Source organism: Vombatus ursinus, unplaced genomic scaffold (genome assembly GCF_900497805.2).
Source record: "Vombatus ursinus unplaced genomic scaffold, bare-nosed wombat genome assembly UNPS02014768.1, whole genome shotgun sequence".
Classification (NCBI taxonomy): Eukaryota; Metazoa; Chordata; class Mammalia; order Diprotodontia; family Vombatidae; genus Vombatus; species Vombatus ursinus.
The window spans coordinates 35,708,806-35,852,984 of NW_020954546.1; the positions used below are offsets into that span (position 1 = coordinate 35,708,806).

The 144,179-nt window shown below is 39.7% G+C and overlaps 3 protein-coding genes and 1 pseudogene across 3 annotated transcripts; 3 read left to right on the forward strand and 1 right to left on the reverse strand.

The window, feature by feature from the left end:
• Nucleotides 1–12,720: 12,720 nt before the first annotated feature.
• Nucleotides 12,721–43,222, forward strand: LOC114043108 (HORMA domain-containing protein 1-like). Its single transcript, XM_027862049.1, has 15 exons — nt 12,721–12,921; nt 13,377–13,441; nt 14,189–14,333; nt 16,334–16,397; nt 16,872–16,908; nt 17,934–17,954; nt 18,126–18,152; nt 21,467–21,534; nt 22,062–22,213; nt 22,594–22,850; nt 29,692–29,758; nt 29,833–29,903; nt 31,775–31,858; nt 40,827–40,898; nt 42,728–43,222. Exons 2-15 carry the CDS (start codon nt 13,409–13,411, stop codon nt 42,809–42,811), a joined length of 1,182 nt encoding a protein of 393 aa, XP_027717850.1. The 5' UTR covers nt 12,721–12,921; nt 13,377–13,408; the 3' UTR covers nt 42,812–43,222.
• Nucleotides 43,223–45,308: 2,086 nt separating this feature from the next.
• Nucleotides 45,309–73,828, forward strand: LOC114043109 (Golgi phosphoprotein 3-like). The gene is made up of 5 exons (XM_027862050.1): nt 45,309–45,454; nt 49,375–49,566; nt 68,851–68,982; nt 69,682–69,796; nt 71,644–73,828. The coding sequence occupies exons 2-5, from the start codon at nt 49,381–49,383 to the stop codon at nt 72,069–72,071; spliced, it is 861 nt and encodes a 286-aa protein (XP_027717851.1). The 5' UTR covers nt 45,309–45,454; nt 49,375–49,380; the 3' UTR covers nt 72,072–73,828.
• Nucleotides 73,829–84,505: 10,677 nt separating this feature from the next.
• LOC114043461 lies at nt 84,506–84,657 on the reverse strand (annotated as a pseudogene).
• An 18,901-nt stretch (nt 84,658–103,558) lies between these two features.
• LOC114042804 (alpha-endosulfine) lies at nt 103,559–112,606 on the forward strand. The gene is made up of 4 exons (XM_027861531.1): nt 103,559–103,749; nt 107,561–107,686; nt 108,974–109,140; nt 111,850–112,606. The coding sequence occupies exons 1-4, from the start codon at nt 103,693–103,695 to the stop codon at nt 111,863–111,865; spliced, it is 366 nt and encodes a 121-aa protein (XP_027717332.1). The 5' UTR covers nt 103,559–103,692; the 3' UTR covers nt 111,866–112,606.
• The last annotated feature ends 31,573 nt before the right edge of the window (nt 112,607–144,179 follow it).

Genomic DNA, 144,179 nt, shown 5'->3' on the forward strand with positions numbered 1-144,179 from the left:
TCATTACCTCCACTTTATATTCATAAGGGATGCCATTTAGGTCAAACCTATATGGTCTGATGGTTTTCCATACTTTCTTCAGTTTAAGTCTGAATTCTGCAATACAAAGTTCATTATCTGAGCCACAGTTAGCTCCAGGTCTTGTTTTAATTGACTGTATAGAGTTTCTCCATCTTAGATTGCAAAGTATACAATCAATCTGATTTCAATTCACCTTTTGGGTTGTTGAAAATGATGTTTGCCATGACCAGTGAGTTATCTTGACAAAACTCTATTAGTCTCTGCCCTGCTTCATTTTTGTACTCCAAGGCCAAATTTGCCGGTTATTCCAATTATCTTTTGATTTCCTACTTTAGCATTCCAATCTCCTATGATGAATGTGACATCTTTTTTTGGTGTCATTTCTAGATGAAGTTGTAAGACTTCACAGAACTGAGTGGGCCTCTTCAATATCAGTAATTGGAGCATGGATTTATATTACTGTGATACTGAACGATTTGCCTTAGAATTGAACAGCCGTCCTATCATTTTTGAGATTATACCCCTTTTCTCACTCTTTTATTGACTATGTGGGCTACTCCATTTCTATGCAAGCTTCTCCACCATGACAAGGAGAGGTTGGCACATAGTAGGTGCTTATAAATGTTGATTGAATTGAATTTGGAAAAGAGATATTTGGCAAAATTTGAGAGAAATCGAGGAAAATGTGAAGAAAAACCTCTAGGCCCAGATACTGGTCCAGAATCTATTTCTGGGTTATAAAAGCATCAGAATCAAGGACAATTAAGGAAGATATACAAAGATTAAGGAGGATCAGGAAATAGAATCTAAAACTATCAGACTCAAGGAGGATAAGGAAAAGGTAGTTGGTAAGATAAGGCAAGGTTAAATAAGAAAAAATAAGTGGAATAATTGGATCATTAAGAAAATTGATAGAGTGGTGAGTGGGGGCAGATTGGTGAAACAAACAGAAAGCTAATGCCAGGATGAAGGGGAGATAGTTGCTGAAACAAGGAAAGGAATTTAAATGAAGTCATTTGCCAAAGTTTTAAACAGATGCTTGCAACAGAGGTGTAAACACTCACAAGGCTGAAAAATCTAAATAAACCACCAGGGAGAGTAGGGGAATTTGTGCAATGACTTACAGTTAGTGAGTTATGTTTCTATTTCTGCTACAGCCAAGTGGTTGTTATCCATGTTCCAAGTGTAGGTTGATCTCTTTTCTGGAGGAGAAGGTGAAGGAATTTTAAAAAAAGGTTTCTCCACACTCCGGGTTTTTAGGAAGAATGAAGGATTTTGAAAGGAAATATAAGTTTAGTTTCCATGGGAAATAAACATCTCTGGGGTCGAGGAAGGGAGAATTGATCCTTGCAAGTCAGGATGGTGGAGAGTTAGATAGTGTTACACAGAAGAAAAAGGGAAGGGAAAAGGATAGCCAAACAATTAAGAGCTTAAAAACAGATTTTAACCTCTTCCTAAAGAGAAGACTGGATATTCTAAAAGAGAAGCCGTCTTTCCTCCCAAGAATAATATAATAAAGCCAATGAAGCTCTCAGAGGAGAGACCATCTAGTATGTATCAGAGGGAGAAGAGAAGAGTAATGGTGGTAGTTGGTTATTCCCTATTCAGCAGTACCAAGGCAGATATTTGTAGAGCTGATCACAAGAGAGAGCAATACAATGATCCAAGACAATTCCAAAACACTCGTGATGGAAAATGCTATCCACATCCAGAGAAAGAATTATGGAGTCTGAATCCAGATCAAAGCATACTATTTTCATTTTTTGTTGTTGTTTTTTCTTTCTCATGGTTTTTCCCTTTTGTTCTGATTCTTCTTTCACAATATGACTAATGTAGAAATATGTTTAACATGATTGTACATGTATAACCTATATCAGATTGCTCACAGTTTTTGGGAGGGGGGAGGGAAGGGAGGTAGAAAAATTTGGAACTCAAAATCTTACAAAAATTAATGTTGAGAACTATCTTTACATGTAATTGGGAAAAATACTATTAAGTTCAAAGATTTTTTAAAAAAAAAGAGGTATGGTCAGATGAGGGAATGCAAGAAACAGAAAGAGGAAGCCTGATAGAGAGTATCTGGGTAAAAGTCAAAGGGAGAAATAGAAGTGGGTTCCAAGCCCCAACCCCTTACAGTGTACTACTGCAGAACACCTACACAGAAAGAAAAACCAAATAGCTTGGGAAACAGATCCAAAGCCTCCCACAAAGGGACAGTGGTGACAGGGGTCTCCAATTATTCCAGACATCTGCTGGAGCTTTTTTTTCTTTCTCTTTCTCTGCCAAAATCCTAGCACTTAATAACTTCTTCGCTTAAGTTGGTGATAATTTCATCCTTCAAAAGGTGGAGAAACCAACAAGGGATATGTGATTCTTGCTAACTGGGAGAAACTGGTTATAAATGGGATAAAAATGATGGGAAACTTAGTGGGGAGTGACTATTTAATCCAAGAGATTGTGATAGAAACAGAGAGGAAATCTGGGTATTGTCTGTTACATACCCTAGAATTTGGGAAAGTAGATGTCAAGGAGTTTAGAGGAAAGATAGGTAAGATACCATGGAGTAAAGTGCTTCAGGGGAAGTTAGGCCAGATGGGATGGCAGATGTTCAAGAATGAAATTCTTAAGAAACAAAGGGAAATAATTTCAATGAGAAGAAAAATAAGATTTATCCGAAGAGACCAACGCAGATGCACAGGAAATTCAGCAACTTTTTAAAAAGTAGAACCAGGGGTTCAGCAGGGGATGTGCCATATTGCATTTCCTGATTTTGGCTGAGCGCATATGATAGCTCAGCATTTGGGAGCTTTAAGGATGACAATCTCTGGCTGCTTCTGGTGACTCAGTACTGAAGGTTTGTTGGGAATGGTGAAGCCAGCTATCTTTAAAAAGAAAATGATTCCACTCCGTGCCCTTCTTCTTTGGATTCTTCATATGTGTAGCAAGTAGCTTTCCTGCCACAAGTAAGTTGAGGGGTTGCTCTTCTCTACATACTAGCAGAAATGGCTGCCAGGGACACATGGAAGCTAAAGGCTACTTCTTGCCTTGGTGATCTTGATCCTTGTATTGGTCTTGTCTCTTCCATATTTGCCCTTTCCTGATCTCAGGTGAAGGAGCATCTATACCAAAGTGGACGTGTTCAGGCATGGAGCCACCTCATGAATTTGAGAGGCATGGTAGCCATTTATCCTTTAGTCAGAGCAGACTCCAAAGCAAGGGGAAGAATCCTCATCCTCAGCAACCACTCTCATGCTTGTGTAGCAGATGACCACCAGTATAGAGACTAGCCAAGCCCTGGCCTGGCTTGCCAGAAGACATCTGCCATGAGATGAAATGCTACGTAAAGAAAGCTTTGTATTTAGGAGATGTTTAATTGTGCTGTAAGAAATGATGAGCAGGCAGACTTCAGAAAACCCTGGAAAGACTTACAAGGACTGATACTGAGTGAAATGAGCAGAACCAGAAGAACATTATACACAGAAACAGCCACATTGTATAATGACTGACTTTGATAGACTTGACTTTTCTCAGAAATGCAAGGATCTAAGACAACTTCAAAAGACTTACAATGGAAAATGCTATCCATAGCTAGAGAAAGAACTATGGAATCTGAATGCATATGGAAGCATACTATTTGCTCTCCTTTTCTTTGTGGTTTTGCTTTATTGCTTCATTCTTATGGTTCCTCCTATCAGTTCTAATTCTTCTTTACATATAACTAATGGAAAAATATGCCTGATGTGAATGTGTAAGTAGAACCTATATCAGATTGTATGCCGTCTTGGGGAGGGGAGAGAAATTTTAAAACTCAAAATCTTATGGAAGTGAATGTTGAAAACTAAAAATAAATTATTTTTTTAAAAAATGTTTAAGTCTGAAACTCCCAACAAACTATAACAGTAGTTAATACTGTTTCTTATTTAAGTTTGCTTCTGTCAAACATGTTCTGTGGTTAACATTTCTTTTTTTGTGTAGGAAATAAATACTTGTCCCTTAATTTTTATTGTACATTGAGTACTTTTCTATTTTCCCATTTGGGGAGACCCTAAACATGAGCTAAACTCTAATTTAATCATGCTCAGGTTGTTGGGGTGGGATTTAACAAGCCAAAACCCCCCTTTCTAGAAGCCAGATTTCCCCAGGACTGAACCTGGTCCATACCAAGTATGTACATGTAGAGCAGATGGGACCCTTAGTGGAAAGGGAAGGGGTATAGTAGCCTAGGCTTCTAGGCCCAGCAGTGGATCATGTTGTTACATAGACACACACACACACACACACACACACACACACACACACACACACAAAATAGAAGCAAGGCCAAGTGGTAGAGGATCATGATATGATTCTACAAAAATATCAGGAGTGCTAAAGTTCAAAATACACTGAGACCGGAGAGTCAAGCAAAGACTAATAGAGAACGGTTTGCTTATGATGACCAGGATAAGGGCATAGATGGAATCCTTCTAAAGTTTGTAGATGACAATACCAGATGACAGCTAGGATCCAAAAAGATCTTGACAGGTTAGTACACTGATTTAAATCTAATAAAATAAAATTCAGTAGGGATAAATGTAAAGTTTTATACTTGGGCACATTCATGAGATGAAGAAACATGGTCAGATCATGGTTTGTTTTAAAAATAGTATCTAGGGGACTAGAGGACCGTAAGTTTAATAGAAGTCAACAGTGTGATATGGTAGCCAAGAGAGCTGATGCCATCTTGGGCTACGTTAAAGAGACGCATCACTCTCAAGAATGAGGACGTGACAGTCTCTTATGGAGCTGCAACTTGACAGTTATTCCTGCAGAGGTCACAGTCACATCTATTCAAGACCCAGAAAAGAAAGTTTTTGCCACCAAAGTCCATGGTACTGTCATATGTTTCAACATTAGAAACTGAAAAATTTTATCAGTGGAAATGGCATTAAAGAATAGGAATTATCTTCTGTTTTTGAGCTATACCCTAAAGACCATGGGACCTTTCTTACTTGCAGTGAAAAATCTTTTATATGTGCTCTTTCCCTGATTAGAATGTGAACTGAACTCTGAGAGAAGGGACTCTCTTATTTTTCTATTTATGTCCCCAGCGCTTATCACAGTGCTTCGCACATAAGTGCTTAATAAATGCTTTATTTATTCATCTATGTGCAAATACGCATGTGTGTGTGTGTGTAGAGAGGTAAACAAGTCACAAAAGAAAATCACTTGCTCTCTGACTAGGCTAAATTATGATATGGTAGGAGAAACAGAAAGGAGCTACTCATGCAATTTCTGTTGAGGAATTATATCCAATGTTGTTCTGTACTTTTTGATGGGTAATTCAGTGTTATGCAGGTCTTACTCTGTTTGATTATTACTATTACTAGGGTTATGTTTTATTTCTTTTTCCTCCTTGTTAAAAGCATTCTAAGGGGCAGCTAGGTGGCGCAGTGGATAAAACTCTGGCCTTGGAGTCAGGAGGACCTGAGTTCAAATTCGGCCTCAGGCACTTGACACTTACTAGCTGTGTGACCCTGAGTAAGTCACTTAACCCCGATTGCCTCAGCAAAAAAAAAAAAAAAGCATTCTAAGCAAGTGGTATTTTGCATTATATGAGTATCATATTTAATCTTACGGTGGATTTAATGTCCCCTCCAGAATGACTGTCATAGCACTGAAAATTTTTAGCAATGGGGATTGATTCAACCCCGGCTTCAATAGCTTCTTTCCCTGTTACTGTGTCTTTAAGAGAAATTATAGAACATTGAAATGAGCGTTTAACTGCCATTCCCAGGGGAGGAATTTGTGAAGAGACTCTTTTCCTGTCCTAATAAAAGAGGACGGTGCCAGGTACAGAGAAAGAGGATGAAAAGAATTTTTTTTTTCTTTAGAGGATTCAAATGGTGGGGCTGTGCTACCAAAGTGAGAAGCTGGTGTGATGCTCAAGGGCATCTTCGGCTGTCATCTTCCTCACAGTTTCAACATTGTCAATAATGTTTTATCTCACTTTGTTGGTTTTTTTTTTTCTGGGTTGTCTTGTTAATAAATAGCATAGCCAGTAACTTTAATGTTCACTTAAGCCTACGAGATTAGGGATTCTGATGGAGAGAGAGATGAGCATCTGCCTATGAGAAAATAAGTTTCTTCAATTTGTTAAATGAGTAATATTTAATAAATTGAGGTAGGGACTCTGAACTCTTTCAGTCAATTAATCAAAATTTAAAAAGCATTTCTTAGTCAACAAGCATTTATTATTAAACCCTCACTATGTGCTAAGGATACAAAGAAAGGTAAACAGTTGTGTCCCTCAAGGAGCTCATATTCTGAGGGAAGTAACACATAACACCCTAGGTGTAAATACCCCCCCAAACACACACACACCTACCTCAAACCTCAGAGGGGAAATCATTAGCAGCTGGAGGGATCAGGAAAGGCTTCCTATAGGAGATAGATTTTGAATTGAAATCTGAAGGAAGCTAAGAGATGGAAATGAGGAGGGAAGAGCAATCCAGGCATGAAGGATAGCCAGTGAAAGTCACCAGCGACACAGCTAGGTGGTACTGAGACTCTAGAGCACTGGGCTTGGAGTCAGGAAGATCTGAGTTAAAATCCAGCCCCAGATTTTTACTAGCTGTGTAGCCTTGGACAAATCACTTAACCTCTACCTCAGTTTCCTTAACTGTAAAATGGGGAAAACAGCACCTATGTCCCAAGGTTGTTTTGAGGATAAAAAGATATTTATAAAAGCACTTAGCACAGTGCTTTATTATTTTTTTTATTATTAGCTAGTATCATTATGTAGAGAAACAGGAAATAAAGTGTCATGTTCAAATAAGCTTGTCTAGATGGATTATACAGTGTGTTTTAGTGGAGCAAATCATAAAAATACTGGAAAGGCAGGAGGAGGTCAGCTTATGAAGGGCTTTAAATGCCAAACAGAGGACTTTATATTTGACCCTGAAGATAATAGGAAGCCATTGTTAACTGAGTAAGAGGGTAACATATATTTATGCTTTAAGAAAATCCCTTTGACAGCTGAATTGGAGTATGGCTTAGAGAGAAGAAAGACAAGATGGGGAGAACTATTAAAAGAATATTACAATAGTTCAGTTGAGGGGTAAGGAAGGCCTGAATTATGATAGAGACAAAGAGAGGTAAACAAAAGATGTCAAAAAGATAGAAAGGTCAATATTTGGCAATGGATTGTATATGTGGGGTGAGAGTAAGGAGTTAAGGATGACATAAAGGTTGTAAGTCTGGATGACTGGGAAGATTATGGTACTCTTTGACAATGACAAGGAAGTTTGGAATAGGGAAGGGTTGTGGTGGGGAAAGATAATAAGAGAGATGTGCAATTTTAGTCATGAATAAGGAAATATCAGATCTAAGACAACTCCAAAAGACTCACTATGGAAAATCCACATCCACATCCAGAGAAAGAGCTATGGAGCCTGAACGCAGATGGAAGCATACTATTTGCTTTTTTGTTTTTGGTCTTATTTCTTCTTTCTTGTGGTAACTCCCATTAGTTCTAATTCTTCTATACATCATGACTAATGTTGAAAATATGCTTAATATGAATGTTTAAGTAGAGTATCAGATTGTACGTCTTCTTGGGGAGGGGGGAGGAGAGAGAGAGGGGAGAAAATTTAAAACTCAAAATCTTATGGAAGGGAATGTTGAAAATGAAAAATAAATAAATTATTTTTAAAAATAAGGAAATATCCAAGCATTGGATGGCATAGTGGATAGAGATCTAGTCTCAAAGCCAGGAAAACTTTGTTCAAGCCCTGCCTCAGTGTGACCCCTGGCAAGTTACTTAACTTCTGATGGAAAATATCAGTCTATAAATTGCAGAGAAGATGCTGATCTTCATTGTAGAGGGAGTTTCCTCACCCAGAGTTCCCATACCAATGAAACTACAGATTCAGAGTCCCTATCCAAACCTACCCATGAATTACCCTGGAACTCAAGATTATGAGAATGAATATAGTAACCAGTTAAGTAGCTGACTGAGGGAAGACCACCTCACATGTGCTACAAGTAAGTATAGTTGAGTCCAAAACCCTGTTGTTAGAGTGTCTTTTGTAGTAGTGGCCTTTTTTGAGATATGGATTGGATTAGACAGACATTGTGACTTTCTGATTCTGGACAAAATTAAATAGTATATACTTATAGATTTTAAATATTAAAAAGGGAATATTAATCTTGGCTTCATTAAGAATAGGTCATGCCACACTAACCTCATATCTTTTTTTTTTTTTAAACAGACTTGTTAGACTGGTAGATCAGGGGAACAATATAGTGTTCCCTGGATGTACACATTTCTGCCTGTTGAAATTTTCCCTTTCCTGAAGACCTAGTTCAGGTGCCTTCTTCAAGAAGCTTCCTGGCTCTGCCCATCTAAATGATCCCTCCCTAGTCAATTTCATGCCTCTCTTTTGACTTCTCCAGGACACTTATTTCATTCTCATTTGTATTATAGCTACTTGTGTACACACACACATATTGACAAAAGATGTATATATAACTTAGACACACCAAACTGACCAAGATATTTCCTAAATTTGACGTTTCATCTCCTATTTCCATGCCTTTGTATAGGCTGTCACTCATGGCTAAAATACACTACTTCTTCACCTCTATCTCTTAAAGAATCCTTAGCATCCTTCAAAACTCAGTTCAGGTGCCATCTCCTATGGGCAGTTCACACCAATGAAATAACAGATTCATCAACATATTGAAGTGTGTATGTCTTATCCTTCTACTAGATATTAAATTCTTTAAGTCCAGGGACTTTTATTTTTTGTGTTTGTATTGCCAGCATCCATCCCAGTAACCTACACATAATTGGCATTTAATAAATATTTATTGAATTAATTTTTATTCAGGCCTAGTATGTTTTTACATTCTCTTATCATTAAACTACTCATTTGTAAATAATATTCTTGTATTAACAACTTATTGTAAATTCACTATGATCTTGCCATATGTGAATAACAGATATACACATATCTCTATATGTATATATGTATAGAGCTCTGAATAAGTGTATTATATATAAATATATGCATATATTTAGCTGAAAACCTCATCCTGTGATTCTGTGATTTATGGATCCCGTGATATTTTTAAATTCTATGAGTAATTCTGGCTATATCTAATGGAATAGCAAATCGAAACACAATTTTTCTTGAGAACTATAGATATACTTCCCCTTTCAGTGTCATTTACTGAAATAGCAATGAGAAAAACTTTTATTTATGATTACTTTTATAATCATCATTGTGTGTTTTAGGCTGATACTCAAAGTTATAGCTAGATATGTATATAAAGAAGAGAATCCTCAATGCAAGTATCATAATTGTGGAAAAGAAAGCTGGAAAGGGTGGCAGCAGAGACCTGAATTCAAATTCTAAATCTGTCACTTATCAGCCGTGAGACCCTTAGAAAGTCACTTGACCTCTCAGTCTTGGTTCCCTCCTTTATAAGATGGGCCTACTTCATAGGACTGTTGTAAAAAAAAGTACTTTGTAAAATTTAATAAATAATTACTAATGGAATATAAAGGAGAATAACTTGCTTTTTCTTCCAACATTGCTAGAACAAAGTGTAATGTCATTAGATTTAATTAAATTTGTAAAAATACATAAACACGTACACTTGCATAAGCTTATTTCTTTAGTTATCAAAATGTTAGCTTGCAGAAGAGTAGACTCAGTGGAAGTATGATCACTCCTCTGAATATCTGAAGAACCATCAGATGTAATAGGGATTAGACTTAATCTGTCTAGTTGTAGGGGGAAGAACTAGAAAGCTGGTGAAAGTTATAGGGAGGCAAGAGAAAGGACTTTATTACTATTAAAACTATCCAAAATTAGATGGGCTTCCTTTTAGGTAATGAATTTCCTGTCACCGACACTACAAGCAAAGTTCAAATTTTCTATCATGGTTTTTGTAGTGGGGATTCTTGATTGGGTATAGAGAAAGACAATGACTTCTTTTAAAGTTTTATTGCTACCTTTTGTTTTCATACACCTCAGTCATTTCCTTCTATACCTTCCACACCCCAGTGAATCCTCCCTAATAACTGCAAAAAACAGTTAAGTAAAACTGACAAAGCAACTGCATGTGATAGCATATGCCACATTCTATACTTATCCCACACGTCTCCAAAAGGAACAAAGAAATGTGTTTCATCATCTGTTACCCAGGACTGAGACCGGTTATTGCAATTAATCTGGCTGCTTTTTAGTGGAATTTTTTTATATTATTGCAGTCATTGTATATATCGTCCCTCAGTTCTGTTTCCTTTACTAAGCAACAGTTCATAAAAGTCTTATCGTATTTCTTATATACGTAGTTCTTCGCACAAATATATTCCATTATATTCACGTACGACAGTTTGTTCAATCATTCCCCAAATGACAGGAACTTACTTTGTCAGTTTTTGCTACCATGAAAAGTGATTCTCTCAATATTTTTGGCATATATAGAATATTTTTGTCTTTGAATTATATGATTCATAGGTCAAAGGGTATGAATTGTTTAGTGGCTTTTCTCACATAATTCTACATTTCCCACCACCCCCAGAATGTACCAATTGATAGATCTACCAACAATGCCTGTCTTCCCAAACATACTCCAACAACAACTTTTTGCATCTTTTATGAACATTATCAGTTTGATGACTGTGGGTTGAAACTGAGTGTTGTTTTAATTTGCATTTTATTACTAGGGACTAGGAGCATTTTTTATATGGTTATTGATAGTTTACACTTCTTTTAAAAACTATTCATATCCTTTTTGATCAAATAGCTTTTGTTTTTTGTTTTTGTTTTTTTTTTGCTAGGCAATGGGTTAAGTGACTTGCCCAGGGTCACACAGCTATTTTTTGCTTTTTTTTTGTCAATCAAATATGTTTTGGAAAAGAACTCTTTGGCTTATACATTTATGCCAAGCTCCCATGCAAACTGGATATCAGAACTTCGTCAGAAATATTTAGAGCGAAGACTTTTTTCCCGTGTGAATTTTCTCCTATTCTATATGCATTTTAATTTTGTTCAAGCAAAAGCTTTTTTATGTAACCAAAATTTTTTATTTTTATTTTAAATAGCCTCTATCTCTTGTTCAGCTGAGAATTTAATTCCTAATCATAGATCCAAAATGTACCTTTTTATTCTCCTCTAATATTTAAATGATGGGATCTTTTATATTGAGTAATTGGTATACACTAGTATAAACAAACTTATTTTCTGAAAAACTGCTATTTTTTTCTTGTATCAAATGGCTTGACCTCTCCAGTTTCTAGGATACTGATTCCATTTGTTTTTTAGTCTTTAGGTTATGTCCAATCTCACAACAGTTTTAAATCATTATTATGCAATTCAGAGGAAACGAAAGCAAAGGCAGTATCTTGGCCCAGACATAGAATAATTTGTTTTCTTTTCTATATTTCTTCTGAATGTCCTATTAACAAATGCATTTCATGCTGATTGTTTTATTGGAGGAAATGCAGTACTAAACATTCTAGTCTCGTCCTTTTTCCACTGAAGGAAACACAATACTAAGGACTCAAGTCTTTCCTTTAAAAAAAAAATGTGGAAATAGACACCTACATTTTATAAGAAATAATTGTTTACCCTACTTAATTAAAAAATTGTATAGCTGATTTAAGAAATCACATTATATATTTACAGAGAGAAAGACTTAAGAAATTACATTATACATTCACATGGTGGGGGAAGAGAGAGAATCAACTTGAGATGGGCAAATTAATTCACCTTCATCTTCCTCATATTTATGGCGTGATTATTAAATTCATTGATTATCTTGCCAAATTAGCACTGACGGCTATTACTGAGAAAGGAGTTTAATGCCGTTGAAATGAGTTACTTCGGGGGGAAAAAAAGTATTTATTAGGCACTTACTATGTGCCAAGCGCTGAGCTCAGTTCTGGGGCTTCAAACAGAAAAAGATGCAAGAAGCTCACACTAACAGAGAGAGATGGCACATAAATGGTGCAAAATTAATTTAAAATAAAAACAGCCCTAACGTGCAGAACAATATCCTGCAGACCCCTGTCGCCATTAACCCCTTCGGCCACGTCCTTATTTTCCTCTATCATCTAGAGCAGGACGGCCCAGACGGGGAATGCACGAGCTACAGATTCTGGCGCAGCGATGGGCGCTCTCGAGGGGTCGCCGCAGCCGCGCTCAGAACCCCGAGCCCCGCAGGGCCGCGCGAGGCGAGCGGAAGTGAAGCCGGTCCGAGGCAGAGAGGCCAGGCCGCGCAGCACGATGGAAACGGCTCAAAGCAATGGCGCCGTTCCCTGGACTGAGGATTACTACGCGGCGCTTTCCCGGCAGGCTGCGGGCTCTTTGGGAGGGAAAAGCGGCCTCGGGATTGGCCCGTCGGGTCCTCGTGCCCTGGGCGTTAACCGCTGAGGGTGGGGCCTGGCGAAGGTTGGCGCGTGCGCAGTGCGCAGGGCGCAGAACCCACTTGCTCCCGAAGAGTTGTCGTCGTTCGTCGCGAGTCGGCTTGCCAGGCATCCTTTAAAATATGTATTTAGCCCGCTATTTCCCAAGCTCCAGTTACACAGGCTGAATCCTTCGAGTCCTGGGCAGAATGTCTAAATATATTTTAGAAACCAACAAACAGGGCTCATAACTTTTTGCAGAAGGTTGTGTCCAGGCCACAGACCACGCAAAGGGCAAATTGAGGCGGCCCAAGCGTGCGCCGAGCCCCGGTTAACCGTCAATTACTGCACTAAGAATTAAAAACAAAAAGCCACAAACCATACGAAACTACAAAAGATTTGCTAAATGTCAGGATGTGCTCTGCTTCCCTTTGCTGGCCTCGAGAAAATCACTGTGGTCAAATTGGGTGCTGTGCGTTGTCACTTCCAGTATGGGAAGGGTAACAGTCTGTTATTTTAAACTGCAGTCTGAAAAGACCAAGGACGGGAAGGGAAATGGGTTTTTGAACAGGGAGGGCATGACGGGGTAGTGGGGTAACAACTTTTATTGGTAGTGTTTGCTGACTGTCAAGTAGACCAAAAAAAAAAAAAAAACCAAGTAGAAAAGAAATAAGCATTATTATCTTCTTTTTTACTTATGTGTCCAGTTTCACAAACTGTTGGACTTGGCTTATTACTCTCCCCTATATGATGGTTCTTGCTAGTCAAAGGCAAGTATAAAAAATGAGGAAGATTTTTTTCAAAGTTATTTAACTTTGGGTGTGGAAACTATCCATGTGTTCATCTCTTCTTCATTAGAAATTCTCAGCTCCTGTGTGTAGAGATGAGAATTTAGAATGGTGAGCGTGAGAATAAAGTCAGGAGTTAAAGATCTGTTGTGTTTCTTTCTCACAAGGTTGTGATAAATTGGACCCTTTATGATGAAAAATGGCTACTGCCCAGATGCAGAGGAATTTTATGGTATGACTCCATTTATGTGAATATTATACTTTGCTACCAAAATAAACCAAGAAGTCTCGTAGTGGGGCCCTCTGAGCTCCAATTACTTTATAATGGATTTTTACATTTAAAAAATAATTACAACAAAATGTTTTATGCTTGGGCCTTTTATTATGTAAATAAATTCTGTCCTCCCAAAAAATAATGATCACTTAGCAAGTGCTTGACATGTTGAGAATACATTAAAAATGCATTAAAAAAAGGATTTGGGGAGCTTTTGCTTAAGTTGTTAGTTCAAGTTCATTCTATACTGGGTCTTAGTGAAAGTTGTTCAGTGACTTTAAGAAATGTAAATTTGTCAACTTCATTCCATCTATCTGGAAAAGGAGGTCCTTCCACAAAGACACAGATCAGTGGTTTTCTTCTAAATGTTGTCTGTTGTTCTAAGAGCAGAAGAAACTTGTAATCTCTGTGGTTTCTATCTAGATAGTGACAAAAAAAGAAAGAAAGAAAAGAAAATGACCTAGCACTAGTGATAAGTATTGTATACTTGCATACAATTGTTCTGCTACCAAATTAATGTTAGATGACTTGTATTCAGTGGTATACATTTTAGTTACAAAAAGTCTCCCTGCTTTATTTAGCACAGGATCCCCCAACCACTTAAAAGACTAGTAGGGAGAAATAGCCAAATTTATTCAAAATTGTTATTGCATTATTTTTGTCAACTTCATTTTTTAAGAAAATGTTTTAAATCTTAAATTTTAGAGTGCAGTGGCATTTCCTAATACGATTTCAACTGAGCAACAGTCCTTGGTGTTGGTGAAGAGGCTCCTAGCTGTTTCTATATCCTGTATAACATACTTAAGAGGAATATTTCCAGAATGTGCCTATGGAACAAGATATTTAGATGGTAATGTAATTTTTATAAAGGCCTTTTTAAAAGTTGTGCCATATTAATTTTTTCTGTTTTAAAACTCTAATTTAGATTTGATTTATTGAGATTTTGATTTTTAAGGTTTTAAAAAATCTATTTGTCCCCTCTGCTTCACCCTTTGAAGGGCAGTAAAGACTGTTCTTCATTTTTTTGCTTGGTTTGAATTATTTATACCTGCTACTATGCACTAATAGTGCAAAGGACAAAAGTAGTGCATTGTAGAGCTTTGTGCAGTAGTAGTATCTGTTCTTGTGCTAATTTAAATAAATGAAAATAATGTGGACATGGTATACTATTCTCATTGACCTTTTTTAGACTGTTAATCTCTTGGTCCTTTGAAACCGTGTTATATTTTGCTGATGGAGTCTTAGCAAATACTTTGATGATAAAGATGATAGAGTATATTTTTTCTAGTTTTTTTAGATTACACAGTAATCCTCATAATAACATGTTGTAACAGTATTAATAATACAATGTGTTTACATTTTTTATTTTTAAAAATATATAATAATGTTCGTTAACTGGTAATTCACTGTTAAATTTCAAAAATAATGTAAATTTAACCCTTGATATAGGGCAGCTAGGTGGTAAATTAGATAGAGTGCCAGGCCTGGGGTCAGCAAGATTCATCTTCCTGAGTTCAAATCTGGAATGATATACTTACTAGTTATGCGACCCTGGGCAACTCACTTAACCCTGTTTGCCTCAATTTTCTCATCTGTAAAATGAGCTGGAGAAGGAAATGGCAAACCACTTCAGTATCTTTGCCAAAAACAAAAACAACAAAAACAAATGGTATCATGAAGAATCAGACATGGTTGAACAACAAAAAACTATTGATATATAACTAAGGAATTTACAGTTTCTCCCCAATTGATAAATAGTCAAAGGATATGAACAGGCAATTTTCAGATGAAGAAATTAAAGCTATTTATAGTCATATGAAAAACTGCTCTAAATCACTGTTGATTAGAGAAATGCAAATCAAAACAACTCTGAGGTACCGCATCACACCTATCAGATTGACTAATAGAAAAGGAAAATGATAAATGTTGGTGAAAATTGAGAAAATTGGAACACTAACTAATGAATTGTTGGTGGAGTTGTGAACTGATCCAGCCATTGTGGAGAGCAATTTGGAACTATGCCTAAAGGGCTATAAAACTGTGCATACTCTTTGATCCAGCAATACCACTACTAGGTCTGTTTCTCAAAGAGATCATAAAAATGGGAAAAGGACCCACAGGTACAAAAACATTTATAGTAGCTCTTTCTGTATTGGCAAAGAATTGGAAATTGAGGGAATGTCCATCAATTGGGGAATGGCTGAACAAGTTGTGGTATATGAATGTAATGGAATACTATTGTGCTATAAGAAATGATGAGCAGGCAGACTTCAGAAAAACCTGGAAAGACTTGTACGAACTGATGCTAAGTGAAATGAGCAGAACCAGAACAATGTACACAATAACAGCACCATTGTGCAGTGATCAACTATGATAGACTTATCTCTTCTCAGCAATACAATGATCCAAGACAATCCAAAAGACTCATGATGGAAAATGCTAACCACATCCAGAGAAAGCACTGCGGAGTCTGAATGCAGATCAAAGCATACAATTTTCACTTTTTTTTTCTTTCTTGTGGTTTTTCCCTTTTGTTCTAATTCTTCTTTCACAACATGACTAATATAGAAATATTTTAACAGGATTGTACTTATATAATCTATATCAGATTGCTTGCTGTCTTCAGGCGGGGGCAGGGAAGGGAGGGCGGAAAATTTGGAACTCAAAATTTTACAAAGATGAAATGTTGAAAATGGTCTTTTAAATGTAATTGGGAAAAAATACTAAGTAAAAAAATTTACAATTTCATTCTGTACTTTGTATTTCATAAATACAATTTCAATTATTTCTAAGTTTTTACTGTTTTATTCCTCAAGAAGCAAAATAGCATTGTCCTATTTTTATGTTTAGATCTTTGTGTCAAAGTTCTGAGAAAAGACAGAAACTGTCCAGGATCCACTCAGTTAGTGAAATGGTAAGCATAAGAGTACCTAATAGGAGAGGTTTTCTTTAAAGTCATAAAAATTTGTGGTTGAACTTGTTTTAACTATGCGAACTTTAAATTGTTTAACTGAATTTCAGTGACCCCTTCAGACCTTACAACCTCATAATGTTTCTTCAACTTTCTATTTTTCTCAGGTCCTATATCAACACAATAGGCTGGATTTCTTAATTACCTCTCATTACCCTCTCCCCCAGTAGCTGCCAAAACCTGCATTTTGCCTTTAGAATATTTCCTCGTCTCATTTCCTATTTCCTGCTATAATTTTATAATTCTTCGATAATGTATAAGAGAGAAGACTCTGTTTAACCTAAAACAGTGAAACAGTTTTAAAATTACTTTTGTAATGGTCTATCTTAAAGACTTATGCAAAGAACTTAATTTTCTGGAAGTACTCAAATATGCAAGAGTTCAAGATAGAAGATAAATAATATTTGATTTTTTTAGGCTGCTAGGATGCCATGATGCTTTGCAGAAAAAATATGTAAGTCTTCCATTGTTATTTCTTTCCCTTTTATATTAGTATATATAGTATTATCATGTTAAAGGATCACTAATTAGATTAAGAAAAGCATACTCCAAATTAGATAAAAATCTGAATTACAGAATATTGATAAAGAAATAGCCTTGTTACTTTAAGTAATCTGTATCAATTAGAATTAATACTAAGCAAGTGTTCCCAAGTCCTAACAGCCTTGTTTTAATTAATGAATTAAGACCTTTGTAATTAATAATCATTAACTTTAAAACAGCATATTAAAGTTTGGGGGAAAATCTCATTCTTTATGTGTTTAATATGCTTTCAATAATCTTTCTTTTTCCATAACTTATTTAGCATACTCTTTGTCCATATACAGTGTCAAGGTGTACCAGTACTATATAGATTGAATTAACAGATTTTGCATTAATAAGGATTAACTATAAACTTCTAATATACTAACCTAACTAAAATTTGATATAAACATAATCATGAGTGTATATCTACATTTATACAGAAATTTAGTCTTAGAAAAAATTATGAAATAAACTATTCACTACTTTTCATCTCCCCTTTTTAGGGCTCTCCCAAACTCTTTTATTTTTTGGTCCCTTTCCTTGCGATTTCCTTTAGGCATTCATATTCTGCCTTTCTTTTCATAAAACCAGCTCCCAGGAAAGGAGCAGTCATATCATTTCTGTAGAGGTGTAAATTATTGATTTCTTAACATTTTAAGTTTCTCAGAATATTTACTTTTTTAACAGATTTCAAAATTCTCATTTGATTTAAGCCAAAAAAAAACCCCTCACTGTTATTATTCAGAACTCTTATTCTGAAATTTTTGGCAGTAAATTGTCTGTTTGATAAGGGATTAATGGGACACAAAGAAGGTTTTCCTAAGGCATCTGTTTATGTAGCTCACCCTGTACCATAGTAACTTCCTATTGGTATTAATAGTGAAATAGTAGTTTTAAAATGTTATGACCCATCTTAAAATATTTTACAAAATTAGTATTTTTTTTTTATTTCAGCTAAGGATGGTCGTTCTGGCTGTAAGTATTTTTGATTCTTTGATTCTTTTCAAGAGTATTTAATTTTGCCTTGTCTAAGTGATGCCATATTTTAAAGTAGTTTAATCTGTTATTTCTTTTACTGAATTTACCTGATGAATTTAATTAAAATAGGCTTAGTCTTAAATAACTATTTTCATTAATTTTAAATAGGTCTACAGCAATCCAGAAGACCCTCAGGTAAGTCTGATTGATCTAGTAAAATAATGCATTGCCTTTAATATCTAAAAAGACTTTATTTTTCAATTTGTGATGTAACAAAGGGGAGATATTATAAACTTTTTAGTTTTGAGAAACTTTCACACACTTCCTTATTTGATAAGGAAGCCGGGCTCAGGAATTGTTAAGTGACTAATGCAGAGCTGCAGAGATGTTCAGTAGTGATGGTATAATAGAGAATAGCAAAGGCTGGAGAAGGACCTGCTGTGAGTAGGGGGAAGTCCTTGTGTTTATAATGCAGTTGGTTAGTAAAATGTCAACAGAAAGAGCTATAACACACAGTATTACGTAATAAGTTCATTGCTCTGGAAAGCTCCAGGGGACCATCTGACCAAGGGCATCAAAGAAGCTGGGTCAATGACCTGGCATTACAGGCTGCTTAGGAATCACACACACACACACACACACACACACACACACACACACACACACACAGAAAGAAGAGGAGGACTGAAAGCATTCCAGTAAAGAGACGTATGCAAGTGAGTGGAGGTAGGTCATTGACAGAGAGAGGAAAAGTTTGTTGGGCATAGAAAATTCACTGGGGAGAAGAGTAAATGAGGCTAAAAAGGCCAATGGAGCCAAATCATAGAAGGTCTTGTATGTCAGATAGAGGAGTCTGAGCTTTATTCAGTCAACAAGAAGGAGCTACTAAATGTTTTTGAGCAAAGGAGTGACATTGCCAGATACATGTTCAAGAAGGATTATTTTGGAAGCAACATTCGGGGAACTTGGGAAGGCAAGAAGAGCAAGGAGGCTAATGAGGGTGGGGTGATGGCAATGAAAATCTCTGCTCAGAGCAGAGTGGAATAGAGGGTAGAGAGAGAGAGAGAGAGACATATGAGAGACATTGTGATGGTGGAAACAGCAGCAATAGGGATAGTACCCATGACTACATTAATGTAATGTGCATGGTGCATCTTTGGTTAAGGGAGTTTCCTTTTGAAGCTTAGAGTTTTAGACAGTTGCCTAGGGAGGTTAAGTGGTTTGTCCAGGGTCACACAGCCAGGAGGGATCAGAGGCTAGACTTCAGTCCTGGACTTTTCTAGCTTCCAGGACATTTCTCTGTCTCCCAGGCTGTGCTGCCTCTCATAACTGATTGGATAAGAGAGGGAAAATTAAGAGTTAAAGAAAAAACCTTTGAACATGAAATGTGGTTTAAATGATAATGCCCTAGATAGAAATAGTAAAACAATAAGGTTGAAGTGGAAAGACAAAGAGCTTGGCTTTGGGCATGTGGAGTTTTGAGTCCCTGGGGATGCACTGAAGTGAAGTAAGTAGTTGGAGATAGGAATCCATAGTTCAGAAGAGAGCTGCAGGTAAACAAGTCACTTAACCTCCATGGGCCTCAGTTTTCTTATCTGTAAAATAAAGGGATAAGATTACAGGATATTTAACTTCCCTTCTAGTACTAAATATTATAAAGTTATGATTGAGATTTTGGAGTTGGCTACATGGAGACTGAAGCCCTAAAAATAGCTATCTGCCAAGGCAAAAAGGTGTAGAAATAGAAAAAACAGGACCAAAGACAAACATTTGGGAACACCCACATTAAAAGACTGGTAAAGGATTAAGAACTTTAAGAGGGGGAAGGGGTTGCCGCTGGTACAGATTTAGGAAAAGAACCTGGAAAGTGTGGAGTCTCTGAAGATGAAAGGAGAAGTAGTCTAGTTAGAAGAAATGATTAATAGTATTATCTTAATACCTGCAGAAAGGCCAAAGAGGAGGAGAACTGAAAAAGAGACGATCCCTTAGACAATGACCTAGCAGTTTCAGTAGAATGACATAAAGCTGCAGCAATGCCCCTTATACTGAGATCACCAGTCCACTGTTTTTTCCTATACCATATTGGCTCTTTGCAAAATACTGCTTCTCTAATAAACATGCCCATACTTGAGGTCAGAGAAGAAACCAACACATTTTCTCTCACCCTCAAACTCTGAATAAACATTGTCAATCCTGATTGCACTCATCATTTGGGGTTTGAAACACATCGTAACCAGGGAGGGAAAGAGGGAAAGGGTCAGAAATGAAGAGAAAGGTAGAGGAAATGAGAGAAAGGAAAACAGGAATAACACTAAGGGAAAGTTCCAGAGATATTTAGTTCTGAAGTGAGAGTAGGACAAGCAGGAAGTTCCTCTCCATTTAAAATCTCAGATTATGCAGAAAATGATAAAACATCAAGATTTTTTGAAGGAAGAAAATGTTTTTTCTCTGATTCTCTTTGGTATCCAAATGAAAATACATATGATTGTAGGACCTTATTAATCATAAAAGGCTATAGAAATGTGAGTTTTATGTAATAGAAGATGTTTAATAAATTTACATTGACAATAATGGAATATATCACTTAGTCTCATTCTCTATAGGCAATTTGAATTGCTAACACTGTTGATTTGATGAGGGGCTGTGCAGAAATTAGGCCTTATGGTGACTGGGGGGAAAGACTGAATAAATATATACTCTTTCTTATAACTTGACCATAAAAGCCTACTTCAGTACCTTACCATGATGTGGTGGTGACCATGGGTTCTTGAAGACATACCAGTGAAACACAATTTTTGGTGGGTGCTGCCAAGCTTTAAATAAGGGCTGGGGGACAGTGTATGTGTTGACCAAAAACTAGCTTAGATAAGTTAGGAGAAGACCATCATTACCAGAGGGTTGGGCACCAGGTAACAAATATTTTTGGCCATTGTAGTACATAAAGATTATCTACAAAGACATAGAGGGATTGAAATCATGGATGGTTAATATAATGAAGTAAGCTAAACCAATAGAAAGCAGTGTCCAAATAAATGTGAAGTAAACTAAACAACAAACAAATATAAAGCAATATCCAAATATATTTATAATTTTTAAAAATTTAAAATAATAGTTTATGCTTATATATTGTGTTACAGTTTACAAAGTGAAATATGTTATTTAACTAATTCCACAACAGCCCAGTGAGGTAGGTAATGCAAGTATTTTTATATCCATTTTTCAAATGAAAAAACTAAGGCCTAAAGAGGCTAATTACTATACACAGGTAGTTTAAAATTTTCCATTATCCATAAAGCACTATGCCCTCTGCTCTTTTTTTTGTCCATTATCTTTCTGTATACTTTTAATAGTAGTTATAGTCAATATGAAAACCATTTTTTTGATTCTATTTGTTCTGTTGAATTTATAATCTTTACATTTTAATAGGCAAATCAAAGCAGCAAATAAACATTTGGAAACTAGCATTCTATGTTAGGTATATAACTCTAATATTTTATTTGTGTTTTAAGACAATTTCAGAATGTTATCAGTTTAAATTCAAGTATACAAGCAATGGACCAGTTATGGATCTGACAAGGTATCATCCTGTTAGTTTCTTTCTTCCTTATTGAGTTCCACTTATTCATATTAATAAAACTAATTTAAGAGTTGTTGTCTGTAGCTATTCAAGCTACCCCATCTACCCATTAATGCAAAGTTGTTAGAGTTGTGATCCTTTAATAGCACTACACCACAATTGTGTCTCAGAATATATTAGTCTTGTGGAAAACCTGGACAAAGAGTAGGAAAGAGTTGAAATTACTAAATTGTTGTTTTATTTGGGGATTGGAACCACTTAGTAAAGTTCCAGCACTAGTTTCTTTGAATGTTTGTGTAAAAAAATGAACAAGATTATGAAGGCATTTTAATGTATTTAAAATTAAACTGAGACATGATTAACCTATTAAATGTTAGTAAAGCTCTTTGAAAATAAATATTTTCATGTTATGATGGTTTTTACCTGAATAATAATGTTGTGATATACTCGAATACATTTAAAAACATTAAATATGATACATAAATTACTGATAACCATAATTTCTCTAATATTTTGTTCTTTCTTAGTAGAAGCAAAGGCAGTAGTTCTAACCTGTCATCTTCTGACACAAAGAAAGCAAGTATTCTCTTAATTCGCAAGATTTATATTCTGATGCAGAATCTGGGGCCTTTACCCAATGATGTCTGTTTGACAATGAAACTTTTTTACTACGATGAAGGTACTATTTACATTGCATTTTGTTTTTAGCAAATACATACAGGTTTTATTATTGAAATTGTTTAACTGTCATTTAGTTATATGATTTTACAGTATAAACTTTTAAACTTCAAGAAACTTCCCATTTAATGTCAATATTTGAGAAAGTGGCTTGGAATAATTTAACTATGTAAAATGTTAGTATTATATGTGTTTCTCTGGTGACAAGAATATATTTTAGGGGCACTTACCCCTTAGGATATATACTTTATTTGACTATGAGTTTTTATTTGTTATAATATATTCAGAACTCAGGCAAGGCTCTGTGAGTTGTACTGTTAATTTTTCTTTGAATTCATAAAAAAATGCAGGGTTTTTTGTTTTTGTTTTTGTTTTTTGTAGTTACACCACCAGATTATCAACCTCCAGGTTTCAAGGAAGGTGATTGTGAAGGAGTAATATTTGATGGGGAACCCATGTACCTAAACGTGGGTGAAGTTCCAACAGCTTTTCATACCCTGAAAGTGAAAGTGACAACTGAGAAAGAACGAATGGAGGACATTGATAAAGCTATCCTAACACAGAAACAGTTAAAAACACCACTACAGAAAATCCTGATGGATAAAGAAGATCTAGAAGCACAAGAACAGTTTATGAATGTAAGATTTGTGAAGGCCTATAATGGATGATAGTACCATGTTTTACTCTTAACTGTAGTGGTCGGGGTCAGGGAACGATCTGTGACCTTATCTTCTGTGAATTTCATTTAGTACAATCTAGGGAGCACCTTGGACAGAGTGCAGGACCTAAGTCAGGAAGACTAGAATTCAAATCCAGCCTCAGATACTTACTAGCTATGTGACTTTGAGCAAGTAACTTCATCTCTGTCTGCCTCAGTTTCCTCATCTGTAAAATGGAGATAACAAAAGCACCTATTTCCCAGGGCTGTTGTGAGGACAAAATGAGTTTTACAATGCTAGTTTGTAAAAATACTTTGTAAACCTTAACTATGAAATAGTTTAAATACGCTAGATATATTATTACATAAATGCTAGCTATTATTATAAACCTTATTTGATAGAAAGGTAATTCAGATTGGGAAGAAAAGAAATTTTCCCTAATAACCTTGCTTTATTAATGATATACAGTGCTATGTAGAATATTTTTTTGAAATACTCCAAATAGTTTGACATATATGTTCAAAATATCTCTGAGATATTATTTTAGATATCATTGGGGCAAACAAGTTATTGTTCATATTATTCTGTCACTTGCAGTATCTGACTCAATGCTTCTAGTGATGCTAATATTCATTTCAACAAATATTTATTTGATTTATATTCAGATGTAGAGTCAGTGTCTTTTACCTTATGATGTCTGTTTGTCCATGACACTTTATTTACTACAATGTGCAATGAACTAATCCTAGGTACTGGAGATAGAAAAGAGAGAACCAACATAGATGATGATCTTAAAGATCTTAGGATCTTGAGTAGGGAAATATATATACACAAATAACCTGTACAAGGAAGAATGTGATAAATACTGAAGAGCAGTCTAGGCAAAGTGCTCTGAGCAATTTGAAGCAGAAGATATCATTTTCATCTGGGGAAGAGAAGTAAGACTTCATGGGTAGGTGCAACCTGAGTTGGGCCTTGGAGGAAGAGAGAGACTTCAAAACATGGAGTTGGGAGGAGTATAAAGAGAGTCCATTTAGGCACAAGGGATCAAATGAGCACAGATGAGAAAGGAAGAGTCAAGATGAGACTGGAGGATAGAAAACAGTAGACTTTGGCTACTGTGAAATGAGTGAATAAATGAATGAGTAAGCAGCAAGATGGTAAAGTGGATAGACTGTTAGACTTGGAATCAGGAAGACCTGAGTTCATATCCAATTTTACATACTTATCAGCTATATAACCCTGAGCAAGTCATTTAACCTCTGCCTGCCTGTAAATAGTGCTTTGCAAACTTTCAAGTATTATATAAATGCTAGATATGTACAATATCATCTGGAGTCAAGGCTCTTTGCCATCCTGGTTGCCTTCCTCTGGACAGTCTCCACTTATCATTGACTGTCTCAAATGGTGGTTTCCAGAACTGAACATAATACTGCAGCAGAGGTGCCTAAATTATAGTGGGCAGATTATACTAGGACTATCTTCTTTCTATTCCTGGAAGTTGTGCTCCCCTTAATACAACCCAAGACTACATTAGCTTTTTGGCTGCTATATAATACTGCTTCATGAATGAATGAAGCATTTATTAAGTGCTTACTATGTACAAACACTGTGGTAAGCCCTGGGGATGTAGATAGAAAAATAAGACAATCCCTTCTCTCAAGGAGCTCAAATTCTAATGGGAAAGACAACCTATAGGGAAGAATTCAGCTGCAAGTCATATGGAAAGGTCCCATGATCCTTAGGGTACAGTGGAAAAGAAAATGATACTGTCTCTTTTTTTAAAGTAGCATTTCCAGTGATAAAATGATAATCATTTTATGATGTCAAACCATTTGATAATGCTAAGGGCTTTGATGTCAAGAACTTTCCTTTCTATGTCTTCACCAGCTATGTCCATAGCCCCTACAGGAGCAGTTGCCAGGGTGCATCTCCACAGTTGCTTCCCAGAATGATATTTGAGGACACTGGGCTGAAAGCACTGTTTTTCCCAAAGCTTTTGGGGCAGGATCCTTATTTGGACTTTCTTTATTGAGGTCCGAGGGAAAATGTTGGTCCAGAGGTAGTAGTGGTTTGACTTACTTGGCACATGCCACTTCCTTTTTGTTTCTCAGAGTACTTTGCTGCTTCACCGGGCTGGCTTGCCTGTCTCGATGTATGGCAGTTGGGTGACAGTTAGTGAGAATGACTGGCATATTTTTCACAGGAATCATGTACCCAGCTGATGGCTGTAAGGACTGGGCTGGAAGCATACTGAACCACAGTGAGCTGGCTGGCCACTAAAATGTCCAGATCTTTTTCGTAACAACTGCTTTCTATCCATAACTTCTCCATCTTATATTTGTGAAGTTGAATTTTTTGGACCCAAGTATAAGACTTTATGCTGATACCTACTGAATGTTATCCTGTTAGATCCACTTAAAATTTTAGCCCACTAGATCCCTTTGGATCCAGACTCTGTCATGTACTGTTTAGCTATCCCTAGCTTTGTGTTTTTTGCAAATTTAGTGAACACGCCTTTTATACCTTTATCCAAGTCCTTGATAAAAGCATTAAATAGCACAGATCCCTGGAGAATTCCCCTGGAAACCTTCTGCTATGTTGTTGAACCATTGATGACTGCTCTTTGAGTCAGGTCATCCAACTAGTTCTAAATCTATCTGATTATATTATTATCTAATCCGTATCTCCCAATCTTCTCCTCAAGAATAGATGATGCTGAAAAAATGTTAATATAAATATCGTACTCTGTGATTTCGGCTGAAGTCTGCCAGAAATGGTATTTTTGATTATGTAACCAAGCCATTTGTAATTGGAAAAAGAGATGTCCAAACTGGCATAGTTCTCATGCCTTCATTTTTTAGGTAGGATTTTTTTTTTAATTTTTTAAACATTTTTATTTAAAGTTTTGAGTTATAAATTCTATCCTTCCCTCTCTCCTCCATGAAATGGTAAGCAATTAGGTTGTACGTGTCTGCAGCAGGATTTAAATTCAGGTCTTCCTAATTACAGAGTCAGTACTCTATTGGCTCTACTGCCTAGCTATCTCCTAATGAACGAGGATAGACAAATGAGAGTCAAGGGCTTCAAGTGGTATAATTTGATTGCAGAGTAGAGTGTGGTAGTGATGGGTAATAATCACTGACTTTTATGTAGAATTATAAAGTTTGTAATAAACTTTATGTACATTATCTTAGGAACAACTAGCTAAGTATAAAGGGGCATATCACTAGTAGGCTGGTCATTTAGTGATTAATTATTTGGCCATGATAATCCATTAAACAAAGAATAATACAAAATAGTCCTCAGTTTTGTGTGATCTTCTGTTTTTATAGTAACAGTGGGACAGTAGCAGAAAAGGGGGGCAGAGAATGCTAAGAATCACATTTTAGATTATCTATAAACACTAATCTCAATTACCAGTGAACAGACAAACTACTGGAGGAATTGTATCAATCTTGAAATTTTTTGTTATAAATGAAACCATAATAGCTACATCCAAAGAACTACGGAAGTTGAATTGCTATTTTTTTTTCTCTTCTGTTGAGTTTTGTTTCTTCTTTCTGATGGTTCCTCCTATTGGTTTTAATTTTTACTTACAACATCACTAATGTGAAAATATGTTTAATATAAATGTAAATGTATAGCCTATATCAGATTGTGTGCCGTCTTGGGGAGGGTGGTGAGGAGGAAGGGGGAGAAAAATTTTAAACTCAAAAGCATATGGAAATGATTATTGATAAATCAAAATAAATTAATATAAAAAGAAAAAAGGAAAAAATAAATGAAACCATAAAACAAAAGGAAATTATAATTAAAGGGAAGAATGGCTCACAGCTTCTGCTTGGAGAGGCAAATAAAGAAATGGGTGGAGTTGGTTTTATCCTGCAGCCAGAGGCTGGAGGAAACATTTCTTGGAACATTTTGTCATCTAATATTGCAATACATATAAGGTACCTATAGAGAAAGTGGAAATGGCACTAAAAAAAAGATAGTTAAAAAGTAGCTGGACTAAACCAAATAAATAGACAGTGGAGAACTGTGCTAAAAGTAACACAATCTGAAGGCAATAAGGAATCCATTCTTAAAATATCTGAAGGAGGGAGGATTACCGAGCAAGGAAAAAATCTTGGCCCTCTCCAAAAATGTGATGGAGAGATTATCAATAACTACAAAGCCATGTATGTAGTTTTTCATCTATATAAAAAATTTCTACATCGAGGATATTTTTGATGAGGGCATTAAGGTATTTAGAAGAGGACAGGCAAGTTTTCTTGTAGTAGAATACAAGGTCTCATTGTGCTTATTGTTTGTTGACTATTAAAAAAGGCAACTGGGGGTACAATGAATAGAGCACTGGACCTGCAGTCAGGAAAAGGAAAAATAAAATACCTAGCCTCTATATATGGCTTTAAGGTTTGCAAAGCACTTTAGCAAATATCATCTCATTTTGTCCTCACAACAACCCTGGGAAGTAGGTGCTACGATTATCATCATTTTATAGACTAGGAACATGAGGCCAACAGAGGTTAAGTGACTTTTCTAAACTTACACAGCTAGTATATGTCTGAGGTTGGATTTAAACTTATGTCTTCCTGACTCCAGACCCAGTGCTATATCCACTGTACCACTGAGGGGCCTCTTTATAGTCAATAAACAATATTTAGATAGTATTCTGTACCTGGAGTTTAGAAGATCTGAGTTCAAAATCAGATACTAGCTTTGTGACCCTCAGCAAATCACTTTAATAGGGAGATAACATGCTCACCAAAAGTGTTTACTACTGTCAAGGAGAAGATCTAACAGTGTTTAAGTTGAAGAGGGATAATGAATTCTCACAGATAGTCATGTTGCAGATGACATTGTGATGATTGCATGAAGTTCAGAACACTGCAAAGCTTCCTAAACAAGATTTGTAACTCAAAAGTTTACTATCCACACAGGAAATACCAAATGGATGAAAATTCATTCGTATTATAATATTCATATAATTCATTCATATTATAATATACACTTGGGTGGATAACCTATAGAACTCATCAATCAGTATTTTTATCTTGGACAGACACTGAAAATGTACAATGACCCAAGCACAGAATTGAACAGAAGATTGGATTGAGTTGCATTTGAGACACTGCAAAGTTCTTTTAATAGTCTTAATTTCTTCTTAAAATTAAGGCTTATCTGTTTAAAACCCACATTTTAATGCTGCTGTTATAAGATTGCAAGTCATGATAAACCACTGTCTCTGAAAGATGGAGTTTAGAGATACCAGAAAGGGCCCATGGACATTGTATGGTGAGTGTTAGTGAGCCATGAGAGGACTCCATTAAAGAAATCATTTGACTGTAAGAAATATGGGCTGGTCACAAAATAAAAGTCGGAATACCAACAAGAAGCCTGTGTGCTATGTTGTTATCTGTGTGGTGACCAGAAATCTCAAGGAAAGTTTCCATGGTCCCTTGCTGCAAACACATGGGAGACCATGGATAAGAATCAAACAGGACTGACAGGGTGTAATCTGCCTCACTAGAGGGAATACTAACATTAATGAGATCACAGATCTGTTTGAATATTGGAGTAATAAGCCTGTGTGTAGGTATAAATTCTCATTCCCATTTTACATATGAGGAATCTGAAACTTATAGATATTAAGTGCTTGTCTAGGTTCCCACAATTATTGTTAAAGGTATGGTTAGAACTCAGGGCTTTCTGACTTCCAGGTACATTGAGCTATCTACTACACTGCACTCCTTTCTAAATATGAAAATAGTAGATGAAATTGACAGGGTTTGGATGTGGAAAGTGAAGGAGAGAGAAGAGTCAGAGATGACTACAAGGTTTGAGGGTGATGGTGTCATCAACAGAAATAGAACGGGTTTTGGTAAGAAGATAATAAATTCAATTTTTGGACATGTTGAGTTTAAGGGGGTAATAATTTTTCTAAATGGAGATGTGAATAATCCGTAGACACCTAAAGATACTAAACTGGATCTCTGGTACATGTTTTTAGAAGCATCATACTTCCATGAAAAAGTCTCTTATCATTTGAAAGAATTATATTTCTATAAGTATGCAGCAGGTGTAGTGTCATATTATGTTTAACCTTTACATGAAATTAATTTGTTTAAAATTATAATAGATGAATATCATGAGAAAAGACAGAAGGTATAATTTCAGAGAAATCTGGGAAGATTTGCATAAACTAATATACATTGAAGATAGAAGAACTAGGAGAACAATTTATATAGTAACAGCGTCATATAGACAAACAATTCTGAAAGACTTGAGGATGCTGAACAATAAAGTGACCAAGCACAAGTCCAGAGGAGGGATGGTGAAGTGTGCCACATGCCTCCGGACAGAGCGGTGATGGCCTCAACATGCAGAGTGAGACATACAGGATGGGAATGCGTTTTGCTTTACGAGAACATAGTTACAAAAATTTTGTTTTTTCCAAATTTGGGGGAAGGAGATAGGAAGAGAAGGTAGACCTAGGGACAGGGTCCACTCTTCCCCCAAAAGAAAACAGAAGGAATCACAGACAAGTAGTACCACTTTGAAGATTACGTATTAAATTTGTTATATACATTAAAAGAAAAGTAAGTGCTATATAATGAGATTCCAGTTTTATGTGTAATCTTCTCTACTACTACAATTGATATGGAAATGCTAATTTTATTTGGTGTTAGGTTCAAAATAAAAATAAAGTTTAAATTTAAAAAATTAATTTTTATGGTAGTAAATACTTCTATCTAGCTGTTTTTGTGTCTCTTAGAAATATGTACATTTTATTCCTGTTTATGTGCTTTCTATATAGGAAGATTTTGTCACTAGTGATAAAATGAGAGTGCAGAACAAAAACCATGAGTCTTCAGAAGCTGGAGGTAGGTTTATGAAAATATAGATTAATTCACCTTAATTTCTATTTTATGTCATTTTAATCTTACTGTTTTTATAGCATTAGATTGTGAGGAAGATGAAATTATGAGGTCTGAAGAAAGCCCAAATCTTTCCATCTCTCATTCTCAGGTATAAAAACACTTTTTAATTTCACTTTAAAAGTACTGCCTTTCAGTTTTCATAGAAGAGATCTAAGCAATCAATAGTCATTTGAAAAAATGCTCCAAGTCACTAATAATTAGGGAAATGCAAATTAAACCAACTCTGAGGTTCCACCTCCTATTCCATAGATTGGCAAAGTTGACAAAAAAGGCAAACGATAAATGTTGGAGGAGTTTGGGAGAACAGGTACATTAAAAACAGGTACTATTGGTAGAGCTGTGAATTAGTCCATTCTATAAAGCAATTTGGAACTAAACCCAAAAAGTTAATAAACTGTGTATGTCCTTCAATATGGCAATACAACTATTAGGCCTACACCCCAAAGAGATTAATGAAAGAGGACAAGGATTCATATGTTCAAGAATATTTATAGCAACTCTTTTTGAGTTAGAAAAAAACTGGAAACTAAAGGAGTACCCATTAATTGGAAAATGGCTGAACAAGTTATATGAGTGTAATAGAATACTTATTCTACTTTAAGAAATTATGAAAGCAGTGGTTTTGGTGAAACCTAGGAAAACTTAAATGAATTGATACAGAGTGAAGTAAGCAGAATTAGGAGAACAATTTATACAATAATGACATTATTGTAAAGATATAACTTTGGAAAACTTAAGAGCTCTGATCAACACAATGACGGACCACAATTCCCAAAGGACCCATAATGAAACAGACTACCTGTCTCCTGACAGAGTACAGAGGGAGACATACTGTTTTGGACATGGCCATGTGGGAATGTGTTTCACTTGACCATATATATTTCTTATAAGGGCTGTCTTTTTTAGTGGGTATAGGGAGGAATATAGGAGGGGAAAAGAGGGCAGATGTGGGTTAATTTTTAATTAATTTAATTTAAAAAACAAAAAGATTGTATTTCCCAAGAATGAATGATTTCATTTATTTGTTTTGGCTTTCTTTCTTTCTTTCTTTCTTTCTTTCTATTTTTTTTTTTTTTTGAGGCAGTCTGGGTTAAGTGATTTGTTCAGGATCATACAGCCAGTAAGTGTCTCATGTCAAATTTGAACTCAGGTCCTCCTGACTAAGGGCAGTGTTCTAACTATTGCACCACATAGCTACCCTTGGCTAGCTATTTCTTATATTTTATTTGTTTATTTTCAGTTCTTCAAAAAGAATATTCACCAATTTGAACTCCTGTTACTTAATAAAATCTGGCAACTGTCATCAGAAAGTCATTAGTAGTTGCAGGTTCATTTAACAATAATCTTACATGCCATTCCTATATAATCATTTATTTTTGTGGCTAGAAAGGATTTTATAGGTATATAATCATAACTCTTATTATTTTACATATGGCTTACAGAATGCTGTGGCAGGAAGGCTTTTTAAAGATCATATGACCTGGAGGCAAGAAGACCTAAATTCAAATGCAGGCTCAGATACTCATTAGCTGTGTGACCCTGGACAAGTCACTTGAGCTCCATCTGTCTCAATTTCCTCATCTGTAAAAGGATAATAAAAGAACCTACCTTCTAGGGTAGTTGTGAGTATAAAATGGGATAATGTTGGTAAATTGCTTAGCAAGCCTTAAAGTGCTATACATATGCTAGTTATTATTATTATTATTATTATCATAGACCAACCGACTTGTTTTACAAGTGAGGAAACTGTGACCTATGAAATTGATGTGACGTGTCTAAGGTCACACAGTGTCAAAACTGGCACTAGAACCCAGGTTTCCCAGACTCCAGCCCAGTACTCTTTCACTTATACCAATACTCTTTTACTGACACTGATGTTAGTATCTGATTTTCTCAAAGCTGGAACAAAATATTCCTTAAGTATAGTTTTCACTTGTTATATTGTTGTATGGTTTTTAGGTTGAGCAGTTGATCAATAAGACATCAGAACTTCATGTATCAGGAAGCAGAACAAGAAGTGGAAAGGTTTTTCAGAATAGCATGGTAAGTACTTCATTCAGGATGAAAAGTGTATGTAATACAACTGGTTTGTTTTATTTTATAATTTCAATCATAATGAATTGTGTTACAGTTAAGATGGTATTAAAGTGAGAGAGTGTGGCCAGTTGGATGATTGCTCAGACTGAGATTTATGGGATGTCATTACCTTAGAGAAGTCAGCACAAATCAATGTGGTATTTAGCTTTGTTGTTTTACAAACCCAGCTTTAGCAGTTTACCACGGGGTGATCGTGCTGGTTCAAGCAAGTCTCCCCCTCTCCTGAGCTTCCCTATTATTGTCAAGGGCACTACGGTCCTCCCAGTTACCCAGACTTACAACTTCAGTGTCCTTACAGATTCTCCGCTCTCACTCATCCTACATATCTAATGTTACCAAAGGCTAAGAACTTATATATTGTAGGGAGAAAGTGGTCTCTCTGCTTGAGGGGCAATGCTTTTTTGAAACACAAGCCAACCAGCCAGCTAATTAGAACCACAGGCATCTAGTCTTTTTTTTTTTTTTAATTTCCTCCTGACAGGATTGCTGTCTGGCCCAGTCCTTTCTCTGATTTAGGGTTAAAATATTTTTGTTAGTCCATTTAAACCCTTATGAATCCATTTTAGAGGGTTCTTTCAAGGAAACTACACAGAAGTCACGTGGGTCTGAGGCACAGGATTTTCCCTGGGTCTCCTGAGTGAATGAATTCATTCGCTCAGGAGACCCAGGGACAATAACAACAACAAAAGGCTGGGGGAAGAGGGGTGTTATATGTGAGGCTTCTGCCCTCTTTCCCTGCAATTTAATTTCTTTGTTATGAATTCCTGCCTGTCACATGCAAGTATAGTTAATAACACACCTGCATACTTTAAGCTACGCTATAATTAGATTATGTGTTATTTTATATTGGTTACATTTTTTATTAGTGTTTCCTTGATGAGATTTGGGTGACACCCTAGTCTCATTAGCATCACATTTACAAGTGTCTCTTAGGATGGATAATTTCTGCAAATGGCTAATCTTATCCATCTCATATTCATCTTTGTTTCAATTTCAGACCATTTCCCCAAATTATGGAGGTGTATGTTATTTGACTTACATCTCCTTATGCATCCAATATAAAATTTAATAATAATTTTTATTTTTCATATTCAAAACCATTTATTCTCAAAGTTCACATCAGAGTTATAGGGTTGAGAAGGCAAATATTATAAAATACAGATCCCCAAATTGTGGTTCAGTATGTAGTGTACAGCATGTATCTTGTTTTCCAATCCCAATGAGGTGAGAGTTGACACCGAGCAAGTTCCTAATCACAGCGAGTAGGAGAAAAAAAAAAAGCATGGAAAAATAGAATCATTAATGGCAAAAACTCTCCCCAAACATTTTCCACTTAGATTGAATGTTAGAATGTAGGGAGAAAAAGCTGATGTTTACAAAATGACATGATAGAACCATTGGAATTTTTATTACTTTGGGCAAATCTTCTTTGAAGAGTAAACTTATTGGGAGTATGCATCCTTTTAATAAATGGTGAATGAAGATGTGAAACATAAAAATGACATGAATCAGTGACTTAGGAGTCTATTTCTAGCTTTTTGAACATATAGCAGGTATGTACCAAGGGGAATTAAGTAAGTTTCTTCCCCTTCCTTCAAGGAAGACTCCTAGAACACATTAAGAAATAGGGCAGCTGATTCTGTTTGAGGAACTACCTACCACATGGCCATAAATGAAAGACACAGAGTGAGCACACCATGCTCACTCTTGAAGGTGGGGGCAGGCCAAACAAGGCAGAGATGCTAAGATGCATGTGAACCTGAGAAGAGGCCTTCACTGAAGAATGCTGCATTCACAGGGCCCTAGAGGGAAGGACATGACAGGAATTGGCACCAGATAGACATATTGAGCTAAATGAATACCTGGAAATAGACTGACAATGAAGGCCAGTGCACTCACACAACCCTAGAGGAAAGGAACAGGTGCCAGATGGAGATGCTGAACCAGAAGTGGAGCAGTGGGGGTATTGTAATGGGGTGAAATATCAACATGGTAGGAAACTGGAAGTGAGGACTAGAGAAGAGACCAGAACCAAGTAGCAGTAAGTACAGGGCCATGACCTGAAAGAGCAAACCTTTTCCTGGTATTGCAAATCCTAGAGATTCCATGAGGATCCAGGGGATCCAGATCCAGATGAATGTCAACTCTAGTGTTCTAAGCCATATGTGGTACAACTATAAAGTAAAAAAACATGTATAGGTCTCTGTGGGAAGTGGGAGAATTTGTTTGTTTGTTTGTTTGTTTTACTATTGACTTGAGTCCTTTCTTTTTTGTACTAAAAAAACAACAAAAATACATCCAACTTTTGTATAGTAATGCCTTATTAGTTCAAGCAGTCAGGTGACAAAAAAAACCAGGAGAATTTATAGTCATGAAAACCCAGAAAGACTGAGTGCCCAGGAGAAGGCGGTCAATAGTGTTAAGTGCAGCAGAGAGGTCAAAAAGAAGTAAGATTGAAAAAAGGCTATCAGATTTGGCATTGAAGAGATAACCTTGGTAACTTTGGAGAATGCAGTTGAGCAATAAGGTTGCAAAAGGCTAAAAAGTCAGAGGGGACTGTGAGTAATGGGAAGGGATCAAATACAAGAGACATTGTTGAGGTATAAATAAATCACTGATTAACTATTGGACATTTCACACTGGATAGCCTTTGGATATCTCAACCTTGATGAAAGAACTTAACATCTTTCCCTCAAAAGCTATCCCTATTCTGAATTTCTGTTACTTTCTATTACAGCCCATGTTTCCAGTCACCCAGATAGACAATTCCTCATTTTCCATCATGTCACAAATTCAGTCAGTTGCCCAGTTTCTTTATTAAAACCTTAACAACGTCTCTTGTATTTGATCTCTTCCCGTTATTCACAGTCACTGTCACAATGACTGTCTATCAACTGGGGAATGACTTAATATTCTTAAAAATTTGACTCAGTTCTCTATGTAGTTGAGAAATGAGGCCTTTATCAGAAACACTTGCTGTAAACATTTTTTTCCCAGCATTCTGTTTCCTTCTAATCTTGGTGGCATTGGTTTTGTTTGTGTAAAACCTTTTTAATTTAATATAATCAAATTATTAATTTTACATCTTGTAATACTCTCTATCTCTTGTTTGGTCATAAATTCTTCTCTTATCCATAGAGCTGACAGGTGAACTATTCCATGCTCCCCTGATTTCCTTATGGTATTACCTTTTGTGTCTAAATCAAGTATCCATTCTGACAATGTTAAGGGGCCCCCTGAACTTGTCTTCCTGAGTTGCCATATTTTCCAGACACACTAGACCCAGAGTATGCAAGAGGCTCCGAACTTGTCAAGGATGAAACCTCCCGAGCTGACATAATTTGCTGTTTCTACCCCAAAACTAGACTCCCTGTGTGTCAAGACAGGCACCAGTCAGTCTGCACCAGAAGGAGAAACTATCTTGTGTATCTGGGACCCTTGTAGATAAGCAAACCATCCTATCTTCATGGTCTAGCAGTTCTCAAGGGAAAAGAAGGGATTAGTCTTTTTCCCTATAACTTAAATGCCCAAGGCTTTCCCTGCACCACTGGGCTCCTTGGTATAAGGAGTTGCCACATACATGTACCTCTCTCTTATAATAAATCCAATTACAATGCATGTCTCATAGACTTGTGATATTGTTTTTGGTTAACAACCTTATCTTGGTATACAGTGTAAGATGCTGGTCTATACCTAGTTTCTGCCATACTGCTTTCCAGTTTTCCCAGCAGTTTTTGTCAAGTAATGAGTTCTTGTCCCAAAAGCTTGGGTCTTTGGGTTTATCAGACACTAGATCACTATGGTAATTTATTACTGTGTATTATGTACCCAAAATATTCCACTGATCTACCACTCTATTTCTTAGCCAGCACCAGATTGTTTTGATGATTATTGCTTTATAATACAGTTTGAAATCTTGTATGGCTAGGCCACCTTCCTTTACATTTTTTTCATTAGTTTCTTTGATATTCTTGACCTTTTGTTCTTCCAGATGAATTTTATTATTTTTTCTAGCTCTATAAAATAAATTTTTGGTAGTTTATTTGGCATGGCACTGAGTAAATTAACTTAGGTAGAATTGTCATTTTTATTATAATTGGCTCAGCCTACCCATAAGCAATTGATAGTTTTCTAATTGTTTAGATCTGACTTTGTGTGAAAAGTGTTTTATAATTGTGTTCATATAGTTCCTAGGTTTGTCCTAGGTAGACTCTCAAGTATTTTATATTGTCTATGGTTATTTTAAATGAAATTTCTCTTTTTATCTCTTGCTGCTGGACTTTGTTGGTAATATAAAGAAATGCCAATGATTTATGTGGTTTTATTTTATATCCTGCAAAAGTATTCATCTTTTATCCCTTCCCTTATTTGAGAATCCAGAAATATTCTCACTTTAGTTTTAACCTTGCCGATTCATAAAATTTTATTTTTCAGATAAAGAAAATCTTTATTATTTTGGTCTGTCACCTTGACAAAATTTTTCAGTAAGCTAAGTTTAAGGTTGATGGTGGTGAGAAAAATTTTCCAGGACTAACCAATGGTTAGTTTATCTAATTTTTATTTATAATGAATTATTTCCTTTGAGTTTGGAGTTTTTTAATGTAGTGGTTTTTTGGACTTTTGTTTTGTTTTGTATTGTTTTCTGTCTCTGCTGTCCCATTCACATCTAGCCTTAAGGGACTGATTGGCTGCTCCAGGCAGTCCAAAGGTGCTACAGTACTGTACCACTCCCTGGTTCTGAACCCATGCATGCATTGAACCCAAGTTCAATCTTAGATCGGGCTTGGCCTCTAATTAGAGGGATTAGGGTTCCCTTTCTCACATGCATTGGCTTGCTAAGTCCCCAACTTGAGGGAAAAAATGCTTCAAACTTCCCAAACTGGGGAGTAAAAGAATATAGTATGAGTTAGGTATGGGACAGGTAAATTATCCTGTTACTCAAAAGGAATGCTAAGCACAGAACACTCACAGGCACACATTACCATAATGAATTAAGTAGGATCCAGTAATTTATAACTACTGTTATAATCTGCTGAAAGGCTTATGTTTTTAACTGAATCAGAACAGGTGTTTTTGTAGTACTGCTAATTAGGCATTTTATATTACACCTTGGCTTAGCACTAAAATCTGCTGGTAAAATGGGCAGTCTTGAACCAGTCCTCTTCTTTCAGTGGCTTTTTTCTTTAAGAACACTGGAATAGTTGTTGAGGGCTTCTCACACCTTGCCTCAATTTAGCTCTGACTTCTCATTGGACCTCTAGACCATTTGAACTTTTATGGCCACCTCCAGTCTTGAACATATTCACCTCTGGATATTCATTTGCCCAAGATCAGGAAAGATCAAACAGGAAGAAGGCAAAGACATCCAGGGACCCCTATGCAAATCTCATCCAGCTGCAGCCTTCTGCAAGAGCTACCATGTACTGATACCATGATACTCTAACTGGAGTCACTTGATAAACCTGGAGAACCAAAGCCAGGAGCATGACAGACAGACTCTGTAGACTCTTATAACTACTGCAGTATCCTACCCCAACCTGTGGGAAATGACTGAGGAATTATTCAGGATTTATGACATCATGCTAAAACACCAACTCCTTTAAGTGATGGGTTACTACTGAACCAGAAGCCAGCCTCAGATCTGTGCAATCAAAAAGAACCAGGAAGGGCAGCTCAGTGTTTGATGGAATGGCCCCCATAGGTCCATTCATTCTCCACTACACCCAATAAAGTAGCAATATTTGGTATACCCAAGTTGGAATCCTAATTAAAGAACAATCACTTTCATATCCCACAGATATGCCAAAAACATTTGTCACTTCTCAAGAAAAATGTCATGTTTTGAACAAATTTTGTTGTCCTCTTGCAGATTTCATCCTTTTAAGATTGATATGGGAAATGTTAAGCTATGAGAAGATTATTTAGGTATGCTTGAGATATTAAATGAGGATCTTAAGATTAAAAGACTACTTACAGTGGGGGATTGCCTTCCTGGTTTCCTTGTCTGATAAAGTGTGAGTCTCATCCTTACAGTGTAAATCATCAGGTTCATGTTTTTCATCCAGATTCTAAGTTTCTGGTGCTTTTAGTCCAAATAGTTCTTCACTGTATAAAACAATTCTTACAGCTTAAGGTAGATTTGGATATTGTACAGTATGTTTAGTCATGGAGTATATTTGTCCAACAAAAATAGAAACTATAGGAATTGTAAACAGTGTAATAAGAGCCCTATGTGCTGTCAGTCAGTAGTCTAACAAAAAGAATGTGGCACAAGTGAAGGGTCTAAGACTTATCCTCATCACCTATTTTACAACCAGAATTTATTTTCTTAACTGGAAGAGTAAAGTTTTGCTTCATATTTAAAAGCTAGCTTGCCACATACGTAACAAAAATTATTTAGATGATCTACACATGAGGCATAATGAGAATTTAAATAATGCACACCACTATTTACAAAGGACAAGAAATTGAGAAAACAATATTAGAAACAGTAATGCTGTTTATGTAATGGTACCTGACACACAATTGAACAAAAATGCCCCTGAGGTATTGGGAAAAATATTTGTATAAGAACAGATATACAAATATTTTTGCCAATACCTCAGGGATATAGTCCCTATATCACTTTAGTCTCAGGGGGGCGGGAAGGGGAGGATGAAGATGATAAGATGATAACTTCCCTCAGTTACTACATAGCACTCGTCCATCCAAGATGTGGGATCACTGCTGGGAGTCCCAAAAGTTACTCTTGAAGATCCCTCCTTGCACTTTGGGGCATTGATGTGAGTCTGGCAGCAACATCTTGCCTCCAATCTGACTCTCAGGTTCCCGTGACTCATTCTTCTGACTCCATTGGAGACTTTACTCTCTGCCCCTAGAAGGGAAAAGAATAAACCAGACAGCCAAGGACAGAGGATCACTTCTTGGGGGATCTGTGGCCTCAGAGGCGAAGGCCCTAAAGCTTGTTTCCTTTTATAGCATGGCCTCTCCTTGTGAACTCCCTTAGACACAAATGAGGCAAAAAGAGGGGACCAGAACTGACACAGGCCTTCTGGAAGATGCCAACTGTCCTAGCTATGTAACCAGTTGAAAAAGGTTCTTCCCAACCAATTATAGTATGTCTGCACAAATGCGAGGCTGTTCTACAGACAGCTTATACCAGATTGGGAAAGTTGATTGTTAAATTTTCACTGTGAATATTTGCACCTCAGAAATGGGCAACCACAGGGCTTTATTGTTTTGGTGGTTGTCTACACATATGAAAGTGATGGAGAGCATGTTAATAATGCAGATTAATTTTAACAGTGTATCATGCACATATTTTTGGAGAACCGGTTGTTAAACATTTGCCAGCACACTCCTGCTTCACGTGTTTCAGTTTTTTGGGCACTTCCTTTTCAAGTCATCATGATTCTTCCAGAAGCACTGGAGTCCTCCTGGTAGAGAGATTGTTTCAGCAAGTTGATGGGGTCTCCACGTATGTCAGATACTCTTTACAAATAATCTAGATCAAAATATCACAATAATGATGGGTGTTTAAGAAATTCTATCTGCACTTTTGAATTCAGCATGAATATATACAAATAAAATATCAAAAATTTTTATATGACAAAATATGTGTTGAGCAGTGTTATCAACTCTACATAAATAACTAAAAAATCTATATAACCAGCCCCAACTTCTTTCGTGAACCCCAGTTCCACATTACCAAGTGTGTACAGGATATTTCCACCTAGATGTCCCATTAGCTACTCAGACTCAACAATTCTACAATGCACTTAGTTCTTTTTCTCCCTAAACCTGTTCCTCATCTTCATAATCTTAGCGACACCTTCACTCTTCCTTGCTCATCTTCCATATCTAATCTGTAATCAAGCCTTGTTAATTCTACCTTCACATCGTTTCATGAGTTACTTCTTTCCACTGACACTGAGACCTTAGTTTAGGCTCTTCCCCTTTTGGGAGTGGATTACTGCAGCCTCCTAATTGATTTTCCTTTTTCAGTCCTCTTCCCAACTTGATCCCTCTTTCATGTAGCTGTTAAAATAATATTTATAAGGTACAGTCTTAGTTATGTTGTGTCAGAGCTTAGAAAGTATTAGTGGCTTTCTATTGACTCTAGAATAAAGTAGCAAGCCTTTCTTTCCACCTGGGATTTAATGCTCCCCACAATCTGGATCAAGCCTACCTTTCTAAACTGAGTTCGTATTTACTCTCCTTCAAACACTTTATTCCAGCCAAATTGGCCTACTTGCCAATACTAGAACTTAGCATTCCATCATCTGTTCCATGCTGTCTTCCATGACTAGAATGAACGTCCTTCTTTACCTTTACTCCTTGAAATCATTAATTTTGCTCAAGGCTCAGTTCAGGTGCCACCTTCTCCTTGAAGCCTTTCTGGATTTCTTCTAATGACTGGTGCTTTCTGCTCAAGTTATCTCACATTTCCTTCTCTGTGTATATGTTGGATGTTGCACATTTTCTAGTAGAGTATAAACTCCTTGAGTGCAAGAACTGCTTTTATTTTTGTCCTTGAATCCCAGTGCTTCTCAGAGTGCTTTAGACATAGATGCATAACAAATGTTTGTTAAATGAATTATTAAATGTTCACAGCTATAGCTTTCAGTATTATTGCTATATATTAGCAATATTTGTATTGTCATACTTATGTTTTGTGCTGTAGCAGTATTTTTATCAGGGAAATAAAAATTGAAGAAACATTGCAAGTGTCTATAAAAAAAAAGTTTTCCTGCGGGGAAGAATAAGGTAACTACTTTCTTTTTTTTCATCATTCTGAAGTTTCTATGGTCATTTTAGATATGAGATTTGGTATGACAATGATAGGGAAATCTGCGTTTGACCAAGTAATGCCTTGCTACTTTGAAAGCTAACCAATTATTTTGTCTCTCTTCAGGCTTATGGAAATCAGCCAATGAAGCCATGTAAAGAAACTAGGAAGAGGAGTCGACCTGAATCAGGGCGAAAGGTAAATTTATGTTGTTTATAGAAAATTTATTGCTGTGGTATATGTTGTATGAAATATGAACGATCAGAATATCGCCATAAGCTAGCATTAAAATTGTGAATAGGATAGAAAATGGGCTTTCTATGGGGCATCTATTATATTATTGATAGTCAGTTCTTGGTATAAATGTTGATTTTAAAAGTGAGTTAATTGTTCAGTAAGATACTTTGTCCCACATACCATTTGTAATAAAGTTAGAATCTTGTTCTCCTAAATCATCAGATCATTTATATCAGTGATTTACATCAGATATTATTGTGTACTTCAAGGAGCCATGATTTTGTCAGTGAGAGTATTCACTCCACTGAGCAACCATCATGGTCTTAGTGAGTTGCTGTGGCCAAAAATTTCATCCGTGTTTAGCTAACCTTTTTGGTTTCTCCAAACTTTGATGCCTGGTCCTAAGATAACAGGCATATAGTCTGCTGCTGGCCCAATGCTCAATGCCTTTCCAGCCCAATAGGCCCTGCCACAGCTGTGCTCTGTTGACATAGTCTTCCAGAATTTCTAGGGTCACCTTCATGACACAATGAAGCTTCTGAGTAGCACTTTAGGAAAGGTGTAATACTACATTAAAGTTAAAAAACAACAAATGTTTTAAAAAGAATAAAACCCTCTCATTTGAAGTATTTAAGAAAATAAACAGCTCACAACTACTTTCACTTTAAATTTATGCTAATTGTTTTAAATATATGATATTAACTTAGATTGATGTAATACCTTTTCTAAAGAACTAATTAAAGTTCTAAGCACATTTTCCTGTAGTAAAATTAAAATATGGGCTTCCCATTTCCTCCCAATGAAATTCAGAGTTTTAACAATTTTCTATAAAGTGATTCCTGAAGTATAGTCTATACTGATAGCTTTTTTCCCAATATAAATCTTTGTGAAAATTAATGTAAGCTCAGGAAATCATGTTAATAATGCCCTAATCTTAATCTTATGTAATTCCAAAGGAAAGACATTTTTGCATTTGCCTTTCATAAAGTATTTCTCTGTCGTTGCAGTTCAGTTGAGTTAAACATTCATTAGATATTTACTATGTTAATGGTAATGTGCTAAGCACATGGGATACAAAGATAAAAAATGATCCAGTCCTTAACCTCAAATAGCTTACTTTCTAATAGAGGGAACACAACATATACACACATAAATACATAGATACATATATACATACCCATGTGCAGGTATGTGTCTGTATATGTATTACTACACATATATGGACCATATATAGATACATACATAAAACACAAGATCTGTGATGCTGGCAAAGGATACATCCAAACAAAATACTTTAGAAAAATTTGAGGATTGGAGAACACTTTTAAATGCTAGACTTCACAAAGGAGGTAGCAGCCTATGCTAAGTGTTTATGGAAAAGGACTCTGAACAGTAGAAATAAAGAGGGAGTATTTTCTAGAAACTGGGGATGTCATGCTAAGCATTGGGAAAAGATTTGTAGTACAATGTTGCTTAGTATATAGAGTTCATGAAGGGCAGTAATATGAAATCGACAAGAGATTAAAATTGCTTATTTGGGGAGCATGATGCTTTTTAATCTGACATTGCCTAGTACATATTTTAAATGTGTATTGTTTTAGCAGCCATCAGCAAACGGACACATATTAATAGTCACATCTTTTTAAAGAAGATGTGAATTCTTATATCATTGAGAATCAAAAACTCTGCTATCTGACCTCAAATAGCAAATGAACAGAAAGAGACCTAAATTCACAATCAAATTGGCACAGTAGAATGTATCCTTCCTTAGCTGTTTTTTCTCTTGACAGGTTCTCCAACTGTTTGAATCTTCCGGTAGTCAAGATTCAGTGCCAAAGAGGAGAAAGTTTAATGAACCAAAGGATTACATATAGAGATTATTTTCCCTTCTGCTTGTTTGTAAAGATCTTCTCAATTTATGCTATCTAAATTGAATAATAATATTACGGTGTAATAATATTACATTTTAAGGTGTGTCTCCTCTGCCTCTATACCCAACCCCCAATGAACTTGAAACTTTATGTATGTAAACCTAAAACAGGTCTCACACATTTCAGAATTAACTATAGTTTAAAATATTATGAATTAAGAACCAAATTTTGATCTATTCTGAGGAAGTTTGTGGGACAAAGGCAGATAAAATTGTCAGATGACTGGTTAACTCATTTTCCAATTAGCACTGAATTATCTATATTTGGTAGACTATTCATTTATAAATATTTCCATTAATTTTTAATTTGCTTTAATACTACTACTTTGAAATAATATATATTGAGGTATTAACATTTTGGGGACTCACAATTATATGTATGTTTGAACTTTACCATATAAATTGTGACTGTCATTTGTGTTTTATTATTAAAACAATATTCTTCAGTGCTTTTTTATAGTGTATTAAAATGATGATCTATAATTTATTGCTAATATTGGTACTTTTAAAATGTTTTTACAAATTTCATACAGCAACAGATTTTATTGTATGACATTATTTTAGTAAGTTTTTATTGATATTTTCTCTTTCTTACATTAGCATTGTATCCCTATGTATCCCTTTCCTCTCCCTCCTGGAGAGCCATCCCTTATGACAAACGGTATTTTTTTAGAGAAGAAAAGAAAAGTCAGCACAATTGATCGATACATTGAAAAAGTCTGAAAACACATAAGACCTGTGGATCTCTCACTACTACAAAGGGGTAGGTGGGAGGTGTTTTCCCATAGCTCTTCATTTGAGCTTTGTTTGATCTTTGTAGTTTTGTTACATTCATGTTTGATTTTTTGGTGTGTTGTTCTTTCCATTTATATTGTTGTAGTCACTGTGTATATTGTTTCCTTGGCTCTGCTGACTTCACTCTGCATCAGTTCATCTAGATCTTTCCATGCTTCTCTGCATTCATCACATCCATCATTTCTTACAGGGCAGTAATAATATTTCATTATTTCAATGTACCACAGTTTGTCTGGCCATTCCCCAGTTGATGGGCATATACTTTGCTTCCATCTTTCAGCTATCACAAAAAGTGCTACTATAAATATTTTGGAGGCTATGGGGACCTTCTTCTTATCCATGACTTCCTTGGGGTATAAGCCCAGTCATGGAGTTGAGTCTCTGGTTCAAAGGCTATGGACATTTCAATCACATTATTTGACTCATTCTAATTGTTTTCCAAAACGGTTGTACCATTTCACAACTCCACCAACAAATTATTAGTGTGCCTATCTTTCTACAGCCCTGTCTATGTTGCCATTTTTTGTCATTTTTGCTGATTTGCAGGGTGTGAGGTTGAAACCTCAGGGTTGTTTTGATTTGTATTTCTCTTATTATTAGCGATTTGGAGCACTGTATGGCATTTTCGGTAACATAAATAAAGCCTTTACTGTTTAGCGTGGTATGACTTTCGAGGCTTCTAATTTTTATTTAAATAGAAGAAAACTGGCAGGCTCTCAATATATAGTGTTTTGCTAGGAGGTATGTATGCTTTTAACTGGTGGGTGGGAAAGAATTACAGTAATTCTCATTCACCGCTCCAAGGTGAGAATTTCCTCACCACAGCGGGTTGAGAGGGGCCGAGCAAGGGTTATCATCTCCCTTTTGCAGATAAGGGGCCTGGAACTCTCTGAGAGGTTAAACAATAGCTCGCCTGGAGGACCCCATAGATGGCCTAATTGTATGGGGTGGGATTCGAACCCAGGATGCCAGACTTTAGGGCCATCATATGTTTTCCATTAGGCTTGGTGATCTCTAGCGGGGAGCCCTCGGAATCCGCCAGTATGGGGTCTAGGCCCACCCAACAGGGTTTGGGTTTCCATTTCTTTGGAAAGCAGAGGTTGGCTGGCCAGGTTCTGAAAGCATCAGCCCGTGAATTCCTGCACCGACCAGGCTCAGGCTTTCCTGGCCCGCTGGCCCGGCCGATGACGTCACGCCTTCTGGGCCCACCCCAAAGCGGCTGGTTTGACCTCTCCCCTCTCCCCCCTCCCCCCTCTCCCCTCCCCCATCCCTCTCCTCCTCCTCCCCGGCCCAGCCCGGCCCAGTGCTGGCAGGATGCTCCGCCCGCACACCTGCTCCAGGGGCTGTGGGTCACGCCTCTCCCTTGGCGGCCCCGAGCCGGCCCCGAGGGTGGGCTGCCTTCCGTGCCCTCCAGGTTAGGGGTCCGCCATTGGGCTGACCGGCTGTCAGCCGGGGCCTCGACCTACCTCCTTTTTGTGGGGTTTGTCTGGACGGCAACACAATAGCGTGGGGGGAGGCCCTCCCCTCGCTGCCGCCCATTGGCTGGACCTCCGCCCTGGCGGCCCCTGATTGGCCGAAGACAGAAACACCAAGCTAGGTTGCCTAGCGATCGCCGAGGAAGCTGATGTGTTAGTCCTTGTTTGCAGCCGAGGATCAGGAAGTAAAGTTGGTGCTTCGTCGGCGCCGGAGAAGTTTCTCACCCCGAAGGAGCGGAGGGTGAACAGGTGTCGTGAGCCAAGGGGAGCCTGACGCCGTCCGGGCCCCGCACTCCGAGGAGCCGCCGCGACGCCAGGTGAGTCCGCTCGAGGCCTCTGCCCGCGGCCGGCCGCCGGGCCGCCTGTTTGCTGGCGGGAGCGAGAGCGGGAGCGGGAGCGGGCTGCGGTGACTTGGTGGTGGGCCGTCGGCTAACCAGCACACACACCCACGTACGTGGCCCCTCCCTAGGCCCCCGCACAGGTCCGCCTGGGAAGTTCTGCTCCTTGGTCACGGTCACACGGGGCTTGAAGTTTCTCGGCCGTGGGGTGGCCAGGACGTAGGCTCCGGCTTCCTGCAGTGCCCGATGCGAGCATTTACCCTGGTCTTCCTCCTCCCTCCTCTTCCTCCTCTTCCTCTTGCAGGTAGGCTTCCCTCCAGCCTGCTGGAATGACCTCACGTGTGTGCCTACCTGGGACATATTTTGCATAAGAAACCGCATTGTGAGGGATTCGACCTTACATCTTCTTCCCCTTTAAGTGTTGCTTTTCCATTTTCCTTGTGTGCAGTCGGTATTGAGGTTCCTCCGAAGCACAGCGTGGCTATTTTAGCGTACAGTGCCCTCCAAGAAAGGACAGGGTCCTGGATGAGGTGCTGAACCTGGGAATCGGAGGCCCCCCTCCCCCCAGATCCAACTTCTGACACGTGGGCACATCACTGAGGTCAGCTGCAATTTCCTCTTAGTCCCTACCTCGAAGGATTGTTGTGAGGCTCAAATGAAAGAATCGAGCAGTAGGTAAATGCCACACCTGCTGTTGTTGGTAACTGTGTAACCTTACCCAAGTCACTTTACCTCTCTTGGAGCTGGCCTCGTGATCCCTAGAAAAGCCCTCTTTTAGCTCTAAGGCCTGTTACGTAGGGAAGTTTCCTTCGACCTTCAACTAAAGAAATATTTCGGTTCACGGCTCACTTGCACTCTTATTCTCACTTATTGGGTAGTCACGGTGACATACCTGTATGTGAATGGCCTGCCTATCATTACCCTTCTCCTTACACCTTTATTTTTCTAATATAGTCTGATGGCAGCACTTTTCCTTCAGATTTGAAGAAAATGCCACACATGAACCGTGGGGAGATCCTGTGGTATGAGTTTTTACAGTATCAGAAATGGATTTGTTGTGATGGAACAACAAACATTAACCAAACTCCTACTATGCACAAGGCATGGGCAGTACTAGACAGAAATGAAGCAATTCCTGTGTTTAGATCCTTATATTTTATTGGAGAGCTATAGCACATGCACAAATACAATACAGAGTAATTTGAGGCATGGGTGAGCATTAGCAGGTGAGGAAGTCAGAGGAAGTCTTAGGGAAGGAGGTGGCGTGGGAGCGTGTCTTTGAAGGTGTCCTGGAGGACGGAGCACATTCCCGGAATAGGGGATGGCATAGGCAAATGCAAACGGCTGGTGGATAAACACAAGGGAATACTAATAGTGCAGTTAGGATTGAAGATGGAAGATCTATTAGCAGGATAGTAAAATAGAACAGGTGAGAGGCTGGAGGTCCTGAGTCAGGTTGGTGGCTGTGAATAGAGAGAAGGCATTGAGTAATATTATGGAGATAGAATCCAGTTGATGGATATTAGAAGTGAATGAGAAGAGTCAAGGATGACTTTGAAGTTACAAAGCTGAGTAACTCAGATGATGGTGGTGCCCTCAACAGATGTAAATCTCTGTCCACATTCCCATGCCATTTTCTCTTGTGACCAACTGTATGCATTTGCCAACTGGATAGCTAGCTGAGGTTAGTTTAACCACTACTTAGTACAGCGCATAGCACGTAGTAAGTGCTTAATAAATACTTGTTGCCTGACCGACCAACGTTAAGTCTTCACTAGCCATGCAATAAAACAAAGTTGACTAGCCTCCGTGAAGATAGAATTACAACTATGACCTCACATCATTACCACTATGGATGTGCTACAATTCTCATGATTACCCTTGCTTGCAGCCTTGAACTCATCTTTAACTCTTTCTCTCCTTTATCTTCCATATCTAATAAAACACCAAGTCCTATGGATTCCACCATCAAAAATTCTAAATCTGCTGCCTCCTGATCATTCCCACTGCTGTCATCCTAGGCCAGACCTCTTCACCTGTAGCCCAGGCTGTTGTAGTAACCTTTTCTGTCTCTCTTTCTTCATTCTTTTTTTCCCTTCTCCAGTTCATCCTGCACACCACTGCTAGATTAACTTTCCTACTTCACAGCTCTGATCCCTTTACTTCACACAGAAACCACTGTCTATCAAAGTTCAAACCTTGTAGTCTGGCTTTCGAGAAACGTTATATGCAATCTGGTTCTAGCCCACCTTTTCAACTTTATCTCACATTGTTCCCCCATCCTGAATTCTAAACATCAGCCAGACTGTGCTGCTTGCCCAGGCCTGGAGTACATCCCATGCTTTCCCACTTTTGCTCATGCTGTTCTCCTTCTGCTTAAATGCCCGTCTCTTCATCTCTGCCTGTTGAAATCCTGTCCATCTTTTAAGGCTCAGTCACCTCCTTCGTGAAGCCTTTTCCATTACTCTGTCTGCTCTAAAGTGAAGTTTTCCTTCAAATAAATGTCATAGAACCGTTTTGGTTTTTACCTCTTTCACATGCTTTTATATTAAATTTTTCTGTTGTAGCTATTTGAGTCTGTGTCTTATTTCCCCTACTAGAATGTCAGCTTCTTGAAGACAAGTGTTTCTTACTTATTTTTGGATCTTTCACAGTACCTAGCAGCCAGGTGCCTAAAAGTGTCTATTAGATGAATGAATGAACTATGTTAATAAGTCAAGCTGCCTATCCTTTTTAATTTGTAGATGCAGTGTGAAGGATATTTTGCATTAGGTCATAGAAGGTTCACACTTAAGCTTTAGACAGGAAGGATGGTGTATTAATCATAAGGATATTATCTGGTTGAGCAGTGGGCTTCATGGTTTGATCTGACTTGTTATATGAAGAAACTGGGTCGTTGCGCCTCCCCCCCTTTTTAACAAAGGCATATTTATTTTATTTTTTTAAATGAATTTGAATGTTTTTCCAATTACATGTAAAAACAATTTTTAACCATTGTTTTTTTGCAGTTTTGCCTTCCAAATTCTTCCTTCCTCCCCTCCCTCATCATCGGTAAAGCAAGCAGTTTGATAAAGGTTATACATGTGTAGTCTGGTCATTGCCTTTTTAAAAGCAAATAGGATTTTCCAATTTCATTGTTAAAAACTTCCCCTTTCATTCTATTGTCAACTTAAATTTCTACATATTTCTTGTCTTATATAAGACATATATAGAGATATATATTGAGAGATATTTGAGCATATATATACATCTGTATGCATTTGTGGGTGTCTATTGAGTTTTAGGGGTTTAGGGGTGCAGGGACCCCAAAATCACAACACACAGGTCCTGCATGAAAGAATTTGACCCAACCTTTCTTTCAGCCAAAGACAAGGTTTATTAGAACACCCACCATATTGGCCAGACTCTTAAGGAGTCTGAATGTTAATGAGCTATTGGCTAGATTATAAGAATCTGAGCACCTTAACAGAGGCATGATGGACCATATATACAGAAAGACTGTGGGAGGGATCTAGGAAGGATCTTGATGGCAGTGACTGGGAGATTGAGAATGGGGTCTAGATAAGGGCTAGGGTAGGAGGTAGCCAGAGGCCATAGGGAGGTAAGACAATGAAGCAATGGGCTAGGTCAAGGGTAACCGAGAATTGGGAGATTGGGCTTGGCTATAATGAAAAGCCAGTTGATAGGATCACAGCCTCAGGGGAATTCCAGATACCTCCTTGATCAAGTGGGAGAATTCAAGGAGAATCCCCTTAGACGAATGGAACCCAAACTTTCTTTGGGGTCTCAGCTTGGGGCCTATACCCCATCATCTCTGTACACACATACATATGTATACAACCACACACATACACACACACATATATGTATAAGTTTTTGTCCAACCTCCCCTGGGACAGGTGAGAATGTCATCTTTGACTCACCGAGGCCGGCGGCGAGCTGAGGTTGGCAAGAACTCTGAAAAGAAGTTGGAAGGTGAGGAAGACTCCAACCAAGAAAGAGGTCTGGATAATGATGACTCCGGGGACTCGAAGGATATTCGCCTCAACCTTATGGAAGAGGTGTTGCTCCTGGGCCTGAAGGATAAGGAGGTAATGGAGTTCAGGTATTGATCTCCGTGTGCATGATACATATTAGTCATATTAATATTGAGACGTTTAAGAGAAGTAAAACTCTTGGGATTTTTTTTTGCCAAGCATGACTTTTGTGCTCCACAATATGGGAGCTCCAGGAGCCTCTGATAACTGAGGCCTATAAGATGATATCCAGAGGTATAACTAACTGAGAAACTCCTCCAAAGTCTTAGATTTTGTGGGTGAGGAAGGCTTAATGTACATCCACTTGCGCTGGACACAACTGTTGATGAAACAATTCACCATTAACAAACCAGAATTAATTATCTGCTCTGGAGAGAGTCTATTGTATCGATGGCTTCTTCTTGAGTTCTGAAGGAAACTGTTCTTGCATTGAAACAAGGAAGGGGTTAAGAATAGGTAGAGCCCTATAACTTTTTGAATGTTATGGATTCTTTTCTTCACTTAAGTTTAAATAGTCTCATTTGGTGAGGATTTGGATTTTGTTTGGTTTTTTAAAACAATTTTAACTTTCCTCTTCCTGCTGTGTTTTCCCTTATCGTGACAGAACATTTATTATTAGTCATATAATGCTTTGAGAGGTCAAGCTTTGGGTGTGAGATTCTTCCTCCCAATAGGACATTTTCCCCTCTATTATCATTTAAATCCTTGTCTGGGTCTCAGTTTCCTCAGGTACTTTTTTACCTTTCACAGAAGGGGACTAGAAGTATATATCTAGAAAGTATTTGAGTATCCTCTGTGTAAATACGAGAACACTGTATTATTGATAGATGTTGATATTTTCTTAAGAGTGAAATATTGCTTCAACATTGATTTGAATTGAAAATACTGAATTTACCTTGTTTTTTTTTAAAAAAAAAAAAAATCTCTTACTGCTATTTGACCTGAGCTGAAAGGCAAAATAACATGGCCAACATTGGAGTGTTTCAGGGTACTTAGGGAAACATCCCAGGTGGTATCGTGTATCCCTTGGCTTGGATTCTTTGGTATAACCAAGGAGAGCCCTGGTTACATCTTTGGCTTGTAATTACACTCTCATTACTTCCCATTTCTCAGGTGAAGCTGCAGGCCTTTTATGTGGAACGTTGTTGTTACCTTAATATCAGGCAAGTGCCCTGTATGTGCATAGAGAACATACATAAAAAGGCTCTTGGGCAACTCTATGCCCACTGGGGGTTTATAGCCTTTTCCTTAAATAAAATTAATAGGTTTGTTAATTGCATTCACAAAGGAGTTATTTATTTAAAGGTTCCAGTTACCTCTTTCTTTTCCCTCCTTCTCCTCCCAGCTAGCTGAGAAAGTTGAATTTCGGATCTGTATTACAAAAGAAATATTCAGTACAAATCAATTGAAAAAACAAAACTCCATTATATGATCAGAGTTAGCCGAAAAAGTTGGATTGGGCTCTTATATTATATAAGAAAATTTTAAATAATAAATTAAGTAAACAAAGCTCCTGATTGGGAAGGATATTCGGAGTGCTATTTAGGATTGGATAGAAATCTGGTTCCTGGGACCCCTTAGCCCAGTGGCCAGAACACTTCTCACAAAGTATATAGAAGTGAATACTAAAGAGATTTATTTGTTCACTGTGAGTGGCTGGCTTCAGCCCTGGTGGGGGCAGGGTCAATTCATTTCCTGCTGACCTATGGATGCTCAGATTTATACTAATGCTCTGAGACCACCCTTATCTGATCTTGTCTTTGTATATATTTTTACACTGGTGCCAGTAGGAATTTTACAGCAGGGGAAAAGAGGACCTTACACAACTGTTGAGTCACAGGACAAAGGTCTAGGGCCAGTTGGAAGGGGAAGCCACATAAAAAAGCATCTATAAAACACTTGAAAATTTTAAGCACCGTACGTGATGTCAGAAACACCAATACTAACTGATGATTGTACCTATAAAATTGGGAGGGATCTAAGAGAGCTTGGAGTCCAGTCCTTTCATTTAATGAAAGAGCTGAGAAGTCTGCTGAGGACGGGCAGGTCAAAAGGGGTTCATAAAGTCATGGAGGAGGATGGAGTCTAAGAGGTCAGTTTGGAAAAGTGCTAGATTCAAATCCTGATTTGGGCAAGTCACTTCACCTTTCCAGGCCTCGGTTTCCTCATTTGTAGAATGAGAGGTTGGCCTAGATGGACCCTCCGGCTCAAAGTCTGTGATCATCAGTTAGTATTTAGTGTTTGCGATGCTTTGATCCTGTCATCTGGCTGCTCTCCTTTCCTTCCCTGTGCAGGAATCCCCTGATAAGTGATCATCTAACCTCTAAGCAGGTCTGCTGTGTACACACCGCCCTGAATGTAAGCAGGCAGTAGTTAAATGGCCAGTGAATTGAATTAACCGTCTTTTGGATTGCTCTAGTTGGCTTTCAAAGGGAAGTTCATAAATAAGGTTTTTTATCTTAGTTAACTTGCAGTGCAGAAAATATGAGAAAAATGTATAGGCATTTTTGAATCAGAGTATTTAGGACAAAGTATTCTAATGTACCTAAACGTTACCAATTCCAAATGGCCAGATACTTGCCTTTCCTATCTCTGCAAATGTGTAAGTTAGGTGGCATCTGTACTTTTGCTACTGATCTTCCAAATTACTGACTTAATGAATATTCATTCAACAGATATTAGTGAACTTAAGACAACTATGTATCTGGCTAGGCCTTTGGACTTTATCCTATGAGTAAAGGGGTGGGGAGCTGTGAGTGGAGTGACCATTGCAGCTTTTTAGGCAAGAGAGCACCATGACTAAATTGGAAGAAGCTCATTGAAGTTCTTTAGCCAAATCCAGCCATTGCCTGTTGTTAGGATTTGTTACTCACTATGTTCATTCTCTTTGGCCGAAGCTACTGGTTGTGTGGTGTTGGGTGTTTGGTATCAATCATGTAAGGGTAGACACTAGACCTGTGATTTCATGGTGTAAGAAACTTCCTCAGCCAATTGTAGGTCAACATTTTGGCCCAGTTTGTAGTCTTAGAGAGCTTCCTAGAGCAATGAGGGGTTGAGTGAATTGCCTCAGGTTACTTACACTCCCCACTAAGTGTCAGAGGCAGGCCTTGAATCCAGGCCTTTCTGGATCGCTAAGCTAATTGCGCCAAGCTATTACGTCGTTGCCTGTCTATCAGTTACATACTTGAACAAATATGAAACTTTCTTTCCATGGAAAATTTTATAACTCAAAAGACTCATCTTTAAGATAATTTTGCTAATGATTTCCATATTACTGTGGTCAGAACCTCTGCTTAGAAACAATATTATTTAATGTCACTAGAAATTAAATTTAGATCTATATTTTAAAAGCCTAGAAGACAGATTTTTCAGATAATTATTGACCTCAAAGAAGACCTCACTTCAAGAGGTTAATTTATTCAGTTCTCTCCCAGATGGATTCTATAGCTATCTTCTCTTTTCTTAGAAATCTGTAATTTAGAAGATATACCACAACTTTCCTTGAAAATATAAATTCCTGGCTTAGATTCTTAAAATCTAGGTGCTGCTCACTAATGTTCCGACTCCTTAAGAGTCTGCCCAATATGACTATGTTCTAATAAACTTTGTCTTCGGCTGAAAGAAAAAAAAGAAAGAAAGAAAATATAAATTCCTTTATGATATATTGGGAAGTTCAAATACAGAAAAACACCTTTGAACAATTTGGTATTACCTCAGACAAATAGCACTTGGCATCAACGAAAACACTAACCCTGGGTACCAACCTGGCCAGCGTAAAATAGATTCATTTCCTGTTGAAATGTCAATATGGCCTTTGTTAAGAATTCTCGATATTGAGCTTTCATTGGCTCACTGATATTTAGTCATGAAGTCGTGGGATTCTGTAACTGATAATTTATTAGAATCTATATTTTCTAGATAAAAAGGTACCCATAATAGGAATTAAGTGAAGTTTCTTGTCTTAATGATTTTGGGGGAGGATTCTTTTAACCTCTTGAAATTACAGTGCCTGGCTTGGCTATTCATTTATAATTTCATTAATATAATAGAAATGCATTGAGCATCTACTACATACCAGTCACTGTGTTTAATTTCTTCTTTTGTTCATTGGAAAAATAGAATGTTAATGTAACTCTGTGTCACTGAAATGCAAATGGAATAGCCACAAGTTTTCAAAGACGTATATTCTGGAAGTAGTAGGCATTTTAGAAAACTGTTAATTAAAATTTTTAAACCAAATCCCAAATAGGACTAGATAGGAATATTTTTAAATTAAGTTAATGCTTTATCATTTTGACTAATCTTGCCCATAGAAAAAAGATAAAAATTTTTGAAGAGCCTAAGAACTCGGGAGTATGGAATGTAGCGCAAGCTCTCAGACGTGGTCAGCCTATCTATCCGACATATTGAACGGTTTTGGGTTTTATGTTTTGTTTTGTTTTGTTTTGTTTTATATTTGTAACCATGGAAGCCTCAATGGGTGGAGAAAAGTATATATATGGAAATAAATGTGATGTAAAAACAAAACACATCAATAAAATTTGTTTTAAAAGTGGAAAAAAATGAATGTTTACACTATTGATGAATATAAAAAATAAATGATGAAAGAAATTAGACAAGGTCAGTAAGAATTTTACTTAAAATTGTGAAGATAATGCTCCCAGCCTTGACATTATACTTGATCAGGATATCCTCTTGCTAGGAACATTATTGTTAGTTCCTTGGGAAATCTGAGGTGACTAGTTTTTTTGTGAGTCTTTCAGCCAACCTATAGCCATTATGTAAACAACTTGTTGGAAAGAATGAATGAAATATAAGCTCTCTCTAAAGGTTAGGCTTTTTTCTGTATTTGAATTTCCTGACATTATAAGACAGTTGAACTTTGTGTTTTCAAGGACCTTTTAATTTAATAGTAAAATGAGTAATACTTCTCCCAGGGATTAAAATAGCTGTAACTATCGTTATTGGCTTGGAAGACTTGTTTGTCAAGTTGTTCTGTATGGTCTGTGGAGTTCTACTATTTGGTTATTATGCTTCATAGAATTATATTGAAAAATGTTATTAGGCCCATGACATATAACAAAAGGATCATTGGCCTAATAGCTCAAAGGCTAAAGGCTTATCTTATTTGTAGAATAAATATAGTTCAGATGAACTAACTCTTCTTTGTTTCTTCTTCAGAGTACCAGCTCTCTTCTTGATCTAACTTTGGCAGTGAGGAAAAAGCCCTCATGCTCCTTGTTTTTTGGCTGGGATTGAGAGCTTAGAGCACTGGGCCTGGAATCAGGAAGACCTAAGTTCAAATCTGGCCTCAGAAACTTATTAGCTATGTGTCCCTGGGCAAGTCACTTCACCTCTGTTTGCCTGTTTCTTCCACTGTAAAAATGGGGATAATAACAGCACCTACCCCACAGAGTTTTATCTCATTTGTGAATGAGATGACATTTGGTACACAGCAGGCACTTCACAAATGCTTGTTTCCCTTCCCTTTCCAATCCCCTTATGATGATGTGACCATTGAGTCTAGGAACTTGCTATAGGGCTATTTTATTCCTGCCACCTTACTATTAAAGATGACATGCTCCTAAAGACGTCATCTGTCACCTATCTTTGTCCTTCTTGCTAAGGCAAGGGAGCTGTTCAGGCTTTTTAACTCTTTTGAGTAGAACTCCCACGAATTTTATGCCCTGGGGTAGCTTCATGTGTAATCTAGTGGTTTAATCGTATGTTCTGTAAAGCAGTAAGGACATAAATCCTCTACAGTGACCTTCATCTGATAGCTTTTTCACGAGCTGTTTATCCTAGGCTATTGTTGCTCTGATTCCCAGCTTCCCAGCTTGTGGACCCTTCACCCCTGTATGCCATGGGATCATGGTAAGGAGTCCAACCATCGGTTCACATACGAACGGTTTGTCATTTTTAATCATTACTTAGCTCCAACAAAATAGGCACCATGACTCTATATAGTAAGTAAGAAAACAACTGGAGACCGAATAAATAATATCGGAAATGTTTTACTATTTTTCGGATATAAAATCTCACCCTTTTTTTGGTCAGAGCCTGTGATTTCATTGGTGTAAGTAATGCCTGTGGGGAATCCTCCTCTGTAGATGTAGCTCAGTCACTCCCCTGCAATGTCTAGTCTTAAAGTGGTCCCCAGAGCATTGCCTTTCCCAGGTGTATCTGGGATACACACTCAATTGTATCCCAGGAGGCATTTGGGTCAGGTCTTCCCATTCATTCCAGGGTCGGCTCTTTATCCACTATACATACCATGCTGCTTTTTTTAAGAATTGTGACTAAATCCATATTAAGTTTTCATCACCTTGTATTTTCTCAATCATTGGATACTCAACTACTCTCGTGGGGTTTTGAGAAATTATTTGACAGTAATAAGGCCCTTTTACTCAAAACAGTTTGAGAACCCTTGCTCTAACGTTTATTGTCTTGGCATGCTCACTTGTGGCATGAGACCTTAAGATTAAGCCAAAGTCAAAGTTTGGAAACTGATAGTCACTGTCTAAAGTGATGTCCAGAAGATAATCCCACCATCATGGGCAGAACTTGGGAATATTGCCTTCTGTTCTGAGGCCATGTTATAGAAAGAGGTGCTTTGGATTTTGAGGGCATCCAGAGTAGGATGACCAGGATGGTAAAGGGACCTAAAATCATGTCACATGACAAACAGCTAAAGGACTAGTAGTGTTTAGTATGGAGAAGGGAAGCTTTGGGGGAGCAGGACAGCTTCCTTCAGGCAATCAAAAACATTTAGCATCTGGTGGTATAGAGGATAGAGTGCTGGCCTGGAGCCGGGGGGGTGGCAGGGGGAGGCCTGGGACACACAACTCATCTTCCTCAGTTCAAATCTGGCCTCAGACACTTCCTTGCTGTATGACTCTGGGGCAAGCCATTTCACCCTGTTTGCCTCAGTTTCCTCATCTGTCAAATGAGCTGAAGAAGGAAATGATGGCAAACCACTCCAGTGTCTCTACCAAAAAAAAAATCTAAATTAGGTCACAGAGTCTGAAATGACTGAACAACAAACAAAAATGAGGAAGGCATTATGCTAGATTCTGGAAATACAAAAATGAAAATGAAAAAATTGCTACTCTCAGGGAGCTTACATTTTGTCAGGAAAAAATATCTAAGTTTATAAAAATAGATATATGGTAGTTTGGGGAAGGGAGATGATAATGCACAGTAAGCCTAGAAAGGCAGCTTGGAGCTCAATTGGGAAGAGCTTTAAATGCCAAACAAGCCTGTATTTGGTCCTAGATGTGGGAGCCAATGGAGTTTATTGAGAAGAGAACAACATGGTGATGACTGTGTGCATTCAGATTATCACTTTCCAGATATTTGAAGTACAGTAATCTGAGGAAAAAATCGTCTTAATTTTTTGTGGATCCAGAAGACGGAACCGAAACTGCTGCTTGGAGATCAGAGTCATTTTCCAAACTTAAAAAAGAAAGAAAGAAAGAAAGAAGAAAAAAAAAGATCTAACAAGTAGGACTGTCCAGAAATGAAAGGGAGTGCCCTAGAAGCAGGTAGTAAGTCTTCTCACTTATCAATCAGCCATTGTCCAGGGTGTGACGGAGAGCATTCATGGTGTGGGAAGTTACGCCAGATAACCTCCGAGGACCCTTTCTCTCCTACGGTCCTGTAAGAGGCCTCAATGCTCTAGTCTGCTCAGCGTGAACAAGAAGGGCACGTGAGGAAATGTCTAGCTACTAATCACAGCTTCAGAGATGAGAGTAGAAGGATATCCTCCTGGCAACAGTGCTGCAAGTACCACCTGGGAGACTCAACTGAAAAAAATGCACTTTGGTGACCTCTCCTTCACCCCATGTCACCAGCAAAGCATTCATTTAAAAGGGGATCAGAGGAAGGAATGTTTTTCCTTTTGTTAAATTTCATTTTTTTAAATAATATTTTATTTTTTCCCAGTTGCATAGAAAAATTTTTAATATGTATTTTTTAAAATTTTGAGTTCCAAATTGTCTCCTTCCCTCTCCCCAAATTGGCAAGCGATTTGATATAGGTTATACATGTGCAATCATGTAAAACAGCGTTAAATCTCTTTTCTAACAGCTGCATTTACAGGCAAACTAAGACACGGTGAATGCTAATGGATCATCCAGGGCATCATAACTTTAGTGAAAGAATGAAAGCAGGTACCCCTTCTAGAATTTTCCTGAGATAGAAAATAGAAGGCTAAGCATTATGATGGAGTGAACAGAGAACCTCAGGAAGACCAAGATTCCAGTCCGACATCTTATACCTGTTGGCTTTGTGACCCTGAGCAAGTCCCTTAAACTCTCAGTGAACTAGACAATTTTCCAAGTTACTGTTAATGGGATCTTTCTTTTCTGAGTGGTCCCAGTATTAATGAATTCACAAGTCCACTTTCTGTCCCCTGTGAAATGGAAAGATACTAGAGATTGTTGCTTATGGCTGCCTGCAGTGCAGTTTCTTCTCGTTAAACTAAGCTCCTTAAGGAAAGTGACTTCTTTTTTCTTTGTCCCCTCAGCATCTCTCACAGTGCTTTACACATAGAGACTGTTGAATTATTGAATTGAACTATCTAACAGGGTGGGTGCTTAAGTGCAGCCCTTTGACTGAATCCAGACTTCACAGACCAAATTTAGTTTGGATTCAGTCAAAGGGCCACACTTAAGGACTTAGAGGGCCACATGTGGCCTTGAGGCTGCAGGTTCCCCACCCCTGGTCTAGGAAGTACACAAATTAAAATTATTATTGTATTACTGGCTTCCCTTGGCAGCTACTACTTTTATCTGTTCCTACCTAGCCATAGTTATCCATGGAATAAAGAATGAAAGTGACAAGTGTCACCAGAAACTCTAGATGGGAAAAATACTAAGCTAAGGTCTTAATTTTTGTTCAGTAATCCGTAAACTCTGTTCCCGTTTCACTAGTAGCAGGCTAGTATAGGTTTTTCTCTTCCATAACTGTTGTCAATAATCACCATCAGGGGCAGCTAGTGGTGCAGTAGATAGAATGTTGGACCTGGAGTCAAAAAGACCTGAGTTCAGATTTGGCTGAGTGACTCTAGGCAAGTCACTTAACCTCCCATTTGTCTCCATTTCCTCAACTGTAAAATGAGGATAATAGTAGAACCTACATCCTAGGATTGTTGTGGGGGTCAAATAAGATTTTTACAAAAAGTGCTCAGTGTAGTGCCTGACACATAGTAGGTGCTGTGTAAATGCTTACTCCTTTCCTTCCTCCCACTAATACAGCATTCCTTACCTTGGCTTTCAAGGCTTTTCCATCAGATGCCTCCATCTGTCAGCCCTCATCTTACAGTACTTCCCAACATGAATCTTTTATTTCAGTTTTGTTATTCACAGAAAGCATATGTTTCGTCTGTGGCTTCTTTTTGTTCATGCCTTTACTGCCCCTTCCTGAATTTCCTTTCCTCCTTTTCTCCATCAGGTATAATCCTACAGTTCTTTTGAGGTCCAGTTCAAGTCTCAGCTCCTCCTTGAAACCTTGAGCTTCTTCTGTAATTGTTGATTTTTCTGTTCCCTAAATTTCCGTGGCCCAAGTCTGTAGCACACAGTATTGAGCTTATTTAAAGATACTTGTATTTGTTCTCTGAGGGACTTCTGGATGGTACAATGAATAGAGTGCTGGCCCTAGAGTCAGGAGGACCTGAGTTCAAATCCAGCCTCAGATACTTACTAGCTGTGTGTCCCTGTGCAAGTCACTTAACCCTGTTTGCCTAAGTTCCTCATCTGCAAAGTGAGCTGTCAAAGGACATGGCAAACGGCTCCAGTGTCTTTTCTAAGAAAACCCCAAATGGAGTCACGGAGAGTCAGACATGACTGAAAAAATGACCTACCAACAACAAAGTCGTTCTCTGGTTGTGTCTTAATTATTAAATTGTAAATTCCTTGAGGGAACGCTCCACGGCTCCTACTTTGTTTTTATCGCCCCTGTTCTAGTAATGGCACACAGGCTCAAAATTTCAAAAGCAGCCGTATTCTATGCTTGCTCCAATTGAAAGTAATAATATGGCTTGCCCATTGAGCAACTGATCAATAATGGAATTACCATGATACCACATGAAGTAGTGGATATTTTGTTTGCTAGAGAAGAACCTGACCTGAAGTGATTAGTATTTCTGTTTTCAGGCATGGCTTCAAAATGTGAACGGCCTCCACCATATGAAAGTGTTAGGGGCATGTTGTGGCTATTGATACAGCAAAAGAGACTGAGCAGGAATGGTAAGACAGGTAGGAGGGAAGACCAAGAGAACAGTGTCATCAGAATGAATCCACGTGTAAAGTACTGTGCTAAGCCCTAGGGAGACAAATAGAAAGACTAAACAGCCCCTGCTCACAAGGTGCTTACAGTCTAACTGGGAACAGAACTTACAAACGTTACGTACAGATAAGATATACGCAGGATAAATTGGAAGTAGTCTCAAAGGGAAGGAACTGGCATTAAGGTAAACCACAAAGGGCCTTTTGCACAAGCTGGGATTTCAGCTTGAAGGAAGTCTGGAGGTGGAGACGAAAATGAACATTCCCAGTATAGGGGACGGCCCATGAAAAAACATGTTGAATGTGTTTGTAGGTGCTAAGGAAGGAACCAGGAAAAGACTGAAAATTAGAAGGAAAGGAGGAGGGTCGATAGAGGGGCCAGTCTGCTTGGAAAGACATGAGAAAATGGCACATGTAGAGGCATTGACCTTGGCCAGGAGAAGAACCAGTTCATCAGTATCCTGGGGGTGGGGAGAATAGCAGAGTAACCCTGGGTTGGAACTCGACCTGGTGTGAGTAGCAGCGGGTCAGTGAGTAAGGGTTTCAAGAGTAGCACATAATGTAGAGGTGAACTGGATAAAAGGTTCTGGAATGAGAAGGCAAGGGAATAGAGTCAGAGCAGGGATGATGGCCCATGCAACACTGAAGGGCCCAGAGATTAGGGAGATGAGTTGGTTTAAGTCCCTTCCACTAAGGCATTGACCCAAAGAACTGCCCGGGTGGAGCTGGAGAAGACTCAAGGACGACAGATAGCTGCTACAAGTGCTTTAAAGGCATCCTGTGGAAAACGATCGTTCTGCTTGTCCCTGGAGGGCCAAACTAGTAGAAACGAGTGGAAGTCGAGACTGGATGTCAAGAAAAATGCCCCAGTGTAGTGGAGGCGAGAGCTCTGGACTTGGGGTCAGGAGGTCTGTAGGCGGAGTCCTGCCTCGGACATTTCCTTGCTGTGTGATGCTGCACAAGGCAGTTCATCTCTGGGGTTGGCCTCAAGGGCCTGTGAGGGCCCTTCCAACTCCAAATCTGTGATCACACGATGATTAGAACTTGTTGAAAGTAGAAACCGTTCCTGCAGGAGAAAGCGGCTCCCCCTTTTTAGAAGTCTTCAAGCAAAGGCAGGATGACTTGTTGTCCCTTGGGCCAACTTTCAAATATGACTTGTGCTGCATGGCCACAGGTGTCTTCCAGCTCTGAAATTCTGTGAGTGAACTGAGATTGTATATATGTGTAACGTTACAGAACTTTAAACGCCCTCTGTATATGTTAGCAATTACCTCTTATCGTTAGCCTGTGAGGGTATGTTCTGAGGGCAGAAATACAAGATACACTTATCTGAAAAAAAAAATCTCTCCAATATCCTCTAAATGATAGCTTTTTGAGTGAAAGAGAATAGAATTTCATTTGTTTTCCTCAGCCTTTACATATGAAAACACAAGGACTGGCTTAACTCACAGGAATCACTCATACTTTGCTAGTTATTGGCTTTGGAAGTTCACTCTTGGGAATTATTATGACCAGGCCAGAGGATGAAGCAGAAGATTTGTTTTCCATTCTTCAGGATAATAGGAGAATAAAGGAAAGAATCAGTCATTCTCTTTTGAATTATCATGGATTTAATCGGACAAGTATTTTCATGTTCCAGTGCTTGATGCAATCAGGACAGTGTCATCTGCAGATAGAAACAATTGGAGAACTCCACCATTGCCAAATCTTTCTTTGTATTTTCTCTCCGATGAGGCCACCATAGTGCAGGCCCTCATCACTTCATGCCTGGATTATTGCAGTATGTGAGGTGCGGAGAGGATCTGGCTGCCCCAGGTCTCTCCCCACTCCAATCCATCCTCCAGTCACTAAAGTGATTTTCCTAAATAGTTAGCACAGGGAAAATCACGTGTCATTTCTTTCTTTCCCCCCGCCACTTCAACCAACTCTGATGGCTCCCTGTAGCCTCCAAGATCAAATACCAAATTCTCTGTTGAGCCATCAGAGACCTTTATAACCTTGCCCCCTCCTACCCTTTTAGTCTTCTTACTCCTTACTCTCCAACACGTACTCTTTGATCCAGTGACACTGGCCTCCTGGCTGTTCTATGGCTCTAAGCATTTTCTCTGGCTAGCCCCCATACCTGGAATGCTCTCCTCCATTTCCACTGCTGACTTCCTTGTCTTCCTTTAAGGCCTAACTTAAGTCCCACCTTCTACTGGCAGCTTTCCCCAACCCCTCTTAATCTTCATGCCTTCTTTCTGTTAATTATTTCCCATTTATCCTATTTATAACTTGCTTTGTATATATTTGTTTGCATGTTATTTCCTCATTTGATTTTAAACTCCTTGAGGGCAAGGACTGTCTTTTGCCTCTTTGTATCCCTGGCACTCAGCGCAGGGCCTGGCACATGGTAGACAATAAATGTTTAATTGATTGATTGATCTTTATTCCTACAGTGCTGTGTACTCCAGTTGCTTTGCCTGCATCCGTGACAGAGGGAATCCCCCCTCCGATTTCCAGCTCTCCACTGCTGACCTACCTGATTTCTCAGTGATGAATATAATTCTTACCCAGTCATTCCCTCCCCATCCCAGCAATTCTGAATCCCTAGCTGGCATTATTTAAACTCTGTTCGCCACCCCTTTGGCCCTTCCTCCCCCACCCCATAGTTCACTGTAGAACTTGCCGCTTTATGCTTTCAGAATGCCTGTTCCATACCTGGCTTTCTTCTGAAACCTTTTCCTTCCTCATTCCTTCCATCTTCTTGTTCTGAGATCTGTCTCCATCCTGATGATAGCTTCCCTGGCCACCTTTCCAGCACTCATTGCACTTTCACTCACGTACAGTGTCACCCCACCCCCAGATCACTAGTTGTGTGTGTTTGCGGTGGGGGGGAGTTGGAATACTCTCCGGTTTAAGGTGACAGCTTGCCTTTTACCTGTGGAACGGGCCTAGAAAGGTTCCTCCTTCCTAAGCGGGCAAAGGCAAGGCAACTAACTCCTGGTTCATCAGCAGCTCACACATTCTCCACCACCTTCTCCTTCATTCTTCCTCAGCAGTACACAGAGATGGTCATTGATGTTGTCATTACACACAAATGTTCCACTTCTATGTTGATGAATTATGAAATTTTCCTATCTGATCACAATCTCATGTCAATTCCACCCCTCCTTCAGCCTTGCAACCTCTAACCGTGTTCTTTGCCTTCTCCTCCAGTCCCAACGTGCAGTCCTTTCCCAGGCTACAACCCTTGCACTGACTACACTCTCTTCCCTTCCCCATCTTGACAATTTTAAGTATTTGTTAAAATCTAATTGATTGTAAGTGCCTTCTGTGTGCCAGGCAATGGGCTAGATGCTGGAGATACAAAAGCCTGGCGAAAAAAAAAATGCTTTTTACCTCTGTACCTGTTTGCTTTGGCCTTAATGGACCGCTTGTTGGCACTAAGATTTCCTCAATTAATAAATGCTGTTGTTTTGACCCTGAATCTGGATTTATAAGCCACCAAGACTAATGGTGTGATAGGGATTTCAGTCATTCCATCATGAAATCATCCACTGAACTTGAACAATTTCTAATATTAGTATTTTCTTAATTACCTCATCAGGCCAATGTTCTTTATCCTCAAGTATCTGTGATGGACCCTTGAGAAATAGCTGCCAGCTCTGTGTGCAGGTTAGGATAAGTTGGATAGGATGAGTTTGGATAGACAAAGAGGGGTAGACAAGAAGAGATCTGGGGGAAGCTCCAAAGCACTTATATTTGTCTGCTCCTTCAATAGAACAGATTGGGGAAAAATACCATATTTTTCAAAAAGTGCTGTTTGATGTAATTTTATGAATTAAAATTAGTTACATTTTTTTCAATATTCTTTTTTATCTTTAGGGGGTTGATTCCTTCTTTGAAAATTAAACCAAGTTTCAAGTCAAAATTTTAGAAGCTATTTTTAGTTTATGCTTTCAAGATTTTTTTCTTCTAGCTTTAATTCTATTTGCCCTGAGCAGGAAACTTTTCAATCCTTGACCTTCATAGAATTGTTTTAAGGTATGTCTTCAAGGATGCTTAGCCTAGGGAAGGGCACTATGTGTACATAGATGGGTGGAAATTCAGGCGAGATTATTCTGGTGGAAGGTTATGGAAATTTCCTGACCTAACATATAACCCTCTTCATACTTTCCATCTTGGTCACTCCACTCCTCAGAATATTGCTGTTTAGCCTGTTTGGTTTTACAGACAAGAAAGTCCCTGAAGTTTTTTGAGCAAGTGAGTTTCATGATCAAAATACCATTTTAGATTAATGTACCTGTCTCTATAAAAGCAGAATTTACAAATAGGAGAGATTATAGTCCCTGAAGTCCTGCTGTTGAGGTTTTAGGGGTGCTGGGACCTCAAAATATTGAGAGCAAGAGACCTGAGTCTTGCCCGAATAAATTCAACCCAAGCCTTCTTTCAGCCAAAGACAAGGTTTATTAAAGATCTACCATATTGACCAGACTTTTAAAGAATCTGAGCATTCGTGAGCTATTGGCCAGATTTTAAGAATCTGAGCACCTTAATAGAGACATGATGGACTTTATGTACAGAAAGGGTGTGGGAGGGATCTAGAAGCAGCCAAGTAATTTAGGGTGACTGTGAGGAGGGATCTAGGGAAGATCTTGATGAGAGTGACTGGGAGGTAGAATGGGGTCTAGATAGGATCAAAGGGGTTGGGGGGGGGCAACGGGAGGTGAGAGACAGTGGAGTGCCAGGCTAGGTTAGAAAGGCCAGTTGATAGGATTATAGCCTCAGGCGAAAGCTAGATTTCTTTGACCAAGTGGGAGACTTCAAAGAGAGTCCAAGGTAGGGTTTTCTAGGGCCTGTAGAGAATGAGCCAGTGTTTGCTGCGAGGGTGCATCCACTAAATTTTACTGAAAACAGTGTTGGCGATGAGAAGGTCATGAGATGCACAAGTCTTCAATAGTAAGTGACCATTGCTGTTGCTGTTTTCAACTCCACTCCTTCCTAGAATTCCCTGCCAAGTCTGGTAGTCTGAGCCTACTCTAGCAGTAAAGTCACCCAGAATTATAAGCTTGTCCTCCTTTTATTTTATGGAGAACTCACACAGGCCAGGTGTTCACATGGTGGTCAGAAGAAGATACGAGGACACTCTCAAGGTCTCTCTTAAGAACTTTGGAATTGATTGTGTGACATGGGAGACACTGGCAAAGGACCGCTCAAAAGGTGCTGTGTTCTGTGAGCAAAGCAGAATTGAAATAGCTCAAGAGAAATGCAAGATACGCAAACTTAGAGAATCCACCCCAAAGGTTCACACAGACTCTTTGTGTCTGACCTGTGGTAGAACATTCCCAGCTCATTGGTCTGAAACTTGACCCTGGCATAGTGATGTCAGGCTACTAACCAGATTCAAATCTTTAATATACCCTCCAAAATCAGTGTGCTCCACAGCTTCAGTTGCTTCCTGTGATGGTGCAAAGAAATTCTCCTGATCCTGATCTTATAAGCCGTTCTGGCTTATAGGAAGTGGACAAAGTACCTAAAGCACCCGCCTCTCCTATTCTTCCCAGCCCTCCATCTCAGATCTTTTCTAACCCTAACTCTCTTAGCCTAAGTCCCACTTAACACTGACAGGTCAGCAGCAGTCTTTACAAACGTCATCTGGCCTCCCCGAGCTCCTGGAGCTTCCTAAGGTCCAGTCTGCTCACTTACCTGCCATTGAGCCACACCATCCCTTTTTTGTGATGTGTTTTGCTGGCACAGGCTTTGGGGCAGGGTTAACTAAGGTACTGCACAGCCGTAAAAAGCAGTGGTCCTTTCTCACTAGGGTCCTTCTGACTGCTTATATACATGGATTATAGAGATATGATAGATTGGATGTGTTACATTCACAAGGGAATCACAGGAAGAGCCCTTTGGAGATCCAGTCCTTAAGCCTTCGCTTTTGCTTCTAAGTATTATTTACCCAGATTGTGTCGGTATTCTCTTGTCCTGAGACATCACCAGGGAAGGCAGTACCACCGCCTCACTCACACCTGTTGCCACCTTGAACCCCTCTGTTTTTACTTGTCCATTCTTATTCTCCTCATGCTCCTGCACAGTCCTAAAGGAAGGTATTTTTCTGGGGTTTTATATGTTTTGTGAGGACGAAGTGGGAAAGAACGCTTTTCAAGGAAGTCCACGCCTTACATCCTGGTTTCTGTTGCTCCTTTATTGACACTGTTGAAATCTTTGACCTCACCAAAATTAAAACCAAAGCTGAGGAGTGAGTTGGAAAGAAGAAACCCCTGGAAGAAACTTTTCTAAATACTTACCTTCGATTTGAAGTGTTTATACACACCTAGTAGGAATGTGCTGGGCCACCGAGGCCTCTGATATGCATATACATTTTATTGCCTCTTCAGTCTGTCTTCTTGTTCAGGAATGGGTTATGCTTTATCTGAACCAGCAGGGAAAATGAATAAGCTCCAGTGTTTATATGAAAAGAATAGATGTAGTTGTTTCCATGTGCCCTGCACAGCAGGTGCGGTTCAGTGGCAGATAAGCCAGCACACTAGACCTCAGGAAGCTTTGGGGAGGCCAGGTGGAGTTTGTAAAGGCTTCTGCTAACCTGCTTTAGGAACTTGGGCAGAAGCATTGGGGTTAGAAAAGATCTGAGATAGGAGCAGCTAAGTGGTACAGTGGATAGAGCACTTGCCTTGGAGTCAGGAGGACTTGAGTTCAAATCTGGCCTCAAACATTTGACACTTACTAGCTGTGTGACCCTGGGCAAGTCACTTAACCCCATTGCCTCATCCAAAAAATGCAAAAAAACAAAAAACTGAGATGAAGGGCTTGGAGGAAAAGGAAAGGTGGGTGCTATAAGCACTTTGTCCACTTCCTATAAGCCTGCAGTAGATGACTCGGGAGAACTCATTTGCACTGTCACAGGAAGCAACTGATGCTGTGGATCACACTGATTTTGGAGGGTATGGTTAAAGATTAGATTCTGATTAGCAGGATGCCAGAAGCAATAATCTGTCCTACTTGTAAATTCCTCTGCTCTTATAGAGATAGGCACATTAATCTAAAATGGTGTTCTGACCATGAAACTCACTGTTCAAAAAAACTTCAGGGACTCTCTTATCTGTAAAATCAAAATCCATAGTCTGGTATTCATGACCCTCTATGACCTGGCTCAGACTTATCCACCACCTCTAATAGTACCGTCCCCAAAACACCCCCGCCTCTAAACATGCCTTGTTCTTTAATGCTCCTCCCTTTTTGTTCACACTATTCCCTCACAGCTTAGGATGCTTGCCCTAGTTTTCTCTCCCTAGCCTAAATGTAGCTCAGTCTGCCTCTTTGTTCAGATTTCCTGGAGTATTCCACAGTAAAAGAGATCAGTCCCTTAGAACTCCTAAGGTGCACTGTCAGTACCATTTATATCTCTATCAATCATGTACTGCCTTGTGATAGCTCTTTTTTTGTTCTCCTTTATATATGCTCTCAACTAGATTAAAAATTCCTTATGCACAGAAGTTTATGCCTCTCTGTTCCCTAGCACTGTGTATTTGTTGCACTTAATGGTCATCGGTTGGTTGAACTGTCTGAGAGCTAGATGGTTTGTGGTTTACTCTTCCTGTCTAATCTGTATTCTCCCTTAAACTTTGAAATTGTCACAGGAGCAGCTTATAGAGAGCTCAAAGGTGCCTTTCTACAACTGTAACTTAAACTTTTGGGTTAGCATTGAATCACAGACTCCTAACTTTGGGAGGTAACGTCAGACACCATCTGGTCCGGCTCCTACTTGAACAGAAATCAGCACATACACACGCACGTGCCTGACAAAGCGGCCATCTGATCAGATAGACTTTGCTTGAAGCAGACTTTGCTTTGAGGGAATGGAGACCCACCACCTCCCAGACTAGACCATTTCTTGTTGTTCAGTTGTTTTTCAGTCATGTCTAACTCATTGCAACACCATGGACCATACTGTCTGTGGGGTTTTCTTGGTCAAGATACTGGAGTGGTTTGCCACTTCCTTCTCTAGTAGATTAAGGCAAACAAGGTTTAGTGACCTGCCCAGGGTCATACAACTAATAAATGTCTGAGGCCATTGAACTCGGATCTTCCTGATTCCAGGACCAGCAGCACTCCATCCATTGAGACCATCTGGATGCCCCATTTCTCCTCTGGGATTATTTGATTGGTTGGGAAGTTTTTCCTTATATCAAAACTAAATCTGTCTCTCAGCAGTTACCAAACTTTGGACATTGTGTAGGTTCTTTTCTAGAAAGAGAGACTGATAAGCTGTTTATCAATTGCTAGTGGAACCATATTATTTGGTCTTTTCTGGAAGAGTCACAAAGACTCAGGAAGCTGTTGGTTTTCCTGTGCCTAACTTTGTTTTGTGTCCACACCCTCACAGGCTTACTTCTGGCAGGATCTTCGAGGCCATCTATTCCAACCCCCCTCATTTTACACACGAGGAAACTGAGGCTCAGAGTTCAGTGACTGGCTCAGGGTCCCTTAGGACCCTGGGTTCAAGGTTAAGTGATTTGCCCAGGGTCACACAGCTAGTAAGTGTCAAGTGTCTGAGGCTGGATTTGAGCATAGCTCCACAAAATTTCCTTGAGATACCTAGAATTTAATACATACTACTATAAGTCAGAAAATGAATATTTTTTTTTGCTTGTTTGTCTCTGTGTATTGCATCCATTCACCCATCATCACAGGGTCCCTTAGGACCCTTACTATAGGCCTATAGTAAATGACAGAAGCCAGATTTGAACCCAGATCTTCTCTCTCCAAATAGTGTGCTGACTGCTAGAGAAGAGAGACAGAGAAAGGAGACGCTGTCCCCTTATGCCATGAAGGTCCAAAGCTGGTCCTAGCTCCTGCCTGGGAAAGTTTACAGTCTGTTAGGAGACAGAGAACACAGAGATAACAGAGAAAGCCAGGCACCAGCTGTACAGGTCGTTGTCCATGTTGATAGGGCATTGGTATGTGCCTTGATGTCCTCAGAGTTGCCTGTGACAAGCCCGAGTCCTCACACCACACTTTTCTCCCTGCCTCCTCCTTTCCCTTTACCTAGGGTTATACGTCCTTCTGGAATGACTGCATTTCTTCTGGGCTTCGAGGAGGCATCCTGATAGAATTGGCCATGCGAGGCCGGATCCATCTGGAACCCCCGACCATACGAAAGAAGAGGCTACTTGACAGAAAGGTAACCCCATAACCTCTCTTCACACCACGGCCCCCCCTCCGTTAGTAGAGGAAAACTGGGTGAAATTGGAGTGTGGTCTGTCCCTCCCACGAACCCCCTGACACCTCCAAGCAAGGAGCGAGGCCTAGGGGAGGGGAAAGAAGCAGGCACGTGGTTGCCTATCCAGTTTTTTCCTTCCTTTCTACTGGATGAACATGGAGAGTGTGCCCAGTGCTCTTATCTTGTCTCCTCACAAACCCTTCCCTCCTGCAGCCAGGCCTGTCTCCTCATCGCCTCTGGGAAACTGTGGTCTCATTGGTCACTAATGATTACCAAATCCATTGACCTTTTCTTAGCTCTGAAACCAAATTCCTCATCGTCTTCCCGGACTAGATCCCCTTTTCTATGTCTGTGGATCAGTCTCAAAAACTTGGCGTTCTCTTTGAATCCACCCTCCCGCCTGTCCCCTACATCCACCGCCAATCCTTTCGGTCCTTCCTTGAAATCGCTTTTCTTATTGTCGTGTAACTTTTGGGGGTCTGTGCTCGAAGTCTTCATTCAGTTGTAAACACCCAAGGGCAGAGAACATGCAATATATCTTTATCTCCTATAGCATCGACATAACGTTATGAATATAATAGTTTCTTAATAACTATTTGTTGAATACTTTTGAACGAATAAATACATACCCCTTGTTCCTTTCCTCTTCTTCCCTAAAAGGTGTTGCTAAAGTCAGATAGTCCGACTGGCGATGTCTTACTGGATGAAACACTCAAGCACATCAAGGCCACAGAACCGGCAGAAACGGTTCAAACATGGATAGAGCTGCTCACTGGTAAAAGAATTCAGAATGTCTCTTATCTCCGCTTTTCAGCGGCCAAGACATGGTCCTGAAGCAGAAATTCAGATATGTTGTTTATGAGAGAATAAGAACTTGGTTTAGAATGCATCCAGTTAATATAATAATAATAAAAGTTAACATTATATGTCACTTACTAGGTGCCAGGCACAGTGCCAAGTGCTTTACAAATATTGTCTCATTTAATATTCACAGCAACCTTGGAAGATAAATGGCATTATTATTCTCATTTTACAGATGAGGAAACTGAAGTAGACATAGAGGTTAAGTGATAGCCCTTTGTCCCCGGTGCCTCCTAGCAGCCTAATGCCAGAGATGCCAGCCCTGGCCACCCGATTGTGGCTGTCCTCTCCCCTCCCCCTCTTGTTTCTGGTGCCTTCTTGAGGCTTCTCAAGTCTTCAAGACGATTTGGATAGCAGGGTGATGGTTAGAGGGGAGGGGAGGGGGTATATAGCACGACAGGGGTCATACTACCCTTCTGGGGAATGATGATACCCCAAACAAGAGAGTTTATCCTCAACTTCAGGAAGATATAGCATGATGTGTTTATGGTGTTGGAAGCATGCTGCCTGCTCCCTAGGCAGCAAAGATATAAAAGTCAATAAAGACTGGGGAACCTTGTTGAGAGAGGCAAGGAAGAACAGTCTGATGGCTCCCTGAGGGCCCCTGGGGTGTCCCCTTGGTGGGACTGCGAGGTAGGGGAAAAGACAGAAGACTGGCCACCACACAGACGCGTTGGGTAGTGTGAATCTAAAAGAATAAAAACCCTTCTTGTAATTGGTAGCAGCAAGAAGGCAGCCTGAGCTACCCCAGGTTCCTTTACTGCTATGCGTGGAAAGTGTTGTGATTCTTTTAAATTCAGACAGCAAAGAGCACAAGCCTGGGACAAGTATTATTTTCTTATTGAAGAAGTCCCTAATCTGGAATAAGATTACCAAAGGATACAAGCTTATCAAGAGGGTGTGATAAATATTTGGCAAATAACCATATTAGCCTATACAAATTCATCTGTTTTATTTCTTTTGTGCTTATGGTAAATTAAGAATTTATTTCCTTTCATGTTGAATAGAGGGTTCATAAATCCAAGGAGTACAGAGCTCGAAAAGACTGGGAACCTCTGCCTGAGAGGTCCCAGACCACAGGGCCACTGCCTGGGAACTGTTGGCCACAGTCTTACGTGTGTCTCTTCATCTGTCTCCCAGCCCCCCTGGTGGCAACCCAAGTAGCAGTGAGATTTTTCCTCCTCTCCCCCTTCAGCAGAGTGCTTGTCTCTCCTCCTCTTTGGCTCAGGCCAGTGGCCATTTCACCTCTTCCCTGCCATCGTGGGAGGGACGGGGATAGGCAGTGTGCTTCTCCACACTGTCCCTACTAGAGATGAATGCACACCCCCTTTTTTATTGGTCCTTCTAACTGTTGTCCATCCTCCACTCTTGCTCACTGCACAAAGAACTCTACCATGCAGATTGTCTTAATGTTTGGAAAAGTCTCAAGAAGGTGCCAGAAACACTGTAGGTGTGTGTGGGGGGTGGGTCACAAGCTTATAGTTGGATTCCCTCTGTCACTGCAAAGCCTTTGTTCTTTCTCTCTCTCTCTCTCTCTCTTTTTTTTTTTTTTTTTTTTTTGTGAGGCAATCAGGGTTAAGTGATTTGCCCAGGGTCACACAGCTAGTAAGTGTCAAGTGTCTGAGGCTGGATTTGAGCATAGCTCCACAAAATTTCCTTGAGACACCTAGAATTTAATACATACTACTGTAAGTCAGAAAATGAATATTTTTTTTTGCTTGTTTGTCTCTGTGTATTGCATCTATTCACCCATCATCACAGGTGAAACATGGAATCCCTTCAAGCTGCAGTACCAGCTGAGGAATGTGCGAGAACGGATTGCCAAAAACCTGGTAGAGAAGGGTATCCTGACCACTGAGAAGCAAAACTTCCTGCTCTTTGACATGACCACCCACCCAGTGACCAACACAACAGAGAAACAGCGGCTGGTCAGAAAGCTTCAGGAGAGCGTTCTGGAGCGATGGGTGAATGACCCCCAGCGCATGGACCGCAGAACCCTGGCACTCCTGGTACTGGCCCACTCCTCAGATGTGCTGGAAAGTGTCTTCTCCACCCTGGCAGATGACAGATACGACGTAGCCATGAATAGAGCCAAGGACCTGGTAGAGCTTGACCCCGAGGTGGAAGGAACAAAGCACAGCGCCACGGAGATGATCTGGGCCGTGTTGGCAGCCTTCAATAAATCCTAAAGCCGGCAGGCGGGTTCCTCCTTTCCCCCTGCTGCTGCTGCTGACCACCAGAAGCCACATCACTCCATCCGTGGGATGAGGTGTTTAGGAGTTGGTTGATTTTCATCTATTTTTTCCTTCTCTTGGACCAAATTCTTGGTGAGTAAGCGAGCAACCTCAGGGCATTGCCACAGGCCTTGACATGATAAATGAAGACTTGCCACTTTTCCCAACACTTCTTAGCCCGCGGAGGAGAAGTTGGGGCTCAGCGCCCTGCTCTCCTTTTTTTTTGGCTCGCCCCCATGGCTTACGCAGATGTGACCAAGGTGGGGTCTGGATGCTTCGGCCACAGTGTCAGGCAGAAGTAGCAGAGCAAGCTCTTCATTTTTCTAAAAAATTTGTCCCATCTTAAATATATAGCTCACTCAAGTCCTTTGTCTCTTGGACTCTCTCAGTGTACTGTAGTTTATTAAAGCAGCATCCTCCTTGGGTGAAGGGCAGAAATCTAAACCAGTTTTTGAAGCACTTGAGATGTGGTATTTGTACATCCCTGTCATGCCAGCGTTCCCCCCCCACCATCTTTCCATTTCTAGCTTAAAGCATGTCTAAAGCCTGCCAGCCTGGTCATAAATATTTAGAGATGAGAGATAAATTTTCAGACTCCCTCCTATTCCACTCTTCCCCTGGTCAGAAAACCAATTTAAAAATTTATCTCTTAACTACCTCCTGTATGCATTGCAGCATTGGAAGCTGTGATAGGGAAGGAACAAAATTCCTACAGTACCACAAGATTATTTTGGTTTCCTCCTCCCTCCTGTGCCCTCCAGTCCTTTTCATATATTTATTTTGGCTTCAGCCAGTGAATCTGGAACTGAAATTGCTCTTGGAGTTCAGAGTAAGTATCTAAGCTCTAGGTCTTTACTCCATCAGGCTTCCTGACCAGAGGTGAGGAGTCCCCAAACTCCATTTTATTGTTAAGGTTATGAGCCCCCTCCAGATCACTCATCTTCAAACCTCCTCCGTGTAATTTGTAACAGAAAGGTCTCCCGTTTTCGACTCTGTAGAAGAGGCAGGAAGAACATTTATTGAGGGCGCCTCTTGGGGATTATGTATCTTAAGAAAGGAAATTTAGTATTAGAAACCAGGAATGAGTTCAGCTAATGTTAGAAATTGAGCCATCCCTGCACACCCCTCCATACCCCTCCAATAAGCACTGCCTCTTGACTATGGCTAAAACACAGTCTGTCAAAGCCCAGGCCTCCTGGTAGTTCTGGAATGGACCTCTCCAGAGGGTTGTCATGCATGTTCAAAAGTAAGTGGATGTTTCAGCATAATCTCTTTCCTTCTCCCTAACTTGGCCACAGTAAGCACAAATATTACCAAATTAACATGTCTTAGTTTTCCCTTAATGACCTTTTGATGACTAGAAGCAAATTATTGGTGATAATTATGAAACTAGGCAGAATTCCAGATTTGCTTTTCTTGAGATAGAAGCCAAATCCCTCATAACCCTCTTTGGCTTTGCTGTACTTGCAATTTGAACAATTCATATGCATGAAAACCAGGTTGTCCTGTGGAAAGCATCAGTTTAAATGGTGCTAGAGGTCGTGTTAGTGTGGTTCTTTTCGGTCTTTGGTCAGTCATTATTTTTAATACTTCTCTCTCGAAAAGACAGGGAGAGGCCAGGTATGAATCTGCATTGTGTATACTGCCAGTCAGCTTCCCTATACTTGCATATGGCCATCATCTTTGTTCAATAAAGTTTGTATTCTTGGCTGTCTTGTCTCTTGAGTACAATTTTATAGTGTCTAGAGCTCTGACTGGAGGTTGGGGTCCTCTGTGAACGACTCCAGGAATGGCTGACCTCCCTCCTCACTCCATGTTATCAGTCTGTATTGTTTCATTAGGCAGTTCAGCATTTCAGGAGGCTAAGATCTCATCGATGTGGCTATTCCCTTAATTAACTCTTCTAACAGCTTAGTTGCTGTAGCTGAAATCACTACTAACAGAGATAGGCTGGTTCTGGGAAGACAAGTATTCAAAGCTTTTCCACTTTGGCAGGATCTCTCAATCAGAGCTATATTCTTTTGGCAAAGCCTTCAAGACCCCAGGGTCACCGCCAGGCATTTTTCAGTCAGTGTTGCTTCATTATGTGTGGAAAATCTGAGGTACGCAAAATTTTAGAATTGTGATATGTTATATATAGACATGTTAAGGCAAAAATCCAAACACCAACTAACGTGGACCTTCACCAGAGGAATCTTTGTGATATCAGCATTTAACAGAAAGGTCACGGGAAGAACATAGTAATAATAGTAATATTATGGAAACTAGGAGGATTATTCTCATTCTAATGATTAATATGTCTGCTGGAATTAACCTTATGACTTTAATTTTATTTACTAGGAGGCTAAATCTCAGACTTAAACACAGCAGACATTCTAAATAACAACAAAGCTAATAATTGTAATGATTATCCTTATAACTAGCTTGTTTTTCTTCCTTTGTTCTAATGCCTATAGCAGAAAATAACAATTAGAAATTTTGTTAATTAGGGTCCTGTTTATATTTATGTGGCCATCTGTAATTTAGCCATTTGTTTGAACAAAGTTTTTTTCTCTTGGGGTCATCTGTAGCGATCCATAAGTAATATTTCACAGATATTTGAATTTTAGATATCTTAAATTCCTAGAAAAAGACCTTGATGGTTATCACCAACACAGTCTTGAATTAAAGAAATTATCCTTTAACAATGCAGTTAATTAATGTATATATAATTTGTTCTTTCCCTTTGTAGACCTTGTCACCTGATCATGGCCACCCCTCCCTCTCTCCCTTCCCCCCCACTCCACATAACTTTTTTTTTCCTTTTTGGTGAGGCATTCAGGGTTAAGTGACTTGCCCGGGGTCACACAGCTAGTATTTGTCAAGTGTCTGAGGCCGAATTTGAACTCAGATCCTCCTGACTCCAAAGCCAGAGCTCTATCCACTGTGCCACCTACCTGCCCCTACACATAACTTTTAAGAGTGAATATTTCACTTCCTAGAGAAAAAAAAAATCACAGAAACACACCTTTTAATGTCTACCCATAGTTTATTCAGCTTTCTTCTAGTGGAGTTCTGTGTCTTTCTGACTTTGTCTCATTTGTGTGCAACTGTATCTTTGTGTATGAGTATCTCACACTTTTAGTATGATCAAAGTTTTGAGTTGTATTCCCAGTTCCTCCCCCCAAGGCCTTCTTTTTTTCCTCAGTAGGTGCCAGATTGCCCAAGCAGCCTGGAAGGAGACAGCATTGGCTGCTGCTTCTTGGTGACTGGTTAGTGGGGTGGCGGGGGAACTGTTTTTCCCAAAAAGGAGCAAAGGTCTCAGTAACATATGTAGGGGTCCTAGCCAGACACAGACAGGGCCTCCTCCTTCCAGAAAAGAAACCTTCTTGTCATGGTCCAATACACCTAGTACATTTTTTTCCACACCAATAAATTAATGGGAGGGAAGTTCAAATTGAGTAAATCAAGTGCCTTTCAGAATTGTTCTCCATATTATACATGTAAACAATAAATCTGTTTTATTTCTTAATCCAGCTAAAAGGAATTGTTAGCTGTGTTTTCCTGGCATTATACTCACTTTGAAGGGTTAGCTGGAGGTCTAGAAGGCTCCTCTAGGGCTTTCTGACAGCTAGTTAGAAGACAAAATAAAGGTTGATTTTTCTTACATGTCGCATTTCAATATAGTTTAGTTTGATTTTCTATTCCCCTATATCTGAAAATAGGCACGGGCTTTAGGAGGTACCGTGCTAGGTGCTAGAAATGTAAAAAGGAAACATGGCCTGCCCTCAAGAAGCTTACACTCTATTAGGATTGGGGGGAGTAGGGGAAGAGTATACAGCAAGTACCTACGCAAATAAGTATAATGCAAGGAGAACGGAGGAGAGCACTCACAACAGGGGATCAGGTCCGACTTCATGGAGGATGTGAGCCTTGAAGGAAAACAAAGTTCCTGAGAGGCAGATAGGAGGAGGCAGTATGGTTTAAAAATAGTTGGTAGTTCAGTTTGGCTAGAACATAGCGTCTGTACGGGAGAACAGGATGAAATAAAACTGGAAATGTAGGTGGGCGCCAGATTGTGGAAGGCCTTAAATGCCAGGCTAAGGAGTTTTTAAAGCTGATATGTCTCAGAATATTTTAGGGTTCCCTTCCTACTCCCCACTCCCTCTTCTAGTCATGAAGACAAATCTCTAATCTCTCCCTTTTTTTTTGGTTTTGTTTTGTCCTTTGCTTCAGACTCCCAGATACAGACCAGTCTTAAGACCTCTTTTCATGACCTAAGTTAAACAGTGTCTGTGTCCACTCTAGGGTGGGATTGGAGAGCAAGGGAAGATGGGTTAAGGTTGAAGACAGAAAGGGAGCTTTTTCCCAGATCTAAAAATAAGCAAGGACTCCCGTATTCAATTCAATATTTATTCAGTTCCTGCTATGTGCAAGGCACCGTTCTGAAGCATTGAGGATACAGAAACAAAGGAAAATTCCTGACTGGGTTCTTAATAAGCTTATGTGTATCTGAAAGACAGCACAAACGCCTTCTGTTGAAATGCTCTGGAATGTATTTAGTGTGGGTACAGGTATCATTGCCAACTATTTTACAAACTAAGAGTTGTTTGGCCCCCTTCTATTCCAATATCTTCCATTTTCTCCCCACCCTGGACCCCCCCGTCACTGCATTATAGCTCTTCACAATCATCTGACAGATTTTATGCATGTTTGTGCTACGAACAGCTTAGATAAGTAAAAGCTAACCATTAACTCCTATGATGTTACTATGGTTCATTTCAATAGGCCTGCCTGGAATTTAAGGCTCTCCAACTATTTAAATCCAGATAATAGTTCATTTCAGCAGATACATTATCAGGCTGTCAACAATCCTATTAGTTTCAGTAATATTACTATTTGTTTTAATTTATACCAGAAGTTACTTTCTAAAATATAACCAGTGTCTTCCAGAGCAAAGTATCTTTAACGTGAACAATTTTTTTCTTTTTCTTCTGCTTGTTCCTTTTTTGATTATTAAACTTCGTTTTGTTATGTCACAGAAAACTTCAGTGTACTCACACTTAAATCCCCCATGATGTGTAATTTCTCCAGTGAAGTGAACTCTGGTGACCATGTTTGTGAGCAGTGTTGGGGATTTAATACTTGTAGATTTTTAAAGTGGTTGTCATATGATTGTCATAACTGTGTATATTCTCTTGGATCTGCTTTGTTCACTCTGCATCACTTCATATAGTTCTTTCTGTGTTTCTTTGCAGTTTTTCGAAAAAAGAAATTGTACATTAGAATCCTGCTTATCCCACGTCTCCTCCAACATTTCTCATTTTCCTTTTCTGTCATATTAGCCAATCGGGTAGGTGTGAGGTTGTGCCTCAGAGTTGTGTTCATTGCATTTCTCTAATCAATAGTGATTTAGAGCATTTTTTTTATGTGACTATACTTAACTTTGATTTCTTCTGCAATTGCAAGTAGGGCTGCAATGAGTTTCATCAGATAGAGTTTTCCTTGTTTTCAATAAACTCCTGGAGGTATAAACCCAGTCAATTGCTGGCTAGTAAAATGTAAGCCTCTTTAGGACAAGGGGCTATTTCAGCTTTTGGTTGTATCTACTATTGCCTTACTTAAATTGTCACTTAATAAATGTCTGAATTGTTTTGTTGAATTGAATGAACAATTTTATAACTTCTCTTGCATAATTCCAAATTGTTTTGCGAAACAGCTAGACTGATTCATGGCTCTACCAGCAGTTAGTTGCTCTTTTCTTTCATTCCTGTCATTGAATTTTTTCATCTTTTACCACTTTTGCCAATTTTTGATTATGAAATGATACCTCAGAATTTTAAAAATCTGCATCAATATAAAACTTTTGACAAAGTATTTAAACTGAGGTAGCCAAAACATGTTATAGCTGGAAGGGACCACAGCTTAAACCCCTCATTGTACAGTTGAGGAAACTGAGGCCCAGGAGATTCAAGAGCTTGCTCCCGGTTACACAGCTAGTTTGATAGAGCTAAGGTGCAGCTTTCCCACAATTCATAAACCCCAATTTTGGCCAGAAGTTTCCATCCCCTTTCCCTAAATCAAACTTAGCAATCCCATGGCCTAGCCTGAGCTTGTCCTCTCTTCCTTTCTCCATCCTTTGGCAGATGTATACGAACAAGGAGCAAAATGGGCAAATCGATAACGATTAGATCCTGGATCGCTGAGGAAATAGCTGGCCCTAAACATATTGGAAAGGAAACAAATTTGATTTAGGGTTCCCCCCACTCCATGTGCTTTTTGTTTTCCCTTTAGGGTGCTCCTCCATGCTTCATATTTGCTGAGTATGGGGCAGCTAGATGGCACAGTGGATAGAGCACCAGCCCTGGAGTCAGGAGGAGCTGAGTTCAAATGCGGCCTCAGACACTTGACACTTAGGAGCTGTGTGATCCTTGGGCAAGTTACTTAACCCCAATTGCTTTGCTAAAAACAAAAAATTTGCTGAGTGTTCCCAACCCCAGCCATGGCACTTAAACCTAAGCTTGCCTTCCAAGAGAGGCCTCAGGTTTTGAATTATTCCCTGATGTCATCAAAGTAATTCTGCATAAAGTAAGCCTTATGGATAAATGAGGTCAACACTCACCCCTTTGGTATGATTTTTAAGTGAAGAGACCCTGCCTTTAAAAACCTCTCCCACAGGCAGCTAGGTGGTGCAGTGGATAAAGCACCAGCCCTGGAGTCAGGACCTGAATTCAAATACAGCCTCAGACACTTGACTGTCTGTTTTGTCCCTAGCTGTGTGACCCTGGGCAAGTCACTTAACCCCGACTGCCTCACCAAAAAAATAAAAATAAAAACCTCTCTCACTGGCCTATGAGAATGTTTGAAATTTTGCTGTTAAGAGATGTATTCTCCTTTATAGTAAAATTCACCAAACATTCTTTTAAATACTAATATTTTGAAGGACTCACAATATCATTCACCTTTAGTTTTATCAGAGGTTTTCTTTCCTAAATAAAGAAATTGGCTAGCAGGAGTATTTGAGAGGTAAGAGAAAGGTAAGAAGCTCTAAATAAAGGCTTCATCTAATGCATGGTTTGGCAGAGCTGCTCACATCCCATTCTCTCAAATGGCCGGATAACTAGTCTGACTAATACAAGGTAAAGCTTCAGTGGTTGGTAATGTCTTAATGTGGTCCTTCCCCCAGGTGACATGTTTGCATTTTAATGCTTTAATCCAAAGGTTAGAGGTAGTGGGTTTGAAGGTATCCTTCACATCCCTTGGGCAACTCTTAAGATGAGCCACAAATGAGTTTTAGTTCCTGGACACAGAAATGAGCCAATTAGCAGAACTGGATTGGCTTCTGTTTAGTGTTCTCAACCTAGCCATCAGAGGGCACTGGTGACTCTTGTGTTAGGTGTGGAGTGGCATCAACACAACTTTATATGTCTAACCTGTTATGGAAGAGTGACTGGAAGCTGCAGTGGATAGAGCACCGGCCCTGATTCAGGAGGAGCTGAGTTCAAATATGGCCTCAGACACATAACACTCATTAGCTGTGTGACTCTGGGCAAGTCACTTAACCCCAACTGCCTCACCAAAAAAAAATAAAATAAAACATTACCTCATTTGATCCTCACAACTCTATGAATGTAGAATATAGGTGCTATTATTATCTCCATTTTATAGTTAAACTCTAAAATTTACATTTCATTGTAAACTGTAGTTTCAACTGAGGCAAACAGATTAAGTGACTTGCCCAGAGTCACATAACTGCTAAGTGTCTGAGGCCAGATTTGAACTCAGGGCTTCTGACTCTATGCCTAGCTCCAGTTCATGAGGCCACTAGCTATTTCATGAACCTTTTCAGTGTCATTGGTGCTTTTTTATCTTTCCAGTGGATATTAGTGATGCGTACTTCAGGTAGGAATGCACTCTTCCACAAACTTCTTCCCTTGGAATCTGTGCCCGAGGTTTTTCCTGGGCTTCTGCCCCTTGGATCACTTCACTCCTTTACCAGACCTCTGCAGCAGCGCAGAGATGGTTTTGTCCCAGCCAGGAGCCTGGTCCAACCCCATCGGCTTCTCAAGAGTCTCAGAGAAGTGAATCCCTCCCTGCCTTAGTGGAATCCAGACAATACGCATGGAGAAAGACTCAGAATAAACATGTAAACTGAGGCAATTCCTGTGCTTGAGAAGTTCTGTTCATAGGATCATAGATTCAGAGCTAGAAGGAACCATAAAAGTCATTTAGAAGAATCCCCAAATTTCTAATCTCATCCCATCCAAACAGAAAAAGAATCCTCACTATAACATGCCCAACAAGCCTCCATCCAACTTGTTTGGAGACACCTGAAGGGAGGAATCCGCCATTTCCCCAGGAAGTCTGTTACATTTTGGGGTCACTAATTGTTAGCAAGGTCTTCCTGGTCTCAGGTTCGTTGCTCTTGTGCAGTTTATGCCCACTGCTACTGGTTCTGCGTTCTGGGGTCAAACCGAACTCAATACTTTGTCTACTCGACAGCCCTTCAGATACTGGAACACAGCTATGATATGACATGCTCAAGAATGAAAATCTGAAGACACAAAGGGAAACAATTACAAGGAGGAAGAAAAAGGGCCACTTGTCTCAAGAGGCTAATGTGAATGTACAGGAACTCAGTAATCAACTTAGATTTTAAAAACAAGTGTACAGAAGATGGAGGCAAAGCCTCTTCCTTCCTCCCGGGGAAATCCTGTGGTGACATTTAACCAGTTCCTTCACCTGATCCTCATATGAGGGGGACTCAAGACCCTTTACATATAGTTTACCATGTTCTGGATACTCATCAGCTTATTAATGTCTTTTTTAGACAGTGGTGCTCAGAACTGAATGATTCTCTAGATGAAATCTGATTAGAAGAGACCGTAGTTGGATTTTCAGCACCCTGTTCTGGAAACTATGCGTTTCTTAATGTAATGCAAGGTCAGTTAGCTTTTTTGGTGACCACTTCATACTGCTGACTCAAATGGAATTTGCAGACTTCTAAAACCCCAAACCTTTTTCAAAATCACTGCTGTCTAAACATGCCTTCCCCATCTTGTACTTAGGAACTTCATTTTTGTACACTAGCCTTAAGATTCTCTCCACATTTGTCCATATTGAATTTCATAGTATTAGATTAAGACCAATCAATGTTACAGCCTGTCTTTGGGAATTTTAAAAATTCTGATTCTGGCATCCACTATTTTAGAAACCTTTCCCAACATTGGATCATCAACAAATCTGGTGATTATGCCATCTGTGCCTTTATTCAAGTCACTGATAAATATGTCAAACAGTACAGAGCCAAGCACTGGCCCCTGAGGTTCTCCAGACTTTGTGCTACATTCACTCTTTGTGAGAGGCAGAGGTTAAGTGGCTTGTCCAGGTCACTCTGCTAATGAGTGTCTGAGGTTGGATTTGAACTCAGATCTTATGGACTCCAAGCCCAGCACTCTATTCATTGCACCACTTACCTGCTTCCCAATTGTTGTTGTTGTTTCGTCCTTCATTCTCGAAAAGGACCATGGCATGCAAGTAAATTTGATTTAAGTGGGGGAGGGCTGTGCAAAGTCACCAGCCTCACTTTCTCCTCAACAACACCTGTTTGCCAATATAGCTTTAAACCTCTAAACTTTTTGAAATCGGCTTTCCTAAATTCTAAGGTACATGTCAATCCGTAGCTGAATTTTCTTTCATCTATCACAAACCAACAGGGTATTGTCACTTTTCCCCAGGATTCATATCATTTCTACCCCAGCAACTAGTTAGTGAAAAATGTTAGTGAAAAATCAGATCCAGAATAAAATTTAGTTAGTTTCTCCATCTTTTTTTTAATCTATTTTTATTAATTTATTTTGATTTATCAACAATCACTTCCATAAGCTTTTGAGTTTTAAATTTTTCCCCACCTTCCTCCCCAAGACGGCGCGCAATATGATACAAGCTATACATATACATTCCTGTTAAACTTATTTTCACATTAATGATGTTGTAAGGAAGAATTAGAACCAATAGGAAGAACCACCAGAAAGAGGAAACAAAACACAACAGAAGAAAAAAAATAGCAAATAGTATGCTTCGATCTGCATTCAAACTCCATAGTTCGGGGGGCAGGTAGGTGGTGCAGTGGATAGAGTACTGGCTCCGGATTCAGGAGGACTTGAGTTCAAATCCAGCCTCAGACACATAACACTAGCTGTGTGACCCTGGGCAAGTCACTTAACCCCATTGCCTAACAACAACAAAAAAAAAAAACAACCAAAACCAAAAACAACCTCCATAGTTCTTTCTTTGGATGTGGATAGCATTTTCCCTCATGAGACCTTTGGAGATATCTCAACCTCACTTTTCTCTTCTGGAGAGTTGAAAGAGTCTGTTAACCTTTCAACTCTGAATTCAACAAGTATTTTTTAAATGTCTTCTATGTACAAAGCTGTGTGGCTAGAGGAAATAGAAAATTTTGATAAGACCACTTACTGAATTATAATACAAAATTATACTCACTATGTACATAAAGTACAAACAAAATGCTACAGGAATATTTTGTGATCTATATTCCTTCTACTTCTTTACCTCCTCCCCTGCAAATTCACCACTCAACTGAAACTGCTCTAAGGTAACCAGGAATTTATTAATTGCTAAATCTGTGACCTTTTCTCAGTCTTCATCCTTCTTTGCAAAACTGGATAGTTACTTGACTATCCTCTCTTCCCAAAGACTTCTTCCTTCCTTGGTCTTTTTATATATCACCTACATTTATTTCCCAATATATTCTCCACACACCCCCACCCCAATCTTCCAGAGCCATCCTTCATAAAGAGTACGAAAAGAAAAACAAAAAACAGTTCAACAAAACCAACAATGGAAAAAGTTAGGCAATATACCCCACTTAATGAGTTTCAAACACATAGTCTAACTTCTATATATATGAGGGGGATTCATCTTTTCATATCTCTCTTTTAGAGCCAAATTTGGTTATGATGATTTCACAGCATTCAATTTCCATTGTTTTGTTGTTCTTTCCATTTACATACACTATGTATATTTCTTGGTTCTGCTTACATCTTTATATTAGTTCATATAAGTGATCTTCATGATTCTCTTAATCATTTCTTATAGCACAAGTAATATTCATACCTAATATATTACAATATGCCACAATTTGTTTAGCCATTCCACAATTTATGGATACCTACTTTGTTTCCAGTTCTTAGCTGCTACAAAAAATACTGCAAAAATATTTTGGTGTCTGCCTTTCGTTTTAATCATTGACCTTCTTGGGGTATAATTGGGATCTCTCAGATCTAGACATCCTAGGCCCCGCGGGTCTGAGGTTTTAGATACCAGAGAGGCACCATAAGGAGCTATGATGGCAAGAAGGAAGGCTTAAGACAAAACCCAGAAGAAGAGAATGCTTCAAAAATGGCTACAAGCAGAGCCTCAAAGAAAAATGCAGCTTGGACCCAAGTCCAAGAAGAATTCCTAGAAAAGTTAAAGCAAGAATTTAGAAAAGGAGCTAAAAATTATTTTAAACTCCAAATGACAGCTATGGAAGAAAGATATGAAAAGAGAATTAACAGCTTGGAACGAGGTACAAAATTTTATACAAGAAAATAACTCCCTAAAAATTTGAACTAAACAAATGAGACATCAAGAAATATTAAAGTAAAAAAAAAACTGGAAAAAATAGAAGAAAATATGAGGTATCTCAAAGCGAAACAACTGATCTGGAAAACAGAGAGATCACTTAAGAATCACTGGACTACTTGAAAGCCATGATCAGACAAACATTATATTTTAAGAAATCATAAAAACTGCCCAAATCTCTTAGAAACAAAGGGAAAAGCAGAAATTAAACTAATCTACCAACTACCTCCTAAAAAAAAAACCCCAAATCCAAAGTTCCCAAGTTAAAGAAAAAATATTGCAGGCATCCAGAAAGAAAGAATTCAAGTATGGCAAACTCACAGTCAGGATTATATATAATTTAGCAGCCACCAATATAAAGGAGCAGAGAGCTTAGAATACGATATTCCAGAAGGCAAAGGATATAAGTTTATAACCAAGAATACACAGAAAAACTAAGCATAATCCTACATGGAGAAAAATAGACTTTAATGAAATAGCGGGCTTCTAAGCATTCCTGATGAAAAGACTAGAGCTAAGTTGAAAATCTGACATACAAACACAGGAGTCAAGAGAACCATAAAAAGATAAACATAAATGTGCAATCATAATGGACTACACAAGGTTAAACTTTTTACATTCTTACTGGGGAGATGAGGGATGTAGTCCCTCAGAATTCTATCACAATGAAGAGTCAGAGAGATAGTCTAATTTGACAGAGGGCCTGGGGGTGATTCTTTTATGTTTTAATTATCTTTTTTTGTTTTTGAAAGGAGAAAGATCAGGGGAGAGCACAAATAGGGTCCCACTCTACTACAAATTATGCAGTCAAGTTTCCCACATTTCGGGAAATCACAGGGGCAGTGTGCAATGGATAAGTCTCACCCTGGGGAAACCATCTTCGTGATCATGGAATCACCCCTAAAAGAAGAATGGAAAGAGTACAAAAATGGAATACCCTGGGAGGGTGGGGAAGTGAAAGGAAGGATGGGGGGAAATTTAAACATAAATAAGGTTGTGAAAGTAGAAATTTATACATCTAAACTAATCAAATCTAAAGTAGTCAAATGAAGGAAGAATACACACACAGAGAGATGGATACAGAAATATATTTCACCCACGGAAACAGAGGGAAAAGGGGTGAAGGGAAAGGGAACAAGGGGGAGGTGAGATTAAAGGAAGGAGTAATCAGAAGCAAAACAATCTCTTAGGGGGTGGGGGGAAAAAGAAAAGAAAATCCTAAGAATCATAACTGTCAATATGAATAAGATGAACTCATAAAACAGCAGATAGCAGAATAAATTAGAAACCAGGTCTAACAATGTGTTTTAAGTTTTTTAAACTTGATACAGAAAGAAACATAGACACTTTTTACACTTGATACATTAAGATGCATAAAGTTAAAATATGAAGATAGAGCAGAATCTATTATATGAGCTACAGTAAAAAAGGGAAGAGTATAAATTATAACCTCAGACAAAACAAAAGCAAAAAATACACCTAATAAAAAGAGATAAACAGGGAAACTAAATTTTGCTGAAAGGTACCCTAAACCAGGGCTTCTTAAACTTCTCTCAATTGCAACCCCTTCAGTGCTTCTCAAACTGTTTAAGAAGTTTAGAAGTATGGCAGGCCTAAACAACGAATTAGTATAAATACTAAACATATATGTGCCAAATGGCATAGCCTCTAAGTTCTTAGAAGAAGAGGTAAATGAGTAAAACTAAAACAATGGAGACTCTCAGTTTAATCCTATTTATCAGCTGTGTGTGGCATCTTCACAAAAAACTGACTGTTAGGGCATAAAAACCTCATAAATACAGAAAAGCAGAAATACTAAATGCATCTTTTACTAACCATAATGTGATAAAAATTACATTCAATTAAAGAGGGCCTTTGAAAAAAGAATTAAACATTAACTGGAAACTAAGTAACTTAATCTTGAAGATTGTTAACTACTTTTTTCTTTTTATTTTTTTTTTGCTTTTTCAAATCTGAACTCAGACACTTGACACATGCTAGCTGTGTGACCCTGGGTGAGTCACTTAACCCCGACTGCCTCACCAAAAAGCAAAAAAAAAAAAAAAAAGTATTAAAAAAAGTAAGCAACAGATCACAAAGATTATATGCTGTGATCAGACTAGATTTACACCAAGAATACAGGCTAGTACAATAGTAGGGAAACTATAAACATCACTGACCGCATCAATAACAAGAAGAAAAAATTGTGATTTATCAATAGATGCAGAAAAGTCTTTTGACAATTCCTATTCCTTTTATAAACAATAGTAAGTATAGGAATAAGTGGAGATTTTCTTCAAATGATAAATAGTATTTATTCAAAACCAAAAGTCAGCATTATCTGTTCAGATAAGCTAAAGGACTTTCTAATAAAATCAGGAGTAAAGGCTATCAGGTATCACCATTACTATTCAATATAGTGCTGGAAATGCTAGTCATAACAGTAAGACAAAGAAATTGAAGGAATAAGTATAGGCAAAAAGGAAACAGTTTCCATTTTTTTTACAGACGGTACAATGGTCTCTTTAGACAACCCTAGAAAGTCAACTAAAAAACTAATTAGAAAAAGGAACAGCTTCAGCAAAGTCATGGGATATAAAATAAATCCATATAAATCATCAGCATTTCTGTATATTGCCAACAAAATTCAGCAGGAAAAGAGAAAAATTCCATTTAAAATAACTACAGATAGCATAAAATAAACGGGAGTCCTTCTGTCGAGTATTTGAAACTATAGGAATACAATTACAAAAGATTCTTTTCACAAAAAACATCCAAAAAATTGGAGAAATACTAATTGTTCCTGGGAGGGCTAAACCAATATAATAAAAATGACAATACTACCTAAATGAATTCAGTTGTTCAGTGCTATGCCAGTCACACTACAAAAAGATAGAGAGCTTGGGAGAAAAAATAACAATTCATCTAGAAGAACAAAAGGTCAAGACAAACAAAGGAATTAATGAAAAAATAGTGAGAAGGAAGGGGGCCTGCCAGTACCAGATCTCAAACTATATTACAAAAAGCTGTAATCATCAAAACAACTTGGTACTGAGTAAGAAATAGGTTGATCAGGGAATCAAATTAGTTACACAATATGCAGAAAAAAAAGAGCACAGTAATCTAGTTTTTTAATAAGCCCAAAGATCCTAGGTATTGGGACAAGACCTTATTATTCAATAAAAACTGTTTGGAAAACAGGAAAGCAATCTGAAAGAAACTAGTTATAGACCAACATCTCACACCATATATGAAGACAAGCTCTAAATGGTATGTAATCTAGACAAAGGGTGACATCATAAATTAGAGAAGCATGGAAGAAACTGCTTGTCAGAATGATGGATAAAGGGAAGAATACATGACCAAAGGAGAGAACAAGATCAACAGAAGATAAAATTGACAATTTGGTATACTTAAAGAGTTTCTGCACAAACAAAACTAATGCAGCTAAAATTAGAATAGAAGCTGGAAATTGAGGGAAAAATCGTTGCAGCAAGTTTACCTGATAAGGATCTCATTTCTACTATCTATAGGAAACCGATTGTAATTTATAAGAATAAACCATTCCCCAACTGATAAATGGTAAAAGGATAAAAATAGGCAGTTTCCAGAGGAAAAGATCTAAGCTATCAATAGCCATATTAAAAAGTCCTAAATCACTAATAAGTAGAGAAATGCTGATAAAAATAACTCTGAGCAATCACTTCGCACACATCAGATTGGCAAAAATGGCATGGAGGAGGGGCTGTAGGAAAAATAAATACATTAATGCATTGTTGGTAGAGCTCTAAAATGTTCTGACCATTCTGGAGAACAATTTAGAACTATGCCCAAAGGGCTAGTAAGCTGTGCATACATACCTTTTTACCCAACAATAATACCACTACTAGTTCTATACCCCCAAAAAGATCAAAGAAAGAGGAAAAGGACCCTTATGTACAAAAATATAACAGCTTTTTGTGGTAGCAAAGAATTGGAAAGTGGGGGGAGGGCAGCAGTGCCCATAAGTTAGGGAATGGCTGAATAATGTGTATGTATGTGATGAAATGATATTGTTGTGTAAGAAATTATGAAGGTGATTGGTTTTAGAAAAACCTGGGAAGATTTTTATGAACTGATGCAAAGTAAAGTGAACAAAACCAGGAGAATAATTTATTAAATAATAATAATACTGTAAAGGCAAAGAATTTTGAAAGATTTTAAAACTCTGATCAACATATTGAAACTAATCACAGACAGACATGATGAATCATGCTATCTACCTCTAGTTTCAGAGCAGACTCTGAGTACAGACTGAAACATGTTTTTCAGATATCGCTAATGCAGGAATTTATTTTGCTCAACTATATATAAATATATATATACAATATATATACATATATATGTATATATTTGTAACATGCTTTGTTTTTCTTGCTTTCTCAATGGGTAGAGGACGTGGAGGTGAGAGAGAGAGAATTCAGAACTGAAAATAAAATTTAATTTAAAAAGGCATTAAGTCTTATTCTAATGTTAAAAAAGAAAAAGAATCATTAGGGACAGCTAGGTGGTGCAGTGAATAAAGCACCGGCCTTGAAGTCAGGAGGACCTGAGTTCAAAATCTGGCCTCAGATCAAACACTTGACACTTACTAGCTGAGTGACCCTGGGCAAGTCACTTAACCCCGATTGCCTAAAAAAAAAAAAAAAGGAAAAAAGGGGGAAAAAGAATCATTAAAATAAAGAATTTTTAATTACAAAAAAGAATCATCTAACTACTTGAAAGCTATGATCACAAAAAAAAAACTTAGATATCATATTTTGAGAATCATAAAAGAACTGTTGCTCAGATTCTCTCTTAGAACCAGAGAACAAAATGAAAATACAATCTACTGGTGACCTTCTAAAAGAAATCTCAAAATGAAAACTCCCAGTAACATTACAGCCAAAATTCAGAGCTTCCAGGTCAAAGGAAAAATTACTGAAGCAGCCAGAAAGAATTCAAGTACTAGGGAGCCAGAGTAATGATCACACAAGATTTAGCAACCACCAATACTCAGAAGTGAAGAGCTTGCAAAATGATATTCCAGAAGGCAAAAGATAGAAATTTGCAACCACGAACAACTTACCCTAGCAAAACTGAGTAGAGGGTTTCAGAGAGAAAAATGAACCTTAAATGAAATGAAGGACTTCCAAGTGTTGTTGATGGAAAGACCAGAGCTGCATAGAAACTGAAATATAAACACAGGAGTTAAGAGAAATATAAAAGTGTAAATATGAGCAAGCAACCATAAGGAGACTAAACAAGGGTGAACTGTTTACATTTCTCTAATATGGGGAGATGATACACATCTCCTCAGAATCGTTTCCTCATCAAAAAGTACAGAGGTGTCTAATAAGATAAAGGTTGAGAATTTTTTTTTAATATTTTGATATTAAAACAAGGAAGAAAAAGGAAGGAAAAAGGAACACACTAGGCAGTAATAAGAGGACAGGTAGGAGAAATTATCTCGTAATTTGGGTGTATAAAAGTAGATTACAAAAATAAGGGGTGGAGGTAGTAGGCAACATTTCAACCTTATTTTCATATGAACTGGTCAAAGGAGGGAAGAAAGCAAACACAGTTGGGTGCAAAAATACAGTTCATTCAAAAGAGAAACATGAGGGAAAAGGGAGAAAGGAGAAGGGGAGAAAAGGGGGTAGGGGTGGGGTGAATTAAGGAAGGGTTTAGTTCTAAGCTACACAAACTCTAACCATGGAGGGTAGAAAGTGATGAGGGTTTTAAAAGAAACAGAGAAAGAAAAACTAAGAATCTGTGGTTAGGTTTTAGTCAAAGGAAAGGAAGCAGGGTAGTGGAAGCAGATAGCTCCTAAACACATAGTGCTGGTGCTTGGCATACTCTTCTCTCAATACCTTCTTCTTTTTTTAGAAAGAGGAAAGGGAAAATGATCAACACAATGACCAACATGAGTCCCAGAGGACTCATGATGAGACATACTGTCCACCTTCTGACAGATGATGGATTCAGAGTACAAATTGAGATTTTTTTTGGAAGTGACCAATGTGGGAATTTGTTCTGCTTGACTACACATATTGGTTACAAGGGTTTTGTTTTTCTTTTTTAATGGGGGAAGGAGCAGGGAGGCAGAGAGAGAAGATGGATTTTTGTTCATTGAAAACAATAAAACTAAGTTGTTGTTTTTTAAAGAGGGTGTAAGTTGTAGCTTAGAAAAGAAACAGTTAACTGGGAAAAGATCTTTGCAGCAAGTTTCTATAATAGAGTTCTCATTTCTAAGATATATAAGGAACTGTATTCAAATTTATAAAAATAAGATCTATTCTTCAATTAATAAATAGTCAAAGGATATGAACAATTTTCAAAGGGAAAATTCCAGGCTAAAAATATATACATAAAAAATGTTCCAGATGACTACTAATAAGAGAAGTGCATATTAAAGCAACTCTGAGGTTCCACTGCACACCCCTCAGACTGGCAAAATTGACAAAAAAATAAATGACAAATGTTGGAGGGGCTCCAAGACAACAGGTACATTAATGCACTGTTGATACAGCTGTGAATTGGTCCAGCCTTTCTGGAAAGCAATTTGGAATTATGCCCCAAAAGTTATATCCTTTCACACCATACCACTACTAGGCTTATACAACAACAAAAAAAAAAAAATTTTTAAAGAGGAAAAGTACGAAATATTTATAGCAGCACTTTTTGTATGGCAAAGAACTGGAAACTAAAACAGTGCCCATCATTTGGGAATGGCTCAACAGATTAAGTTAAATATATGTAATGAAACATCATTATGCCCTAAGAAATGATGAAAGGGATATTTTCAGAGAAGCCTGGGAAGATTTGTATGAACTGATGCAGAATGAAGTGAGCAGAATGAGAACAATGTATACAATAACAACATTGAAAAGACAAACAACTTTGAAAGACTTAAGAATTCTTATCAATGCAATAAAAAAAAAAGGATTTCATAAGACCAATGATGATGAATACTACCTACCTTCTGACAGAGAGCAAATGGATTCAAGATGCGGAATGAAAGATACATTTTACATGGCCAATGTGGGAATTAGTTTTGTTTCACTTGCATATGTCTTGCAAGAGTTTTGTTTTTATTTTTTAACTTTTTTATCCCAAGGCAGGAAGAAGAGAAAATAAATGCTTGTTAATTGAAAAAAATTTAATACAATATTAGATTTGTTAAGAGATCATTGAGGATTTCTGGTGGTGGAGCCAAGATGGCAGAGTAGAGAAAGCACTCAGCTGAGCTCTCCCAACATTTCCCTCCAAACAACTTTAAAATAACACCTCAAATCAAATTCTAGAGTGGCAGAGCCAACAAAAGGTCAGAGTGAGACATTCTTCCAGTGCAAGACAACACAGGAGATCAGAAAGAGAAATCTGTGATACAGGGGAGAAGGCTGGCCTGTAACCCACATGAATGAGACACCAGTGACAGGAACAGATGGTGATGACAGGAGTAGCAGCAGCTATAGGAACTATCAGGTGAGAGACAGCAAAAGGACCTGGCAACTGGTCAAAAAGAGATTACAGGGTACCCCTGTGCTAGCACTGGATGCAAGACCATATACTGTTTGGCAGCTCCATGGCCTATACTCACTTCTGGGTCATAGTTCAAGGACAGAGAGGAGCATGTTTAGTCAAGAGGAAATGAAAGCCCTGAGGGGCAGTTATCACTTCTGGCCCCAAGGGATCAGGGAACCTGAGGAATAGTATCATTTCTAGTCCCAAGAACCTGACCATAAAAGCTACTGTGATGACAGGGAAGAGCAAGACACACTCAGAAGAAGACAATGAAGTCAAAACAGCTACAAGCAAAGCTTCCAAGAAAAGCTGTGAATTGGGCACAGGTCTAACAAGAATTCCTGGAAGAACTAAAAAATTATCTTCAAAATCACATAAGAATGATAAATGAAAAATTAGGAAAAGAAATGAAAGCAAAGAAATTTTGAAAAGACAATTAACAGCTTGGTAAAATGAGACACAAAAAATACTGAAGAAAATGGCAGCTTAAAAATAGAATTGGTCAAATGCAAAAAGCGGTACAAAAATTCACTGATGAAAATAACTGCTTAAAAAGCAGAACTGATCAAATGGGAAAAAAAAGTTCCAAAAGCTCACTGAAGAAAAAATTCCTTAAAAATTAGAATTGGGCTAGTGGAAAATAATGACTCCAAGAGGCATCAAGGAACAATAAAAGTCAAAAGAATTAAAAAATAGAAGAAAATGTGAAATATCTCTTTGGAAAAATAATTGACCTGGAAAATAGATCAAGGAGTGATAATTTAAGAATTGTTGGATTATCTGACAGCCATGATCAAAGAAAGAGCCTAAATATCACATTTCAAGAAATTATCAAGAAAAACTGCCCTAATATCCTAGAACCAGAGGGTAAAATAGAAATTGAAAGGATCTACCGATCATCACCTGAAAGAGATCCCAAAATGAAAACTCTCAGGAATATGATAGCCAAATTCCAGAGCTCCAAGGTCAAACAGAAAATACTTGAAGCAGCAAAAAAGAAACTATTCAAATACCATGTAGCCACAGTCAGGATCACACAAGATTTAGCAGCTTCCACTTTTAAAGGATCAGATGGCTTGAAATATGCTATTCTAGAAGGCAAAAGAGCTGGGAGTACAACCAAGAATAATCTACCTAACAAAACTGAGTATAATTCTTCCAAGGGAAAAAATGGATATTTAGTGAAAGAGAGGATTTTCAAGCATTCCTGATGAAAAGACCAGAGCTGAATAGAAAGTTTGACTTTCAAATACAGTATTCAAGAAAAACATAAGGGAGCTGCTAGGTGGTGCAGTGGATAGAGCACTGGCCCTGGACTCAGGAGGACCTGAGTTCAAATCCAGCCTCAGACACACTGTTTACTTTCCTATATGGGAACATGATACAGGTATCTTCTAAGAACTTTATCTTAATTGTGGCAGTTAAAAGGATTCTACATAGAAAGAGGGTATATGAGTATTCAAGGAGGACTAGTACCTCCGGTGGGAAGGCTTATCAAGTCTTTTTCAGGGCTGCTCATCCACCTTTGGTGTGCACCTGATACTCAACTCTCACTGCAGCTCCAAGAAGCTGTAGTATGCCCAGCAGCCATACCTCAGTAAACTCTCTCTGCAGATGGGCTAACCAAGGCTGAGGGTGACAAGCCACGAACCTGTCAGTGAAGACGTCCCCCAGTGGAACGGTTAGATGAGAACAACTTGTTCCAATGGCCACGAAGGAGCTGCAGCAGGTGCACACTGCTAAGCTTGGTCAGACATCAAAGATGCCTGGGTCCTCCACTGCATCCCAAGCCATCACCTGTTGTCTTGACTTTTGTCTTGCCACTGACTTTGATGATCCTTCTAGAGTCATCTAGACTGTGCAACATCCGTGCAACTCTGCCTCACTTAAATCCATTTCACACATGAATCAAGACACCGCCCTGTGATGTCGTCGGTCCTCTTCAAAAACAAAGGACAAACAACAATAACACAGAAAGAAAGCGCAAGGATGAGTCACTTATGTTGGTGTGATGTAAAAAAGATGTATAGATGAGAAAGAGGAATGCAATGGGAGAAGAGGGAGAAGAAAAGGATGGGGAAATTCTCTCACCTACAAGAGGCCCGCCAAGAAGAGCTTTTACAGTAGAAGGGAGAATGCGGAGGGAGGGCAGTGCTTGATCTTCACTCACATCTAAATTGGACCAAAAAGGAAAAGCATGCATCCATACGTATTTAATCGGTGATAGAGATCTGTCTCACCCAATGGAAGCAGGAGGGGAAAGGGAAAAGGAGAAAAGAAGGGTACATGTGATAAAAGGGAGGATGGATAAAAGAAGGCAGTGGTCAGAAGCAAAACAGACTTTAGAGGAAGGACAGCATAAAAGGAGAGGATAAACAGAAGGAAATGCACAGTTTGTAATCGTAACTGTGAGTGTGAATGGGATGAACTCACCCATAAAATAGTAGCAGATAGCAGAATGGATTAAAAACCAGATTCCAACAATATGTTGTATACAAGAGACACACTTGAAACAGAAGGACAGACAGACACACGGACGAACACACACACACATACACACACACACACACACACACACATACACACACAGAGTTAAAATAAGGGACTAAAGCAGACCTATGCTTCAGCTGACATAAAAAAGGCAAGGGTAGTCATCTTGATCTCAGACAAAACAAAAGGAAAAATAGACCCAATTAAAAGTAATAAGCAGGGAAACTATATCTTACTAAAAGGAACCATAGACAGTGAAGTAATATCAATACTAAACACATATGCACCAAATGTCATAACAGCTAAGTTCTTAAAGGAAAAGTTAAATGAATTACAAGAAAAAAACAGACAGTAACACTATACTAGTAGGGGACCTCAACTTTTCCCTCAGAGATAGATAAATCTAACCATAAAATAAATAAGAAAAGTTACAAAGATGAGTAGAATCTTAGAAAAGTTAGATATGAAAGACCTCCGGAGAAAACTGAATGGGAACAGAAAGGAGTATACCTTTTTTTCAGCCTTCACAAAAATTGATCATGTATTAGGGCATAAAAAACTCACATCTGAATGCAGAAAAGCAGGAATATTAAATTCACCCTTTTCAGACAATAATTCAATAAAAAATATATTTAATAAAGAGCCATGGAAGCATAGATTAAAAGCTAATTAGAAACTAAATAATCTAATTCTAAAGAATAAGTGGATGTGAGAGCAAATCATAGAAACAATAATTTCATTAACGAGAATGACAACAAGACAATATTAAAAAATTTGTGGAATGCAGCCAAAGCAGGACTTAAGGGAAAATACACCTCTCTAAATGTGTACATCAATAAACAAGAAAAAGAACAAAACAAAGAATTAAGCATGCAACTAAAAAAACTAGAAAAATAATAAATATCTCCAATTAAACACCAAATTGGAAATCCTGAAAATCAAAGGAGAGATTAATAAAATTGAAAGAAAACTATTGAACTGATAAATAAAATTAAAAGCTGGTTTTATGAAAAATAAAAAAGATAAATCATTGATTAATCTGATTTTTAAAAAGAAAAAAGAAAACTAAATTCCTAGTAACAAAAATGAAAAGGGCAAATTCACCACCAATAAAGATGAAATTAAAGCTTATTAGGAATTATTTTGCCCAACCCAATTATATGTCAGCAAAACTGACAATCTAAGTTAAATGGATGAATATTTACAAAAATATAAACTGTCCAGATTAACAGAAGAGGAAATAGAATCCTTAAACAACCCTATCTTGGAAAAAGAAATTGAATAAACCATCAATGAGCATCCTAAGAAAAAATTCCCAGGATCAGAAGGATTCACAAGTGAATTCTACCAAACATTTAGGAAATGATTAATCCCAACACTTTCTAAATTATTTGAAAAAAAAAATAAGTAAAGGAATCCTACCAAATTCCTTTTATGATACAAAAATGTTTTTGAAAGCTAAATCAGAGAACAAAAATTGAGAAAGAAAACTATAATTTGCTTAATGAATACCAATTCTAACATTTTAAAATATTTTTTTCAAATTACATGTAAAAACAGTTTTAACATTCTTTTTTTTTAAGTTTTGAGTTCTAAATTCTATCTCTCCCTCCCTGCCTTCCCCCTTCCATGAGACAGCAAGCAATCTGATATAAGTTGTACATGTGCAATCATGTAAAACATATTTCCATATTAGTCATTTTGTGAAAGAAAACATCAATTGAAAAATTTCAAATAAAATACTGGCAAGGAGATTACAGCGATATATCACAAAGATCACACACTATGACCAGGTGGGATTGCAGGATTGCAGAGCTGGTTCAACATTAGGAAAACTATCAACATAACTGACCACATCAATAACAAAAACAACAAAAATCATATGATTAAATCACTACATGCAGAAAAAGCCTTTGACAAAATACAACACCCATTCCTATTAAAAACACTAGAAAGCACAGGAATCAATGGAGCCTTTCTTAAAAGAGTAAGTAGTATCAATCTAAAATCAAAAGCTAGCATTATCTGTAATGGGAATAAACCTGAAGCCTTCCTAGTAAGATCGGGAGTGAAGCAGGTATGTCCATTACCAACACTGTTATTCAATATTGTAATAGAAATGCAAACTATAACAACAAAAGAAAAAGAAATTGGATAAATAAAAATAGGCAATAAGGAAACAAAACTATCACTCTTTGCAGATGATATGATAGTATACTTACTTAAAGAACCCTAGAAAATCAACTAAAAAACTAGATGAACAACTTCAGCAAAGTTGCAGGACACAAAATAAACACACAAAAGTCATTAGTTTTTCTATATACTACCAATAAAATCCAGCAGGAAAAGAAATTTCATTTAAAATAACTGCAGATAATATATAATACTTGGGAGTCTACTGCCAAGACAAAGCCAGGGAATATATGAATACAATTACAAATTCTTTCACACAAATGAAGGCAGATCTAAGCAACTGGAGAAATATTCACTGTTCATGGGTAGGCCAAGCCAATACAATAAAAATGACAATTCTACCTAAGTTAATTTACTTATTCAGTACCATACCAATCAAACTACCAAAGAATTTTTTTTTTTTTTTGGCTAGGCAATTGGGGTTGAGTAACTTGCCCAAGATCACACAGCTAGTAAGTATCAAGTGTCTGAGGCTGAATTTGAATTCAGGTCCTCTTAACTCCAGGGCTGGCGCTCTATTCACTGCACCACCTAGCTGCCCCCCAGAGAATTACTTTAAAGAGCTAGAAAAAAAGTTACAAAATTCATCTGGAAAAACAAAACGTCAAGAATATCAAGGGAATCAATTTTTAAAATGTTAAGGCAAGTGATGTAGCAGTTCCAGATTTCAAACTATCTTACAAAGCAGTAGTCATCAAAACAATCTGGTAATGGGTAAGAAAAATCAATGGAATAAATTAGGTTCACAATACCTGATGGTAAATGACCACAGTAATCTGGTGTTTGATAAACCCCAAGTTCCAAGCTTTTGAGGTAAGAACTCAACATTTGAAAAACATTGCAAGGAAAACTGGAAAGCAATTTGACAGAAACTAGGTATAGACCAATATCTCACACCATATACCAAGATGATTTTATAAGTAAGTTAGGAGAGCATAGTAAAATGTACTTGTCAGATCTATGGGTAAGGGAAAAAAATGACCAAACAAGAGATAGGAGGGATTATTAAAATAGATCATTTTGATTACATGAAATGAAAATGGTTTTGCACAAATAAAACTAATGTAGCCAAAATTAGAAGGAAAACAAGAAACTGGAAAAGAAAATTTTATAACAAGTTTCTTTGATAAAGGCCTCATTTCTCAAATAGAAAGGGAAGTGAGCAAAATTTATAAAAATAAGGGCCATTCCTCAGTTTGTAAAAGGTCAAAGGATACGAACAGGCAGTTTTCTGAAGAAGAAATCAAAGCTATCAATAGTCACATGAAAAAGTGTTCTAAATCACTATTGATTAGAGATATGCAAATTAAAACAATTTGAAGATACTACTTCACACATATCAGATTGGCTAACATGACAGAAAAGGAAAATAACAAATGTTTGAGGGACGTGGGAAAATTGGGATACTGATTGGGATACTTGGTGGAGTTGGGAACTGATTCAACCATTCTGGAGAGCAATTTAGAACTGTGCCCAAAGGGCTAAACCGTGTATACCTTTGAACCAGCAATACCACTACTAGGTCTGTATCCCAAAGAGATTTAAAAAGGGGAGGGGGAACTCATTTGTACAAAAATATTCATAGCAGCTTTTTTTGTGATGACAAAGAATTAGAAATCAAGAGGGTGCCCATCAATTGGGGAATGTCTGAACAAGCTATAGCATGTGATTGTGATGGAATACGATTGTGCTTAAAGAAACGAGCAAAATGGTTTCACAAAACCCTGGGAAGACATATATGAACTGATGCAGAATGAAATAAGTAGAACCAGGAAAACATTGTACATAGTAAAATCAATATTATAAAGATGATCAACTGTGAAAGACACAGCTACTCTGATCAAGATAACGATCCAAGACAATTCCAAAGGACCCATGATGAAAGATGTTATCCACCTCCAGAAAGAGAACTAATGCATTCTGAATGCAACTTGAAGCATATTTTTCAACTTTATTTTTATTGTTTTATTTTGCTTGTTTTCTTTTACAATATGGCTAATACGGAAATGTTTTGCATGACTTCACATGTGTAACTGAAATCAAATTGTGTGCCTTCTCATGGAGGGGGGAGGGACAAGACAGAGGGAGAGAATTTGGAACTTAAAATTTTTAAAATGACTGTTAAAAATTTTTATATGTAATTGGGGAAATATTTAACAAATTTTTTTTTAATTTTTGAAGAGATCACTGGTGGGTTTTGTCAGACCTGAGGTACTCCCTGAGAGCTCTTTTTCCTCAGGCAGCAAACATTTCTTTTTCATGACAGAAATTCCATCAGAAAAAGCTACCTTATTATCTGCTACTCCCAAAGCCTATAAGTCTGTTCCCTTGAATTCAGGGAAATAAGAATTGCCTGAAGAGAAGATGAAATGGGGAAAGCACATTCATCAGAAGAACTTTTTCAAAGACTGAATTTAGCCAAATGTACAGATCAAACAGCTCATCACAGTGATGAATGCAGTGGCCAACAGAACAGAGACAGAGTCAGGAACACACAGCAAAACAGAGAACTCATAAAACACAGACATACTGATATGTTGGAGGTTAATTTCTATGGACCTCAAAGTCACCATCACCTTGTTGTTACTCTTTGAACTACCAATTAGCTCTACATTAAAAATCCTTTTTTGAAATAGGAAATAGTATTTCTTGGGGGTTTTTTTTAGTTCTAAACTTCAAATTTTATTCTGGTAATATATATTTTCCCTAGAATGGGGGAAGGGAGAGTTGGAAAAAAGAGATCAATGGTAACTTTGGAGAAAATAGTTTTAGTTGAATGATGAGGTCACAAGCCAAGTTGGATAGGATTTGGAACAGTGAGAAAGGCAGAAGCTGAGGAGCCTCATTGGCTTTTTCAAGAAGGTTAGCTTAAAAATGAAATATAGGATAACTGGTATGCAGGTAGGAGCTAATGAAAAGTTTTTAAGGATAGGGGAGACAATCTATATACAACCAGTTCTGCATGATCAACTGCCTACTGGACATTTCAAACTGGATGTCCCACAGGCACCCCAAACTCAACATGTCCAAAACAGAACTCATCATCTTTCCCCTGAACCCCACTCCTCATTTCCCCATTTCTCTTGAGGGTACCACCATCCTCCCAGTCGCAGAGGTTGCAATTTTGGCATCATTCTTGACTCTTTACGCTTCCTCACCCACACAGCCATTCAGCTGCCAAGTCTAGCTGAGTCTACCTCCACACCATCTCCTGCATTTGTTTCCTTCCTTTCACTCACACAGTCACCATCCTAGCTCAGGCCACATCAACTCCCACCTGGACTGTCCTAATGGCTTCTTCATCAGTCTCTCCCCTTTCCAATCCACCTTCTGCATAGCTGCCAGTCTCCTGCATAATTAATCCAGTGGTTCCCTGTTGCCTTTAGGATCAAGTCCAAACTGCTGTTTGGCATTTAAGGTCCTTCACCACCAGCTCCAAACCACCAGTTTTGGAAAGACTTCCAAACTGTCTTTGCAAGTTTACTCTGTATCTGTGACAACAGTCAAAACGGAACAGATCCCAACAGGCTACATATTGACTTAAAAAAGCACAAATTAACATTATCTGTGTTTCATTCTATTTTATTTATTTTGTTAACCTTTTCCCCATTGCATTTTAATCTGGCTCAGGCCTCACTCAGGAGCTTGGAGGGCCTCAAGTTTGACACCTCTGCTCTACATTATTCTCCCATTGGGTTGAGCCATGTAGTTTGGCCAAACTGGTTTTCTTGCTGGTTCTCAAGCATGACATTTCATCTTTCATCTTTACTCTGCCTTTACACAGACTGTCCTCCATCCTAGAACGAGCTGTCTCCTCATCTCCCCCTTTTAGAATCTTTAGCATCCTTCAAAGCTTAGCTCAAGCACCACAGGTAGGTAAAGCCTTTCCTGATTTCCCCTAGTGGCTAGTGCTCTTCCTCCCCAAAATACCTTGTACTATTTTCTAGGTTTTAACATGGGTTGACACTATCTCCGAACTTGATAGAATGAAAGTTCCTGAGAGCAGCAACTGTTTCGTGTTTTGTCCCTAGATCCCCAATACCTGGCATAGAATAAGCTTTGCATAAACACTTGGTGATTGATTCCTTAGCTGTGGATGACTGAGAAAAGCATACAACCCACTCACTTCTGCCTTTTCTATAAAAATACCATTTTTATTACATAATAACATTTCAAGTACTATCTAATTTCTACTTATACTATGGCACACAAATTAGAGTAAAATTCAAAACAGTGTCATACCCAGATGTGAGTTATGTAAGGACTCTTGTCACTGGACTTCAGTTTTTATAGTTTGACTAAAAAAAAAAAAAAAGTCAGGTGTTCATAGTTTAACCTAACAAGCCTATATGAGGTGGTTCAGAGGAAAACTGATTCATTCAGATGTTGTTCTGCCAAGGCCATACTTTCTGTTTGGAGCTGTGAGTGCCCTTGTACTGCCACAGGCTCCAAAGTAGAGGCTGATTGTACTGGGACGGTCTTTCTCCATTCCTTGGCCAATCCTCTGAAGCTTCTTTGCCAGAACTGTTTAAAGGGGCAAACCTTCTTCCCTCACCTCCTTATCACCTTAAAACTGACAAAGCCAAAAGTAGTTATTAAACTAGAATTACAGAGATTCCTTTTTCCTCCAAGAAAGAAGCCAGAACACTTTGACATGAGTTCATTCGTCTGGTTCTTTGTGTAAGCCAACTGACAAGAGGACCCTTTCTACCACAATCACCTGGGAACTAGATTTGTGGGGATAAATACTGAAGTCAAAGTTCCATCCTGCAAGTATTCTAACTTGAACTTTGGGACTGGATAATCTGACTCTTCCCTCAACAAAATTCTACCATCTCAGGATCACTTCCTTGGTTGTCATTGTCATCATCATCATCATCATCATCATCATCTAGTGCTTTTGTTCTGGACCTGTCAATGTAACTTCAAATAGAAAAGTTTTCCCGTACTCCCTCCATCACTGCAGACCAGCAACTCATTGGTTGTAACTTGGTTATTTTAAAGTATAATACGGGGGCAGCTAGTTGGTGTAGTGGATAGAGCTCAGGCCTTGGAGTCAGGAGGACCTGAGTTCAAATTTGACCTCAGACACTTGACACTTAACTAGCTGTGTGACCCTGGGCAAGTCACTTAACCCCAATTGTCTCACCAAAAATAAATCAATAAATACAGTGTAATATGAGTGGGGAAAATAGGAAAAGGCCAGATGATAAATAGTTTTAAATGCCAAACAGCTTATATTCAATCCTGAAGTTAATAGGAAGCTACTGGAGCTCATTAAGCAGTGACAAGGCCAAACTAATGATTTAGAAAAATCACCTTGGCAGCTAGCTCTGTGAGAAGCTGGGATCATGAACAGTGAGAGTAATCGACTGAGGTTTAGCAATAGATGAGCAATAATAGGATAGAAGGGCAAGGAATTCAAGAGTAAAAGACGGTGTAAAGAGTTAAATTGGCTAACTCTAGGATCAAGAGTGGAAAAAGATTAAAGTGAAGTCAGAGTAGGAGAGTGGCCTAAGAAAATACTGAGGTGGGGAGGAATGAGAAACTTTGATGAGGAGAAAGAATAGGTTTAGAGGGGTGAGGCACAGGGAGAGGTGGTGGTCGTGCAAGTGGAGAAAAAGGTATGCTTAGAAAGGTGGAAGAATTGGGAGAATGTGAAGTCATTAGACCATAAATTTAGAACTTGGATGGATGAAGAGATCATTTAGGGGCAGCTAGGTGGCTAAGTGGAAAAAGCACTGGGCCTGAATCAGGAAGACTCATCTTGCTGAATTCAAATCTGGCTCCACTTACTAGCTATGTGACCCTGGGCAAGTCACTTAACCCTCTCTGCCTTAGTTTCTCATCTGTAAAATGAGCTGGAAAAGGAAACGGCAAAACACTCCAGTATCTTTGGCAAGAAAACCTCAAATGGGCTCACAAAGAGTCAAACAGGACTGAAAATCAACAGAGATCATTAGTCAACTCCCTCATTTTACAGACTTGGAAACTAAGGGCCAGGGAATTTAAATGATTTGCCTAAGTTCATCTGGGTAGTAAGGGACAGCTGAGATTTGCACTCCAATTCTCTGGGTTCAAATTCAGTATGTTTTCCACTATTCCATGACTGTATTCAGACATTCTGGAAGCTGACCTAAAATACCACAAAAATGTCAGTCAGGATGAGAGCTGTGGAAACAAAAGTCATTGCATTAATTGGACAGCCATTCTCTTCTTTAAGATGATGTTACTCCATATGTTCTCCTCCCTCTCTATTCCAGCCTCCTAAGTTTATACATTCTTCTTCAAGATTTTCCTTTCTGTCCCTCATGTGGATGGGGTACCTCATGCATATCCAGCCTCCTAGTCTATACAGACTTCCCATATGACTCCAGCCAGAGTGAAATTGAGAGGCAGAATGAGGTAGTAGAAAGAATGGGTTTTGCTACAGGACCTTGTGGCAAATACCATTTACTGGCTGTGTGACCACTGAGGCAGGCCTTTCAATCCTTCCCAGCATTCCCTAGGTGGTTCGGCAGATAAATACTGGACCTGGCCTCAGTAAGATTTGAGATGGACCCATGAACCAAGGTTCAGCACTTGGATAATCTAGTAACTCTTCCCTCAACAAAATTCTGTCACTTCAAGTTCATCATCATCTTCATCATCAGGTGACCTTGAACCATTGAACCTTTCTCTGTCTGTAAAATGGGGGTCACGAATTGCACCTCCTTTACAGGGCTGTTGTTCCAGGACCAAATGAGACAATGCACGTAAAGCGCTTTGGGAATCTTCAAAGGGTTGTGTGTTGGCTAAACCGTCCACAGTAATACTTATCTGTAAGATGAGGATAGCAATCCTTGTGCCACCTACCCCCCTGCACTGGTGGAAAGAATGCTTTGCAAAACACGATGCACACGTGAGCTATTACTGACGATGACAGTGCCTAGACACAAGCCTCTGGCCAGATTGGCCATAATTAAAACGGATTCGGTGAATCCTGGGAATTCACTTATTCCTTAATTCTGCCAATAACAGTGTCTTAGCATCCTATTCCGTGGTCCTTGGATACCACGAGGGGGATCAAGGATGGGCCTGGCCCCGACGCGAGAGCGCCCCACATGAAAATACACAAAGCAGCCCCTCATCATCGTCATCCCCATCTTCGCTGCTCTCCACGCCACGTTCCCGGGTGCCACATTGTGCCCGCCTTGACTGGCAGTCCAATCTGAGGATCCTTTTCTGCTTTTCCTGAGCGCTCCCGCCTCCTCGCCACCTGGAAATTAAAGTGCTCATTAGAGTCCGACGAAGCTCCTCACTTTGGATAACGCCCTGAAGATTTTTCCTGGCCTGCCCTCACTACCTAGCCGTCCAAAGTGTCGGCTACGAGCCCAGCAACAGCAGCTCCGCCTCCGATACCGCCTCCACGGCTTCCTATTGGTCACCATCCCTAATTCTCTTACTCTGTTGGCTTTCTGAACTACCCATTATCGACGGAGAGCCCACCTTCACCCAGCGACTATTGGTGGGTCGTGACGTCATCTCCGGCGCCCGATCCTCATTGGTCCCTAACGAGCAGAGGCCGTCAAACGTCACGGGAGCGGGCCGCCATTTTGGCTGAGCTACCCCAGTGACAGGAGCCGGGCAGGCAGACGCAGCTTCTCCCCGCTTCCCCTCCCCCTTCCCTATTCCTTTCGCCGCCCCGCGCGCCCCGTACTCCCGTCGCCCCGGCCCTGCCATGTCCCAGAAACAGGAGGCTGAAAACCCCTCGGAGGAGACCGGAGAGGAGAAGCAGGTGAAATGGAGGGGGTGGGGGGCGAGACGGGGCGGCTGTGTTGGGGCGAGAGACGGCCTTCCCCCGGCGTCTATTGGCGGGTAGGTTCCCGAGCTCCACTCGGGTTGGCCACTTCCCTCGTCGTGTACGGTGAGCCCCACCACCGCCGGTCCTTTGAGTTCGGGTTAGCTAGGCTGCTTGTCGGTCAGGACCGTACTGCGACCTGATTGGTCGGCCGGTCTGTCGTTCAATTGGGACAACCCGTGCTGTGATTGGCCAGAGTTGGGCGCCGGGCGGGTGCTGGGAGAGGCTGAGTGAATGAAGTGGGCTAGAGCTCTGCTGTGTTACGGGGGCGGCGTGGTGCCGGGGCGCGGGGCCGGCGTGTCGGGTCTCGGAGTCCCACGCTCTTTGGCTCCTTCTCCTCGTCCTCCGCCCACCACCCGGCGAACGCTCGGTAAACAGTCGGCGGGCTGGTGGGGGCGGCGATCCTCGTCATGTCTATTTAAGGTGGAGGCTTTTCACAAGTGAGAGATTCGTGTTTGTGGAGGACTGAGACAATCTGTTCTCCACCTCCAGCGAGACGGCGCAGGATGGAAGGGGGCCGAGACCCGGGGAAGAGGGCTTGGGGGGAGGTGTGAGGCAGGCAGAAGGACCGCCCCCCCCAACCAGCGCGGCGGGGTGCGCGCTGGGCAGCCTCGGGGGGAATCCCTCCAGCCAGATAGGGCATCCCAAACATGGCAGGGAAGTGTCTCCCAGATTGATTCATTCAGCAGCTCTTGGTCAAGTTCCCTGATGTGGGCTAGATTCTGAGACTGCGAAGACGGATGACACAGGCTGTGCTCCAGGAGCTCACAGTCTAATGGGGAGGCGTGGAGACGTGCCCTCTGGTAGAAGGGAGAGCACGAATTGCCAAGGCAGTGCTGTGAGACATAGAAATTAGCACCTGGCAGAGAAAGCTTCAGGCTTCTTTGAGGAAGTGGCCATGAGTTGGGCCTTGAAAGAAAGAAAAGGCTTCAGAGGACATTCCCTTCCTTCCCCCACTCCCCAGCACTGACACAGACCAGAACCAGCTAAAGATGCTGGTGAAGAATATAGCACCTCAGTACCACACAGCTAACCCCATTCCGTCTTTCACCAGTCTCCTAATTTTCATCCTCTGTTAGGAGTGTCCTAGTTTAGTGAAACATTGTGAGTAAATTCTGACGAGACCTTTTTGTGCCCATTATGCAGTTGAAGATCTTAAGGCAAAACATGCCACTTGCCAGCTACCATTATCCAGTCAATCAGCACCTACTATGCACCAGGCACAGTTGCCAAGCCTTGACAGTTTTACTTCAACAGAATTTCTCAAGTCTGACCTATTTCTCTCTGCTCACTTGGACCACCATCCTAATTTATGGCTTCATCACCTTTCACCTGAATTAATACAATAGCTACCTAATTGATCTCCTTGCTTCCAATCACACCTCTCTCATTCATCTTCCATACAGTTGCCAGTATAATCCTTTTAAAGCACAAATCTGACTGGGTCCTTGTCAAAAACCTACAGTGACTCCTATTTCCTTTAGGATAAAAAACAAATTCTGCTTGGCATTTAAAGCATTCCATAGTCTCTCTAATTCCAGCTGTCATTATATTCCCCTCCTCCCTTCCCCCCACAGTCCAGTTAAATTAGAGTACTAGCTGTTCCCCTCAACCCATTGCATCTCTCTCTATGCATTTGTATAAGCTACCCTTAATGTTGGCTGCTTCCAAGGCTGAGCTCAGGTGCCTCTGGCTGCTTCTGCTGTTGTCTTCCTCTCCCAATAAAATGTAAACTCTTTAAGATTAGGATGTTGCTCATTTTTATGTCTGTATCCCCAGCACCTGGCACAGTGGTTGTAGAACTCTTGTTAAACTGAATCAACGCACGGTTCAATTAGCATTGATTAATGAAGTGGATACTATGCACCCAACACCATAGGAGGCCCTGCTGTATAAAAGCAAAAATGAAATAGTTTTGCCCACGAGGAGCTCGCATTCTAATGGGGGAACAACATGTACACAGAGAAGTAAATACGAAGCATATAGACAATAGAAACCAAAGCATTTCAGAACAGTCATTCCTGGGGACTTTGGGGAAGGCCCTCAATGGAGTTTTAAAGGAAGCCAGGGGTTCTAAGAGATAGAGGGGAGGAGAAAGAGCATCCTAGGCAGGAAAACGAGAGGTAGAATGTCTTGTAGAAGACATAACAAATAGGTGGGACAGTTTGGCTGAAAGATAGAAGTCATTAGGGGAATCACGTGTAATTGGCCTGCAAAGATAGGTTAGCACTAGATTGACTCTAAATGCCAAACAAGAGTTTGCATTTTATCCTATTGGCATTAGGGAGCCACTGAAGTTTCAAGAGTGGGGAGTTACATGTTCAGGCTTGTGCTTTGGGAATATAAATTTGGCAGTTATGTGGACGACTGATTGCAAATAAGAGAGAAACAGATGCATGGAGACTACTATGGCAGTAGTGCAGGTGAGAAATGATGAGGACATGAATTAGGATGGTGTTGATGAGTAAGTATAGACAAAAGCTTGATAGCATTCCCATTGGCTCTTTCCTGAAGGCACAGTGCATCCAGCTTACTTCTCTGCATGTCTGATGGTGGCTGTGTGAGTAGAGAAAGGGGGACAGATATGAGAGGTGTTGTGGAAGTAAAATGGATAGACTTGGCAGTTGATGGGACGTAGAAAATGTGAATGCAAAGGTGACACCAAGATTTTGACTGAGTGACAGAAAGGATTCTGGTTTCGGAGCTGTAAGACACCTTAAAGGTCATATAACCTAACCCTTTCATTTTACAATTTAGGAAACAAGACACGCAGATGTTATGTGACTTGCTCAAGGTTACGTGGCTGTTAAGGTACAGAGCTAGTATGGTGGTGTCCTGGATAGAAGCAGGAAAGTCAGTCAACCAACAGGCATTTGTTAAATGCTCACTGTTGTGCCAGACCTTGTGCTGAAGGCTGGGGATACAAAGAAAGACAAAAAAATAGTCTCTGCCCTCAAGGAGTTTAGAGTCTAACTGGATGTAAATTAAAATGAGGAGCTATCTCCAGTCATCCTGATGAATATCTGGCCACTGAACCCAGATGGCTCTGGAGGAGAAAGTGAGGCTCGTGACCTTGCACAGCCCTCCCTCACTCAAAGTCAGTTGCAAGTCATATCATCATCTCCCTGATGTCATGGTCCTTTTCCAGAACGAAGGACAAACACAGCAACAACACCAAATTAAAATGAGAGGTGGCTAAAGCTGTTGAATTCAGTGTTCTGTATAGATTCATAGATGAGGAGGAAGGGAGGTTAAGTGCTTTGCCCAGATCAAGGAGACATTAGAAATGAATTGAGTTTTGTGGTGAGACTTTTATTGTCCCAGTACTGTTAAAACTTCTCACCATGAAAGAACTCTGTGTAGAATCTGCCACTCCATTTATCTTTCTTATCCCTTCCTTTGCTAGCTTAGGCACCCAAAGTTTGTCCTTGGCTTTTGAGCTTTCATGCTGGGAATGAACCTTGTGGCTCCTTCTTTTATTTAGCCTGAGGATTGCTCCATGATTAAAAGTGGTATATTAGGATATTGACCCCTATCTATGCCTTATAAACCAGTGGAGTTGGTCAGCGGGTATGGTGTGAAATAGAGCTCTTCTTACCCTTGATCGGGTGGGAATTGTTTTGGCCCTCATGGAGTTGAGCATGGAGCTCTTTAAACAGGAGCAGAGAGTGAATGCTAATGTTGGTTGTTAACTGCAGCTGCTACTTGGTCGTTAGTTTGACAAAATGGTTCCTCTTTATTTTCCCAGGACACACAGGAAAAGGAAGGTATTCTCCCAGAGAGAGCTGAGGAGGCAAAGCTAAAGGCCAAATACCCAAGCCTGGGACAAAAGCCTGGGGGCTCGGACTTCCTCATGAAGAGACTCCAGAAGGGGGTATGAGGCACCGCCTGTTCTTTGTTATGTGTTTGTCATTTGGGCCCTCCAAGCTGTGAGGGCAGCTTAGGGGGAGGAGGGTGAAGGAAAAGTGAGGAGGAAGAGGTCTGTAGATGTCCTACTGTTGGAACCAGCAGCACTATAAACTGTGTGTTAGCACCCCTAGGTGTCTCAGAAGCTTAAAAGAAGGATATTGTTAGCTTTGTTATGATAACAATTTACATTAACTCTCCCAGGAAAAAAAAAAAAAGATAAAAAGGAGAGGTCCAAGGAGGCTTCATTTAGATGGGTGGAGGAAGGTGGGAGAAAATAGGAGCCTGATTTCCCCTAAAAATGGTTTCTGTTTGTCTTGTGTTGTTCTGGGTATTTGCTTACTTCACAGTTGAAGAATAATGGTGATGCTGTGTGTATCTTAGTGGTGTTTTGTTAAATCTTGGGGTGCCTCACCGAAGGGAACACCAAACCATCCCTACCATAGAAGTCCCTTTTCATATAGTGAGTAATAAGTCTCCTTCAGCACCTTGGAGGTAGTGCCAGCCTTTGTTAATAGTCCCTCCAAGAGGCTCATTTATCTTCTCCACAATGATTTCCCCCTAAGGAAGGAGAGATTCTATCTTTATAGTCGCCTATGTGGGATACTTTGGCTTCCGAGGTACCTAACAAGCTAGAAGATGCTTCCTCTTGTAAGTGCAATGGGAAGCTTAGTTTGTGAGTATTAGTCACAGTTGGTGATAGGAGGCTGACTTTTGACTCACTTTGCTGAGTACAATGCAAACAAGGCATTTTTCAGTAGTGGAAAAGTGTGGAGGAAAGAGGAGAAAGATCAGATTTTCCTCAAAGACTAGCTCAGCTTCTCACTTCCTGGCCTAGGGAGTTTAGTTTATCTCCAGTTGACTGATGAGACTTCCAAACACTGACCAGTAGACAGGCCAGTCAAGCTCCTTCCCTCACTGCCTCGTTCATTCATCACTATTGGTTGTGCTCTTTTTTGAGTGCTATGGTATAGAATAAAGAGGAAGAAGGAAGTATGGCTCCTGGGAATTCCTCTGGGAATTGACTGTAAAGTGGAGAAATTGGATGTGATTACAGATAAAGAACCATGAACAAAATATATAAGCAAGTGGTAAGAACACAAGGTGATCAGAACTTGGGATGATAATTTCTTGGTAAATGTGAGTTTTGAACAGGGTTTGGAGGGAAGGTCAAAATGCATATTTCCACCATTTTGAGCCAGCACAGAAGTCCTGGACCCCACTTTTGCCTAAATTTTCCCCTCTTGTCTTCTAGCAAAAGTACTTTGACTCAGGAGACTACAACATGGCCAAAGCCAAGATGAAGAACAAACAGCTGCCAAGTGCAGGACCAGACAAGAATTCGGTGACCGGCGACCATATCCCCACACCGCAGGACCTGCCCCAGAGAAAGTCCTCCCTCGTCACCAGCAAGCTTGCGGGGTAACCTGGGCCCCTCCCCTCCCCCTCCTCCACCATCGGACTTCTCTGTATTACAGGCTGGGCTGGGCTGAGCAATTAGTCATTCAGATCTTCACAATAATCTAACCAGAAGGGAGCAAACAAATCGAGAGATGGCTTTGGACCTGGTGTTGGTAGCTGGAGGCTGCTGAGGAAGGGGGCAGGTGACTTGAAGAAAGGCTCTCGTCTCAGTTCATGACCTTTTTTGTTAACAAGGAAGATTTTCAGGGTGTCACCTGCAGCCTTGGAAATCCTCCTTAGTGAGAGGTATTGGCATTAGATGATGGTATAACTTGCTAGCTTTTATAAGTTGGGTGGGAAAAGCAGTCCCCTCTTCCTTTGAGAAGGGGTCATCCTGAATTTGTTCAGACGGATCCCTGAAGAGGTGGGAAGGAGTGAGTCAGAGATCCCTTTGTGATAGGTATGGCTTCCTCAGTAGATGTGATCTACAGTAAGGGAACGGAAGTTAGGTGGATGGAATGCAGTCTTTCGGCTGGCAACCGTTCTTTTACTGAGGAAGGTTAGGCGAATTCTCAAGAAAGGGAGGAAACTCATTTACTTGTGCAAAACTTTAAGAGCCTGCTTGTGCACTCCTCCATCAGATGTTATCAGTTCAGTCTGGCCTTTGCTCTCTTCATGTGGCAGTGTGCTGGTGTGGCTTGGAGTACCTGCCTTCACTCTTGACCCATTGCTTGAGTTGTGTTACCCTTTTGGTCACTATAAGTAGTAGTGTGACCTTGAACAAGTTATTTAACCGATTTACATTCATCTCCTTTTCCTTTTCACTGCAGGAGTTGGACTAGCCAGTTGTTCTAGCTCTCTGGGTTTCTGCTTGAAAAGCTTTTTGCTGTTAATCATGTGACTTTAAAGTGATAGACTCTGCAGTTCAGCAGTTGCTTGATGTGGGTTTCAGCCAGGGCAGAGCTATAGGTTGATTCCATTAAGGATTGTGTATGGAGATTAGAAAGTTTAATTGGGGGGATGAGGCCCCCAGGTGTCAGGACCAGGGGGAAAATGATTGAGAAGCCAATTGTGGATGCTTGTCTCTGACTCATCCTCTTTCCTAGCCTACATTAGCTCCAGGCCTAAAAAGCAGCTGAGGGATGGTCCTTGGGCAAGTGGGAGCCTGTTCATCGTAAATACACGAAGTCCCACGTTTTGCATGTATTGTTAGGGAACTGGAATAGGATGACCTACTTTTCAAAGGGCAAGAATGGCAGCAGGGCAGTTTTAGCTTAGAGGAGGCTGGGAAAGTGGGTAGGCTAGGGATTTCCTTGGGTCAGGACTCCCAACTATTAAGAGGCATAGAGGGTTGGCACATCTTAGAGCTCATTTATAAACAGGTAAAGGGAAGGGGGTGCAAGTGGTCAAGGAGGAACAAGGCAAGCCTTGGCCTGAATAGAATTGTCTGAGCAGGCTATGCCTCATTGCTGTTACTTATTGGAGAGGGACAGGGTGAATGTTCCCTTCTTGCCTTTTTATTGTAGAAATCCTGATAATCTGTTCACTCAACTTATGTGAATGACTAACTGATCAACTTGATGTGTGTATATAGATACTATGTGTATATATACTTCCCTCCTGCTTAGTCAGATTTCTTGCTGCCACTTGAGTAGATAGGGTATGGGAGGATCAGGGCCACAGTCTTCCTGACCCACAATTTCACTGGCTCTCACTTGTAAATGTATGTAATTATTTTTGTGTTTCTTGCTCCATTTCCTCATGCTCTCTTCCTAGGTCTAAAGCCCCATGTGGAAGGGGAGAATTGCTAAGCACCCTGTATAGTTGCCTCACCTGTCCCAACCACTTTGTACATAAATATGTCACATATATTATTATATATATAAATATATATATAATTTTTGTACGTCCTTTTCATCTCAAATCTTCTTGAGTTCTCTGTTCATTTCTTTCCGTTCCAAGTTACTCTTTCCATTGACCCGTGTGAGGCCTCAGGACTGATGATCATAGTGAAGCGTGTGGCTTGTAGGGAATACGTAAAAGAGATAGGAAAATTAGGCCTCCATTGCCCTCCTCCACGTCCATTTCCCAGAACTATGAAAACAAGGAACCAAATAATTTTCTGAGCTGCCTGCCCTTTTCCACAACTTTGTTAACAAGGAAAAGTATTTTCAAAATAAGTTCAAATATCCTTGATCAAAAGTTGGATTTTGGTTGTGTTCTCTCCAAAAGGTGTTTTTGTGTAAGATCTAAACAAAGGAAATTGTCAACTTCCATCATCTACTCAGGTGTCCCCACTCCATCAGTCCTGCTTCCTCAATCAGCTTAACCATTTTGAATGGTTTCAGTCCTACCTCTGAAATAGAGCCTGCTCTGAACTAAGAAATTACCTCTCAGATTTGAAACTCTAGATAACTTTTGTTTTTTGTCTAAAGGATGATTTTTGTTTCTTTGTTTGAGCATCCCCAGGTGCTGCAGAGGGGCAAGGAGAATGCTACTGTGGGAGAAATAAGATTGGGGATTTCTCTCTTCCCCACTTCCTTTTCCCTTTGCTGCTCTGGGAGCAATAAAAGAGTTTCCCTGTATGGATGGGAATGGGGAGAAAGCCAAGTGGCTTAACAGTTGTTGAGTATGGAGCAGAACCATGGGGTGGGGAGAGGATTGGGGCTGGATACTTTTTCCCCTGTTACTTGACAGTGTTTTTATTTTTTCTTCTGTGTTCGTCCGCAGTGGCCAAGTTGAATGATGCTTCCCGGGGCTCCCGACAGATCCTGAGACGCTGCCCCCCTGGGTCCTGTGCTGGCTCCTGCCCCTCCTTGCCTTAGTGGCTAGGGGGTCAGGAGGTGGCCTGGGTGCGGGCCGGAGAGGCAGAAGCCCCTGCCCGACGGTGTCCCAGCGCATGGAGCCCCTCGGGTTGAGCACCAAGACCTTGAATCTTTTTTTGTGTTTTATTTTTCCAAACATCTGCTGAGAAAAATCTCTATGAAATCCTGGTGTGGGGTTGAGAGGGTGGGGTTGGGTGGGGGGAATATGGGATAATATGAACTGGGGCTTGGAGCAAAAAAAAAAATTGCTGACTACCCTTTTTCTGTAGCCCTTGGTGATGGCTGGGTGTGGGGGTTGCTATAGGGAAAACGGACTGAAGATGGAAGGATCAGTCCAGTTCCACAGAAAAATGCCTTGTGTGCTGGAATTGGTGCCAGGTGATTTAGTGTCAGGTAAATGGGACTGTCCATCCAAATCTGATTGCTGCAAATGCAGCTCCCTTGTTTCTGTAAAGTAGGCTGGGAAATTGAACTCTAATGTACCTAACTGTCTTTGAGGATTGCTGGCCCTTTAAAGTAGCGCTACTGGGGGAATTGGGACTGTGAGTTTGGGAGGGAGGCATAAATGTATGGGAGCCCCAAAGAGCCTAGGGAACTTTTTCAGTATTTGAAATAAAACAACAAAAAAAACACCCACAAAAAACCCCCAGAAGTCCTCTGAAGCTGCTGGTGTGTTTTATTGAGGGGGGAGAAAATAAGACTATATAGAGACCTTCAAAGGGAGAGTGGGTCTAGAATCTTGGACGGGCATGAAACAGGGATACCTCAGTAAGGTCTGGGTGGGGTCCCAGCTTTTGTTGCTGAGGGGTGGTGTAAGGAATGGAATAGGGACCTAGCTGAATGGACTAAAGCTTTTCCTAGCCTACAAGTGGTTCTGTCTTTGTTTTCTGTGGCAGGTATGGGATGGCCAAATCAATCATCTGACCATCGTGGGTAGTGGCTTACGAAATCATGGATTCAGGGTTCTAAGTATTTTCATGGCCCCCTTTCAAAGTTCTAATAGGTTGAACATAAAAGAAAAGGAAGCCCCACCCACCTCCTTTCCCCTTGAGTTTTTCTAGTTCCTGCTCCAGTTCTCATTGTAAGAGCTGAAGCCTTTGTGCTTGTGACCCTCAAGGATCTAGAGGGTATTCTCCCAAAGCTGTCCCAAGCCCAGCCTGGCAGGCTGCCACTTAAGAGCCCAGAAGCTGCCTCATGATACCAGTTAAACTCTTCAAGGTACACACCCCACCACCAGCTGAGTCTACCTGAACTAGCATGGTTTGCTGGTATTTGGTAGGGGTAGATGATAGTCGTGGTTTTTTTTGTGTGTGTGTGTATGTGTGTGAGGCAGTGGGGTGAAGTGACTTGCCCAGGGTTTCACAGCTAGTAAGTGTCGAGTGTCTGAGGCCAAATTTGAATTCAGGTTTTCCTGAATCCGGGGCTGGTGCTCTATACAGTGCGCCACCTAGCTGCCCCAATAGTCATGTTTTCTAAGGTATGATTAAAGCCTTTAGGAAGAGTATGGTTGAAATTGAAGTTTCAAGGGACAGAGGCATTAACATCTCCTGCATGAGAGAAGATGAACTGCTAGGCACAAAGAAGGTTGCTCTTTCAAGTCAGCTAGGTTGTTACCCAGCCAGAGGGTTTCCAGATGAATGAGTTCTCTTCTAGGAGCCTGGCTTTTGCATCTGCAGAGAAAGTGAATGCTCAGGCATCTCCCATCTCTTTCAATACAGTTAATACCAACTGGATAACTAAAATGTGCTATGGACTGTTGGTAGGAACAGGATGAGTAATTCACAGTCTCTGCCTTTAAGGAAGTTGTAGAGTCAGGGTGGGGAGCAGGTAGGAAAAGAAAAAAAAAACATTCAGCTATAATACAAAGCAGAATGTAATTAAGTAAGATAGGATCTAAGTGCCACAAAATGCTCTACAGTGTAGGAGGGGGCATATTTTGTTGTGGATAGGACAAAGGGGAAGTTTCCACAAAGTGGCCTTTGAGAGGCCTTCAAAAACAGTCACCTGTGTGCCTCTGCCCACTGACAGGAACTGGGGGAGAGTTACCACTTAGGGAAGACAGAGTCTCTGCCTTCATGGAGCTTCAAATGTAGTCAGGGATTTGACATATACAAGTTAATCATGTTGCAAATTAAATACATTGAAGAAATATGAAAAGGTGGGGTGAAGAGGAAGATCCGGGCGTCTGAGAGATGGCATTAGTGATTTATGGGCTTGAAAGGATGCTCAAACAGGCATAGTGATGGAGAGCATGAAACAGCCTAGTGATAAAGTACAGAACATATTTCACATCAAAGAAGCCCAGTTTAGAACAGGTAATGGGGATTGTGAGCTACAGCTGAAAAGGTAAGTGCCAAATTAATGCCAGGAAGAGGAATTTGAACTTGTAAGCAGTGGAGAGCCACTGAAAATATTTTGGTAGCATGCTGACTAGATTTAGGCATAAAGGAAGTTATTCTGGTCGTGATATGAGGGATGGATTGGAGGGGAGAGGTGGGAAGACATGTTAGGTGGCTACTATGATGGTTCATATGGGTAATGATGGGGTCTTGTTAATAGGGTGATCACAGTGGGAATAGGGGCGGTGAATGTAAGAAAATTGCAAAGGTGAAATCTATAGAACATGGTCATGGGTTAGACAAGAGAAGGAAGAAGCAAAGATAACATGCTGCTTTGGAACATGGAACACGAATGATTCAAAACCAAAATCAGAAGGACCTGGTTCTGAGGGAAAGATTGGTTTTGTACATATTGAGTTAATAGGTGTTGGTGAGAAGTCCAAGAGATGGCCTGTAGCTAGCATTTGTATATGGTATTTCTAAGTTTTACGTTGTCAAAAGTAGGATTTTACTTTGGCTGAGCTCATTCAGAGGGTGCGTGTGAAGGATTGTTGTTACATCAAGCACAGGGCACAGCTTGCTTGTTGGGCCTTAACTCTGGAAAATGGTGTCTCCTAATAGTATAAAAAAAGCAAAACAAAACAGAAGGGGGTGGCCTTGGCACAGGGATCCTGACGTTTCTCCCTTTTCACCGAAGGGAGGGACTTTAAAAGAATTCTTCCGATTCTGGCCAATAAAGGAGAGGCAGGTATAAGCCAAGATACCATGAGAGGCCAGTTGACAACATATGAGGAAACTGAAGCAAATAGGTTAAGTGACTTGTCCAGGGTCATATAATTAGTGTCAGGGCAGATTTGAACTTGGATCTTATTTCAGGTCCAGCTCTTCACTACACCACCCGGGTGCCTGTAGGCAGGTTGGAGGTGCAGCTCTGGAGCTTAGAAAGGAAGGGCTAGAGATTTAATTTTGTCATTTGCATGGAGATGGTAGTTGACAAGAGAAAGTGAGATTGCCAAAGAGAAAAATGGGAAAGGCTAAGTATAGAACCTTAGGGAGCCCTTACCTTAAAGTCAGGGTAGAGTGGGAAAGTAAAGAAGTGATCGGTTGAAGATAAGGGCTGAAAAAGGCAATTAAATTTAGCAGTTAGGTTACTGGTAACATTTAAGAAGCAATTATAGAGTAGTGGGCTGGAAGCCAGAGTACAGGAAGTTAAGGAATATGTAATAAAGGAACTAGAAGTCTTGAAGAATGTAGCATTTGGAAACAAAGATGGGAGAAGGAAGGTTATCATTCCAGGTGGCGCTGACACCATCCTTCAGAGGCAAGCAAGATGGGATGATGGAGAGAGTGCAGGATCTGGAGTCAACAAGGCCTGAGTTCAAATATGACTATAAGATACTAGCTGTGTGACCCTGGGCAAGTCACTTTACCTCTGCCTTAGTTTCTTCACCTGTGGAATGGAGATGATAATAGCACCTACCTACAAGAGTTGCTGTAAGGCTCAAATGAGATCTTTATTAAACACTTTGAAACCTTAAAGTACCATGCAAACACTAGTATTCTTATCGTCAAAACAACCCCATAAGGTAGCAAGCATGAGCGCTTCCTATCTGCAACAGATTTGGTCAGCAAAGCTGTGGAAGTGAGAAATGGTGAAATATCAGTGTTTGAAAAATATAGTTGTCGGGATGGCTCCAGTGTACGGTAGTCAAGGAAAATGGTGTTATAGGTGAAAAGACTTACTGAGGACGCAGTTATAAATGAATACCCTTTAATGCCAGGCTGAGAAGTTACAGTGCTATCTACCCTAAGAGAAGTCAAGTAAATATAGGAAATCCTATATTAAATGCTGTGGGAGATCTGTAAAAGAAACTCAGTCCATGCCTTTGAGCCCAAAAACCAGATGGGAAAAGACACAATATGAGTAAGAGCCTAAAGGACATTTAGCAAAGCAATATTAGTGTGCAAATTAACAGAATCTTAAAATTTTCATGAACTGAAAATACATTTTAATGTGAAGGGAGGGATCAGGGGAAGTTCATTAATATTCATTACCATTCCACAAGCCCTGTTCCAGTCTGAACTAGTCCCATAACTACTTTTTAGTCTTGTCAGGTGTGATTGTTAGTGGCACATTTCAAACTGTCTAGGGAATGATATCAGTAAAGGTGAAGTCAGGTGGCAGGGAAATTCCTTCCAAACTTCTGGGCCTTACTCATTCAAGAAATCCTTAGCACCATGTACAAATACTGAGGAAGCAACAAAAGCTAAATTGATCCCAAGAAGCTCCTATGCTAGTAAGAGACTTAAGACACTAATGACTATAATAAAACGTGAGTGCCAATGAGGGGTACAAACTGCTATGCAACGTTCAAAGAAGGAAATTTCCAACGGGTGAAACAAGGAAGGCTGCATGGAGGGGGCAGCATTTGAGTAAAAGGAAGGCAGGATTTCAGTAGGTGGAGATGCAAGTGCCCAGGTAACCGAGCCAGACTTAGGTGATTAACAAATGCACAGATTTGGGAATCATAAATTAAGTGAGTGTGTGAAACCCTGCAAAACTCATTTTTGTTGGAGCATAATTGAAAAGAAATAGGTAAGATAAGTCTGCAAAGCCCAGTTGGAGACAGACTATGGAGGACCTCTAATGCCAAGATGAAGAGTTTAGACTTCCTTTGGCAGGCAGAGAAGGAGCCAACAAAGATTTTGAGTGGTGGGATGATTTGATCTGTGGATAAGATACATACATAACCCACACATTTTGAAGTGTAAGGGAAGGAAAATTGAAGAAACTAAGTTTGAATGAACTCATTCTCCATTGAATAGTCAAGAATGTGGAGTGGGGAGAGAAGGTGGTTAGGTGCCTCTGGAGACAAGGAGAAGGTCTAAAATGAGAAAGGTGATTGGGTGTTAGAGTCCATGACTAAAGGAACTGGGGACTCAGGATAGATAGGATTCGAGGTGAGATACCATGAATTTATTTTTTTGGTACAGACCTATGATTTTGTTAGTCTAGGAACTTCCTAGTACGGAAGCTTTTTTCAGTGATGTAGTTGTCAACTTCTCTATAAATGACAGTTGTCTGGGGCTGTTGAAAGATTAAGTGATTTGCCCATGGTCACACAGCTAAGTAACAGAAACAAGACTAGAACCCAGGCCTTCCCGAATGAAAGGTCAGCCATTCTTTATCCACTACACTACCCTGTCTGTACTCTGAATATTTAATGGATGAAATTTATTTAGTTTTGACTCCTAGCAACAATAGGTATCTTGGATTCTGGAGCAGAAAAATTGGAAGGGTGTGGGGAGTATGTAGGCTAGCTCTAGAATGACAGTCAAGGGAGTAAGGAATTCTTTGTCCTGGGTCAAATAAAATCACTTGGGGAGGGGAACAGCCCTAGAAAACGGGAAAGTGGATCCGTTTGTTTTTAAATTATTAAACATCTGCTATGTGAAAGGCACTTATGCCCAAGAGTACAAAGAAACATTCTCTACCCTCAGGGAGTGTACACCCTACCTGAGACCAAAATAATGGTGAAAACAGGCAGTTGATTAATAGATGATGTTATTTTTTAAAAAGTTTTTTATTGATTTTTTTTTTGCACCACCGTAATTTCTCCCAGTATCCTTCATCCTTAGACAGCCATCCCATATAAGAGTATTTTTAAAACGAAGAGGAAGGAAAATCAGCATAACAACAGTATATTGACAGTCTGAAAACAATGTGCAATATACAACACATGTAGACTACCCCACCACTGCAGAGGGATGGGATGGATGACATTATGAAGAGGACTGTGGTGTCCTTGGGAAAGCCTAGTAGTTCTTGGGTAAAAATGAGTTTGTTTAGAATGGAGCATGATACAGTGGTAAGAGCACTGGAGAAGTAGAGAGGAGAGACCTAGTTTCAAAGGCCAACTTTGATACAGCTGTGGATCATAAGTAAGTCACTTTAAACCTCTCTTGCCTTCAGGTGCTTCATCTGTAAACGTAAGATCTGTGACTTCTGAGGACTTGCTGATATGGGGGAATCCCTCCACCGTAAGAGGTATCAAACCTATAACTAAGTAGATCTTCAGGATTTGGTGTGAGTTCTGAGAGGTTGCGACTTGTGTAGGATCATGCCATTTCCAGTTACAGTGTTCGTACCACTAATGTTACCTTTCTTCATCTGTAAAGTGGAGAACTGTAGTACTTACCTCACAGGGTTGTTGGGATTATCAAATGAGATAGTTTGTAAATCTGAATTTGCCTGATGTAACTAAAGACCTGCCCTTGGAGTCAAGAAGATCTGAGTTCAGGTTCTTCAGGCACAAACTATGTGACTCTGGGCAAGTCACTTAACCTCTTATGGCCCCAGGTAATTTTCTAAGACAGTTAGTTACAGATGAATGACTGGTTTGCATCTACAGAAGAATTTTACACACTGGAAGTTACTCAAACTGACAGGTCAAGAAAAAGAGGGAGAATATACTATATTGCAGAAGAAGTAAGTCTGAGGTGGTAGAATTTTGCTGAGGGAAGAGTCAAGAGATTATCCAATCCCAAAGTTCAAGTTAGAATACTTGCAAGATGGAGCTTTGACTTCAGTATTTACCCCTACAAATCTAGTTCCCAGGTGATTGTGGTAGAAAGGGTCCTCTTGTCAGTTGGCTTACACAAAGAACCAGACGAATGAACTCATGTCAAAGTGTTCTGGCTTCTTTCTTGGAGGAAAAAGGAATCTCTGTAATTCTAGTTTAATAACTACTTTTGGCTTTGTCAGTTTTAAGGTGATAAGGAGGTGAGGGAAGAAGGTTTGCCCCTTTAAACAGTTCTGGCAAAGAAGCTTCAGAGGATTGGCCAAGGAATGGAGAAAGACCGTCCCAGTACAATCAGCCTCTACTTTGGCAGCACAAGGGCACTCACAGCTCCAAACAGAAAGTATGGCCTTGGCAGAACAACATCTGAATGAATCAGTTTTCCTCTGAACCACCTCATATAGGCTTGTTAGGTTAAACTATCAACACCTGACTTTTTTTTTTTTAAGTCAAACTATAAAAACTGAAGTCCAGTGACAAGAGTCCTTACATAACTCACATCTGGGTATGACACTGTTTTGAATTTTACTCTAATTTGTGTGCCATAGTATAAGTAGAAATTAGATAGTACTTGAAATGTTATTATGTAATAAAAATGATATTTTTATAGAAAAGGCAGAAGTGAGTGGGTTGTATGCTTTTCTCAGTCATCCACAGCTAAGGAATCAATCACCAAGTGTTTATGCAAAGCTTATTCTATGCCAGGTATTGGGGATCTAGGGACAAAACATGAAACAGTTGCTGCTCTCAGAAACTTTCATTCTATCAAGTTCGGAGATAGTGTCAACCCATGTTAAAACCTAGAAAATAGTACAAGGTATTTTGGGGAGGAGGAGCACTAGCCACCAGGGGAAATCAGGAAAGGCTTTACCTACCTGTGGTGCTTGAGCTAAGCTTTGAAGGATGCTAAAGATTCTAAAAGGGGGAGATGAGGAGACAGCTCGTTCTAGGATGGAGGACAGTCTGTGTAAAGGCAGAGTAAAGATGAAAGATGAAATGTCATGCTTGAGAACCAGCAAGAAAACCAGTTTGGCCAAACTGCATGGCTCAACCCAATGGGAGAGTAATGTAGAGCAGAGGTGTCAAACTTGAGGCCCTCCAAGCTCCTGAGTGAGGCCTGAGCCAGATTAAAATGCAATGGGGAAAAGGTTAACAAAATAAATAAAATAGAATGAAACACAGATAATGTTAATTTGTGCTTTTTTAAGTCAATATGTAGCCTGTTGGGATCTGTTCCGTTTTGACTGATGTCACAGATACAGAGTAAACTTGCAAAGACAGTTTGGAAGTCTTTCCAAAACTGGTGGTTTGGAGCTGGTGGTGAAGGACCTTAAATGCCAAACAGCAGTTTGGACTTGATCCTAAAGGTAACAGGGAACCACTGGATTAATTATGCAGGAGACTGGCAGCTATGCAGAAGGTGGATTGGAAAGGGGAGAGACTGATGAGGAAGCCATTAGGACAGTCCAGGTGGGAGTTGATGTGGCCTGAGCTAGGATGGTGACTGTGTGAGTGAAAGGAAGGAAACAAATGCAGGAGATGGTGTGGAGGTAGACTCAGCTAGACTTGGCAGCTGAATGGCTGTGTGGGTGAGGAAGCATAAAGAGTCAAAAATGATGCCAAAATTGCAACCTCTGCGACTGGGAGGATGGTGGTACCCTCAAGAGAAATGGGGAAATGAGGAGGAGTGGGGTTCAGGGGAAAGATGATGAGTTCTGTTTTGGACATGTTGAGTTTGGGGTGCCTGTGGGACATCCAGTTTGAAATGTCCAGTAGGCAGTTGATCATGCAGAACTGGTTATATATAGATCGTCTCTCCTATCCTTAAAAACTTTTCATTAGATCCTACCATACTCATAAGCTATCATCCTAAATCTCTTCTCCTTTTCTTAGCTAAACTTTCTGAAAAAGTCATCTGCACTAGGTCCCTTGACTTCTCTCACTCTCCTTTAAACCCTCTGGCTTTTAACCTCATCATTCAACTGAAACAAGTTACCAGTAATCTCGTTATCTTTCTCTCCAAACCTTCTCCTCTTCTAAATTTCCCTCTGACTGTTGAGGATACCACTATTCTCTAGGTTCATCCCCTTGATGTCATCCTCAAATCCTCTCACTCACCCTACATAGCCAATCAGTTGCTAAATCTTGTATTTCTTGCTCTAGAACACCCCTTGCATATAGCCCCTTCTCCCCATTCACACAGCCACTAGCTTTTTTCAAACACTAGTCACTTACCTATTGACTAGACTATTTCAATAGCTTTCTAATTGGTCTGTGTCTCAAGTCTGATAAACCTGATAATCCATCCTCCACTGAACTGCCAGTGATTTTCCTTAAGCATAGGTATGATCATGTCACTCCCCTCTCCTAAGCAATAAGCTCCAGTGGCTCCCTATTTCCTAAATTCCTTTGTTTGACATTCAAAGCAACATTTCCTTTTCTTACTTCTCTAATCTTCTTATATTCTGCTCTGACTACAGTTGAGCCACACTGGCCTACTCTCTTTTCCTGGTACATAACACTCCCATCTCCCTACTATGCCTTTACACTGGCTGTTCCCCTTTCCTGGAAAGGTCTACCTCCCACCCTCTGACCCTTAGAATCCCTGGCTTCCTGTAAGACAGCTCAAGTGCCATCTCCTCCAGGATGCCTTTCTGGTCCCCCTAGCTGCTAGTGATGTCCCCTCAGGTTACTTTCCACCAGCTCTGTTTAATCATGTATGTCCTGATTTATACATATGGTCTCACCCGTTAGAATATAAGTTCCTTGAAAACAGTGTTTTTGCCTTTTCTTTGTATTCTCAATGCACAGTGCCTGGAGCATAATAAGTGCTTAATAAATGTGTGATTGATTGACTGCATGGGAATTGATGAAATCACCAATAGAAAGAGGGCTTAGATGCTCACAATTATAGGGATCTCATGTAAGATGATTCAGCAAAGGAGACTGAGAAACAGCCAAGACAGAAAGAAGAACTAAAGAAGAGAGAACAGTGTCATGAAAACCATAAAAGAGAAATTATCAAAGAGGAAGGGTTGGTTGACAGTGTCAAATGAAAGAGGTTAAGGATGAGGACTGTGAAAAGGACACTGGGTTTTTCCATCCCCTCTCCAGTCTATCCTCCACATAGCTCCCAAAGTGATATCCCTAAAGGCCATTACCTTGGATGGAGAGAGCCATTGAGTGATCACTTCAGAAGCCAGATTTCAAGGGAATCAAAGCCCCAGAACAAGATCCTAACTCCTGGTTTCCTTTATAGGCCCTGCCCCATTCAGCAGCCCTAGACGAGATCCTGTCTCCCAACTTCCATGGACTGCCTGTAGGGCCTATTCCAGTGCTGGATCCAGACAAAACCTAATCACCTACTTCTGGCCTTAGTGGCCTCTAGGGCCACTATCTCTATCACTCCTTCACTGGCTACACTGTTCCCTCCCCAAGCTCAACCCCTTGATGACCCAATTCAACTCTGCACTATCCTCTCTTCTCAAATTTCCCTCCCCCACAACCTTGTTCTGTCAGTGGTCACACCTGCCTAAACCCAAGCCTGGATTTCTCATCATCTGTTTCTGATTCTCTAATTTGTGGACCACTGAGCAGAACTGGAAGAAATCACAAAACCATGATGATTGGGACCACTGAAAATTTATGTTATCTGCTTTCAACTGGGCCAAGGCCAGCTTCTCCATATATACCAGTGATCCCATTCCCACTCATCTTTTCCAGCAGATTGCTCCCACTATTATCTCCACTCTGTCTTAATTTATCCTTGGTCTCTATCTATTGGCTCCTTTCTTGCTACCTACAAACACTCCTATATCGCCCTCTTTCTTTTAAAAAAAAAAAAAACAAACCCTCCCTTGATCCTACCGTAGTCACTGGCTATTATCCTATATATATCTTTTCTCCTTAGCTAAATTCCTTGAAAAAGCTATCTCTAGTAGGTACCTTCACTGCTTCTTCTCTCACTTTGTTCTAGGGTCTGTTCTCATTCAACTGAAACTTCTCCAAATGTACCAATGATCTCAATTGCCAGATTGAATGGCCATTTTTCAATTCACATCCTTGACCTTTGTGGATTTGTCATTTGACACTGTCAATCATCCTCTCCTCCTGGATACTTCCTTCTCTATAGGTTTTCAGGACACTGCTCTCTTCTGTCTCTCCTCCTCTCTGTCTGACTTCTTTATCTTCCCAAGGCTCTGTGCTGGGCCTTCTCTTTTCCTTCTTTACTGTCTCACTTGGTGATCTAATCAGTACCCATATTCATCATTTCTCTGCATATGATTCCCAAATCTGTATAACCAGCCCTTCTCTCTTTCTCCTGAGCTCCATTTTCCTATCACCCACTGCCTTCTGGACAATTCAAATTGGATGGCTCATAGGCATCTCAGATTCAACATTCTCAAAACAGAATCATTATCTTCCCTCTCCCCTGACCCTACCCCCCCCCAAAAAAAATCTTCCCTTTTTCTGAACTTTTCTTACTGTCAAGGGCACCACCACCATCCTCCCAGTCACCCAGGCTTGCAATCTTGGTGTCATTTTAAACTCCTTTCTCATCCACATATCTAATCCTTTTCTAAATTTTGTCATGTCTACCTTCACAATGTGTCTTGTATGTATTCCCCTTCTTTCCTGTCACGCAACCATCACCCTAGTTTAAAACCTCATCTCCTCTCTGCCAGACTATTGAAATAATTCATCTCAGTGCCATGGGTCTATCTCCATTCCAATCCATCACCACCACCACCCCCAACTCAGCTGTCAAAGCGATTTTCTTAAAGTACAAGTCTGGCCATTGGAATCCCTCCCCACTCAATAAACTCCCATGGCTCCCTATTAAAGTTCTATTTGGCATTTAAAACCCTTCACAACTTGGCCCCTTCCTGCCTTTCCAGTCTTCATAACCTTGACTTCCTTTGTCACACCAGGGTGAGGCCACTGGCCTGATTGCTTTATCTCAAACATGATACCCTATTTCCCAACTCTGCCTTTTCATAGGCTACCCCTGGAATGTTCTCTGTTCTCATCTTCCAGTCTTAGTTTCCCCTGATTCCCCCTCTCAGCTAAAATCCCGCCTTATACAGGAGGCACAAGAAATGTGAGCTCCTTGAAGGCATGAACTGTTTTTACCTTTCTTTGTACCCCCAGGGATACTCTACCTGGCACGTAGTGCTCAGTAAATGCTTTTTGATTGATTGAAAAATGAGTGAAAAGAAGGGAAGGGGAGGTGACTGGTGTAGACATCTTTTTCTAAGGGACTGGCTATAAAAGAGAGGCAAGATGTATGGTAGGGCCAAGTGTGGCCTGGATATTTTATGAATAGAGACCTATCAACAAACCACTCATTCAGAGGCAGCAGGGAGAAAAAGTCTCTAGATAGGGAGAGACTGAAGATTAGAAAGAGGATATAAAGGCCTGCACAGTCTGCCCATGGAGGTGGGATCAAGGAGACATGAGCAGAGTTTAATCTGCACAAGGAGAATGGTCATTTCTTCATCAAAGACTGAAGGACTAAATGTTACAGTGGGATGACAAGAGAATTCGAATGTAAGGCAAGTCCTCAGTTAAGAAGGGTGGAGTGGGAGAAATTGGCACTGTAATAGGTTTGAAGATGGCCATCTTAGAACAGCTGTTGTGGAAAATGCACTAGAGAGGGACAGCTAGGTGGCACAGTGGATAGAGCACTGGCCCTGAAGTTAAGATGACCTGAGTTCAAATCTGGCCTCAGACCAAACACTTGATACTTACTAAGCTGTGTGCTCCTGGGCAAGTCACTTAACCCCAAATGCCTAAAAGTTAAAAAAAAAGAAGAAGAAAATGCACTAGAGAATCAATTAGGGAAGCATTTTAAAATTGCCTTGTTGCAGTGAAAGCCCAATTGAGCTTAGGTAACATAAATTTGTAGTGGTCCCAGTCTGAAGGGGTGCATGAAAATAGGAGTAGAGGAGGTAGATGGTGGTGGTACTGTGGGGTTAGGGTTTGTTAAGGCTTGAGCAATGATAGGACAAGGGAGCAACAGATTCAGTAAGAGGATGGTGTAAAGTAGACCTGGTTAACCTCAGGGTCAAAGTTTGGAAGGGAAGAAGGTGAAGCCAGTGCAACATCGATGGCCAAGGAGGGAAGGTACTAGAAGGGGAAGGAGTAGAAATAACCATAAGCAAAGGGAGTCAATGCATTCACTGAACATTCACTTTTAAGCACCATCTAGTGGCCACTCACCCAAAGTGCAACTGTAGTGTATAGGGTATTCAGGGAGGACCATGGTGTACCTCTGGTGGGAGGGCTTGCCAAGCCCTTTGCAAGGCTGCTAACGCACCTTTGGTGTCCACCTGTCATCCAGCTCCAAGTACCTGTAGCATGCTCAGCGGTCACACCCAGATAAAACCATCTAGGCTGATGGGCCAAACCAGTCGGTAAGTTAGGGGGATGTCTACCAAAGTCTATCCCGTAACTTACCAACTAGTTGATGTGAAGACTTCTCCCGGCAGAATGGGAGGATGAGAACGATTTTGTTGCAATGGCCACAAAAGTGGTTTAGTCAGATATGGAAGATGCCGAGGTCATCTACTACATCCCAGGCCATCTCTAAATCATCTTACCTACTGTCTTGCCACTGGATACCAATGGCTCTGGAAGAGAGAGTGAGGCTAAACCACCCTACACAACTCTGCCCCACTTAAATCAAATTCATGCAAACATCGTCATGTCTTTGGTCTTCTAAATGAAGGACCTAGTGACTAAAAGGCATGTTAAGTTTTCAAGGACTTAACCTTGCAACTCCAAACCTGAATAGGGTTGTCAAATGTCATACCCTGCCAGGGACATTTCTACAGGTAATGTTTCTGTAGTGATTAAAGTTAAAATATTAGTACTGTAGTAGGTATATAAATAAGGGAGATAGTTGGAGGCAGGAGAGCCATCTCACCAGCTCCACCCCTCCCCTCCCCACATCAAACCATGTAGGATCAGTAATGCAAAACTTGAATAGAAAACAGGGACCCTGCAGCCTGCATATTGACTAGCTTTATGTTTTAATGCTGTTTCATTGTATTTTTATTTATTTTGTTAAATATTCCCCAGTTACATTTTAATCTGGTTCAAGCTGCACCCAGGAGTGTGGTGGGCCACATGTGACCCCTCTGGCTGGGTCTTTGACACCTTCAATACTGACAGCAGTCTCTTTTATCTGTGTGTGCCCATATTCAGTAATCATCAAGCCCTAGGGATGTACATTGTCCCTGACCATGACTCTGAGTCAGCCTAAGTCACTTCCTCTTCCACTGACCCAGGGTACAAGGAATTTTCTAGGTCTTCCCAGGAAGCTCCCATCCCCCAACTCCTCCTCACAAGGAATCTGGTTTCATAGAAACCAGAGGCTTCAGCAGACATTTAATCATTGTTGTAAGGATACCAAATAAATATTTAGGCTAGAAGTCTAAAGAGGTCTGGAGAGGAAAGATACACTCTAACTTCCCTTTCTGGTAATTGGGCCTAAGAGACTAAGCCACAGATGTTGTTGCCTCCCCCCAGTGACCCCCACAATAAGTAGAAAAAGGAGAAACCACCTGGGATCAATTTCTGATACCTTAAGGTGGCTAGGACATCTTGGGCAGCCTGAGACCCAAGCCATCTCTATATGATTAAGTCTTGATATTTTTGCCTTCTGTTGCGGTTGGAAACCATGCCTCTCCTTAATTTCTTCTCCATTCTTCCAGTCCCTGAATGTGGCACCTGAGACAAAAATGGGAAGCTAAATCGTTAATCCTTCCCTTCTAACCACTAGGAACTCCCCCTAATTTGGATGGGAATTTGCATAATCCAATTTAAAAATTGTTGCATGGCCCAGCCCTTGTCATGACTCCTCTGTAATAAGGAGGAAGAGAAAGTTGGTTTCTAAAGTAAATTGTCAGTCCTTCCTTCCCCACTCCATGTTAGGACAGGGGCAGGAAAGGAAGATGTCACATACCATTGTCTGCTTCGTCATCTCCTAATAACCTCTTGATCACCCCTTCCATTGCCCATATGTAAGGCTGCTATGTTATCACAAACAGAAAACAGATGGTTGCTATGGATACCTCTTTGTTTTTTTAACATGCCAAAATTAGCTTATTTTCAGGCTGGCTGGTGCAGGTGAAGCTGAAATCATTGCCAGAACGATCTCTCTTCCCCTGGCTGTGCTCTAGCAATGCTAGTTACTCATCTCTTTTCCCTGCATTCTTTAGGCTTGTACCTGTACTCCTTGGTCCTCTAGTGACACCAACACTGCCTTCAATTTATTCTCAAACTACCACTCCTTGTCTAGCTCTCTACCTTCCACCTCTCTGTAGGCTGCTAGATCTCATTCTCCAGTTTTGGCACCCCTAGGAGCCACATTCCAGGCTGAACTCTTAGAAAACCTCAATGTCAGTTTACTTCTGGGAAAGGCTATTTCTGTGGTACCCTTTGTCTCAAGAGAAAGTGGGAGGGGCAGAGGAGTTGTCTCTTCAGGGCTTTAGCCTGAAAGTTTAGTTGTTTTGGGTGAGAGGTCAGAATCAGGATCAGGGAAAGGGAGGGAGTGCTGTTCTGTAAGTGGGGAACAAAGTCCAGTAGGACTGAGCTCACCACTAGACACAGAATCACCCTCCTTGGACAAGAGGGGAAGATGAGGAAAGAAAGAGCCATACTGCCTTGAACCTTTGTTCAGGCAACACGAGTGTTCCCTGTGCTATCTCTGCCTTTTCCAAAATACAGACCTGAAGTGAAAGTGGAAACAGGAGTGCTGTGCTGGAATTCTGAGTACGGAATCTTCCGTTTGACTTCTGAAGAGTTGCTTTGTTCTTGTTTTTTTTTTGGTAGAGCATGAACTTTTACTCTTTTTATTATTTTTTTTTCAAATTAAGCAGGCATTTCCTTTCTATTCCTACTTACCCTTCCCAACAACCACAAAAGAAAAAGAAAACCTTCAATATGCATAGCTGAACAAAACAAATTCCCATATTGGCCATGTCCAAAAGTGTGTGCCTCATTCTGTATTTTAAGTCTGTGTGCCTTATTCTGTATTTTAAGTCTATCACCTCTCTGTTAGGAGGTGGGCAGTGCGTTTTGTCTTTGATCCTCTGGAATCCAGGTTTGTCACTGCCTGTTCTACCAAAACTCTAATTTTTTTTTTTTGTCACTGCCTGTTCTACCAAAACTCTAAAGTTTTTTTCAAGTCGTTTTCCTTTATTAAATTATCATTGTGCCAATTTTTCTTCTGGTTCTGCTCACTTCACTATCTGTCAGTTCACAGAAGTCTTCCCAGAGACTTCCCAGAGAAATTTCTAAAATCTCAATTTCATCACTTCTTATGGTGCAGTAACATTCCATTACATTCATATGCCAAAATTGTAATACATTTTTTCAAGTAACAAAAGTTCACTTTCTCTCCCTCCTACATCTCATTGGAAAAAAAACAAAAAACAAAACTCTTGACAAAAATATGTACCATAATTTATTCAGTTATTACTCAGTAAATGGGCATCTCTTTAGTTTTCAATTCTTTGCTGCTATAAATGTTTGTATGTATAAGTCCCTTTCCTCTTTCTTTGATCTCTTTTTAGTAGATGTATCAATGGGTCAGAGGGTATGCACAATTTAGTAACCTGTTGGCTGTAGTTTCAAGTTGCTTTCCAGAATGACTGGACCAATACACAGCTCCACCAATAGTGCATTAACGTGCCTCCACATTGGTGATTTTCCTATTTTGTCAACTGACAATCTGATGGATGTGAGGTAGCACTTCAGAGTTGCTTTAATTTATATTTCTCTAATTATTGGTGATTTGGGACATTTTAAAAATGTGTGTATTGATAGCTTTCCTTTGAAAACTGTCGGTCCATAACCTTTGAACATTTATCAGTTGGTGAATGGCTCTTGAATTTTAATCATTTCCTTATATATCTTGAATATGAAATTTTTATCAGAGAAACTTGTTGCAAAGATTTTTCACTAGTTACTTGTTTCCTCTCCTAATTTTAGCTGCATTGGTTTTGTTGGTGCAAAAACTTCTTAACTTTATAGAAATTGTCCATTTTATCATCTCTGACTCTCTGTCTCTCTGACATGGTCATGAACTCTTCTCATATCCACAGATCTGAAAGGCAATTTCTTCCTTGCTCCTCTGATTTGCTAATCATATCAACTTTTATGTCTTGGTAATATATCCACTTGGAGTTTATACTGAAATGTTGATCTATACCTCATTTCTGTCCGACAGCATTCCAGTTTTCCTGGCAGGTTTTGTCACATAAGTAAGTCCTTACCCTCAGTGACTGGGGTTGTTGGGTTTATCAAATACTATGCTACTGGCATTCATTTGTTTCTATGTGTCATGTAACAAATCTCTTCCATCAATTAACCTATTTTTTTTAATCAGTACCAAATCATTTTGATTACTGCTTTGTAGTATAGTTTAAGATCTGGTGTTGCTTGGTCCCCTTTTTTTCCATTTTTAAAAAATTGCTTCCCTTTAGATTCTCAACCTTTTATTCCTCCAGATGAATTTTATTGCTTTTTCTAGGTGAGCTTTCACTCCTAAATCTAAGCAGGGTCAAGATGGCCCCAGTCTAGCACTGTCCTCTTCTTCAGAAATGTGCTGGACTTCCTCAGCTTGAGTCCTACCCTGGGTTGGACTGCTTGAGAGGAACAAATGTGTACACTCTCTGTATTTCTTGCACTTGCATCAGAGGAAGATCAGTTAAGGCATTTTTCCTTCTTAGGTTCTTAGGGACTAGCCCTAGAAATTGGATTGGCCAAGACTAACCCCAGATGGAAGGCGAGATCAGACTAAAGTGTAAGTGAGGCATATTCAATTATAATCAACATGGGAGTTCCCTCCAGAAATGCAGATTGCAACCTAGCCATACTTGCACAACCTTTGTGATTCTTGTTCATGTGTTTCCATAAGTTTGCCACAGGGGTGCACCCAGTATGCTGATGACCTTCCTTGTGTAATGGGTGTGATTAGGGGATTTCCCCCCATCCCTACTGGCTCTGGCTAAGATATGCTGTTTAGAGCATCTCCAGGAGTCTGGAGCTGGAACCCTTCTGGAGACACATTTACTCTGGTCCTTTGATATGTGCAACAAGAGGTTTCTGATTCAAGATTACATGTTGCTGTCCCCCACACCTTGGAGTGGGTGTTAGGGGGTGTATCAGGATACTGGCCACTGAGCCAGGAAGAGCCATCCACTTAGGAGACCTTAAAAGGAGCAACTGCCCTCTGGCATATCTCTTTCTCCAAATGTGGGGCACATAACTCCTCTTTCCCTGGAATTTCCCTCTGAGGTGTTGGATAGGTCAGTATTGATCCCTTACCCTGGCAGAAATGGCCATTGCTCCCCTGCATCTACTAAAGTAGGGGCTCACACAAATGAGCCTTAATTGAGATAGCAAGGCCCTGGCTGCCTCTTCTGCTTTGTATTTCTTTACCTGAGTATAAGTGAACAAATGGTGGTCTTGCAACAACGTGATTCATAGTCTTGACAGCAACCTCATTAGACTAAGAGGTTGGGAGCTCCCTGGTCAGTGCTAGCTGCACTAGAAAAAGTACCTCCTAGAGCTACCACAGTGATTTCTTGAAGAAGCCAGCCACTGAGAAGTCTGAACAACTCCTTCAAAATCCCTATCTTCTGGTAAACCAGGCCAGGGGTTGTATTTATCCTCCTGTCTGGGGAACAGCAACACATGGAACCCCAGCAGATATCTCTGCTTGTGCATGCTGAATTATACTTTGTCTTGACATCACAAGCATACTGAACACTGTCTAGTGGCTTGATACCTCACCAGCCCATTTTCTTTTTGAATATATCTTTTTTTTTAAAAAACATCCTTTACTACTTTTCCATAATTCCCTATAATGTGTTTTATCCTACTCAAACCCATTAGGTGCCTTTCTGTTGCCCAGGACACTTGTTTTCAGCCACTTCTCTGGAGACTAGTGTTCTATGTCTTAAAGTAATACAATGACAATGAAAGAAAACAGTTATTTTAAAAATAGACATGTGCTCACCAATAGTTCTAGTTTAGTTTAGTTAGTTTTAATTGGCCAATAGTTTTAGTTGTCCTGGAGAAAATAATCCATTGTAAAATACTTTGCAAACTTCAAATCACTAGGTAAACATGAGTTATTTTTTACAAAGGCTGTTTGAGAAAATATGCTGGTGAATAAGCTCTGTTGATTGGCCATTCAACTATATATCATTAACTGAATAAGAGGTATTCTTCACTCATTATGTTTTTCCTGGATGAGGTTAGGCCAAACTCTTTTGAATGGTTATGGACCCCATCATGGAAGGTCTTCATTGTTCCAGAGGCTGATGCAGTCAGTAAAATGTCATCCCCAGAAGGGAATATCTGAAGAGTCTTACCATCTTTACGTTTACAAAGCACTTTTACTTACGCTATCTAATCTGATCTTCACAATAAGCTTGTGAAGTAGATGCTATTATGATTCTCATTTTACAGTTGAGAAAACAGATTCTGAGAGTTTGAGTGACTTTTCCGGGGTCACACAGTAAGTGTCTGAAGCAGGATTCAAACCAGGTCATCCTGACTGCAGCTCACCATCTACTACATCATATCAATCCTCAAAAGGCAATGAATTGGGCACAGAACTGGAGTAAAGCAGGTGAGCTATGGGTCATTGAACAAGCAGAGGGTCACTGAACAAGGTTATCTCTGTTATATATTTCAGGGAACATTATATAATTTTAGCCTATGCAAGAAAATTGTCTTGTTGGTAGAAAGCCTTCAAGGACATGTTTTGCTCTAAAGAATCAATTTTTTTTTAATTGTCAGCAAACAAGTACAGTAGGATTTTGTATTCTCTGTATCTTTCATTTGAGATGATTCAGAAGTGGTCATTTTTGGAATGCCATTTGTGAAAGTTTTCTTGTTTCCTTCTAATTGTTCTTTGTTTTGAAAAGGATCAATGACATCACAGGGCGATGACTCGTGTGTGAACTGGACTTAAGGGACACAGAGTTGCACAAAGTTGTCAGCCTCACTCTGATATCTAGATTATTTTAATAAAAATTTCATCTAGATGAGGAAGTACACATGTGGGTCTATTATTTACTAATGTTCACTTAGTCTGTTTTTGGTAATAATGTCTAAGTTTTTTCCATACTTTTGGTATGTTTTCCTCCTTCAAATACCTAGAGAATAGATCTTTGAAGGCACACACAATTCTGCCTCCATAGAGCTTCCCCTTTTGTACATACTTGGTCTAGTCTGACTGCTTTTCTCATCTTTGTATTTTCTGGGACTTTGATGTTAGAGTCTAAGTATGGAAGCTTCAGTGTCTTTGATGGAGAAAAGAGTTTGTTAAATGTGTGTATCTTTACTGTCCTCCTTCTCTTTGTCCCCCTTCTACCTTCATCTTTAAATTATCTTCAAGTTGGCTTTGCTTAGTCAGGACTTTTGCCAAACTTTCTTTAAATTGGCATTACCTTCCATCAATTCCATTTTTGTAAGGAAATATGGCTTTAAATTTTCTACCATTCTTTTGTATGAATTGACAAATTAATTTATATTCTATATTATATTCTATAATTATATAGAATCTACATTGCACTTTGCTGCCACATCCTTTCACTCAACGAGTGAGCCAACTTTTTACTGACAGATGGATTTTAGTTTCATTTGGTCTCCTTGTTAGGGAAATTGATTTATATAGTTTAAATTATTTTAATATATTGATGTCCTTTCAGATCTCATTTTAAAAAATATAAATAACTTGTTGAAATAGATCAGTTTAGAGTTTTTTAATTGAATACCACATCCTTTTCTCATTTTTATTCTTTCTGCGTTGTATTAGTCATGCTCCTTGGTCTAACAAGTTGGTGGACTGACTGATACAGCTGATTCATGATAAAGTCACATCAATAACAAGTCACTTCCTTGTTAAAATACAGTCAGTTTTTTTGTGTTGTTCAATGATTGTTAAGTCCATTATTTTCTGATCATTTTCTTGGAAGTGTTCATAATATGTAGGCATGAAGCAGTGTTTGGCCTGCCTCATTCCTTACTCCTCATCCACGTTTTCTAACTTTTTGCCATTCTCATCCATCGCCCTCTTTATATTAAAGTCCCAGAGTATCAAAGTATCTAATCTGATCTAATCTGGAGGGTCTTATTAGTTCTTTGTGGAGTCTCTCTACCTCAGCCGATAGAGCTCCAGCCTTAGAGTCAGGAGGACATAACTTACCGCCTTGGAAAGTTACTGAGGGCGCTAGGCACCTCAGTGACTTCAGCCAAAGTCACTCAGCATGTAAATGGCAGAGGTGGGGCGTGGACCCAGCTTCCTGACTCCAAGACCAGCTCACTCCCATAACAGGTTGCCTCTCAGCATCACTGGATAAATGAATTATTTTCACAGTGATCTTTTTGCAAATACTGTGAGCACTGCAAATCTGAAATGACGACATGTTTCACGTGGTCCTGGAGCCCACGATAAAACACAATTCTCCCGACTCTTCTTTGCCCTCTACGAAGAGCCTGTGAGCTGGCCTCCTGTTCAGTCACGACCTCTTTCTGTCTTCTGGTTTCATTTATTGCAAGAATATCAAGAGTCATGTTCAGCTCCTCCAGTAATATGTTCACTTGGTTACTGGCTGAGGATCTCCCATTTAGTGTAACAACTGGTAAGCTGATGTTTATAAAAACCTGTCATCTCTGGCACCCGTTGCCCCCACTTCTACTACTCTGCTACTTCCAGGGCAGATGTTTTCCCATCTGTAAGGTAAGGGCAGTGGACTCCATGACTCTAAGGTCCATTCCCCCTTTATAACCTTCCATGCTTTAAGTGAGTGCTGCACAAGACCAAAGGCTGTTTTGTATTTTTCTTTGTTTCATGCATTGCCACGGCCAAATAATTCATCACCAAGTTGTCAGCTTACCGCTAATGAGCCTCTCCATGATTAGCCAGGCTGGTCCTTGGAAGGAAAATAATTCATTTATCTTTTAACTTTTCTAACTATCATTTAACTTTTTCAGTCTCTTGACTGAACCACATTCCCAGTCTTTTCAGCATAGTAGAACTTTTTGTTGTTGTTCAGTTGTTTCAGTCGTATCTGACTCTTTCTGACCCCATCTGGGATTTTCTTGACAAGATACTGGGTCATTTCCTTCTCTGGGTCATTTTATAGATGAGGAAACTGAGGCAAATGGTGAAGTGACTCACCTAGGGTCACACAACTAGTAAATGTCTGAAGCTGGATTTGAACTCGGAAGAGGAGTCTTCCTGACTCTAGGCCTGGCAATCTATCCACTGTACCACCTACCCTTTCCTAACATAGCCTGTAAGAACCCAGGATCACCTACGCATATGCCAGAATGAGGCGTCAGAGTACAACTTTATGGAGTGAGTCTATGGACTCTTCCTGATGATTTCTATAGAACTTTATAATTTACAAAGTATTTTCCTACTGCTGGTTTCATTTGGTTATCACTTTGTAAAATAGGTAGGGCTGGTAAATATTACTCCCATTTTACTGATGAAGAAGCTAGGGCTCAAAGTGACTTCTTTGACAGGGACTACTGTAGACAGGACATCTGTACTACATAAAGACGTCCAGCAGTCTCTTCTGACATTCTTGTAGACTAAATGGAAAGATGGGATATAGATGAAAGTTCTGTTGGATGAACTAAGAGCCTGTTGACTGGATGGAAAGTGTTTTGACGAATGAATTATTGTAAGCCGGGAGGGAGCTCTCATCACAGGTATCAGCTGTTGTGCCCTTGGCCCTGTTCTTTGCAACATTTTTATTTGTGACTTGAAAAACATGGATAGCCTGCTTATCAAATTTGCATATGACAGAAAACTAAAATGATAGCTGATGAATAACCTTGCATCCAAGGCTCTAACCTTTAATTGGGCCTTACAAGTACTGCCTCTTGGCATAATCTACCATCCTGTTGAACAGGACTATTCTTTATTTTCAGAACAGGTCCCAACGCTTCTTGTCTCAGTATATTTGCTCACTACATTCCCTTGCTGGGAATGTATTCCCTCCTAAAATAAACTAAAAAAAAAAACCAAACCCAAGAAACCCCAGGGGACTTAGAGTTGGGAAAGGCCTTAAAGGTCACATGGTTGAACCCTTTCAGTTTTAAAATGAGGAAACTGAGGTCCAAAGAGTTTAAATGTCCTATCATAACTAGTGAATAGCAGGGCTAGAAAAAAGTTTTACCCATTGTCCTGGAAAATATTGAATGCAAAACCCAGTTTACTCTCCAAATTTACAAAAGAAACTTTATCCTTCACAGTGGTTATGTCCAATCTAGCTGTCCAAAGTGTAATTGAGTTCTAGATATGTTACTTATCTATGCCAGGAATGCTTAAGTTAGCATTTGATATGACTATCACTCATACTGTAATTTAATTAATGTATTGGGAGGTTGCATGGTATAATAGAAAAAACATTGGAGTCAAAAGACTTGAGGTACCTGTTTTGCCTCTGCCATTTAATACTTATATGACCTTATGACCTCTTTTTCTTCAGATGTGAAACAGTTAAAATGATACTCTAACTTATTGGCTTTTAGTATTAAATGAGATAATGTATATAGTAATAGAGATTCACATTTTCATATACAACCCTCTTTTCTCATTCTACTATGTATAAGAAAGTACTCATTTTATTTAGTTTATGTTAAGCTCAGAATTAAAAAAAAAATTGGGGGATGAGGCATTTGAGTAAAAAAAGTTTTTAAGGATGATGTATGTAAAGCAGTTTGTAACTGTAAAGCATAGTAGGGAAGGTAAATTGCTGGATAAAAAGCCATAGAAACCATCATCAAGCATTTCCAGCTGAACATTTTTGCTTCAGTTGAAAATGAAAACTTTGTGTAGGAAGCTACTAACTGAGGAGGGAAGGCAGCTTCCCAGGGTATGGGAGACAGAATATATTAGAAGTCAAGTATATAAGGAAGAGGGGCAAGCACCTTCCCCATTTCCATGCATCTCTCTCCTTATTGCCCACTTTCCCAACTATTCCTACTTTTGTTTCTTCCAAATTTTTATTCATTCCATAAAATTTACTGAAACCTACTATGTGTGATTGAGGCATTGTCCTCTGTACAGTAGCCACAAAGAATGAGACTTTGGTTAGTGTCGTTATTTAGCTTACAATGGTAACGCTGCCTCCCCTCAAGTTTTACCCCAGCCCCCAGGTGGCACAGAGGACACTAACATTTTCTGGGTCCCATCCTTCCTGGATAAACGTTTACATACCCACAAGGCAGTTAGATCTAATTCCCCTAGCCACAGGCTAACATAGCCAATCCCTAAAGACTTTCTGGAGTGAGGGGTTATTACTGGCCCTGGAAACTATGAATTAGACTCAATAAGCATTGGCAGGCCTGTTCTGACAGGTTTATGGCCCCTGTTTTGTGATAATATCTAAGCAGAAAATGGAAATGTGGCTCTATTATATGGAGGGGTAGGTGTCAAGGAGTGTAGAATTCCGTAATTCTTAATAGGTTGGAAACAGGACAATTTTGTTACCGACTTGTTGAATTTAATATGTACATTTAAAAAGCAAAATGCATGTAATATAAATTTACAGTTCTATAAATAATTCCTTTGCGGTTCTTTCAGTATTGGATTGTTTCTTTTTGTTGTTAAGTTCATAATTTTAAAAAGAAAGAAAGTGGGAAATTCGGAGCCCTAGATAATAATGTTTGCTGGAAGAGTTATGAAAAGAGCTTGGCAGTTAGTAAGACTAGTGCATTCAGTTCATAAAGAGAGAAAAAAAAGAATAATTTGGTTAAGTTTAAGTTAGAGTGCATTGTTGAGGGAATTTCTGAGGGTAGACTCCAAAAGATCCAGTCAAGCTAAGGTTCAGTTAGTTAAGAGGAGAGGAGTTTTGACTTGAAACTGGGAGCTGGACCTAGGGCCTGAACAAAATTGGACATGGCTTCAATTCAGACCAAAGGAACTAAATAACATAGTTGACCTGAGTCTGGGTGGGGAAAGTAGGGTAAACTAGTAGTCACTAACCTCTGGTAACTAGGAGTCACTAGGTTTGGAGCTAGACGACCAGCCAGACACCTGGAAAAGAAAATAGTGCTAATTAAGTAACTTGAAACTTCGTATCTGTAACACGTCTAATTTATGTATAATTCGTAACCAGAAGTTACCTCACTGTAAAAAGTTTGTGTGTTTGATCTGAATGGACAACTGTACTGCATTGGACACAGAAGGCGTTAGAGAAAGTTCTTTAGTGAGGAGGACTCCCTTCCAAATCCCTTCCCAGAGAGTAGCAGCAACGAAAGGTCTCATCATCAACTCACTCGGACTGAGCATCTCCTTTCTGCAAGGGCGTTTCCATAGACAGAGTCATACTAAATTGCAGTGATGCCTTTGAGGCCACCCAGGCCAACTGATACAGTCACTGACCAAGCTCACCTTCGACAATACCTTCAACAAGTAGTCATCTGGACTTTGCTGGAAGACTTTTAGTGAGGGGAGACCTCCCACCTCCCCCAGGCAGGCTGTTCCCCTTTGGGAAAGCTTTCTTTGTCAGTATTTTTTTTCTTCCAATCAGTATAAATCTTTCTTTTGCATCTCCCACTCACTGGTAGAGTTCAGCCCCCTGAGGCCTAGCAGAACAAGGCTCATCTCCCTCCCTCAGCAGTCTAGTGGGTAAAACATGTGTACACAAAAAGACGACTCCAATAGTATTTTATATGCCTCATTCTCAAGTTGGCCCTGAGTTTTCTTAAGACCTAAGTCAGTGGAGCCCAATCTGTACCAGATTCTGTCAACTTGGAAGGTTGTCCTACATGGGCCTGGTGACAGACTGTAACTTTTCCCTGGACCAGTCTAACTAGGTTTAGAGAGGCTCATCCTACAAGAGCTGGCCACCAGGGGATGAATTTCTTCTGCCAAAGCAACTATTTAAAGATTGTCTAACAAAAGTATATGAGGGACTGTGATTTCCAATATCAATCACAAATTCTTGAAATATTCCTCTATTAGATTCTGCATTGAATCTTTGAAAGCAGCAACCATGGCTCTACATACAGTAGGTGTTTAATGCTGTTGAGACCTTTCAGTCGATTCTGACCCTTCATGACCCCATTTGGAGTTTTGGCAGAAATACTGGAGTGATTTGCCATTTTCTTTTCCAGCTCATTTTACAGATAAGGAAACTAAGGCACACAAGGTTACGTGACTTGCCTAGGGTCACACAGCTAGTAAGTGTTTGGGGCTAGATTTGAACTCATGAAGATGAGTTTTCCTGACTCTAGGCCCAGTGCTCTAACCACTTTGATACCTAGCTGCCCAGATGCTTAATACGTATTTAATAAATTGAATTTTTTGAATTTAGTAATGATACATGATAGCATATGCCAATTGCTAAAAGACTCTATAAAAGAGATGAGAATAAACTAGGCTTTTGAAGGAATAGCATGACTTAGAAGGGAAGCAGGAGATTCTAGGCGGAAAGAATGGTCTTAAATGCTAAGGTGAGTGGGTCCAGTGTGTTTGGTGCAAAATAAGATCAGTTTGGCTGGAGCAGAAAGTGTTTGCTGCTCAAACAGGTTGTGGAGGAGAGCCCAGCTAGGGAGCCTCATGGGAGGTTGGGGGTGGGGGGGGAGTGGACTTCCACCACACGCTTAGTTACCCAGGGCTCTTTCCTTTACCGTGCTTCCTAAATATTTTTGGCACCAAAACTCTTTAGTGGAATAGGTGGGGGGGGGAGGAAATGAAGTACCAAAAAATGGGAACATAAACCCGGGGCTCATGGAATATGTTGGTGAAAAGACCTTTGCAGCTGGTGCTTGGCCAGAATAGCAAGGTTACTGTGTTTAGGAGTGGGGAACCTAAGAATGCTCAGTCAGCAAGCCTGAGAGGGAAGTCTCAGCTAGATGGGCCTGAAGTTTTTCCTCATTTCCGATTCTGTAGAATGTGAAGTAAGTTCTCAGAAATAACAGCACTATTTCAAAACTGCCATGTCATCAGAAGCTTTGGGGGGTGAAATATGCCTAGGGGGCTGTCACTGGCTCTTTCTTGCAGCCTAGGCTTTTGCCAGCTTCATTTACTCCTAACAGAGCAGCAGAGATGATGGATGAGAGGCCTTATAATGCTCCAGAAACTCAGTTATGACCTTGAAAGGGCAGATCTTAACAATTCTCGTTATCAAAAACTATAATAATGATAGTGGACACTTGTGTGGGCTTTAAGGCCCACATTTACATTATCTCATTCAATCCATACAACAGTCCTATGAGGAAAGTATTACAGGTTTTATTATCCTCCTTTTACAGCTGAGAAAAATGAGTCAGAGAGGCCAAGAGACTTTTCCACACTCATACAATTAGTGTCAGGCTGTGTTTGATGCTAAATCCCTGTGCCCTTTCCAGAGCTTTCCCTGGGTTCTTTTCTTCCTTTTTACCTTTTTCTGGCATTTCTATCTCTTCCTCATGATGACATGACTCCACATGGTTCAGTGAGGTCCTACCCAGCGAGGCCTTTGTCAGCTACCCAGCAAATTGGGCAGTATCAGCTTTCTGTTGCCCTTCCCTTCATTATAGTTCATTAGTAGCTCTCATCAAAAGTAGAGAGTAGAGAGATGGGTCCTTAAAGGGTGAGAATTCCTTTGGACTTCTGCTCCCTCTGAAGAGGCCTCTCTCTACTCTTACCGTTCTTATTGCAAACCAGCTCTTTCCTGGTTCTAGTTAGTTGGTTGCTCTGGATTCTTTCTGGAATTATCCAGGTTACCTTGATGATATAATTTTTGTTTCTATTCCTTTGCAAGTCTTCTGTGTTTTTCATCTGTGCACCCTATTTCCACTACTACACAGAGATCTGTAAGGGCAAAGATGCTGTTTCCTCTTTTCCTACTTTCCTCCTTCCTTCCTCTGCCCTCAACCCATCCTGCAGGGCTCTGCCTACAGACCAGTTGCTTAATTAACATGTTAATTAATTAGCAAGAGAAAGCCAGTGATAACCCCTCCTACACATATTTCACCCCCCAAAGCTTCTGATGATATACCAGTTTTGAAATAGTCATATTAATGGACATCCTTATTAGGAAGAAAAATGAGACCATAAAAATTATCATACTGGATCAAACCAATGGTCCATCCAGTCTAGTAGTCTGTCTCTGACCATTCAATTCAATTAGACATTTTCTTAGTGGCTTGTATATGTAAGGCACTCTGGAAGATGCAAAGGTGAACAACACAGTCCCTGCCTTCTAGCATATAATCTACAAGCAGACATCACAGGGAGAGGCACCGAGGCATTGTGGCTAGGGAGAGCAGCTTCAGGTTCAGCCCTACCTCTGACACAGTTTGACTGTGTGATCTTGGGCAAGTCTCTTATCCTCCCAATATCCCCCCACTCAGGGAAACTGTCAAAGACTCCAAGCAGGGGCTGATCCACACTGGTGGAGGAAGTTTTCCTGTGCTAGTGAAAGAAAGAAAACAAAACCCAAAATCACACACATGAATAGAATACTAACCAGCATGTGATAAGGGCTGTAAGAGATTCAGAGGACTGTGGCAGCACATGGGAAAGGTTACTTCCCACTGGAGCTGTTGTTTATGTAGTACTTGAAAGTCTATCCACAGCAAGAGAAGGCTTAGAGGAAAAGGTGGCATTTGGGCTGGGCCTTGAAGGAGTAGGGTTTTGATAGGCAGAAATCAATAACAGAAGTGGAAAGGATCTCAGAAGTCATTTAGGCTAGCTTGTACCTGGAAATACCCTCTACAATGTACCCAGAAATCGGTCATCCAGAAACTGTCAAATCACTTGTCAAAATGCAGATAAACTGTATAACATAACTCTGACAAAGAGTTGGTTTGGCATGGCACATTCTGGATGGTTTGTCTGTGCTGGCTTTTGGTGACCACCATTTTCTTTTCTAAATGTGGCATCTTCCATTTGAATTCAGACACATAAACCTTCTGGTAGAGGCTCAATAGGTATTGCTTAAAGCTGATGATAATGAAGGAATCTGAAACTATCATACTGTGTGCTAAACTGAAAAAAATTGCATTTTTAGTCAGTTCTGATCTTGGAATGCCTGTCAAAGAATGTCTGTTTACTATTTCTGTTTTGAGTCTGTTAATACTTGATGGGGCAGAGTTCTGCTGTGTAAAGGATGAACTTTCCTTCCCCTAAAATCTCCTATTTTGAGTTCCAAGGAGTATCCCCTAATTTTCATGTTTCAGGATTTGGTGAATAAATTCTCTGTTCCTTCTACCCCCTTTACCACCATAATTTATAGGGATCAATCACATTTAAAGCAACTATACACCTTAGATTTTCTGGGACACTTCCAACTTTGAGATAAGAAAATGTGATTTTAATGAAACTTTGCAAAAATGAATTTGCTTTGCCACACCATACATGCATTATAATTTGTGGTTCAAAAAAGATGGTCACCATAACTATATTGTCTTACTGCTCAGATATATTCTTATATAGCTACTCGAATAATCTTTCTTCTGCATAGGATTATGGAATTTAGAATTAAAGAGTCATCACAGAGTATCCAGTTCAACCTGGCGTTCATCTTCTAGATGGAGAAATTAAAGCCTAGATAGAAAGTGACTAGTACACAGGAAATTTGAGTTAAAGAGCCACAGTTTGAACCCCATCCTCTAATTCCAAATCCAGTAGTTCTTTCATGTCGCTCTTCTGACCTTTGACCTTTGACGACCTCAAAAGCTAGAGTTCCTATGCCTCCAGTCATCTTTTATTGTTCTCCACCCATAAACACAATACTCACACTTGTCTGGTTTCTGCCTCCTGGGTATGTTTTGTGATCTCCTCCCCAACCTTTGTTCATTCTGTCCCTTATGCCTGGAATGTACTCTCTCCCCTTTCTCGCTTGGTGAATTCCTACCCATACTTTAAAGTAAAGGTGTCAAACATGCACTTAAGCCCAATTAAAATGTAATTGGGAAATATTTAATAAAATAAATATACAATAAATATAGATAACATCACATTTAAAAACTAAGTTATTATACGGCCTAGAGGTATCTTTACATACAGATCACTGGCCTCTGTTTGCATTTGGGTTTGATGCCACTACTTTATATCTTAAGACATGTCCTCCATGAAGTGTTCTCTGACCCTCCACCTTTGGTAGAAGCTAACCTCAGGTGTGTTTTTCACATACACACACACAGACACACACACACACACATGCAATAAATTTGAAAGAGGCAAGTTAGTAAAGTGAATTGGGAGCTGGCGTTGGAATTAGGAAGACCTAGCTTTGAGGCCTCTGTATGATTGTGTGACCCTGGACATGTTACCTAACCTTGGAGTGCCTCAGGAAATGTTCTAAGACCTCAGATTGCAGAATAGTTGTTGATCTGCATTGGTAGAAGGAATTTCCTCACTATGAGTTTCTTACAACAATGAAATCACAGCTCCATACACCCCAGACCTGCCCCCCCCCCAATTTTTTTTTATCATACAAGTTAATATGAGTTACACTCTGGATATTAAATGACACCATAAATGTTTGTTTTATCTATTAAGCTACATGAATCTTTTACAAATTCTTTATTTCCCATAGTGCTTAATAAATGTTTATAGTATCAACTATACTGAACTGGCCTCTAACCAGTGGATGGTTGGAGCTAAACAGAGCAGACTAGAGACAGGAGAGTCAGGAATTAATCAGAAGTTTAATTTCAAAGTGAGGGAAATGGCTTGCAAGCAAGGAAGGATCTAGACACATGTGCCGGGGCTTTGGTGCAGGGACCTGCTTTAGTGTGGCCAAATCTCAGTAGGTACGCCACTGGCTGCACAGTGAGATGTAACCCTTACAATGAATGGTAACAGCAACAATGTCACAAGTTTGATTCACAGTAGGGCTTCACGACCAGAACTTGGATACAGCAAGTATTTGTCCAAGCTGATACAACACCTGATGCTGGTCAAAGCAATGCAATAATTATTTGAAACAACTCTGGGGTTTTGCTGTGGTTGAAATCATCTAGAGGGTGAACACAAAGGATTGTTGTTATGCCAAACTCAGGGCACAGCTTGCTTACTGGACCTTTGCTTTGGAAAACAGGGTGTCTCCTAATATCTTGATACTAGAAAGGGAAGGGGGGAAAAGGAATGGGAAAAGGGAACGGAAAGAGAAGGCAAGGCAAGGGAAGGTTTTGTCATCTTTGGCATTTGATCTAGTTTAATGCTGATTTCTGACCTTTGCTCCAGTGAGATGACAGAATGACCCAACATAGCCAGCTAATTCCAGAATGGCTCCCACATGTTTAACCAGTCATTTCCTGTCTATTACGATACTATCAGTTGTTTCGTACTCACCACATCTAGCACTTTCTAGCTCCTTCCTTGAAAAATGAATTGATGATCCATAGGCAGGAAGCTTCTGAAGTCAAAAGACCTTGACCTCCTGTTACTTCATCCTCATTTTTGAACATCTTTTTACTGTCCTTTCCTATATCTACCATCATACTGAAATCACCAAGCATCAATATATGTATATTGATGTGATTTGCAGGATTTTAAGTTCTTCATAGACTTTTTATACTTTCTTATTTCTACAACAGCTATTGCTATAAAAACTACAATTATCTTCATGGTATTCTCTGTGTTTAGGCTTATCATGAAGAATGCAAGGTAAAATGACTAAATGTCCCATTTATACATATATATATTATATAGTTTCATTTATAATTAGAATGTCCACATGGATGTAATTATTTTCCTTCAATATTTTATTGCACTTGTCACTGGACAAGGATCTCACATTTAGGGTATCAGCAGTAAAAGTAATAGATTATCTACAATCGATGTTGATTTTTAGCATTCTCTATCTCCTTTTTCATGGCTCTTGTCATTGTCACTAAAGAAGTAGTAGGGGGAAACAAGATTAAGGATCATTTTGCATTATTCTTTTTTTAATGGGTTATAAAGACTGAAAAATATATTCCCTTCTGACCAATCTAGTGGTTGATGAGGTTTTCTATACCCATGTGATCTTTTTGGTTCAATACTGTCTTCCTTAAGCACACAAAGAAACAGCATGTCACTACATTAATTATCCAGTGAAGGGTTTTAATTAGCCTAGTGTTATATTGGAAGACACCAGTAGCCACCAGTCCAGGCTTTTTCAGTTACTCCAGTATATCCCTGCTGGCCACCACAGATTGCTCAAGCCTACAAATGGTGGTACCACTCCTCTAACCTATGACATACTTTTCTTCAGCATTTGATTCTAAGCAGCAGAGTTCATTTTAAACTCTCACTGGCCAGGTTCCACTTTAGGAGAGGAAATGAGATATTGCTCAAA

What these genes read in the sequence shown, in the direction of transcription:
- LOC114043108 (XM_027862049.1), top strand. Translation starts at nt 13,409, where the DNA reads ATGGCTACTGCCCAGATGCAGAGGAATTTTATG. An exon ending in CACAAGAACAGTTTATGAAT is followed by an intron (nt 22,851 to 29,691) that starts GTAAGATTTGTG and finishes CTTTCTATATAG; the next exon opens with GAAGATTTTGTCACTAGTGA. An exon ending in AGGTTTTTCAGAATAGCATG is followed by an intron (nt 31,859 to 40,826) that starts GTAAGTACTTCA and finishes GTCTCTCTTCAG; the next exon opens with GCTTATGGAAATCAGCCAAT.
- LOC114043109 (XM_027862050.1), top strand. Translation starts at nt 49,381, where the DNA reads ATGTCATCTTTGACTCACCGAGGCCGGCGGCGAGCTGAGGTTGGCAAG. An exon ending in AGAGGCTACTTGACAGAAAG is followed by an intron (nt 68,983 to 69,681) that starts GTAACCCCATAA and finishes CTTCCCTAAAAG; the next exon opens with GTGTTGCTAAAGTCAGATAG. An exon ending in ATGGATAGAGCTGCTCACTG is followed by an intron (nt 69,797 to 71,643) that starts GTAAAAGAATTC and finishes CCATCATCACAG; the next exon opens with GTGAAACATGGAATCCCTTC.
- LOC114042804 (XM_027861531.1), top strand. Translation starts at nt 103,693, where the DNA reads ATGTCCCAGAAACAGGAGGCTGAAAACCCCTCGGAGGAGACCGGAGAG. An exon ending in AGACCGGAGAGGAGAAGCAG is followed by an intron (nt 103,750 to 107,560) that starts GTGAAATGGAGG and finishes TTATTTTCCCAG; the next exon opens with GACACACAGGAAAAGGAAGG. An exon ending in TGAAGAGACTCCAGAAGGGG is followed by an intron (nt 107,687 to 108,973) that starts GTATGAGGCACC and finishes CTTGTCTTCTAG; the next exon opens with CAAAAGTACTTTGACTCAGG.